We start from the raw sequence: 114,133 nt of genomic DNA on the forward strand, positions 1-114,133 counted from the left end.
CCAGCTGGGAAAAAAATGTAGACTTTTGTTACTTGTTTTGAATATCCGAGGAATTTTTTAAAAATTAAAGCAGGAAATTTATCTGAATTTTGAAATTTATATAATTATTTGTATCAATTATATAACTTTCTACGTACAAATGTGAAAATTCAAAAATAATGAAATTAGTTTATCGAGTATTTAATTTATAGTTTGCTTCAGCACTTGAATCTTATATTTGAATTCCAGTTTCAAACTGGACATGCGTTTATTCTGTCTATACCTAAAACCCGGACATGGTGGTATACCTTATTGATAGTAGAAATTGATATGTATTTAAAAGTCTGTAAATAGAAATAGAAATGCCTAGGATTGTTTTTAATATATGTGCCTTCTTTCTAGCTGATCTTTGTACAGAATAATATAAGTAGTCAGCATCTCGTTACTTTATAATTCCTCCAAATATTTACAGTAAACAGTTGTAGTTCGATAGCAGAGATGTGTTTTCGAGTGAACTTACATTTTGGTGTACTACAAAATCATTCTAAGTATGCACCAAGACATGTATTATTAAATGATAAGCTATATTTTACGATTCTTCTCAAAGCATATAAGGTACCTACGTGGCCGCTAACTTCGAATCACTTGCCCATCACCGCTGTGGGTTAGAAACCTCACTTTGGATATAGAATTCTTTCATGCCATGAGGCCATCCAGCTGGCTAGCGGAAATTCCATGTGCCTGATATAATGCACGAGTTTGGCGACTTGGGTCTTCCTCCATATGGCAACTACCTGTAAAATGACACATCACAATTACATGTAAAGTGACACATGAAAATTTCATGTAAAGGGACACGTGGCAATTAAGTAAAAAATGACACATGGAAATTACATGTAAACTGATATGGCAATTACATGTAAAGTGACACATGACAGTTACATTTAAGGTGATACATGGCAATAAAATGTAAAGTGGCGCATGACAGTTACGCGTAAAGAGACAGCTGACAATTACTATACAGTGACACATCATGACTATTACGAGTAAAGCGACACATGACAATTACGTGTAAAATGACATTTGACAATAACATGTAAAGTGGCACATGACAATTACATGTAAAGTGACACGTGACAATTACATGGGAAGTAACACAATACAATTACATGCGAAATAACACAGTACAATTGCATGTGAAGTAACACAGTACAATTCCATGTGAATTTGAAAAGGAGATAATAATCGTCATATATTTCAGTAGGTCACATTAGCAATGGGTATGTATGAAATATTTACAGACAGATGTTTTTGCGCAGTGGAGACATGTATACACAGACGATATAATAGATTTGTTTTATTGTTGCTTTTTTTTTTTTTTTTTTTTTCATTTTGGTAAAAGGTTTAAATCAGCATCAGCAGTAACATCAAATTTATCATTTCTGCACCCTTACCCTACCGCACGCCACCCGGTCTTAATTAATAGATTGTGCGAACGATTTAAAGCATAGACTTGATTGGTAATAAACCAACCTATATTTTTGTTAATTAAAACACAGGGTAGTGAAGTGCAGACAGGAATGTTCTCATGTTAGGATTTATTGACTTGTAGTGCTACTTAAAGGCTCAAGCACCTGAGACCCATTGAGAAAGTCGCAAGAATCTTTGGTTCGTTTGTGAAACATATAAAAGGTCGTCTCACAGAAAACTGTGTGAAAAGATTACTGAGAACAAAGTTTATTTGGTAAATAGCCTTGAAACAAAGTAAACAATTTAAAAAAACATGCCAGAGAAAAATTTTATGTTAATTTGGAGGACAGCCTTGTCGATTTGAATACAAACAATCAAAAACAATATTGGAAGCTTCTGCGTAGTTTTCTTAAAACTAAAAATTTTTCAGAAGTTATCCCCCCTTTGAAAACTTGTAATTCTGACGGCACAGAAACGTACCACTTCTCTGACTCTGAAAAAGCTAATTGTCTAAATGAATACTTTGCATCAATATCACACCTTGATGACGTTGATGAAGTGCCATCGCATATGCCCGACTATACATCTGCTAGTTTATCTACTATAGAAATACAAGAATCAGAAATTCAGGACATAATTAAAATCTTAGATATTAATAAAGCGGTCGGTGAAGACCTAATTAGTCATAAAGTATTGAAAAATATTTGCAAACCAATTTCCAAACCTCTTTGTACATTATTCAATAGGTCTTTGTCAGAATGTGTTTTTCCTGAAATTTGGAAATCAGCAATTGTAATGCCACTTTTTAAGAAGGGAGATAATAAATTGACTTCTAATTATCGTCCTATTTCACTTTTAAGTTGTCTAGGAAAACTTATGGAAAGAATTCTACACAAACACATGTATAACCATTTGGTAGCTAATCAACTTATTTACTCTAAACAATCCGGCTTTTTGAAAGGACATTCTACGGTTTATCAATTATTAGATATGTACCATCAAATTGTTCAATCTCTAGATACCAAAACTTATACTTGTATTGTATTTTGTGACATCTCTAAGGCCTTTGATAGAGTTTGGCACAAAGGTCTCCTTTATAAACTACAACTAAATGGTATCAAAGGAAATTTGTTAAAATGGACCAAGAGTTATCTTGAAAACAGAAACCAGAAAGTTTTTGTTGGCTCTTCTTTATCTGAACCTCTCAGCGTCAATGCCGGGGTGCCCCAAGGCTCAGTCCTTGGGCCCCTTTTCTTTCTAGTATATGTTAATGACATCATTGAGAATTTGTTATGTATTGCACGTCTTTTTGCGGATGACACTTCTTTAGCATGTACTACATCTTCTTTGACTGATCTTGAAGGAATTGTTAACCATGATCTTGCCATGATAAATGCATGGTCTAAAAAATGGCTTGTAGATTTTAATCCGAATAAAACAGAAGCAATGTTTTTTACTTTACAACAAAATATCAACAAACCATTTTTGACATTTGATAACGTACCTGTAAGATTTGTTGAACGACATAAACACTTAGGTTTAACACTAAGTTCAAATGGAAAATGGCATGACCACATTGACCAAATAACTACATCAGCTTCAAAATTGTTAGGTATGATGAGAAAATTAAAGTATACTCTTAATAGACAGACTCTTTATCAAATATATATATCTTTCTTAAGACCTGTTTTAGAATATGCTTCTGTAGTGTGGGACGGCTGTACTCAGTACGAAAAAGAAACACTAGAAAAAATTCAACATGAAGCAGCCCGTATTGTAACTGGACTTACCCGGTCTGTCTCAATTCAAAATTTATATCAGGAAATTAACTGGCTCTCACTATCTGACAGACGATTATATCAAAAACTTTTAATCACATTTAGAATTCGCAATGGTGATGCGCCCGAGTATTTGAATAATATTTTTCCAAACATTGTCAACAATTCTACACATTACAACTTAAGAAACGCTGAAAATTTTATAATCCTCAGTCGAAGAACTCAGATATTTTCTAATTCCTTTGTGCCTTCTGCTATTGATATTTGGAACAATTTGAGTCCTGAAATAAGAGCCACTAACACCTTATCAAGTTTTAAAAGATTGTTAAAAAATACCGTTTTTCCAACTACAGAAACTCCAAAATGGTATCTTGTAGGAGAAAGAAAATTTTCTATAATTCATGCAAGGCTTAGAAACGCGTGCAGTAATTTGAATTTTCATTTATTTTGCAACCATCTGTCTCAGGACTCAATCTGTTCTTGTGGAGAAGATATTGAAGACGTTAAACATTTTCTTTTCACTTGTACGATATATACAAATCAAAGGATTAAACTTTTCCACGATCTAAGGCAATTTCATCCTTTAAATACCCAACTTCTTTTAGTTGGTAATTCCGAATTGTCATATGAAGACAACTGCAAAATATTCTGCTCAGTCCAACATTACATAAAATCAACCAAACGCTTTTGAGACTCACCATATTTAGCAGGCAATATTATTCAATTTATTCATATATAATTATATAAGTTTATTATTGACAAGACCCCAGTTGTTTCTTTTTTATGTTCTTTTTTCCCAAATGTAGTACATGTTAATGCAATTGAATTGTATCTTCTTTTTTTGTACTCTTATATCTTTTTGTACACTGACTAGTCACAAATATGTTTGTCTATATAAGTCACATGTACTCGTTTCTCCTTTTTAAAGTTTTTTTTCCCTAATGTAGTACATGTTAATGCAAATTAATTGCATCATTTTTACTCTTACATCTATCTATACACTGCCACTAATCATAAATGTGATTGCTTTTATAAGTACACATGTACTTGTACCTCATACTTATTTCAACTCTTTTTTTTTCTTTCCATTTTTTTGTAGCTATTATATTGTAAATTTATTATTTACCACACATGTACCTGATTAGTTGTCATTGTTGTAAATTAAATATGTAAATATTTGCATCAGGGAAGACCCGTTACTAATGTTGCGAGAACTTGTGGGTCGACCCTTTTGCCTATTATATGTACAATTGACGTAGTTATCTGTTTATATATGTATATATTGGCAATAAAATATGTTTAAACTAAACTAATAGCCTTGTTTATAATGTCTAGAAAAAAAGAAAATTCAATTAGACTACCGTATAAAATTTCCATGATCTGAACCTAGCCTTACTGACAAAGTTCAACTGTAACAATGTCATAAGTAAGTAAAAAAAAAGCAGTATACAGCTAAACAAACTGAATTCACCAAGTGCGGTCAACGACTTCTTTAAAACAAGACTGACCTCGAGGTTCACTGACACGTACTTAAGGTTATTGGAGCTCCTGAAAAGCTCTCGCATCTGAGATCTACTCACAAGATCACTAGAATCAATTGTTCAGCTGTGAGACATTTAGAAAATCATCTCAAATAAGATTACTTACACAGTTGGACACTAGACTTGTTTATAATGCCTGAATGAAAGGAAAGTCAATACCAGACGTATTCTGTTTGTAAATTGTCCCAAATACAAACAGTTAAAAAGTGAGAAAAAATCTTTATACTAATCTTCCGAAGATTGAAATTATTTTATAAGCAAGTAATAGCAGATTCGTTAGATATTATGACCTTATATGTGATTTATATAATGAAAGCTACATGCGAAGCGAAACTCAAAAGCGTAATGTCAGAAAAAAAATGCTTGTTGAGGTGCAAATATTAAATAGATATAATACATTCTCTCAGCTGAAGTGTCAATTGCTGAATTAGGTTAGAGCCTGGTTGTCTTTGTGATTTAGGTATTTATTAGTATTACCTTCAACATTCGCATTTCAGTCAATTCAATTTTTAAATATAGATGCGCCGTGTGATTGATGGTAAATGATTTGAAAAAAAATCTGTAAGAAGATCCAATGGGATTTAAAACGTTGTGCAGCTTCACAAATGATTCATAAGTCGCCACCATGATCTATGTGATTTTTTAAAAATTAATTAGTTTTTTTTCTAATTTTTGATGATGTTTATTTGAGATATTGATCAAAATTTCAATTCCGCAAGTATTGTAAATGCATGTTGAAGTGGAAATTTGAAACTTCTAGGCGTTATTATCCATTTTGAAGTTTCGTCAATTTCTAAACGGTCGCTTTAATGTTGCTTTTCAGCAATAATTTTGATGCAGATTAAATTAAATAACTTGTGGATATATAGCTTTATCCACAAAAATAAATGAAAAAAAAAGCATCAAATATACAGGCAAAATTTTTTTCTAAATATATAATATAAATTTACGGAAAACAGGGCGGAAATGTTGTTCCTTCTTAGAAAGACATTGATAGTGCATTTATTTTGATGGTTGTTACCGTTCGAACTCCTGTAAAAGTGGGATGTCACGAAAAAGCCAGGAATGATACATAATGAATTCGTTTGTTTACATCGGTATGCTGGCTGCATTTTACAAACTCAGTTCTAATCTTGTAAACAAGTGCAAAAATACCATATATTTCTGACGTAATGGAGACCATACAATTGAATTAGAACAGGTAATTTTCATAGGGACAAGAGAAAGGTAAGCTTGAAGGCCACGAGATAGATAAAACAGAAATATTAATGACACATTTATGTTATGTTTCCGATTGCGTGCTGAACTTGTGTTATATTGATTTACAAAAATGGTAATGTCTACAAGCTAAGTCAAGTCAAGTCAAGTCAAAAATCATTATTCCACTCATTTAATGAGTACATGAACTAATGGAGTAACTATTTAACAGTAGATTTGAGGCTAATAAGTAAATTAATGATATGATTCATATAAAACTAAGATGAGAAAGTTCTCATACATTTACACTTCTGTTTCTATATAAAGTACGACATTGTGATAATATATAAAAAGTGCTTACATTGCGTATAGGATAAAAAAATGAAAGATGAATCACTGGCATTATTCTGTCCACAAAGGAATATAATTAGTTATTTTTGTTTTATAATTCTGACCACATATTAGATATCTAACAACTGATGAAGTCCTTCGCAATGTTTACCTCCAAAACATTCATTTTCTGTTATATCAGTTTATCTCTATTTCTGAGGGCGTTCCCCCTTTTTACTACTACCCTTTCATTACAAAACACTTGCATACTCTAGCCAATATAAAAGATCCGTTTAGTTGCGTTTCCTGAACAAATGTACACCTCGGGTCATAGTGGACTTCACATCCGGGTTCTGTCTCTGGACTCGAACTTGTTTGGTTATACTGGAGGGCCGACATGTCGTTACTGATACCACAAATACACCGACGATAAAGACGGAAAAGATGACGTTGATATATCATAAATCTCCGTCGGATATACCGACATTCCTTATGAAGATGTAGTTCTCTATTCGGAAATTTGCTAGCCTCCATTTTAAAAGTAAACTATAAAAAACTATATACAGTGTCTTTATGTCCAAGATTTTTTAATCCGAGTTTTTTTATATACATGTATATGGTGGCGGAAATAGGAATCATGTTCAGATTAAAACAAAGAAGGTCGCGGCACTTTATATACTTGCGTTTCTTTAATATTATTCTTTTGTTACATGGTGATATTAGGTTACACAAGAAATGTTTATCGGCTTAAACTGCTGACATTTTGAAATTTTATACAATACAATTTTATTGTTTATTAGAGTGTCACATGTATAACTATACAAACAGTATATACATATTTCGGCACATATAGTTAAAACTAAAAGAACCACATCATTTGTTATACACCCAGCCAGATATAATAATTATGACTTATGCGAACAATATATACACAGTTCGGCACATATAGTTAAAACTAAAAGAACCACATCATTTGTTATACGGCTTATAAATGCGAACAATATATACACAGTTCGGCACATATAGTTAAAACTAAAAGGACCACATCATTTGTTATACACCCAGCCAAATATGGCTTATGAGACACTGGTACAGATTTGTACTGTCATGAGTCCATATTTGAAAGTTTTGAGATCACCGTTTATTTGTATTATACAATAGTTGTTCTTCTATGTATTCTTCTTTATAACTATTATAAAAAATAAGATCACCTATTTGTGATGTACAATGTTTGTTCTCATTAATATTCTTAATGGTATAAGGTCGCATATTTGTGATGTACAGTAATTGTTCTTTATGATATAAATTGTAGAAAGATAGGTTCAAAGATATTACAAGACGCATGAACTCTACACATTTCGTGGTATTGAGAGTAACAATATGATTATAGCTTTGATAATTTTTCTTCATTTTTTTGCGTCAACGGGAAATGCACTCACGGTCTCGTAAAAGTGCTAGTTCTGACTATTAACAATACAATGGCTGACGCACGATGGAGCGACATTGTTCATCTTTGAAACAATCTTCACGTGCGCATAGAATGCCTTTGTTCTTTTGTTTTGTTTTGTTTTTTGTTGTTGTCTTTTGTTGTTGTTTTTTTATTTACTGTATGCTAGAATTTTTTCGTCAGCTGTTTTCAATGATATCCATCGTCAAGTACTAATAATATTAAAACTAAATATGAGCCGCGCCATGAGAAAATCAACATAGTGGCTTTGCGACCAGCATAGATCCAGACCAGCCTGCGCATCCGCGCAGTCTGGTCAGGATCCATGCTGTTGGCTTTCAAAGACTATTGTAATTAGAGAAGCCATTAGCGAACAGCATGGATCCTGACCAGACTGCGCGGATGCGCAGGCTGGTCTGGATCCATGCTGGTCGCAAAGCCACTATGTTGGTTTTCTCATGGCGCGGCTCACATAATGATAAGAGTATTGGCTAACATCGCTCATTACCAATAATTAACATGAGCTAGAAAGCTCAAGGTGTTCTGGATACCTCGCTGTACGGTGTCCGTCTCCCTGCTGTCCGTCCGACAACCTTGGCTTGTGTGCGAGATAAAAAGTTTTACTTTCAATTGGATTAGAATAGACTTGATAGTTATGTATATATTCATGAGGCGCATATCTTGGTTAACTATGTTCCGACAACGACGACGGTGATACCGATGACGTCGGCAACAAACGGCGGCGAAAAGGAAAACTACTGCTGCATACAAACCTGACTTCACATTGACTATGATGATCATCTAGACGGTTACATCAACACGGGCAGTGGTAATGACGGCTACACCGGGGACAATTTCTGAACCGGTAATATTGACTAAATCAATTGACGCCGATCGATAGTCAACCCGACGGCTACAAAAACGTCTATACATCTTGAACATAGGATAGCGATAGCGACGGCAAAACCTTCTTCTAAATATGAAATTTAGACGTAGTTAAAGTCGACGTCTTTACCGGGCGGCTACAATGTACGTGAGCACGATACAGTGTAGCTGGAAGTGCCCGTCTCAGAACTGGGTAAGAATCCCGCAGCTGTAACCACAACAGCTAAATGTCGAATTTCCTGTATATTATCTTATGAACTTCTTATTTAAGATAACATTAATTTTTGGGAGAGTACAACCAGTAATGCAAGCTCTTAACATAAACTATTATTAACAGTGTTAAGCACAATCAAATGATTACATAAAAAAGCTGTAAGGGGTTAAGAATGGTTTATTGCATTTATGTTTTATAAACTAAACACTTACGGCCTTGAACATTTGTTTTCAACTGATTATAACTGGAGCACTGGTAATGAGTTCCATAACACATCGGTCATGCGACAGCATATCTAAACCAGTTCTTACAAAATTTTTTATTCATTTGGGGTATATGCAAAATAGTTATCATTTGAAGTCTATTTTCTGTATTAAGTCAGGACAAAGAAGTATAAAATACATCTATGGCGAATAAAGAGAAAAAATTAAAGAGTGATTTTCAAAATTTCAGTAATGAATCAAGTTGTCACCAAGACTCAGTCAAACAATAATAATATCAATGGTCTCTGGAATGAATTCTCTGAAAATACTCAACCAATTCCATGTTCTTAGTTTTCTATATTTTCCTTGTTCAGAACAAAAATACCAGTAGTGAGATCCATGATATGATTTACTAAGACTAATGCTAATAATATTTAATTGAAAACTAGACCTTTGAAGAAGGTTTTTGCCAACTTCAATTGCTTGGAAATCAGGTATTTATTTGCTATTGCTTTCCCATTGTCAGTTGGTAACCATTTTGTACAGATTAAGAGAGATTCAGAGGCTGGCCTAGTCTTCGAACGACTGGTAGCGATATTTGAAATGTTATATTCGTTAGAAATTTATAGATTGTTTACATCCGGTGCATTGGGGTCATGTCAGCTGACAGTGACAGAAAACAAAAGACCAATTTTCTGGGCTAACGGTTTGTACAGCTATATTTTATTTTAATTCTAGTCATTGAAATTAATGAAAGAACTAACTTATTTTACAAAAACCCTTTTCTATTGATAAATTTTGAAACAAAAAACTCCTTTGTGATGTAATGCTATATCCCAGACTCACCAGTTTCGACGCACATAACAAGCAACATGGCCGCGCTTTTTCATTCAGTAACATACGTGACTCTATTAGATGTTGCATGTGCACAAACCTTTTATGCATTGAATCATACCAATAACATCTTATTCTAAACAACTGACTGCCAGAAATCAAAAGGTAAACAACAACTAGTGTGGTCGGCAATACTTTTTTCTAACACACCTATTTCGACGCATCTTACATGATACTTGTTACGAAGCTTTTGATTGGCTTAAATATTTGTGCAATCACTGTAAGTAATGTGCTACACCATAACTGTCATGGACGCTGCAATAAAACTTGACACAAAAGCAGATGCAAGTAGATCATCAATATTAAGGCCAAATGATATAAATAAATCTGAAAACATTTAAACATTCATGAACATAAGGGGCTTAGAACATAAATAATCACTCTGCTTTTTTAATACACACTGTCTCCTGTTTTTTCTTTCATTTTTCTGGACTGCGGTGTTTACAGAGGAATTGGGTACATTTTGTTTTATACAAAACTAGATGAACCCAGTGTTCGCAGCCTACTTGACAAGAGGAAAAAAAAGGAAGTGAGTAGAAATGATCGCATTGATATATAATCCGTACACCTTCCAAAACAGTGCATAAAATAGTGCGACTACATATGTCACATGGCAGTGATGTGACCTTGATAGCACCAAAGTCGGCTGCAGACGTACAACAACATTTCCAGTGACTTTTTAGCTCACCTGAGCAATGCTCAGGTGAGTTTTTCTGATCGCTCGATGTCCGGCGTCCGTCGTCCGTCGTCTGTCGTCTGTCGTCTGTCGTCTGTCGTCCGTCGTCTGTCAACATTTAGCTTGTGTATGCGATAGAGGCTGTATTTTTCAATTAATCTTCATGAATAATGGTCACAATGATAACCTTGATGAAATCTTAGGCCGAGTTCGAAAATGGGTCATTCGGGTCAAAAACTAGGTCACTAGGTCAAATCAAAGAAAAACCTTGTGTATGCGATAGAGGCTGTATTTTTCATTTAATCTTCATGAATATTGGTCAGAATGATAACTTTGATGAATCTAGGCCGAGTTCGAAAATGGGTCATCTCGGGTCAAAAACTAGGTCACTAGGTTCAAATCAAAGAGAAAACCTTGTGTATGCGATAGAGGTGGTATTTTTCAATTAATCTTCATGAATATTGGTCAGAATGATAACCTTGATGAAATCTAAGCCGAGTTCGAAAATGGGTCATCTCGGGTCAAAAACTAGGTCACTAGGTCAAATCAAAGAAAAACCTTGTGTATGCGATAGAGGCTGTATTTTTCAATTCTTCTTCATGAATATTGGTCAGAATGATAACCTTGATGAAATCTAGGCCGAGTTCGAAAATGGGTCATCTCGGGTCAAAAACTAGGTCACTAGGTCAAATCAAAGAAAAACCTTGTGTATGCGATAGAGGCTGTATTTTTCATTTAATCTTCATGAATATTGGTCAGAATGATAACTTTGATGAAATCTAGGCGAGTTCGAAAATGGGTCATCTCGGGTCAAAAACTAGGTCACTAGGTCAAATCAAAGAAAAAACCTTGTGTATGCGATAGAGGTGGTATTTTTCAATTAATCTTCATGAATATTGGTCAGAATGATAACCTTGATGAAATCTAAGCCGAGTTCGAAAATGGGTCATCTGGGGTCAAAAACTAGGTCACTAGGTCAAATCAAAGAAAAACCTTGTGTATGCGATAGAGGCTGATTTTTCAATTCTTCTTCATGAATATTGGTCAGAATGATAACCTTGATGAAATCTAAGCCGAGTTCGAAAATGGGTCATCTGGGGTCAAAAACTAGGTCACTAGGTCAAATCAAAGAAAAACCTTGTGTATGCGATAGAGGCTGTATTTTTCAATTCTTCTTCATGAATATTGGTCAGAATGATAGCCTTGATGAAATCTAGGCCGAGTTCGAAAATGGGTCATCTCGGGTCAAAAACTAGGTCACTAGGTCAAATCAAAGAAAAACCTTGTGTATGCGATAGAGGCTGTATTTTTCAATTCTTCTTCATGAATACTGGTCAGAATGATAACCTTGATGAAACCTAGGCCAAGTTCGAAAATGGGTCATCTCGGGTCAAAAACTAGGTCACTAGGTCAAATCAAAGAAAAACCTTGTGTATGCGATAGAGGCTGTATTTTTCAATTGATCTTCATGAATTTTGGTCAGAATGATTGCCTTGATGAAATCTAGGCCGAGTTCGAAAATGGGTCATCTCGGGTCAAAAACTAGGTCACTAGGTCAATCAAAGAAAAACCTTGTGTATGAGATAGAGGCGGTATTTTTCAGTTGATCTTCATGAATTTGGTCAGAATGATTACTTTGATGAAATCTAGGCCAAGTTCGAAAATGGGTCATCTGGGGTCAAAAACTAGGTCACTAGGTCATATCACGTAAAAACCTTGTGTATGCGATAGAGGCTGTATTTTTCAATTGATCTTCATGAATTTTGGTCAGAATGATTGCCTTGATGAAATTTAGACCAAGTTTGAAAATGGGTCATCTGAGGTCAAAAACTAGGTCACTAGGTCAAATCCAAGAAAAACCTTGTGTATGCAATAGAGGCTGTATTTTTTAACTGATCTTCATGAAATTTAGCCAGAATGATTACCTTGATAAAATCTAGGCTGATTTCGAAAATGGGTCATCTGGGGTCCAAAACTAGGTCACTAGGTCAAATCGAAGAAAAACATTGTGTATGCAATAGAGGATGTATTTTTCAATTGATCTTCATGAAATTTGGTCAGAGTGATTGCCTTGATGAAAACTAGGTCGATTTTGAATATGGGTTATCTGAGGTCAAAAACTAGGTCACTAGGTCAAATTAAAGAAAAATCTTGTGTATGCGATAGAGACTGTTTTTTTCAGTTGATATTTATGAAATTTGGTCAGGTTGATTGCCTTAATGTAATCTAGGTTGAATTTGAATATGGGTCATCTGAGGTCAAAAACTAGGTCACTTGGTCAAATCAAAGAAAAAACTTCTGTATGTGATAGAGGCTGTATTTTTCAGTTGATCTTCATTAATTTTGGTCACAATGATTGCCTTGATAAAATCTAGGTCGAGTTTGAACATGGGTCATCTAGAGTCAAAAACTAGGTCATATCTAAGAAAATACTTGTTTTATTGCAAGAGACCAATTTTTTGGTCCAGTCTTAATGAAAATTGGTCAGAATATTTGTTTCCATGAAATCACTAGGTCAAACATGTTTTACACTGTTATGGAGTGTTTCTTAGGTGAGCGACCTAGGGCCATCTTGGCCCTCTTGTTTAATCTAAGCTTCCACAGGGACGTTTTTAAAATGGATGAAAATTTACATTAGTAGAAACATTAAAAATCATGTATAGGGTAAATGTAAGTTAATAAATATCTTCATATCCTAAACTTTCCAACTTTTTTATCGGTAAAATTAACCATGATGTTTTCTGTCATTACACCGAGTTACTACGTCATCGGAAACCCCAAGTTAATCGAGAACGAGGTAAAAAAAAAAATGGCGTCGAAATAGGTGTGCGTAAAATTATGTGGTGCGACGATATGGATAGCTGCACTTTCGGATAGGTAGGAAGTAGTCCAACTTATTGTACGCGGTATGATAATTTTTGCTCAGGTCAATATCTCTCCTCCACAGACGTAGAGGTAGACGTAGGGGTAATGTCAATCTGTGAAATCAGTCTGCCTTGCAGTGGAAAAGTTGAGACTAGGTAGGAAGTAGTCTCTTACTCTTAGTAGACAAGCTTACTGTCGCTGAATGGCTGCTTTTTAATTTCTGACATTTGCAGCCACAGTTTGACCTGTAACAATATAAAACATACTGTGAATGGCTGCTTTTTAATTTCTGACATTTGCAGCCACAGTTTGACCTGTCACAATATAAAACATACTGTATGCGTCGGATTAGTTTGACTAAGGTAGGTAGTAGTCAAATAATACAGCATGATAACTTTTGACTATCACTGTCCCATCACGTGCAAACTTATTCTGCATATTTCTGTTAGAACATCCCCAATGCAATCCGTTTGAAACATTTTCTGGTGCATGTACAATGTATTTGTAATGATTACATCTCTGATAATGACTTTATGTTGACAATGACATTGACAGTTTCGTGTCATCTGCAGTCCACAATGTTGTGGTAGATATCTCCTTGCACGTGTTCACATCATATTTACAAAGATTTAAGACTGTCTCTTATTTAAAATTAGTTATATTCAAACCATTTGAAGTTTCTACATGAATATTAATGTTTAATTTATTGGAGCAAGTAAGTTTGACCAGTATTTCATGACTTCTTTGAATTTTTTAATGGTTTCCTTTTCCTAACAGTAGGATGACAACTATGAAATATCAGATCATAAAATAAGTCATCCCGATAAGCCAAATGAGTAAAGCTATACGTTCGGATATGTAACAGTGATGCCCAAGCTCTACAGGAAGACCTTTTAAGCCTTGAAACCTGTGAGTCTGACTGGTCCATGGAATTCAATCCAGACAAGTGTGAAGTCCTCAGAATCAGTCACAAAAGAAACCCTGTAATCTTCCTCTATACACTGCATGGCATTGAATTAAAAATCGGCTGATTCTGCCCAATGTCTACCTTTCAGACCTAATTGCTTGACCATTTTTTCTTTAAAGTTGCTGTTTTGCTGAGTGACACATTAAACTGTTAGTTTTGAGTGTAGCATGAATAAGGATACAGGGTCCAACTACAACCACGCCCTTAGCGAATTATTCCTGGACACCATGTATGACACCAGCTCAGAACAAACAGTCAGTTTCCCAATGCGAGGACACAACACACTGGACGTTTTTCTAACGAACAGACCCTCTCTTGTAAGCAAGACCAAACCCATGCCAGGCCTTAGTGACCACGACATAGTATTCACCGAGGCAAAAGTCCTTGCTCCAAAGAGGAAGATACTTCTCTGGACACGGGCCAACCTATCGGAAATGAAATCAAATACCAAATCATTCTCGGATTCATTCACAACTTCAAACAACATTGATACTGACATTAACCAACTCTGGAACGAATTTTCAACCTTTTGTACCAACATAATTGATAGCGATGTTCCATCGAAGATGTCATCTGCTCGTTTCCACCAGCCCTGGATCACCCAGAAGATCAAGTGTCTCTTGCGTAAGAAGAAGAGAGCCCACCGGAGAGCCAAGAAGAGCGGAAACACAGAGGACATACAACGCTATAAACAACTCCAGAAGGAAGTCCAGTATGAGAGCAGACAAGCCCATAGCAGCTACGTCAATGACATGGTTTCACTTGAGTCTGGTAAAGCCAACCCCAAAAAACTCTACACATATATTAACAGCCAAAAATATGATAGCAGTGGGGTCCCCCTACTGAAAAGAGATGGGATTGCATACAGTGATGCCCAAACCAAATCCACCATCTTGAATGATCAATTTTGTGACGTATTCACCAAAGAAGACCTGTCCAACATGCCGTCTATGGCTGGCAGCCCGAGTCCTCAAATGAAATCGTTCACCATACATGGGGGAGGAGTACTTAAGTTACTAGAGAATCTCAACCCACACAAGGCCCAGGGTCCAGATGCCATCCCATCCCGTTTCATCAAGGAATGTGCAGCCGAGATCACTCCAGCACTTACTCTAATCTTCCAAGCCTCCCTACACCAGGGAGAGGTACCAGATGACTGGAAAAAGGCCCTTGTCACGCCAATCTTCAAGAAAGGAGACAAAAGCAACCCAGTGAACTACTGGCCGATCTCCCTTACATCCGTTTGTTGCAAAGTAATGGAACATATTATCCACAGTCAGGTCATGCAACATCTTGATGCCCACAACATACTATCTGATGCCCAGCATGGATTTCGGAAAAGACGATCCTGCGATAGCCAACTGATAGTTACCCTTCAAGACCTAGCATCAGGAATCGATGAAGGGGAACAGATAGACGCCATCTTGCTGGACTTCAGCAAGGCCTTTGACAAGGTCCCGCATCAGCGCCTATCCCTTAAACTGCGCCACTATGGTATCCACGGCAACACCCTGAAATGGATACAGAGCTTTCTGTCCAACAGAACCCAGAAGGTCATCGTAGAAGGACAACAGTCAAGTTCAGCCAATGTCTCCTCTGGTGTCCCCCAAGGAACTGTACTGGGGCCCCTGTTGTTCCTCGTGTACATTAACGACCTACCGCAGAAAGTCTCATCCACATCACGCCTGTTTGCCGACGACAGCCTCCTCTATCGGAAGATCCGCACTGTCCAGGACACCCAGTTACTACAAGAAGACCTTGATCGGCTACAGCAGTGGGAATCTGATTGGCAGATGTCATTTAACCCTGCCAAATGCGAAGTCATACGCATCTCCAGGAAAAGAAATCTCATCAAAGCCTCCTATTCCATCCATGGCCATAACCTGAACTTCTCCAAAACTGGCAAATACCTTGGAGTGACCATAGCAGACAACCTGACCTGGAATGCCCACATAGAAGACAAGACGAGAAAGGCCAACAACACCCTAGGCTTTCTCCGCAGAAACCTGATCAGGTGCCCAAGAAACATCAAGGCCCAGTGCTACACCAGCCTAGTCAAGCCCATACTGGAATATGCCTTGCCAGCCTGGGACCCGCATACCAGCAAGAACATCACCCAGCTGGAAGGGGTACAGCGTAGAGCAGCTCGCTTTGTTATGGGCGACTACAGAACCACCAGTAGCACCAGTGCAATGATCCAGAAACTCGGCTGGGACACGCTGCAGCAGCGGCGGACCGATGCAAAGCTGGTTATGATGTACCGGATTACCAACGACCTAGTTGCCATTCCCCGGAATACATATCTACACCCAGCATCACTGTCCACCCGTGGCCATAGCCAGAAGTACATGCTACCCTTCTGCAGAACTGACGTGTACCGCCACTCGTTCTTCCCTGCTGGCATCCGGTTGTGGAACCAGCTCCCAGAGTCCATCGCGACCGCCCAGACCTTGGAGTCCTTCAAGGCTGGGGTAGCCAGACTCCACTAGACACCCAAACTACGGATTTTTTTATCAGATTTTAACCATTTTACTTGCACGCCGCGCCTCACAACGGCATTGTACAGTCACATATGTGATGTTGCTCCAGAGAGGGCCCAGCATATTATTGGAAGAAGAAGAAGAAGAAGAAGATAGATATGGCACATAATGTGTACTTCTACACAAGGCCCTTGGCATGAACAAAAATCTGTGGGATAGAACAGATCTAAAATTCGCATAAGAAGAACATAGACTAATTAAGATATCCCATATCAATACAACACTTCAGACTTTAATAAGTAATACCAGTAATTACTGTATCTAGGCATGATTTGAATTTAGATAAGTTGTTCTTGTGAATACCTTGCGATCATCACTTCTGCTTGAATGAAATGTAATAACTTGAATACTTTCTCCAAGCATGTTCTTAGAACATCATGTCCCTTTATAACAATTTGGATACTGATATAGGCAATCACCAGCTGGTGATTATATACAGATATTGGGAAAGATGCTATTAATATTATATTATTATATTTTTTTTTTCTGTGTTGAAATGTATTTCAACGAGTGAACATTATGCAATATTTTCACAAGTGGCACAGCCACAAGTGAAGATGTAAATTATGTTGTTCACTAGTGAACTATATTTTGATCTTACACTGAAACAGTTATTATACCCCCACAAACGAAGTTTGGAGGGTATATAGGTGTGAGATTGTCGGTCGGTCTGTTGGTTTTCGTGGTGTCCAGACAATAACTCATGAAAGGCTTGACAGATTTAAATCAGTTTTGGTACACAGGTGTAACATCATAAAATACAGGTCAAGTTCGACTTTGCCTACAAACCACCATTTTTAGCTTGACTACGAAGTATGGAGAGCTATCCTACTTGCACCGGCGTCCGCGTCTTTCCGCGTCCACACCTTGGTTAAAGTTTTTTTTACACTTTCTCTGTATCTTTGTTATTATTTGATGGATTTGCTTCAAACTTAAAATAGCTATTCCTCATCATCACCCACATCATATGGCACAAGGGTCATATCTCTGGCACCAATATTTCATGAATTATCCCGCCTTTTTACTTAGAATTTCGGGTTAAAGTTTGTGCACTTTCACTTTATCTCAGTTATTACAGAATGGATTTGATTCAAACTTAAAATAGTTATTCCACATCATCATCCACATCAAATGACACAAGGTCCATAACTCTGGCACCAATTTTTCATGAATTATGTCCCCTTTTTACTTAGAATTTTATGTTAATTTTGATGCATTTTCACAATATATCTCTGTTATTTCAGAAGGGATTTGATATAAATTTTGATATAGATTTTCAGTTTAATTTTTACGCTTTTTATACATGTATCTCTGTTGTTACTAAATGGATTTAATCAAACTTAAAATGGTTGTTCCACATCATCACTCACATCATATAACACAAGTTTGATAATGCTGTCACCTGTCTATTCTGAGTTATGCCCTCTTTGAGTCTTTTTACTAATAGAATTTCTGGTTCAATTTGCTGTATCTCCAGTATTACTAAATAGATTTGATTCAAACTTAAAATAGTTGTTCCAAAATAGCCGCATGATATGACACATGGTGCAATACTTTTGCAGAAGTTTTCCATGAATTATGTTCCTTTTATACTGATTTAATGTTTTGAGACTTAAGCTGTTGTCCAATATCTTCATCCACATTTGAGTCATTAAACATTCCATTCCGTACCGGTATGGGTAGTTATGGCCCCTTTCCCACTTAAAATTTGCAAAACTCATGGTTTCCAGACAATAACTCATGTAAGGCTTGACAGATTTAAATAATTTTTGGTACACAGGTGTAACATCATAAAATACAGGTCAAGTTCAACTTTGGCTACAAACCACCAATTTTTTGACGTTGTTATGGCACCTTTCCAACTTAAAATTTGCCATACTTCTGTGACAAGGCCGTATTATGGGGGTATTATTCGTCACTCCTGTGACAAGTCTGGTTTTTATGTATTTTCAAAGGTTTTAAACAAATATCCATTTTACCCATGCAACATCACATGCATTGCATCATAACATCGTTCTGTCATAACGTCACAATATCTATGTAGAAAAACTGTCAAAGAATTCTATGACATTTCCAGATTTCCTTTAAAAAATATATTACGATGGAACATACAAAATGTATCTTAATGATCCTGTAAGTATTTACATTTATCTATATCTTTACTTAAATACTTTTGCAAGGAATTTGGGATAATTTCTAATCATATTCTTTCACATTAAAGTGTAGTTCCATACAAGTGAAAAATAAAAATGATATTTTCACTGTTTGAAACAGTGAAAATATTAATTCTATTTCACTAATAAATTTCAATATTTCACTGAAAAGCATGAAATAAAGGATAATTTCTCAGAAATCATGGCCGGCTTTTTATATCTGTTTGAAATGTTAAACTCAGGTGAGCTATCTTTGGCCATCATGTCCAATTTGCTATTACATTACTGTTAGAGCTGTGAAACTTGGGTAAGCATTCAAGGACTATCATGACCCTCTTGTTATACCAATTTGAGTTGCGGAATCTCAAATGAGTGATCTAGGGCCATCATGACCCTCATGTTATACCTTTTTATGTGAGCAGGTAGGGTCGATTCATTTCCCTCTTATTATACCAGTTTGAGCTGTGACACCCTGGGGGTCACACTCCAGTGAGTGATCTACAGCTCTCATGATGATGATCCTCTTGTTTACTGATCAATGTAAGAAATATATCACATGCTTTTATTATCTAACCTGATTACATGTCCAGATTAATTATCTCATCCAAACTGGTTTAATAAACAGGACATTTTGTTGTACAGCATGTGGTATTCTTTCAGCATCAATATTAAAAGGCAGTAAGTCAGCAAAAGTGACAAGGCAAAATTCCAGATCTTTTGACTAAATAGTTTTGTAAATCTTACCCATTTGTGTTTGAATAATCCATGCAGAATTGATACAAGGAAGTAACCTTACAAGATTTTGAAAATACAGTCTGAGTCATGAGGTTATGAGCTGGGATGCTGTCATGTGTATGATAAAGCTAGATATATATATGTATAATATCTGTGTGTCAGTGGAAAACTGGTGTATATTGTCTCTATATAGTACAGATAACAGGAAGATTTTAGACATTAGTTAGCACACAAGGAAACTGTTTTTCGAAGCACCTCGTTCATGTGTGTTTAGTAAGAACATTTATTAGAAATAACAGTTGTAATGTTTTCCACGTTTTTATTTTGATAAACGCTAATGAATCACAACGTTTTGGTACCAGGTAAACAATTTATAATTTGTTTAATACTATATGATACTTAAGTGTCTGTGTGTCTTTTTTCATGCTTTAAAAAATTTCTGTTTCAGTTTAAGATATTAGAAATTTTTAGCCCACCATCATCAGATGGTGGGCTATTCAAATCACTCTGCGTCCGTGGTCCGTCGTCCTTCCGTCCGTCCGTCCGTCCATCCGTCATTCCGTCCGCCCTTCCGTTAACAATTTCTCGTTATCGCATCTCCTCAGAAACTACCAGGGGGATTTTGACCAAACTTTGTCAGAATGATGTATTGGTACCCTAGTTGTGTCCCTGAAAATCAGACTGGTTCAACAATTTTTTAGTAAGTTATGGCCCTTTGCTTATTTCTATAATTTACATAGATTTATATAGGGAAAAACTTTGAAAATCTTCTTGCCCAAAACCACAGAGCCTAGGACTTTGATATTTGGTATGAAGCATCATCTAGTGGTCCTCTACGAAAATGATTCAAATTATTTCCCTGGGGTCTAATATGGCCCCGCCCCGGGTGTCACATGGTTTATATAGACTTATATAGGGAAAAACTTTGAAAAACCTCTTGTCCAAAACCACAGGGCCTAGGGCTTTGATATTTTGTATGTGACATCATCTAGTGTTTTTCTACTAAGATTGTTCAAACTATCCCCCTAGGGTCAAATATGGCCCCGCCCCGGGGGTCACATGGTTTACATAGACTTATATAGGGAGAAACTTTGAAAATCTTCTTGTCCAAACCACAAAGCCTAGGGCTTTGATATTTGTAATGTAGCATCGTCTAGTGGTTCTCTACCAAGTTTATTGAAATTATCCCTCTAGGGTCAAATATGGCCCCGCCCTGGGGGTCACATGGTTCATATAGACTTATATAGGGAAAAGCTTTTAAAGACTTCTTGTCAATAACCTACAACATTCAAATTTGGACCACATGTATGGTTTTGAGTGGCAAGATTAACCTTGATATGAGTTGACCTTGGTTTTGACCTAATGACCTACTTTCACATTTCTGTAGCTACAACCTTCAAATTTGGACCACATGCATAGTTTTGTGCACTGAAATAAACTTTGACCTTGACATTGACCTAGTGACCTACTTTCACATTTTTGAAGGTACAGGCTTCAAATTTGGACCACATGCATAATTTCGTGTTCCGAAATGAAATTTGACCTTGATTTTGACCCAGTGACCTACTTTCACGTTTCTCAAGCTACAGCCTTCAAATTTGGACCACATGCATGGTTTTATGTACCGAAACAAACTTTGACCTTTACATTGACCTAGTGACCTACTTTCACATTTTTAAAGGTACAGGCTTCAAATTTGGACCACATGCATAGTTTTGTATTCCGAAATAAAATTTGACCTTGATTTTGACCTAGTGACCTACTTTCACATTTCTCAAGCTACAGCCTTCAAATTTTGACCACATGCATGGTTTTGTGTACCGAAACAAACTTTGACCTTTACATTGACCTAGTAACCTACTTTCACATTTTTGAAGGTACAGGCTTCAAATTTGGACCACATGCATGGATTTGTGTTCTGAAGTGAAATTTGACCTTGATTTTGACCTAGTGACCTGCTTTCACATTTCTCAAGCTACACCCTTCAAATTTGGACCACTTGCATAGTTTTGTGTACCGAAATAAACTTTGACCTTAAGATTGACCTAGTGACCTACTTTCAAATTTCTCAAGCTACACCCTTCAAATTTGGACCACTTGCATAGTTTTGTGTACCGAAATAAAATTTGACCTTAAGATTGACCTAGTGACCTACTTTCAAATTTCTCAAACTACAGTCTTCAAACTTGATGCACATGCATAGTTTTTGTGTACAAAGAACTTTGTCCTTGAAACTGATCTAGTGACCTACTTTCACATTTCTCAAGCTACAGCTTTCGAATTTAGACCACATGCACAGTGTTATGTACGGAAATGAAATTTGACCTTGAGCTAGTCAATAAGTCTTGAAATTTGGAACACACAAAAATGGCACATTGGTGGGTGCCAAGATCACTCTGTGATCTCTTGTTGTATCTTATTTTGGATGTTTTTTGTTTGTTCTTTTTTTCTCATATTGTACATTTTTGTTGCATGTTTTAGGAGATTTTTATTTCTAATTTCAGGGAACAAACGGGAAGTGCAGAGATACTCTTCATTTTTGAAACAGAAAAATACTACTAAGAGAGTAAACAATTCATGAGAATATTACTCAGCTAAACCAGCAGAATGGGAACAAAGGGACAACATTTCATTTTGCTGTTATGGAAGAACTTTCTGATACAGAAACGCAAAGTATGGACGAACGTGTTACAGATTGGTGTGCCCATATTCTTCACACTAATGCTTATCTTTATACGACTGAGAGTGAAGAGTGAAATGAAAGAGAAAATGCAGTGGCCAGACTGTACTTCCTGGAATATAATAGACAATAGCTTACCGCATCGTCTTGCGTTTACTCCTGAAAATAACGTAACTAGACGAATACTGGAAAAAGCTTCAAAAACTCTAAGTCTGGTTGGTATGTAGTTTAGTCCAACTAATTTGACGGGATAATTTTTTGATATGGGCAGTATCCCCACTGGTTTCAAACACTCGAAAGACCAAAGTAGTTGAAGCAACTTCAGATGAAATTTTCATCGCTGCCGACCTTTACTGATGATTTATCCCGATTATTTTTTTTCAAAGTTTGCCATTAATTCCAATATAAAGCATTGACATGTCAATATTTGGATATTAGTTCCTCATTGATGTTTAGATACTTAAGATTATGCCATTAATTATTTACAAATTTAAGATATTTTTGGTAATTAGTATGTAATATACACAATTAACGTTTACCAAGTACAGTATGCCAGTACGTGCAAGCGATAAAACCAATAACTTTACACGACCGTGTACTGTGATTTATCCTCCATTATTTTGGTTCTTCAAAGTTTTGACATTCAGATTGCCCTGTCTCAGATATAAAGCAATCTGAATGTCGAATTATTTTGACTAGTATGTAGTTACTCATTTATGTTTTAGATACCTTATATGAGTTATGGCCTCTTTTGATTTACAAATCTTGGTTAAGTTTTTCATAACAGTCCATATTTTGTGTAAAGTGTTTGACATTACTTACGGTAGATACCCATGTATAATGCGCAGTGTTTGTCCCCTGGGACCACCCCTGAATCGTGGGTGCGCATTATACACAGGTAAATCATATTCCTACATAAGATATTTTTACTTTCACAGGAATAAAAGGTTTTAGAACAGAGGTTGAGATGGTAAATTTTCTGATGTTTTCTAACTCATCCACAAACAACACAGGGAAGTACCTGGCTGGCGTTGTGTTTTCAGACAATATCAGAGACGGTTCATTCCCACCAAAAATATCGTACAAGTTACGCTTCAGTTCCTCGCCACGTAATAATAACAATGATGAAAATAAACTGTTCCGATCAGACTCTCGGTGGGAAACACAGTTTACTTTTCCGATATTTCAAAGAGTGGGACCAAGAGAACCTAAAAAGGAATGTGGTGGTGCACCAGGTAACTACAGCTGTAAATATTAGTTTGAGTTTTTTTAGAAAATAAGAAGGGCTATGATACTCACCCTTGCATAGGTCTTGAGGTTTTATGGTATGCTTCCCAATTTTACTATATCTTCTTCACTATCCTAATAATAATTGTCAAACCCTGCATAAGAGGTGATCTTGGTAAGTCACCCAGGCAGTTTGGAGTCAAGTACTCAGAACATTAAGATTGATGGGGTCAGATATTGTAACAGTGTTAGTCCACATTAAACCTCACACAAGGGTGTTTTTAGGAACCACAAATATCAAGATCAATGGGGATAAAATGTAGCTTCACTGTCTAACCCTCATAAATGTTTTTGTCATTGTGACATATTTAACTTTCTTATGTAATATCTTATTGTTTTAAGATACCTTCATTTTTGCCAATCCGTTTTATACATCTTCCTCCCTCCCAAAACTGCAACCCCCATTAAAATTGGGGGTAAAGTTTTCTGTAACTCTTACTTATATTACTTCAATTAGTTTCCTACTTACCCCTCATTCAAACAGACTATTTATTACTATCCATCTACCGTCCCCTCAATGAAAAAAAAAAACATGCTCCTTCCTCTTCCAATTTCTTGTGTTTGACCTCTGGTGTTTTTTAGTACCATGTATCCTAACATTAAACTGCTGTTGTCATTTCAAGGTGTGTTTTAACAGAAGAGTTAACTAGGCTGTTAACATGTTTTTATATTTTATATAATATGTTCAGTCTGTGACAAAAGGCACACATATTTTAGCCCTATAAGACATATATTAATCAGCTTTGAGAGGAAATGAATGCTTGCAGCGGTATTCTTTTTAACTTAGCTTTTTAAATGCATTTTGCTGGAACAAACTGAATGCATATTTGTTTCTTTCCTGATATATCATATGGAGAATCTTTGGGATAATGTACCGATTCCTCAACAATCTACACAAAACTGCCATGAAAAGATATACATAACAAGTTCCTCTAATCCCAGTTACACTTTCTGAAACTTTGTCCTTACATTATCCACCTGAAAGTATTTAGAAAGTCAATAATTTCTGCTGCATTCACTGTTTTTTTGCCATTTTTCTTCTCTGTATTGGCTAGCATTGTTTAATAGTTGAGCATACTGTCCTTCAACAGCTTTTGTTGATTTTTTAACTGATTAAAGGTCCATTACTAAGGGAAAGTGAGTTGGCAATTTTTTTCATAGCCAGTGCATAGACTTCTGCAAGACACTAAATAATGAAGATTGGCAGGTCAAAATTTACAGAAGGTCTTTGGAACTCAAAGAAATGTATGTGTATTAAGTTGAAATTTCAATGAATCGACAGAGTGACCCCCCAGGTCTTTTTAACTTTCTTCATACTTCATAGAAAAATAATTGTACATATACTGCGATTTATTTCGAATTTCTACATACCAACTTTCATTTTCCAATAAAATGAAATAGTTTCTGTGCTTTTTAAAAGAAATTAAAATGTTCACTTTCCTTAGTATTGGACCTTTAAGTGACTGAGAGTGAATATTCATGTTTACTTATGGCCTGACAGTTTTTAGATTAGTGACCTGATTACTCTAATGTGGATGTTTCAAATGCACCAGTAGCCCAAGATTGCTAATAATTTGGTCAAGGTCTGGAAAAAATAAATAAAAAAAATATCCCGAGCTTTGCAATTCTTGTTTTTAAAGGGAGCTGTCTGATGGCAAGCTTAAATTGTCACTTTATGTTATTTATCTAACAATTATATTATTTCAGATTCTGTTTTCTTCATAAAAAATTGATTTTAACAAAGTTCCTAATAAACACTCTAACACGATCTGCAGCAGTTGCTATATAAACATATAGCGAAATCGCCTATACATGATTCTACGATTAAATATGGTTGGCTGTTACATTTCACCCCCCTATGATTGTAACATCAGAGATTCAACTTCAGTTCCATTACATACTAATTATTTCAGAGCCAAATGGTTTAAAACAGCATTTCAAAAACATAAATATAATAAAAAAGTCATACTGACTTATGTGTAGGTCCGTAAAACACGTTCTGATCTCTACGAGCGAATTCGATTAGCTTAATTATGATTCAGCGGTGACGTCATAAAGGTATGATATAAAGTATGAAATCATAATGATGTGACGTCATATAAAAGTTAAGCTTGTCACTCGTAACACAGGGTCAACTCGCCTATTTTGATGATTCTGTTCATAATTAGTTTGCGAGCTGTTAGATTACTAATTTATAAATACTTCTCAAAATTCTGATAAAAAAGAAACAAATATCTATACGTTCCATTAGCTATGCAACACTTTCTAACCATAGGGGGTGAATTGTAACAGCATATGACCTGAATGACGTATTACGCTGAAAATGTAGTACTGTAAAATGCGAATTATTTGCGTTGTTAGAATCGAAATAATAAATATGTTCCAATAATTTTATCAATTAATAAAACATGGGCAGTCGTTTGGATGCAAATAATTAAATCACTCGTGCTATGCATTCGTGATTTAATTATTACGCATCCAAACTCCTGCCCATATTTTATTAACTGATAAAATATAGGAACAGATTTATTATTTCTTAAGTAAAACTTGTGTCAATTTTTATGCTTTTACATGTATATAATCTTACGTATTATCCATGTGAAATTTTAGGATATTCCCGTGAAGGATTCTTAGCAGTTCAGCATGCCATTAACTTTGCTGTGTTGAGAGAAGTGGGTGGAGTAAACCAAAGCGATATTTTAGATAATATTGATGTGAACCTGAGACGTCATCCGTACCCAGCGTTCAACGACGACAACTTTATACTGGTGATACAACAACAGTTCCCATTAATTCTGATGCTGAGTTTTCTCATCGTTTCTCTCAGTATTGTTAAAGATGTCGTCCATGAGAAGGAAAGAAAACTTAAGGTAAGACATACCAAGCTTTATCATTTTTGCTCCTGGTGGCATCAAAGATATCTTCTATAGATGAAAAAGAGAAATATCTGGACAAGGAGATGTCAAGTGATCTGTTAAATCTGTATCATATTCAAAGTCACAGGGGTGGCAAATTCAGTTGTGGGTATTGCTTAGGTTGTCCCAAAGCAAGTACGAAAAAGCAGTTGACAAAAATGGACAAGCAAGACAAAATTTTGCCACCCATGAATTTAAAGATATTGTTTTTGGACAAACACAGTTCAACTGCCACCAAATTCTTGATGAATAGTACTGGGAGAAGCATATCAGTTAAGTGGGTGAACATTTTGACAAGATAAAACTCGGGCCTGTAGAATAAAATGAGGGTCACTTTAACCGTGGTTAGATGCTAGAAAATTCATTTTGGTCTATACCTTAAAGAATTTCTTGTTATTGGATTATAGTCGCTCTGCAGTAAAGCAAAAATTTTTATAAGAATAAGTATTATATTTGTCAGTTAGCATTAATTACATGTATTTTTACTAAGATTTCTGTTTCAGGAGTCTTTGAAAATGATGGGTGTAAATAACTGGTTACACTGGTCGGCATGGTTTGTGAAGTACTTCCTGTTTCTGCTGATTACCGTGGCGATCATGACACTGTTACTCTGCATCAAAACAAACAGGGGACCAGTAATTGGCAAGACTGACCCATCCATCATCTTTATATTAATAACGGTGTATGCTGTATCTACCATCTCTTTTTGTTTTGCCGTCAGTGTCTTCTTTAAGAAGGGTTAGTCTTGTTTTAACAAGTTAATTGTTATTTTCAGAGAAAAGAAAATACTCTGCATCCTTTTGTTAGTGTACACATAGTTTAATTTAGGTTGATTGTGAAGCAAGTTCTATAGCTTATATTAATCACTCTCGACACCTCTTTTCTGATGGAATCCATCACCACGAAGATATGAGAGAAGAGGCCAGTTTTCCCTTTTAATGCTGAGCGCCAAGCAAGGGCGCCACTGGTACCATTTTTAACGTCTTTGGTTTGACGAGTCCAGGGATCGAACCCATGACCTACCAAACTAGAAGCAGACGCTGTACCACTAGGCTGTCGAGGTCTTTTGTTACAGATTGATAATTAGGTTACAAATATTATATACACTGGTAGTACTATTAGGTTATTTAACATTGTTCTGTACAATACGGAGATATATTTGGACGAGTACCCAGCTGAGAAAACCATATTTGACGAGCCGCTAGGCAAGTTCAATATGGTTTTCTCAGCTGGGTACGAGTCCAAATATATCTCGTATTGTACAGTACAATGTTAAATAACCTTTTTATTCTATATCTATTTTATCTTACTATAATAATAGTTTAAATTAAAATTGTTTCACTGAATATTGTATTCGTGCCTTTTCTAGTTTTTCCCAGCTTGGTATGAGTGCAAATATATATTATACTGAACAATGTTAGACCTTAAATAACCTTTTTATTCTATATTTATTTCACTTCATACGTAATATACGTAATTCATTGAATGTTGTTTTTTCTGCGTATCATCATTAAAAAAGTATATGGTGCAACCTCCCTACAACAGCCATTTGACGATTAAATGGGTGGTAATAATACTTGGCTGAGATCTTATGCCCACAAACATTGTCAGCGAGTTTGGTGAAGATCGGATGAAAACTGTTCGACTTAAAAGAGCGGACAAGGCTAAATTCCCCGTTTTTCGAATAATTCAAGGACTATAATCAAAGAGTGCCTGGTACAATTTGGCTGGTTATCGAAACTGGCCAAGATGTAATGCCTACAAACATTGTCAACAAGTTTGGTGAAGATCCGACGAAAACTGAATTATAGAGCAGACATGTTTTGGATGCTGACCGCCTGTCCATTCATAATCTTCTCCATTTTGTTTCTTAACTGTTAAATAAAAACTGCTGAGGTAGCTATTCAGACAGTCAGGGCTGATACCAATTTCTAGGTTTTGTCCGGAACGGCTTCTTTAAGCGACTTTTCAAATATTCCAACATCTGATGATCCTTTTTACTGTATTTTTAAGTTTTTGATTATTAACGAACGTTTTAATATCTAAATCAGATAGCATTGTTATCCCTTGAATCGTTTTTGTGTGTTGTAAACAAAAAAAACTCAAATTAAATCCAGATTTCAAGACGCATAATCAAACTCTGTACATACTAGAGCGCCTACTTCATCCGATTTACATTCGGAACATTTTCACGCGTTTCGGGCTTTATCGTATGTTTAACATGGGACTGTTGAACCATCCAAATACAGAAAATACAGGGTTTTTTGTATGCGCATGCGTCCAAATACAGAAAATACAGGATTTTTGTACGCACGTGCATCAAAATACCGTAATACATTGTACGGTCACGTGTTGCAAATGAACGTTCGTGATTGGATAGATAAAATAGGTATAGAATAATATTCTGTAATGTTTTGGCTTGACTTATTGAAAGTTTTCAAATAATCACCCTTTCCTTGGCATCAGCGTCAAGACAGAGTTTTTCCATGTAAGCATGTTTCTCTAAATCTACAAGGCCAAATGCTTTCAAGCATAATGCATTTCTGTCATGATGAGATAACCTCACAGAACAAGTAACATACTAGCAACTCTAGCTTTTATTTTGTAAAAATCAGGTGCCTTTTTAACATAGAATTTTGCATGTTAGCAGGTTTCTTGAAAAAATACACAACTTCACATGTGTCTTTGGCATCTTAAGTTAACTTATCAGGGCTGGTTAGATATCTCTAACCTTCATTTTATCAAAATTATGTCTTATTTTTTTCTCTTAAAGTTTTTCATATAAGCTTAGAGTTGTTACATAACTAGAATACTGTTAAAAAAATTGGAATCAAACCAAATGTCACAAACAAAAGCCTGTATCTTAGTAAGAGTGCAATAAAAATCAAACTTTGAAATAAAAAAAGTTATTACATTGACAAACATTGCTTTTGATTATTTTTCAGCTAACTCAGGAGCTGCTGCAGGGGGTATTTTCCACTTTTTGACTTACATTCCATACTTCTTCATACAACCAAGGTACGAAACCATGACATTGCCACAGAAAATACTCACAAGTCTCATACCTAACACAGCCATGGCTTACGGAGGTCAGATCATTGGGATGTATGAGGGTACAGGTCAGTACGGATTCTTTATTACTGTGATATCTAACACAACACTGACATACAGAGGTCTTTTTATTGAGATGTACAAGGACACAGGTTCATACTGATTCTTTATTACTGTAAAATCATTAAAATCTGTGGAGAACTAATATTTATGGTTGAGTCAATCTGTGGAATTAATTGCCAATGAACAAGGTAAATTTCAACTCATTAGGTTCGAAAGTTGAAATCCATTAATCTTTAGCCTGCTGGCGGCAAGTAATTCTGTCTTTGCGACCAGTGCAGACCAAGATAGCCTACAAGTCTGTTGAGGCTAATCTTGGTCTGCACTGTTCATGATTCAGTCTGTACAGTTTCAGTGAACACCCCTGCAAATAATAAACGATATTGCCTAAATGGAATGATGGCCCAGTCCATTTTAGAAATTTAGCAGCCTAAAGGTTAATGTAATTCAAACCCCACGAAATAGCAATTTTGGCTAAAACCACAATATTTCACATGCCTTGCCCTACAAAATGAATTGGTTTTAACAGTATAAGTATTTCTGTCTGAATCTAATATTGTAAAACAGCTGTTTCACGAATTTCTTCATACTTAAGCCACCATTAATCTATATGCATACATTATTCAATATTTGTAATGTGAATTCAATACAATAGAAACAATACAATACAAACCTAAAAGCTGTAGAAGATGCATTCATGATCATAATTTGGCTTTTACTTATTTATAAATAGGTAAGAGCAGTATTAAAAGAAAGAACCAAGACAGTGTAATTATCAATATTAACTTAGTTGAATTCATATAAGACTATACATGTACATGTATATTTGATACAGTTGTTTACAAATACAAGTACATGTAATTATACTGATCAGTTAGTGTTCTTGTACTTGATACAGCCATCATTTACTGGTTTATTCTAATGCAAAGATAATATAAGTAAAGAATACCAGAATGATGATAATACATCAAGAATAAGCCCACATCAGCCCTGGAAATATATGTTGAAATAAAGACCAGTCTTACATCACACATTATGGATTGGCAGTTAACCCTTACCCAGCTAAATATCTGTGATGAACTTGTCCATCTTTCAATTTGGACAGTACCATTAACTGTTAAAAGGGGTGCTTACCAATATGATACTGATTGAATAGCAAATATTGCAGGTCATGATCAGACTGCACAGATATGCATGCTGATCATGATCCACACTAGTCACAAAGGCAAATCAATGTGTCCAGCATGGTAAGAGTTAGTATATGGAGTCATGTTATTGATTCAGTTATTACATGTATCAAATAATACCTGTGCAAGTGAAGACCACTTATTCAGAACAGCTAAAATACATATACATGTATAAGCATTTAATTTGATGAAGCATCAAATTTACACATCACTTATATGGTTAAGGAAAACATTTACAAATCGCCTATATGTTGAATCATAAAATTTACACGTCACCTATATGGTGAAGGATAGAGTGGACATAGTGGTCTAGTGGTAACACAGTCTGACTAAGAAACCATAGGTTGTGAGTTCAAGCCCCTACTCCTCCAAATAAAAATTACTTACACTGTGATAAGAGTCTGGTATATGGTAGCTATACACCTGGCACCTGGAGGAGTAACCCATTTAGGTAAGCAGTGGTGAATATAAATGAGCTTACATACGAAAAAACAACAATGGTGAAAGATAGATAAACCACATTGGGACTTCTTGCAAATCATTTACAAGAAGTCCCAATGTGGTGTAAACACACAAAAAATAGTATGTAATTAAGAAATAATAAATCTGTTCCTCTACTTTATCAGTTGATAAAACATGGGCAGAAATTTGGATGCGTAATAATTAAAGCACAAGGGGTTTAATTATTTGCATCCAAATGGCTGCTCATAATTATTTCATTAACTGATAATATTATTGAAACATATTTATCATTTCCATTCTAACAACGCAAACAATTCATATTTACAGTACTACAGTTTCAGCAAAAATGCCTCATTCAGATTGAATGCAGTTACAATTTACTCTCATGAATAGGAAGTGTTACATTGCCAATTGAACATATATAGATATTTGTTCCTTTTAAGCTCGCCTTGAGTTATTGTGAATGCTCAATGTCACGCGCTCTGCTTTTGTCTATCAACTTTCAGCTTGTGTATGCAATAGAGGCTGTATTTTTCACTTGATCTTCATGAAATTAAGTCAGAAAGATTGCCTTGTGTATGCACTAGTGTTTCATTTTGCACCAGATCCTTATGAAATTACATCAAAATGTATGTCTATATGAAATTTAGGTCAAGTTCGAATATGTGTCATCTGGGGTCAAAAACTAGGTAACGCGGTCAAATTGATGAAAAACCTTGTGTATGCAATACGGACTGCATATTACATGGGATCTTCGTGCAATTTGATAAAAATGTTTGTCTTGCTTTAATCTATGTCAAGAACGAATACGGCTCACTAAATCAACAAAAAAACTTTCTATACGCATTTTACATCTAGGTCATGTTTGAATATGAGTAATATGGGGTCAAAAACTAGATCACTAGGTCAAATCAAAGCATTTTACACTCTATATTCATAGAATTTATTCTGAATGGTTTCCTTGATGATGTCAATGTCATGTTTGAATATATTTAATCTGAGGTAAAAAACTAGGTCGCTAGGTGAAAACAAAGAAATACCTTGTGTACATACCAGTAATAGGGACTGCATGAAATTTGATCAGAATGTTTGTCTTTATGATTTCTAGGTTGACTTAAAATAAAGGTTATCTGGGGTCAAGAACTAGGTCACCAAATGAAATCAAAGAAAAGCTTTGTAAATACAATAGGGGCTACATTTTAAGCAGGATATTCATGAAATTTGATGAAAATGTTTGCTGAGATGAAATTTAGGTCAAGTTCAAATATGGGTTATGTTGAGTCAAAAATTAGGTCACCTGGTCAAATCAAAGAATAACCTTGTATATGCAATTGGGGCTACAATTTTGAGTGGATCTCCTTCAAATTTTATCAAAATATTTGCACTGATGACATCTAGGTCATGTTCATATATGGGTCATCTTCGGTCAAAAACTAGATCAGACCTTGTATAAGTGTTAGGGACTGCTTTTTAGACTGGATATAAGTAGGTAAACCGGTGAAATCAAAGAAGTATCTCGTAAAAACCCTAAGTATACAATAGGGGCTGCTTTCCGTGTCTATAATGTCAAAGTCACTTAGGCCGAAACATTGAAAGATGTTCCCGTAGCATTTGTTTAGAAGCCGTTAGCCTATGCCTTTCAGACTTGCAGTCCAAATGGAGTAGACAATTCCTGTTACTTTCAGATAAGTAGGTTTAAGGTAAAGGATACAACAGCCAAAATGCCCCCTTTCTGTTTCCTTCTTGAAAAATTACCAAAAAAAAAAAATTAACAGGAAGATTATTCTGGCTGTTCTAGCTGTTCTCAGGTAACAACAGTGATACCACATTAAAATAACGAGAGTTTAGCATATCACAGTGAAATCAACACTTATTTATTAGCTTACCACAATAAAAACAAAAGAATAGTATACCACAATGAACTGAACAAGTATTTAGTAAACCATATAGCAAAGGCACTGGTTTAGAGTGATAAAACATAATGATGTACTGATGATGCTTAATGTTCTAGTTTTACTAATTATTGATACACTCATCTTTTGTATTTTCACAGGTACTGGTGTACAGTGGTATAATATCAAATATGGTGTTTCTGTGGATGACAACTTTACCCTGTTAAATGTTCTCATTATGCTAATCATTGATTCATTCATCTATGGTGTCCTCACATGGTATGTGGAAGCTTTGTTTCCGGGAGAGTTTGGTGTACCACAGAAATGGTACTTCTTTCTTACTGTAAGTCAGTTTATCAGTTATCTTAAGTAGTCACTTTACTTCAGCAGCCATGTTTGCCATTTAATTTGTCTTGCTGCTAAACTTGGACTGTAAATAAATGAAGACATTATGTAATCCAGATTTTCAAATGTCTTATAAATGAAATTAGATAGCAGTGGTACAGTTTGAGATTGACTGAATGTAAGATGCAATTTGCAGCTTACCCTGTTGGAAAATAAAAAAAAATGATGGTTGAATAGAAACCTGAGAAATTTAGACAGTTTTCCATTTAGCCCTCCAATATGCAATCGAAAACTGAAAATTTTGTGATATATTAATGATCTGTTAAAAAAATTACACACTATGAAATGGTTAACAGCTGGTACAGAAGAATGATATAGAAGATATAATAATAGAAGTAGTAAACATCTCATTAGTGTGTGATGGAACACAGTGAAACAGATGCTAATTATTGTAATGTACATGATCAATTGTATCTTTCAGAGTTCATACTGGTGTGGAACAGTTCCGGATGAGCATGTACCTGAGGACAAAAATATATCCATGGGTCAGGTGCCAGAATTCTTTGAGGCAGACCCTATAGGTATCAGGGCAGGTATACAGATAAGGAATTTAAGGAAGGTAGGTTACCATAAACAATGGTTGATAAATAACATTATAAACTTGATAATAAAACTGCAGAGAAAATGTGTATTAGTATAAGTAACCTATTTCAGTGATGTAACATTACTCTTAGGTACTGGTTCAAGGCCTAATGTAACTTTATATTTTTTGACCCTTTGTCAACTGGTGCACATGGTGGGACCATAAAATTTATCCTGCCCTAAAATACAGGGGAACACTTTGTTGAACTTACTGTTACAGTTATATGCAATATATGTCTACTCGGGGTATGAAGATGTTTAATGATCATGAAATGTAATTCAGTTTGGGTCAGTGAAATGCAAGCTTGTTATGGTCTGCTCAAAAGAAATCCTTCAGGATTTAAGAGTGGAAAATGTTAAGAGGGAAACCTGCAAAATGATTTAATAGGTACAATAAAATCATTTAATTTCCTGTGCTTGAAGTTTCCTGGTTTGGGTTTAAATGGCTATTTCCTTGAGATATAAGATCATGGATTTCTAGTTTTGAAGACGGTCTGTTTTTAGCTTGACTATACGAAGTATGGAGAGCTATCCTACTTGACCCGGCGTCAGCGTCCTTCTGCATCCACACTTTGGTTTTTATGCACTTTCTCTTTATCTTTGTTATTACTTGATGGATTTACTTCAAGCTTAAAATAGTTGTTCCTCATCATCACCCACATCATATTGCACAAGGGTCATAACTCTAGCACCAATATTTTAGGAATTATCCCCCCTTTTTATTGAGAATTTCAGGTTAAAGTTTTGGTGCACTTTCACTTTATCTCAGTTATTGCTAAATGGAATTGATTCAAACTTAAAATAGTTGTTCAACATCATCACTTACATCATATGGCACAAGGGTCATAATTCTGGCACCAGTATTTCATGAATTATGCCCCTTTTTACCTAGAATTTCAGGTTAAAGTTTTGGTGCACTTTCACTTTATCTCAGTTATTATTAATTAGATTTGATTCAAACTTAAAGTAGTTGTTCAACATCATCACTTACATCATAAAACACAAGGGTCATAATTCTGGCACCAGTATTTCATGAATTATCCCCCCTTTTTACCTAGAATTTCAGGTTAAAGTTTTGGTGCACTTCACTTTATCTCAGTTATTATTAATTAGATTTGATTCAAACTTAAAATAGTTGTTCAACATCATCACTTACATCATATGACACAAGGGTCATAACTCTTGCACCATTATTTCATGAATTATCCCACCATTTTACTTATAATTTCAGGTTAAAGTTTTGATGCACTTTCAATCTAACTCAGTTATTACTGAATGGATTTGATTCAAACTTAAAATAGTTGTTGCACCTTATCACCCACATAATCTGACACAAGGTCCATAACTCTGGCACCAATTTTTCATGAATTATGCCCCTTTTACTTAGAATTAAAAGTTAATTTTGATACATTGTCACAATATCTCAGGTTATTGCTAAATGGATTTGATTCAACATGACACAAGGTGCATCACTCTTGCACCAATATTTCATGAATTATGCCCCCTTTTTGCTAAGAATTATACTTAATATTTAATGTTTTGATACACTTGATCCTTATCTCTCTTATTACTTAATACTTTTGACACAGACTCAAGCTATTATCCAATATTTCATCCATGTTGGAGTCATTGAACACTCCAGTGACAGCAAATGTTCCCAGTTTCGCTATCCAGCATCAAGATAGTCAAGCGTGCTGTCTCCTGTGACAGCTCTTGTTTATTTTTGGATTTAATACAGTTGAGTCCACTTAATACGAACTCGCTTGATACAAATTTTCGGATAAAATGAACAAAATCCAGATTCCCCGGCTGAGTCCTTTTATTTCCTTTGTAAAATTATTATGGTAGTAGCGAACTTGCTTCATACGAATAATTGGCAGATACCAACTCATTTTGGAGGTCCAAGTTAGCTTAAAATGTTATCATTTTCCATCTTATGATACCAGTTAATTATAGAAGTCGGTGGCCGTTTCGCCCTTGTTATGCTTGACTATTTAATAGTTTGAAACTGTACAGTGCTGATATTTAATCAAAGTTCATAAAATATGTTGAAAATAATGATATTGTCAGCCTTGTGCTGCGTGGTAATTGGACAATGGAGTATTCTCACTTATTCAAAAACAAATACTTGGTCCTTTGTGTCTCATGTCAATATAAAACAATTTAATTAATTGACTTGTCAAGGTTTAAAGAGGCGTAAATAATTTTAAACACATTATTGAAGTTCTATTGTCGATACAGGTAGGCTATGTCTTCCAAAATATACAAACTTTCATCCCTCTAAGAATGATTATGTACTACAAGTTTCATAATAGAAATAATGTTGGAGGTGGATACAATTTGGCACACTGGACTTCGACCGCACATTAAAATTTAAATTCATACAGGGTTCATACGCGTCAGGGAAAAGTCAGGGAAAAAATTTTTTTTTCAAGGTCAGGGAATTGTCAGGGAATTTTACAAAATGTCAGGGAAATTTTGAAATTTGGAAAATGTCAGGAAAATGTCAGGGAATTTCCTGATCTGGTTAGGCAACAATTTGTAAAGGTTAAGGCAGTTTCTTCAAATATTTCCTTTTTCATGAAAGCTATTACACTTACAACAATTAAAGCATAATTTTGAATTATATGCATATATCTATATTCTACATATTTTTCAAATTCCATGTAGAAGAAACTGAAAGGGATTTGCACCCCTTACCTCCTGAGCAAATCTGGTGATGGCTATATCTAATGATTCGATCCCCTTCTCTCCTGTATAGTGTCCATTACACATAGCCATTACTATCGTCCGTAAGTATTGACCTGGCACTCATGAATATTCGGTATGTTTCCATAAATTTAATTTTCGGTGTACGAATCCAAACAATGATATTGCTATTGAAAAGCGAATTATATACCATCACGTATCATGTGCAGATATAGCTATGCGGACAAAGCGTTTTGCCACTAATCTCAGGGTTGAGTGTTCAAGTCCTCTGACTGACCAAATTATTTTTTTATGATTTTATGTGTAAAAGACGGAAACTTGTCACACTTGTCATGTTTTATCAACGAAATACTCTACTATCGATTACCATTCTTCTACATACATAAAACCGTTCTACAAAATGTCGTTTAAAATCTTCAGGACCGGACAAGCACGGACAATTCAAAGAACTGTTGTTAGCGATACAAAATGCAATGTGTCATAAAAAAATATATAATCATAGATACAAATACAAACACAAGGAATTATATTTTAAAAAATGGTTAGAAAAGAATTCGAACCCATGGTAACGTGTTTTCAAGTCGGAGAGCTTACCACTACACCACTGTGCCATTGGTTCTCTAAATTGATTATTTTGATAAATCTAGATATTTTCAGGACACGAATATCACGTGAAATAACGAAAACGCCCGAAAATATTGGCGAAGATTAATGAGTGCCAGGTCAATACTTACGGACAATATATATACATACAAGGCTCCAATAACACAAACATATGGTCTTTATTTTACACAGTTTCAATATTTGAAGAAGGATGTTTTTGTGATACTGGTGCCTTGTGCATGTGGCTAGTGCTTGGTGCATGCAGTTCAGCTTTTTAACCTTTCAGGTGTGACTACTAACCACTAACAATGAGCAGGCAGACTAGATTTAATGACAATTCCATTTTAATGTAATTTAGTAAAGCTATGTTCAGAAAAACAGTTCGATTTGGCTAATATGTTCAGGTTTCCAAAAGTAATTGCTTTATTGTCTATCGGTCATAACATAAAAACATTTGTTTGTTTGAAACAGTGTATTTGATTACTTTTAATGCATGATAATTCATGTCATTTTGCTTGCCAATGTGTTTTGTATAATCACCAGCTCCATATCCAGTTGATTTGGAATAAACAAACAAAATATTAAACAATGTAAATGTTTGTCAAAAAAGGAGGTAAGGGTTGGCTGTAGGGGTGGTGGAGGCCAACATTCTATTTTTCATTTAAAATTGAATCACTAAATGTGCACATTTTAAGATAACAAAAGTCATACTAGGTGACTTGGTTTGTATCGTACCGAACCAAAAAGTCAGGGAAAAATGCTTTCATGTCACGGAAATGTCAGGGAATTTTGTCTGAAAGAATGTGTATGAACCATGTCATACAGTTTTACATGTTTAAGTATGACTTTTGTTGAGTAATTTAAATGTTATCTGAATGAAATAACTTAATCAGTATTAACTACTTCAGTATATTGGAATCCAATGTTGGGCGGTTAAAACCATCCCCTGTTTTAACCAGCGGTTTTAACCGGTTAAAACTGCCCCGGTCAGTACTCCCTGAAGTGGTCAATACTGGTTGATTGGTCAATACTGGTCAATTAGTCAATACTGTCTGTTAAGATATTTTGCAAAGTTTATGAACAATTAAATAATGACTGAAAGAACATCTGGGGCTTGATTATCGTAAATGCAGGCATTAGTATTTAGTTAAAGCAACCAAAACAATACTCCCAAATTGGTCAGAAGTGGTTGATTGGTCAATACTGATTGATACTGGTTATTAAACATTTTCAGTTAGATTAGATTACAAAGATATATAGTTTTGCTGAACTTCATTAATTTGTAGAAAGTATTTCATAAACTGTAGCAGTGTTTTATTCACAAGTGATAAATCTAATGATTTTTTATATTGGTATAAATAATTTGATGAAAAACTGCTGCAAAACACCTGGACCCTTTCATGGAAGTGGTTTAATTGTGTTTTGATAGCAATTGTCACATTGCCTAACTGACACCTTGTCTTACAATATACAATAAGTATGTTGCTGGCCTGTTTATCTAGTCACTAATTATCTGTCCTGATCAATAATCCCACTGTATTATTGAGATGCTTGAACATGGTAAAATAAGTCATACAATCAAAGTATTCAACTGACCAGTATTGACCACTATATGTATTAATCAGGGATATTGCAGAGGACCAAAATTTGAATTGACCAGTACTCTCCATTTCAATGAGTGTAATTTAAATTAATAAAATCTTTGATTAATTTAAAATAAAGGCTACTGTAAGAAGATAAAAGCATTGAATAAACTAGTATTGACTGCTGACCAGTCTAAGTATATTGTCCAAAACTGAGCCTGACCAGGACACATTGCCACAGACCAAAACTGAATCGACCAGTATTGACCACTTTACTTTTTAATGAACAAAATTTTATATTATTCAAATTGCTTTATTATTTTTATATTACTACCACAGCCTGTGCCAATCTGTGAATGTGCATTATGTAAAAGTGTTGAATAAAGCAGTATTGACCACCCAAGAGTGACCATAGTATTGAATCGACCAGTATTGACCGGTTTTAACCAGTATTGACCACCGGCCCGGTCAATACTCATATTGACCGGCTTTTTGCCAACATTGTTGGAATCTATTTACCAATGATACCATTTGCTTGGACATATTTTCTGGTGAGTCATACATTCATTAATAATACAAAATAATACGGATGAGTTTGTATAAAGCGAGTTTGACTGTACTATGAATTTGTGCAACCAGTAAATCAACAAGAACTTGTTCCACATAAATTTTAATGATTTCACAGTAATTGGAACGATTGCTTCCTATATAGGAGTTTAAATCGGGAAACAGTAAGAAGGTTGCTGTGTGTGGGATGACTGTAGATATGTACGAAGGTCAGATAACAGCATTGCTGGGTCATAATGGAGCAGGCAAAACTACAACCATGTCAATGCTAACAGGTAATTCTGAAATTATCCAATGAATAACATTTCCAAGTTCAGGCATACAATTAAAAGCATACTGATTTTCTGTCTTAGCATTTCCAAGTTCAGATACACCATAAAAATAGTACTGATTTTCTGTCTTAACATTTCCAAGTTCAGTTCAGATGTTAGTAAAAAGTATACTGATTTTCTGTCCTAGCATTTCCAAGTTAAGACGTACAGTTAAAAATCTGTCCTAGCATTTCCAAGTTAAGACGTACGATTAAAAGCATACTGATTTTCTGTCTAAGCGTTTCCAAGTTAAGACGTACGATTAAAAGCATACTGATTTTCTGTCCTAGCATTTCCAAGTTAAGACGTACGATTAAAAGCATACTGATTTTCTGTCCTAGCATTTCCAAGTTAAGACGTACGATTAAAAGCATACTTATTTCCTGTCTAGCATTTCCAAGTTAAGACGTACGATTAAAAGCATACTGATTTTCTGTCTAAGCGTTTCCAAGTTAAGACGTACAATTAAAAGCATACTGATTTTCTGTCCTAGCATTTCCAAGTTAAGACGTACGATTAAAAGCATACTTATTTCCTGTCTAGCATTTCCAAGTTAAGACGTACGATTAAAAGCATACTGATTTGCTGTCCTAGCATTTCCAAGTTAAGACGTACGATTAAAAGCATACTGATTTGCTGTCCTAGCATTTCCAAGTTAAGACGTACGATTAAAAGCATACTGATTTTCTGTCCTAGCATTTCCAAGTTAAGACGTACGATTAAAAGCATACTGATTTTCTGTCTAAGCATTTCCAAGTTAAGACGTACAATTAAAAGCATACTGATTTTCTGTCTTAACATTTTTAGCTCGACTATTCAAAGAATAGTTTAGCTATTCTACTCACCCTGGCGTCGGCATTGCCGGCGTTGTCATCGTCACACCTTGGTCAAGTTTTTGCATGCAAGTACATACAGCTATCATTTAAAGGCGTATAGCTTTGAAACTTATTATTTCTTTTTCTAGGTTAATTACCAACCTCACTGGGTCAAGTTCCATAACTCTGACATGTATTTTGAGCAAATTATGCCCACTTTTGGACTTAGAAAATTCTGGTTAAAGTTTTACATGCAAGTTACTATCTCCAAAACTAATGCAGATATTGAATTGAAACTTCACATGTGTCTTCGGGGTTATAAATATAATTGATAGCACCAAGTCCCATAACTCTGACCTTCATTTTGGCCAAATTATGCCCCCTTTTGGACTTAAAAAATTCTCCTTAAAGTTTTGCGTGCAAGTACATACAGCTATTACTAAAAGGCATATAGATTTGAAACTTATTTTTTCTTTTTCTAGATAAATTACTAACCTCACTGGGTCAAGTTCCATAACTCTGACATATATTTTAGGCAAATTATGCCCCCTTTTGGACCTAGAAAATCCTGGTTAAAGTTTTACATGCAAGTTACTATCTCCAAAATTAATGCATATATTGAATTGAAACTTAATATCTGTCTTCGGGGTTATAAAACTAGTTGATAGCATCAAGTCCCATAACTCTGACCTGCATTTTAGCCAAATTATGCCCCCTTTTGGACTTTGAAAATCTTGGTTAAAGTTTTGCGTGCAAGTACATACAGCTATTACCAAAAGGCATATAGATTTGAAACTTAATTTTTCTTTTTCTAGATAAATTACCAACCTCACTGGGTCAAGTCCCATAACCCTGACCCTGACATGTATTTTTGGCAAATTATGCCCCCTTTTGGACTTAAAAAATTCTGGTTAAAGTTTTACATGCAAGTTACTATCTCCAAAACTAATGCAGATATTGAATTGAAACTTCACATGTGCCTTCGGGCTTTTAAAACTAGTTGATAGCATCAAGTCCCATAACTCTGGTATGCATTTTGGTCAAATTATGTCCCCTTTTGAACTTAAAACTCATTTGATATTTAATATTTTGGGTAATATTTTCCTGCTTCTGGGACAATATTTGAATAGTCGAGCTTGGCTGTCTTACGGACAGCTCTTGTTAAGTTAAGACGTTCAATAAAAAGCATACTGATTTTCTGTCTTAGCGTTTCCAAATTAAGAATTACAATTAAAAGCATACTGATTTTCTGTCTTAGCATTTTTAGCTCACATGTCACAAAGTGACAAGGTGAGCTTTTGTGATTGCGTGGTGTCCGTCGTCCGTGCGTCAGTCCATGCGTCCGTAAACTTTTGCTTGTGACCACTCTAGAGGTCACATTTTTCATGGGATCTTTATGAAAGTTGGTCAGAATGTTCATCTTGATGATATCTAGGTCAGGTTTGAAACTGGGTCGCATGCGGTCAAAAACTAGGTCAGTAGGTCTAAAAATAGAAAAACCTTGTGACCTATCTAGAGGCCATACTTTTCAATGGATCTTCATGAAAATTGGCCAGAATGTTCACCTTGATGATATCTAGGTCTAGTTCGAAACTGGGTCACATGCCTTCAAAAACATGGTCAGTAGGTCAAATAATAAAAAAACCTTGTGACCTCTCTAGAGGCCATATTTTTCATGGGATCTGTATGAAAATTGGTCTGAATGTTCATCTTGATGATATCTAGGTCAAGTTCGAAACAGATTCAACTGCGGTCAAAAACTAGGTCAGTAGGTCTAAAAATAGAAAAACTTTTTGACCTCTCTAGAGGCCATATTTTTCATGAGATCTTCATGAAAATTGGTGAGAATATTCACTTTGATGATATCTAGATCATTTTCAAAACTGGGTCACGTGCCTTCAAAAACTAGGTCATTAGGTCAGATAATAGAAAAACCTTGTGACCTCTCTAGAGGCCATATTTTTAATTGGATCTTCATGAAAATTGGTCAGAATTTTTATCTTGATGATATCTAGGTCAAGTTCAAAACTGGTCACATGAGCTCAAAAACTAGGTCACTATGTCAAATAATAGAAAAAACGACGTCATACTCTGTTCAAAACTGGGTCATGTAGGGACAGGTGAGCGATTCAGGACCATCATGGTCCTCTTGTTAAGTTAAGATGTACAATAAAAAGCATACTAATTTTCTGTCTTAGCATTTTTAAGTTAAGACGTACAATTTTCCAAGTTAAGGCGTACAATTAAAAGCATACTAATTTTCTTTCTTAGCATTTTTATACTCCTGAAGGGATGTATTATGTTATACCCCCGTGTCTGTCCTTCGGTCCATCCATCCATTAGCAATTTCGTGTCCGCTCTGTAACTCTTGAACCAGTTGAAGGATTTCAAAGAAACTTGACACAAATGTTCACCACACAGAGACAACATGCAGAGTGCTTGTTTCGGATGACTACCTTCAAGGTCAAGGTCACACTTAGGGGCCAAAGGTCATATGAGTGTGTTTCGTTCCGTTCTGTAACTCTTGAACTGCTTGAAGGATTTCAAAGAAACTTGGCACAAATGTTCACCACACTGAGACAACATGTAGAGCACTTGTTTCGGATGACTACCTTCAAGGTCAGGGTCACACTTAGGGGTCAAAGGTCATATGAGTGTGTTTCGTTCCGTTCTGTAACTCTTGAACTGCTTGAAGGATTTCAAAGAAACTTGGCACAAATGTTCACCACACTGAGACAACATGCAGAGCGCTTGTTTCGGATGACTAGCTTCAAGATCAAGGTCACACTTAGGAGTGAAAGGTCATATATGACTTTGCTGTGTCCGCTTTGTAACTCTTGAATTGCTGGAAGGATTTCAAAGAAACTGGCACAGATGTTCACAACACTGAGGCCACATGCAGAGCGCATGTTTTGGATGACTCACTTCAAGGTCAAGGTCACACTTAGGGGTCAAAGGTCATATATGACTTTGCTTTGTGTATATTGCTCTGCATTGCAGCGCTCTTGTTTTTATTTGGCAGATCCCTTTTTTGTCCTCTTACAATAATTTTTTTTGTATTACTTCCCTTTTTTGTTACTATAAATAGCTTATTTTTAGCTACTTATTTTGAAACTTTTTTAGTATTGGCCGTAGGGAAAAACCGAGACCACTTTTCTGTGGTACAACATGGATGGTACATCCAATTCTTAGATGTATTTTTACATAACTTTACTTGGTAAGAATTTTTTTGTGTACTTAGAATTTTTGTGGAATTTCTTCTTTTTGTTGTTCCTGTCCTTTGGGCTTCAACAGTCAAGTTCTTTAAATTTTGCTCCCATCCTCTGATGTAACCCTTCGGTCGTATATTGCCCCACTTGGCGGCACTCTTGTTAAGTTAAGACATACAATTAAAAGCATACTGATTTTCTGTCTTAGCATTTCCAAGTTCAGATGTACAGTATTCTCTAATTCTGACTATTGCTTTGCACTGTGGTTAAATTTTGTACAGGTGGACAGAATAGCTAGGATTCAGATTGTAAGTTGTTATTTTATCTTTTGCAAGCTTGCATGTTACAGGAAGATGGGTATCAGAGTGCTATAGAGTGCTTGATAGTTTCTTACTTTGAACAGTAAACTGTTACATCTCAAACTCTTTGCTTGCAGGTTTCATTCCCCCATCTAGCGGTACAGCGAGGGTGAATGGTTATGACATACGTAAAGACATCAGCAGTGTACGGAACAGTCTAGGTCTGTGTCCCCAACATGATGTGTTGTTTGATACATTGACAGTTGAGGAACATCTTATCTTTTTTGGAAAAGTATGATCTTTGTCAGATGCAATTTATTAGTCCCCTACTGGTTGAAAACCAGTTTCGGGGACTATAGGAATGCACTTTTCCGTCATTCCGTCCGTCCGTCCGTCCGCAATTTTGTGTCCGGTCCATAACTCTGTCATCCATGAAGGGATTTTAATATTACTTGGCACAAATGTTCCCCATGATGAGACGACGTGTCATGCGCAAAACCCAGACCCCCTAGCTCAAAGGTCAAGGTCACAATTGGAGGTCAAAGGTCAACAGGGCTTTTTTCCTGTCCGGTCCACAACTCTCCCATCCTTGAAGGGATTTTAGTATTACTTGGCACAAATGTTCCCCATGATGAGATGATGTGTCATGCGCAAATCCCGGACCCCTAGCTCAAAGGTCAAGGTCACAATTGGAGGTCAAAGGTCAACAGGGTTTTTTCCTATCCGGTCCATAACTCTCGCATCCATGAAGAGATTTTAATATTACTTGGCACAAATGTTCCCCATGAGGAGACGACGTGTCGTGCGCAAAACCTGGACCCCTAGCTTAAAGGTCAAGGTCACAATTGGAGGTCAAAGGTCAACAAGGCTTTTTTCCTGTCCGGTCCATAACTCTCCCATCTATGAAGGGATTTTAATATTACTTGGCACAAATGTATCTTATAATAAGACGATGTGTCATGCACAACTTTCAAACCCCTAGCTCAAAGGTCAAGGTCACACTTAGCAGTCAAATGTTAACATAGCATGAACAGGGTCTGTTTTGTGTCCGGTCCATAACTCTGACATTCATTAAGGAATTTTAATATCACTTAGCACAAGTGTTCCCCATGATGAGACGACGTGTCATGCGCAAATCCCAGACACCTAGCTCAAAGGTCAAGGTCACAATTAGGGGTCAAAGGTCAATAAGGTTTTTTCCCTGTCCGATCCAGAACTCTGTCATCCATCAAGGGATTACAATATTACTTGGCATAAATGTTTCCCATGATGAGACGACGTGTCATGCGCAACACCCAGTACCCTAGCTTAAAGGTCAAGGTCACACTTTGAGATCAAAGGTCAAGAGGATTTTTTTCCTGCCTGGTCTATAACTTTGTCATGCAAAGCAGGATTTAGATATCAGTTGGCACAAATATTCCCCTGGATGAGACAACATGTCATGCGCAAGAACCAGGTCCCTAGGTCTAAGGTCAAGGTCATATTTAGAGGTCAAAGGTCAAATTCAAGAATGACTTTGTACGGAACATTTCTTCTTCATGCATGGAGGGATTTTGATGTAACTTGGACCAAATGTTCACCACCATGAGGCACCCTTGTTTTTAGAATTACGTCCCTTTGTTATTACTATAAATAGATTTTATTGTAACTTTTTTATTACTGGCAGTAGAGAAAAATCGAGACCACTTTTCTGTGGTACAGCATACATGTTACATCCAATTTTTAGGTGTATTTTGACCTATCTCTACCTGGTAAAGAGTTTCTTGTGGACTTATATTATATAGATTTTTTTTTTTTTTTTTTTTTTTTTTTTAAAGATTAATTTCCCTTTGTTGTTACTATAAATAACTTACATGATAACATTTTTATAATCAGCCAAAAAAATTCAATATGAAAACAACTATAGGTTTTTATATATATAAATTTTAATCCAAGTGTTTTGTTATAACATATTGTATATATAGTACAATATTGTTTATACATCATTGACAGATATCAGTTCATTATGTTATACTGCAGTGGAGAAAATTAGGTGCCTTCCAGTAGGGGACTTTGTATTGCATGGCAATACTTCATTCACTTGTTTCATTCTAAAGCTCACCTTTTTTTCTGTGTCACTTTCTGAGGGTTTAGTATATAGTTATATACAGATTTCTGGAGTACAGAGCCATACACATTTCAATATATTATAAAGCATTCATCAGCTCCATTCACTTCTTTCTGCAACAGTTCAGATTGATAAACAAGCACCTACAACAACTTCAGTAAATTATTTCACTGATCAGATTATTGCTTGGTAATTGGTTATTGACATATTTCTTCTGTAATTAGTTGAAAGGTTGTAGTTCATCAACAATAAAGACGGAGGTAGACAATATGTTGAGATCTGTCAAATTGGAGAGCAAGAGACATGAACAAGCTAAAACATTGTCGGGAGGAATGAAACGTAAACTCTCTGTCGGAATTGCTCTTATTGGAGGCTCCAAGGTAATGATCATTTTGCAATTTAAATATTGTTGTAATTCAAGTACAAGCTTCATTATAAAAGGTTTTTACATTGTATTCTCTTCAGACTTATACATAGTCAAACTCCAGCTGGAAAACATAGGACTTCTGCATGTAGATTTTAGTATCTACTTAAGTGCAAAAGATATGCAAAAAGTATCACTGCACAAAATTAGTGTAAATTTGTGTTTAAGAAGTTACGTCAATCCAAAGAAAATAAATTCATTGGTAAAAATTGTAAGACTGGTTTCTTTGGCAAATAAAGAAGATACTGTTAGAATGGAACCAATGGGTAATATTGAAGATATATTTTTAATTCTGAAGGTTGTTATACTTGATGAACCATCTTCGGGTATGGACCCCGATGCCAGACGTCACATTTGGTCTGTTCTTCAACAGAACCGTGCAGGCCGAACCATGGTTCTTACAACACATTTCATGGATGAGGCTGACCTTCTGGGAGATAGAATAGCAATCATGGCTGATGGTGCTGTAAAGTGTTGTGGAACGTCTCTCTTCTTGAAGAATAAATACGGTAATTGTCACACCTAAGTGATCTTTTGATTTGAGGCAAAACAAAGATGGTTTGTTCTTAGCTTATCAGAGATTCGAGATTTTTAATTCAAAGCAACTTATTCACACTTTTTATCCCCCGATGAAAGTCAAAGGGCTATAGTTTTGGCATTGTCTGTCCATCCGTCCGGAGCCTTATCTAGGAAGTGGTTTGGAATATTTAAGTAAATTGTCATATGCATGTTCACCACTATGAGGTTGTGCGGCCCGTCAAATTTCAGTCAGATTGCCCAAGTAACACTAGAGTTATGGCCCTTAGAAGTTTCTATAGTTAACTATATAGGGTAATATAAATATGGCAATTTCTGCATCATAACTTTTGGTATATTTGACCTAAAACTATTAAACTTAGACTGAATTTAGATCACCATAATGTGGTTGTGCACACACAATTTCGTTTGGATTTCTTTTGTAACTTCAGAGTTATTGCCCTTTAATTGTATAAAAATCCACATATTTGTATATAACAAACTTACCATTTGGTAGAATTTCATTAAATTTCTTTCATTCTTTTCAATGAATATTCAGTATAAACATGCGAAGCTTTTGTGATCGCCCTGTGTCCGTCGTCGTCCGTCCGTCCATCCGTTCGTCCGTCTGTCGTCAACAATTTGACTGTGTTAACACTCTAGAGGTCACAATTTTGACCTAATTTTAATGAAACTTGGTCAGAATGTTACCCTCAATAAAACCTTGGACGAGTTCGATATTGGGTCATCTGGGGTCAAAAACTAGGTCACCAGGTCAAATCAAAGGAAAGACTTGTTAACACTCTAGAGGTCACAATTTTGGCCCAATCTTAATGAACTGGTCAAATGTACCCTCAATAAAATCTTGACGAGTTCGTATTGGTCATCTGGATCAAAACTAGGTCACGGTCAGATCAAAGGAAAAGCTTGTTAACACTCTGGAGGTCAAATTTTGGCCAATCTTAATGAACTTGGTCAGAATGTTACTCTCAATAAAATCTTGGACGAGTTCGATATTGGGTCATCTGGGGTCAAAAACTAGGTCACCAGGTCAAATCAAAGGAAAAGCTTGTCAAGACTGTAGAGGCCACATTTAAGACTATATCTTCATGAAACTTGGTCAGAATGTTAATCTTGATGATCTCAAGGTCCAGTTTGAATCTGGGTTATGTAGGATCAAAAACTAGGTCACTCGGTCAAATCAAAGGAAAAGCTAGTTAACACTCTAGATGCCGCATTTATGACCATATCTTAATGAAACTTGGTCACATTGTTAATCTTGATGATCTGTAGGTCAAGTTCAAATCTGGGTCAGGTGGGTCAAAAACTAGGTCACCAGGTTAAATCAAGGGAAAAGCTTGTTAACACTCCAGAGGTCACAATTTTGGCCCAATCTTAATGAAACTTGGTCAGAATGTTACCCTCAATAAAATCTTGGATGAATTTGATATTGGGTCATCTAGGGTCAAAAACTAGGTCACCAGGTCAAATCAAAGGAAAAGCTTGTTAACACTGTAGTGGCCACATTTATGACCATATCTTAATGAAACTTGGTCAGAATGTTAATCTTGATGATCTATAGGTCAAGTTTTAATCTGGGTCAGGTGGGGTCAAAAACTAGGTCACTAGGTCAAATTAAAGGAAAAGCTAGTCAACACTTTAGAGGTCACATTTTTGACTGTATCTTCATGAAACTTAATCAGAATGTTAATCTTGATGATCTTTAGGTCAAGTTTGAATCTGGGTCATGTGGGGTCAGAAACTAGGTCACCGGATCAAATCAAAGTGAAAGCTTATTAACACTTTAGAGGCTACATTTGTGACCATATCTTAATGAAACTTGGTCAGAATGTTGATCTTGATGATCTTTAGGTCAATAGGTCAGGTGATCAATACAGGGCCTTCATGGCCCTCTTGTTTTTAATTTTCCATCAATATTTATAAACAACATTATCGTGAAGTTTTGTTTCCTCACTCGTTCACCCCCCTTGCCCCCCCCCCCCCCCCCCCCAAAAAATATATACATTATATACCGTTGTCCTACGAATATAAGATGCACATTTTTTACCGAGATTCTGGTCTGGAAGGACCGGTGTGTCCTATATATGCGGATAGAAAAAGACGAAACATTTCCCCCGACTCAAAAATTAAGAAAATTGATCTTTGTTTACAACATCTACCTTTCTATTGAAGAGAATTCAAGGGGAGTACATACCAATGACTTGGGCATAGCTAATATCGGGACCCAGCGTCTTAAATTACTTTTGTATAAAATGTAAAATTAAGAGCTGACGAAAAATCTTAAGATAAATAAATGCTGTTTTTCATTGAAATACATTTTACAATGCATTTCTGTAACTGATTAAGTTCTTAACAAAACCTGTGTAAAACTTTCCCGGCGTGTTTTCACACATTTTGCAATAAAAGACTTGAAACTCCATATCAAGTAGCCCGGAAATCAGTTATCTAGTCTTCAAACATAATTTTGATAGTTGTCTATAATCCTCTTGTTCATCAAGAAATTCATGCCCGAGGCATTAATTATCTTACCACCTACTGTCACAATCTGCAAATAATTAACCGTTTAATCATACCCGGAGGAAATTGTAAACATGTGCATGCGAGATTTTAGACTGGTCCAATAACATCATAGCCGCTGATCTGTAATGTTTAAAACAATTTGCAAACCAGTCTTAAAATCACGTGCCAAAGTGTACTTTCGTTTTCGTTGGCGTAAATATTCTTGGAGTGATCACACGATACGGCAGTTTAAGGCTTACGCAGAGTTTATGCTTTTCAATTTAAACACTTGCACAACATGCAAAAACATTGATAATGATTCAGCAAAAAACGGCAAACCAGTCTTAAAATTACGTAATTTTACCGCCACTTGCTAATGTGTACTTTCGTTTTTGCTGGCGTTAATATTCATAGAGTGATCAGAGGATACGGCAGTTTAGTGCTTACACAGAGTTTATGCTTTTCAATTTAAATACTTGCACAACATTAAAAAAACATTGTTAATGATTTAACAAAAACTGGCGAGTTCGTGTCTGAAACTATAGAGAATTTCGACAAACATAAATTTGGATAAGTGATTTTATGAGATAAATTGCAATTCATACTACCCGATGGATTTTGCAAGTTTATAAAACTTGTTTGACAATCCTTTTGTGATATTGCAATTAATTAAAACGAGAAGAATTCTCAGTTTAAATACATGTAGTTTTAAGCTGAATATGGACAATCCAGAGCAAGAGATTCTCTTTACATGGGTATAACATTTTTCCAGAATTCTGTTGATATTTTTTCACTGCGTCCTGTACATGAGTGCGAGCTATTATCAGCGGATTACAGTATCCATTCCTTTTTTAGCTCACCTGAGCACAAAGTGCTCAAGGTGAGCTTTTGTGATCGCCCTTTGTCTGTCGTGATACATCGTCTGTCGTGCGTCGTCTGTCCGTCATCGTCAGCAATTTGACTTTTAACACTCTAGAGGTCACAATTTTGGCCTAATCTTAATGAAACTTGGTCAGAATGTTACCCTCAATAGAATCTTGGACGAGTTTGATATTGGGTCATCTGGGGTCAAAAATTAGGTCACCAGGTAAAACCAAAGGAAAAGCTTGTTAACACGGTAGAGGTCACAATTTTGACCACATCTTAATGAAACTTGGTCAGAATGTTACCCTCAATAAAATCTTGGACGAGTTTGATATTGGGTCAACTGGGGTAAAAAAACTAGGTCACCGGGTCAAATCAAAGGAAAAGCTTGTTAACACTGTAGAGGCTACATTTAAGACTATATCTTAATGAAACTTGGTCAGAATGTTAATCTTGATGATTTTAAGGGTCAGTTTGAATCTGGGTCATGTATAGACAAAAACTAGGTCACAAGGCCAAATCAAAGGAAAAGCTAGTTAACACTCTAGAGGCCACATTTATGACCATATCTTAATGAAACTTTGTCAGAAAGTTAATCTTGATGATATATAGGTCAAGTTTAAATCCGGGTTTGGTTTGGTCAAAAACTAGGTCACTAGGTCAGTTCGAAGGAAAAGCTTGTTAACACTCTAGAGGCCACATTTATGACTGTGTCTTCATGAAACTTAGTCAGAATGTTAATCTTGATGATCTTTAGGTCAGTAGGTCATTTGAGCGATACATGGCCTTCATGGCCCTCTTGTTTTAAAACATGTTGAAACCTTCAACATGTGAAGTTGTAACCACACCTAACTTGCCCCCAGCCTTGTTCAATATATCTTACTTGATTGTGTTGTCTTAAGGACATCTGACTTCTTTTAAGTTCAAATGTACATGTTAAACAGCAACACTTGGTGCCAAACCACTCAAAGACAATATTTCGTTCCAGTTAAACTTCAAGCTCACATTTCAAATAACTCCATTTAATTTTAAAAGCTAAGCTTATTACAGTAAGCATATTCCATTCAAAATAACTTTAGTCAGGATCAACATATCATATATTTATTATATACACTTTAAACATTTGTTTTCTGTTAAATTGATTTTGACTAATGAAATTCTTAGTAACATCCTTACATTTTTGCCGGATATATTTTTTTTTTGCCATTCCTCACCACAAACCCTTTTGGAGGGGAATACCAATTCATCGAATTTGCTTGTTAGGTGATTTGTTTTCTCTCACAAAATTTGATAATGTGTGGGTGTTTTGAAAGCAACCAAAGGTACATACTTATTGGCATATGAGTTTTGCAAGTTTTCTTGATAGATTATAAGAATTTTATTTTGCGGAAGGGAGTTTGAGAAATTTTTTAAGTATTGTTCTAAAATCTAAATTATCAGTTGCCAACTATATATTGTATAAACAAAATTTCAAGAACATTACCAATTAATATTTTGATATGAAAATACTTCTGAAAGGTTATGTCATACAAAATCTATCTGAAATGATCTGATTCTCTTGATAAAGTGTAAGTCTATTCCTACAGGTGCTGGTTATCATCTAACAATGGTCAAGGAACAAGACTGTGATATACATGGTATAACATCACTCATTGAAGAGCACATCCATCATGCCAAGCTTGAGAGTAATGTGGGGGCGGAGCTATCGTACATCCTACCACACGAGATGTCACTGAATTTCGAGAGTCTTTTCTCTGAACTGGACAGTAGAAAGTCAGATCTTGGTATTTCTAGTTACAACGTGTCCACCACTACAATGGAAGAAGTATTTCTAAGGTAGAAGATAAAATACATTTTTTGTTGCAGTTTATGTACGGTAATGTTCATCAAGCCTGTTATGTTTTACCACCAAGAAAAAAGATTTTCTTTGAATTTAAAACTGAAGCTTACAGAGGGAATTAATTGTCTTTGCTTGCTAGAGATCCAATTATTTAATACTTAATTTTGTCTTAGCATTGAAAAAACACCTTAGAGATATTTGGATTTTTTGAGTCGGCTAAAGGCTGAAAGCCTTTTGACGAGTCCTTGCTATCCAACGGTTCTCTAAATGGACCGAATAACATGTGAAGGGATGTAGTTCCATTAGATTTCTCAAATTTCAAACAGTTCACTGCATGAATGAAGTTAAGTTGTGTCAATTCCCTTTGCTATGACCAATATACGATGTAATCTGTCATATTTATGACTTGTAATTGTGCAATTCTCGAATGTAACTCATTAAGCATAAATGTGCATTTTAAGAATTGCGCAGGCTTACAAAGCTTGGGTAACATCCAGCGAAAGACAAAAAATAGTTCCAGCAGGGCTCCAGATAAGATGCGTATTAGCATAAATTACGTATAGAAATAATGCAAATACGCATGTCTAATAATTTCTAAGCGTATAAAAATGTATATAAAATTACAGAAACGCACACAATGCTTTTTTAAAAACAAAATCTGAATCGTCTGGATGCGTTAGGTAACATAGCCGATCAGCCTTAATTCTCCCACATTGAATGTAAACACGCATCGTATGATTTCTATAAACTTTGCATGGGTTGAATTACGGATAAATTATCGGAAGAAGAAGCTCATACTGGTTTGTTTAGTTACTACTGATATTAAAAATGATTTTAATTCTTATTTTTCGAGAAATAAACAAATCGGCGAAACATTAAATTGTATTTTCTTGTAGTTTTTGAAATCGAAAGTAGATCGTCTATGTTTGGCGAAACGAAACAACTTTTTTATGAAAAGATTTAAATAAGAGGTAATTTAACCGTAAACTTCAATGTCAGATACTGCCAATTGCTGCTAAATGTCTTCGTATCATCACAATTTGTAAAATATATTGTTCAAACTGGAGAAAAGTGTAATCGTATCCGGATATAATATTTTGGGTAAATATCGAGCTGTGTTATGAAATTTTAAGAAAAAAACTAAAAACAAACTGAAACTGGTAGACTATACTGTCGGTACATCAATCATTAGCCGACTCAGGCCATTCAGGCCTTTGATTTATATTTATGATTACGGACAATTGAGATGCTAGCTTTGAGAACTTTGAACTTTTGAGTTTTTGGTATTTGGGATTTTATTATATTTAGGATTTAGAATTGTTTGTAAGCTAACTTTTTGAACTTTAATTTTATATTATATCTTCTGAGTTAGACTTTGAAGAAATCCAGAATGCTGTTTAATGCTGGGAGTTAAAAAAATTATATTGCAAGGTTTCTATCCATCCCTAGAGAAGCTTGGAATAGAAACAATGAGAATTTCCACAGATACCTGTTCTCAAGTTAATACTGTATATCACCATTACGAAAATGTTCATTGTACATATATTGCTTAATTGCAGAGTTGGAGAAACAAGTGTTGGAATAAAGAAAGCTACATTAGCCAAACAGAAGGCAAAGAGAGATCGTAACTATTCGGACAGCAGAGATAGTTCTGTTAACAATGATGTAGATCATTCTAGTAAGTTATCACATCTGTTGATCTCAGCCTAGACAAAATTTACTCACTTTAACAGAAACAGAGTGTTTCATATAAAATACTGTGTAATCATTTCATTTCATTGGGATGATTTTTAGCTCACCTGAGCACAAAGTGCTCAATGTGAGCTTTTGTGATCGCCCTGTGTCCGTCGTCAGTCATCCATCGTCATCAACAGTTTGACTTTTAACACTCTAGAGGTCACAATTTTGGCCTAATCTTAATGAAACTTGGTCAGAATGTTACCCGCAATAAAATCTTGGATGAGTTTGATATTGGGTCATCTGGGGTCAAAAACTAGGTCACCAGGTCAAATCAAAGAAAAAGCTTGTTAACACTCTAGAGGTCACAATTTTGGCCCAATCTTAATAAAACTTGGTCAGAAAGTTACCCCCAATAAAATCTTGGATGAGTTTGATATCGGGTCATTTGGGATCAAAAACTAGGTCACCAGGTCAGATCAAAGGAAAAGCTTGTTAACACTAGAGAAGTCACAATTTTGGCCCAGTACTAATGAAACTTGTAGAGATAGACCCTAAAATTTTCAGTGATAGTAATGCATTAAATAAAATCTAGAAATTGATTTCCAAGTCCTTGAAATAACCAAAAATGATTTCACAAATGTGAAGTTTATGATAGTTTTGTTAATATCAATAACAGAAGTTTTAATTTTTAATTTAAAGTTGTGATCCACAAAGAATGACAACTCTTGCCTTGGGCTAGTACTTATAAGCAGAGATATATACATTTGTATTAGTTTACTTCCCTTGCAATTACACAATTGAATGGAAAATGAAAACTGTTTTAAACACAATATCATACTTTTTTACACAACAAAAACATTAAGGATTTATTCATTTGTGTTTGATTTACCCCTCAAAACATGGTTCCTATGATTCTGTCATCTTGCACATGGTAAAAAATTAACTTTTAACAAGCCAATAATAAAATGAAGTATACCAGTAAGTAACTAATAGAGCAGATAATACAGTTTTGCTTGTATCAAAATGTCAAAATAGAAGCACTTTTGTAATACAGAACACCTGGTAGGATTAGTAAAGGTGCAATTATATTGATCTCTATTTCCTATGCCTAAAACTTGGTCAGAATGTTACCCTTAATGAAATCTTTGACGAGTTAGATATTGGGTCATCTGGGGCTAAAAACTAGGTCACCAGGTTAATTCAAAGAAAAAGCTTGTTAACACTCTAGAGGTCACAATTTTGGCCCAATTTTAATGAAACTTGGTCAGAATGTTACTCTCAATAAAATCTTAGACGAGTTCGATATTGGGTGTTCCGGCGTCAAAAACTAGGTCATCAGGTTAAATCATAGGAAAAGCTTGCTAACACTGTAGAGGACACATTTATTACTGTATCTTCATGAAACTTGATCAGAATGTTAATATTGATGATCTCAAGGTCCAGTTTGAATCTGGGTCATGTAGGATCAAAAAGTCAAATCAAAGGAAAAGCTAGTTAACACTGTAGAGGCCACATTTATGACCATATCTTAATGAAACTTTGTCAGAATGTTAATCTTAATGATCTATGGTCAAGTTTGAATCTGGGTCAGGTAGGGTCAAAAATAGGTCACTAGGTAAAATCAAAGAAAAAGCGTGTTAACACTAGAGGTCACAATTTTGGCCCAATCTTAATGAAACTTGGTCAGAATGTTACCCTCAATAAAATCTTGGATGAGTTTGATATTGGGTCATCTAGGGTCAAAAACTAGGTCACCAGGTCAAATCAAAGAAAAAGCTTGTTAACACTAGAAGTCACAATTTTGGCCCAGTATTAATGAAACTTGGTCAGAATGTTACCCTTAATGAAATCTTGGACGAGTTAGATATTGGGTCATCTGGGGCCAAAAACTAGGTCACCAGGTCAAATCAAAGAAAAAGCTTGTTAACACTTTAGAGGTCACAATTTTGGCCCAATTTTAATGAAATTTGGTCAGAATGTTACTCTCAATAAAATCTTAGACGAGTTCGATATTGGGTGATCCGGGGTCAAAAACTAGGTCATCAGGTTAAATCATAGGAAAAGCTTGCTAACACTGTAGAGGCCACATTTATTACTGTATCTTCATGAAACTTGATCAGAATGTTAATCTTAATGATCTCACGGTCCAGTTTGAATTTGGGTCACAATTTTGGCCAAATTTTAATGAAACTTGGTCAGAATGTTACTCTCAGTAAAATCTTAGACAAGCTTGATATTGGGTCATGCGGGGTCAAAAACTAGGTCACCAGGTCAAATCGTAGGAAAAGCTTGTTAACACTGTAGAGGCCACATTTATGACTGTATCTTCATGAAACTTGGTCAGAATGTTAATCTTGATGATCTCAAGGTCCAGTTTGAATCTTTGTCATGTAGGATCAAAAACTAGGTCACCAGGTCAAATCAAAGGAAAAGCTAGTTAACACTGTAGAGGCCACATTTATGACCATAATCTTAATGAAACTTGTTCAGAATGGTTATCTTGATGATCTATAGGTCAAGTTTGAATCTGGGTCAGGTAGGGTCAAAACTAGGTCACTAGGTCAAATCAAAGGAAAAGCTTATTAACACTCTGGAGGCCACATTTATGACTGTATCTTCATGAAACTTAGTCAGAATGTTAATCTTGATGATCTTTAGGTCAAGTTCGAATCTGGGTCATGTGCGGTCAAAAACTAGGTCACCAGGTCAAATCAAAGGAAAAGCTAGTTAACACTTTAGAGGCCACATTTATGACCATAATCTTAATGAAACTTGGTCAGAATGTTAATCTTGATGATCTTTAGGTCAATAGGTCAGGTGAGCGATCCAGGGCCTTCATGGCCCTCTTGTTTATAGGTTTGGCCAGAAACAACAATTTCCTGGAAATATGAATTTGTAGGTATTAAATTTGAAATTAATGAATGAAGAATTTTACTTGTTTGTTGGAATTTCATTAAATAGATTGACTCAACCATGAAATCCATAAAAATTAGTCCCTCATGAAATTCACTAGAGTTTATGATCTCACAGTACCCTGCTGTTCTATGGCATCACCATTACAATCTGTGTGGTATGTTTCCAGTTAAATAATGCAGATACCAGATTGTTAGCATGTACCATTATAATTGAGTTGAAGTACTATAAGAAAATTCCAACCTCTGCTTGAGATGAGTCTACAATTTGCTATAAGCTGGATTTGGATTTCGGATTATGTTATCCACATCTCATGGACCATTTCTGCATCTTACAAGTGTCCTTTGCATCTAGAAGTTTTTTCTAAGTTTTTATTCAGCGAACAAAATTAGCTTCTGCTGGTTTGTTAGGAGATGAGCCATTGATAAGAAATTAAATTGAAAGCTCAATACATGTAGTTTGATTTTGTTGACAAAGACCATACCAGTGAAAGTGATCTTTCCATTATTTACAATACTTACAAAAAATTGATAGATTGATTTTCTCATTATGCTATCACTGATATTGGAATATAACATTATTGTGTTTTATCTATACTTGCAATTTCATTTTAGGATAGATCAAGTTATTGATGTTTAGATGCCCCTTCTCTGAAAACTACCCACTCCCTCATTGGCAGTAAAAGTGATTGACCACTTTATTATTTGAAGTAAAGGTGACTGGCCACTCACCAAAATGCAATTACTAAATCCATTTGGAAAGAAATAACAAGTATTGTACTCTGTGTAATATGTTCCATACAGTGTAATACACTGTCTTTGATTTTTCAGTCAGATGTACTCCGTATATTACATTGTCAGTGAAGTGCACTCCCTGCAATGTTTTCAGTAGAACATAGTCCCTGTAATAGGTTCAGTAAAATGCACTGCCTGCAGTTTGTTCAGATAGATATACTTTGATTAATATGTTTGGTTAAATGCACTCCCTACAATGTGCTAAGTAAAATGTATTTCCTGTAGGCTGTAGTAAACTGCACTGCCTGTAATGTATATGTCAGTGTTCTCTGATGTACTCAGTTCAGTAAAATGGACTTCCTACAATGTGTAAAGTCAGTTGTACTCCCTGTAATGTTTGAGACAGTCAAGAAGTATGTTATTTGTTCAGTGAATTTTATTTCCTATTATGTGTTCCCTTCCTGAATTATCTTATTGATAAAATGTTTCAGGTATTTTATCATGTTTACAGATGAGGAGACACCGCTGTTCAAAGGTGGAGCAGATAGACATGCAAACTACTCCGGAGAAAGCAAATACGAGAGGACTGCCAGCTTTACTCATGACATTGACAAAAATACTCATATGGTCCTATATGTTCAACAGTTCTATGCTATGTTCATTAAACGTGTTCTTCATACATATAGAAACCAGGTTGTTACTATATCTCAATTAGCAGTTCCATTATTCTTCACAATAATGGCCTTGATAGCGATCAGAACTTTCCCGGGACCTCAGGACTCGCCACGGCTAAATCTGACCATAGATTCACTGGGAGATAATGTTGTTGTTTATTCTGAACAGTCTAATTCATCACTAGAGAATATGTTTGTACGATCCTATGGTAAACAGTTTATACATGACGGCAGTACGGAAACAGTTTTCGTAAATAATCGGACCGAAAACAGGAATGACACAGACATTATAAAATACTTACTGAAAGTTGGACATGATGATATCGGAGCATACAATTTGAAGTATCTTGTCGGGGCAGATGTTAAACCTCTGTCCTCAGGGAAGCAAACTGGACTCGACTTAACAGCTTATTTCAATAATCAGGCTTTCCATACCCCAGCTATTTCTGTAGCAATGGTAGCTAATGCCCTCTTGCAGTTACTGACCAACAGTACGTCACATTACCTCCAGGTGGCCAACCATCCACTGCCAAGATCCATACAGGATCAAATTAATGATGAATTTAACAAGGAAACTACAGGATTTACAGTTGCGTTCAACATTGTCTTCGGAATGGCATTTCTGGCAAGCAGCTTCACACTGTTTCTAATCAAAGAAAGAGCAACGAAAGCCAAACATTTACAGTTCAGTAGTGGAGTGAACATGTTCAGTTTCTGGCCAGCGACATTTTGTTGGGATTTAATCAATTATCTCATACCAGCTATATGTCTCTTGTTGACTTTACGTGCATTCAGTGTAGATGCATTTGTTGCCGACTACAATCTGGCCCACATCGCCCTGTTGTTGGTGCTATATGGGATTGCTACACTGCCATTCATGTATCTATGGTCCTTCCTGTTTACTGTTCCCTCAACAGGATATGTTTGGATCACCATGTTCAACATCTTATCAGGTAATGGTTACAAAATTTTGTCTTCTGTGTGCTTTCATTTGATATGTGTGTTATTATGAGGAAATATTGTTACCAGGGAGTGACTTTAACCCTTACCCTGACAAATGAACTATAATGAACTTGTCCATCTTCCAATTTGGACAGTCCCATCAACTGTAAAAAGGGGTGACTACCAAAAAAGATACTGACTGAATGGCAAACAGTGCAGATCATGATCAGACTGCACGGATCATGATCTGCACTGGTCGCAAAGGCATAATCAATCCTGTCCAGCATGATAAGGGTTAGAGAGATTGATAACTTCCTATTCAAACTGACCTAGAAGTTAAAAAAAGAAAAATTACAAATGAATTTTTTCAATACTTATTCATCAAGAATGCACTAAGTGTGCAATATCTGTGAAGAGGCTGATCTATATATAGCTGTATTTAAAAAGTAGTCATAACACAATGTTGGATAAAAGATGTGATCAGAAATCTTTTATCATTAAAAAACCACAGTTGGTAACTAGGCTCCCTATCTGTTTGGTTCTTAACCTTTACCCTGCTAAATTTCTAAATGGATTGGTCTATCGTTTGTTTTGAGCAGCACCATTTATAATTCAATGGAGTGTTCACTGAAAATTTACGGACTGAACAGCGAACAGTGCAGACCAAGCAAGATGAGCCTGCTTTGATGTGCAGGCTGATCTTGGTCTGCACTGGTCGCAAAGGCAAAATCACTTGCCATCAGCTGGCTCAGTGTTAATATTGAAGATTTTACTTCATACTCTGTGTCCTGTACAAAGAGATCAAAACAAAATTCAATTTAAAATATGGAGAGACTGTTTTGAAAGACTGTGCAGAATATGAAATCTAAATATATTGTGCATCCGCCCGCTTAACTCAATAGGGAGAGCGCAGATCTACGGATATCGGGGTCGTAAGTTCTATCCCGGGTGGGGCATATGTTCTCCATGACGATTTAATAAAAGACATTGTGTCTGACATCATTCGTCCTCCTCCTCTAATTCATGTGGGGAAGTTGAGAGTTACTTGCAGAGAACAGATTTGTACTGGTACAGAATCCAGGAACACCGGTTAGGTTAACTGCCCGCCATTACATAACTGAAATACTGTTGAAAAACGGTGTTAAACAAACAAACTAAATATATTGTTTGCAGTATGTAAGCAGAATTTACCCAGAATTCAAGAATCAGATAGGAATATGTCAGTGTTTGTTTCTTCTGATTTAATTTTCACTTTTTTACAAAGCAAATTGAAATGTGTACAATTTCCAGGTGTTGCTACAATCCTGGCTGTTGGAATTTTACGTATACCACAATTAAACCTGGAGGATTTATCGAAGGTACTGGAATGGGTGTTTTTGGTGATATTGCCGAATTACTGCCTGGGTCAGGGCCTCGAGGATTATTACAGTAACTACAAGTTCAAGGCAATCTATGAGGAATTCTGTGTAAAAGATCAGTTTGAGAATTATTGTCACTTTTTACCAAACCCTTGCTGTAGAGGTAAGTTTTACGTTCAGAGAATTTTAAAATGATCATATGGTTCCTTTTCTGTGTAAAATGTCAGAAATTGTTGTCCATGGCCCAAGGTTATAAAACTTGAGTTTAGTGACCAGTTTCAATCTTGAGCAAACATCTGACTAGCTGTATATGAGCTTGGATTTTAAATTGACAAATGAAAGAGTAGTATTCCGAGACTGGTCTGCAAACTTGGAATCTGAGCCGTATTATGTTATGAGGTAGTTATGAAAAATGTTTATTCAAAAAATGATTTGAAATATTTACAAATTGGAACCCAGCCAGATGTACAGTTGTACAACAATAATTTTCTCTCTTTTTTTTTTTTTACTTCAATATTTGACAATAATTTTACCTTTCCACTTTAGTTGCAACACAGTATTCTTTCCTCTTCACTTCAAATATAACCCAGTAATCTAATACAGTAACCATTAATCTCCTCTTTCTGCTTCAGATGTTGTGTTCTACATTAGGAGTAAAACAATAATCTCCCCTTGCTGCTGCAACACAGTAATCTCCCCTTTGCAGATGCAGTTAAATAATGTCCCCTCCCTACTATAGATACAACATAATAATCTCCCCCTCCTACTTAAGATGCTGCAAAAAAATCTCCCCTCCCCTTCCTACTTCAGATACAACACAATAATCTCCCCTTCCTACTTCAGATACAACACAATAATCTCCCCTTCCTACTTCAGATACAACACAATAATCTCCCCTTCCTACTTCAGATACAACACAATAATCTCCCCTTCCTACTTTAGATGCAACACAATAATCTCCCTTCCTACCTTAGATGCAACACAATAATCTCCCCTTCCTACTTCAGATACAACACAATAATCTCCCTTCCTACTTTAGATGCAACACAATAATCTCCCCTTCCTACTTCAGATACAACACAATAATCTCCCCTTCCTACTTCAGACACAACACAATAATCTCCCCTTCCTACTTTAGATACAACACAATAATCTCCCCTTCCTGCTTTAGATGCAACACAAAAGTCTCCCTTCCTACTTTAGATGCAACACAATAATCTCCCCTTCCTACTTCAGAAACAACACAATAATCTCTCCTTCCTACTTTAGATACAACACAATAATCTCCCCTTACTACTTTAGATGCAACACAAAAGTCTCCCTTCCTACTTTAGATGCAACACAATAATCTCCCCTTCCTACTTCAGATACAACACAATAATCTCCCCTTCCTACTTTAGATGCAACACAAAAGTCTCACTTCCTACTTTAGATGCAACACAATAATCTCCCCTTCCTACTTCAGATACAACACAATAATCTCCCCTTCCTACTTCAGATACAACACAATAATCTCCCCTTCCTACTTTAGATGCAAGTCTCCCTTCCTACTTTAGATGCAACACAATAATCTCGCTTCCTACTTTAGATGCAACACAATAATCTCCCCTTCCTTCTTCAGATACAACACAATAATCTTCCCTTCCTACTTCAGATACAACACAATAATCTCCCCTTCCTACTTCAGAAACAACACAATAATCTCCCCTTCCAGGGCCTCCTCTGAGTTTTTCGTACTTGTCGCCAACCTTTTCGCCAATTTGAAAAAGTTGGAGCCACTTTAGAGCCATTTTTGAGCCAAAGTTCTGAGCCACTTTTATTTCTTTTAGTTGGCTGTCATAGTGTGCATAGAGAAATAAAATATTGTAAATAATTTCATTAGGAATAATAACAACTTTTGAAGGTGTATTAGTTTATTGTAGAAGTAAATTCAATTTGTAGTTTGATAAAAAATGACACAAATCATTCTCTAATTCAAGAATCATATCTATCCATGCCAGAATTACCAATATTTCAGGACTCATTTATTTTCGGAAAGGAAAATTCGGATTTTTTTCTATTCTAAAAGGTCGAGTTGAACACTCTTCTAATGATTTTTAAGAAGCCACGGTAGCAAGTGATATCTTCCAGTTTCTGAACATTTCAATTTCAAAGAAATTAACCAGGTCCAGGATGCAAATTGAGGCCGATGTGTTTTAATTTTCGGATCCATCGTTAAAATCTTTTATGAAAACTGAGGAATCAAAAATTATCTTGCAAAAAAGTAACAAATTAAATGTATCTTTCGTACTTGTTTAAAATTCGTCAGTCATACAACTGCATGCCACAAACATGACAATCTTTTTTTTGTAAAAAATCGCAACACATAAAGTACACCGTAATCGGCGTTAATTTTGGTGAATTCTCGGCAGAGGTCAAACATACAAGCTGGCAGATGTTTTGATTCCTGATTAATCTTCAATTCACACATTATTACGCAATTATCTTCTCAAAGTGTCAACCAACTTCAATAGTCGAATTGTCAAATACACCGCCTAGACTGGTTATCGATTTTATTCACTACCAGCGTCTAGGTAAACACGTGTATCGGAACCAATTCTTGGGCCGCTTATATCACTACGGAAAAAACAAATGCCGAGGAAAAAAACTATGCGCCACTTATTTTCGCCAGTTCGCAAAATTTAGCGCCAAATTCTTAAAATTATCGCAAATGGCGACATTGGCGATCGGCAGCGGAGGCCCTGCCTTCCTACTTTAGATGCAACACAAAAGTCTCCCTTCCTACTTTAGATGCAACACAATAATCTCCCCTTCCTACTTCAGATACAACACAATAATCTCCCCTTTCTACTTCAGATAAAACACAATAATCTCCCCTTCCTACTTTAGATGCAACACAATAATCTCCCCTTCCTACTTCAGATACAACACAAAAGTCTCCCTTCCTACTTTAGATGAAGCCTGATTCCCGACTAGTTTTGAGACTACTATTCTACAATCAGCCCGGTATGATGTGTGAAACATAGAGAGTAAACATATAGGCACCAGTCTACTTCAGATGCAGCACAATAGTCTCCCCTTCCTGTTTCAGATGTAACTTTCTGGACATTTCTGAGATGCTCTTGAGTGTCTCCCACCAAACTAAGAGGCCTGTACTGGTTCTTCCCAGGAAAGATGGCTTCGCGTGTATCGGTGCTATACACAGGGCACGTTAAAGAACCAGACTGTCTATTCACAAAGAGCTAGGCTAAGTTAGCCGGACACGTCTGTATCTGAAAAGTTCTCTCTGTCTGTTCTGGGGGCTTTATCTCACTCTGTCCCTCTGGTCAGATTGCTCTGAGTCTGTACTAGTAGAGGATGAATTTTGCGCACTGTGTGGCTGCGTTTGCTATATGTAAAGCGCCTTTGGACGTGTTTATCATGAAAAGGGCGCTATATAAATTTGGTATAATAATAACTTAATAATGTCCCTTTCCTACATCAGATGTAACTCAATAATCTCCCCTTTCTACTTAAGATGTAACAGGTGATTGTGGTAAAGATGAGTGCCTTGACTACAACGCTAACCCCCTCGGCTGGGAGGCGAACGGTATTGGCCGGATGCTGGTATTTCTGTGTATACAGGCAGTTGTTTACTTCTTTATCCTCTTCTTGATCGAGTCAGAAGTGGCACATTCTGTGCTTCAACGTGTAATGAAGAAGTCTCAGAGGCATGAGGCCTATAAGATCATGTTGACAGATGAGTCGGTTGTTCAGGAAGATGAAGATGTAGCAAGAGAACGAGCCAGGTTGGCGAACACAGACTGGCAGACACTGTTCTCCAGTGAAACACTTGTCATCTCTGAGCTTACAAAATACTATGGCTCAAACTTGGCAGTAAATAGAATTAGTGTAGGAATTCCTCAGGGTGAGTGCTTCGGTCTGCTAGGTGTGAATGGTGCAGGGAAGACTACAACATTTAAGATGCTGACGGGAGATGAGACTGTATCATCAGGCAGTGCGTACCTAAGTGGACACAGCATTATATCACAGATTGCTGAGGTGAGAAAATCACATATAAAAAGGTTAAACTACTTTCAATTGGGTCTCAATAAAAAATATAAAAATGACATCCATCTTACAGTTGTTTTACTGCATCAATTCTGTTCATTTCTCATATGAATGAAGTAGGTATCCTTCATAAAACACTTCTTTTAAGGGCATTGTGGAATAAATGTGTGTAAATCCACTGGCACCCGACCAGAAAGAAAATGCCTCTCTACATGTTATACCTTACTCCTAGGTATTCTATAAGAACCATGGTCATGAAGGGGAAAATATACTAAAAAATAATAATGCAGCAAGTATTGTATGGTATATGGTATACAGTTTTTAGCTCGACTTTTCAAAGTAGAGTTTTTCACAATGCAGCAAGTATTGTATGGTATATGGTATACAGTTTTTCACAATGCAGCAAGTATTGTATGGTATATGGTATACAGTTTTTCACAATGCAGCAAGTAGCAAGTATTGTATGGTATATGGTATACAGTTTTTCACAATGCAGCAAGTATTGTATGGTATACAGTTTTTTAGCTCGACTATTCATAGAATAGTGAGCTATTGCACTCGCCCATGCGTCGGCGTCGGTGTCTGTGTCCGCGTCCACATCCCGATTTTGGTTAAGGTTTTGTATGTAAGCTGGTATCTCAGTAACCACTTGTGGGAATGGATTGAAACTTCACACACTTATTCACTGTGACAAACTGACTTACATTGCACAGGTTCCATAACTCTATTTTGCTTTTTTACAAAATTATGCCCCTTTTTCGACTTAGAAAATTTTGGTTAAGGTTTTGTATGTAAGCTGGTATCTCAGTACTTACTAATGGGAATGGATTGAAACTTCACATACTTGTTCACTATCATGATCTGACATGCACTAAGCAAGTCCCATAACTCTACTCTCTTTTTTTTCAAAATTATGCCCCTTTTTCGACTTAGCAGTTTTTGGTTAAATTTTTGTATGTAATCTGATATTTCAGTATCCACTAATTGGAATGGATTGAAACTTCACACACTTGTTCACTGTCATGATCTAACATGCACTGTGAAGGTCCCATAACTCTACTTGGCATTTTTACAAAATTATGCCCCTTTGACTTAGCAGTTTTTTGTTAAGTTTTTGTATGTAAGCTGGTATCTCAGTATCCACAAATTGGAAAGGATTGAAACTTCACACACTTGTTCACTGTCATGATATGACATACAGTACAGAGGTTCAATACCTCTACTTTGCATTTTACAAAGTTATGCCCCTTTTTCAACTTTTGTATTCATTCAATTGACAAGGCTGTTGAATAGTCGAGCGTTGCTGTCCTCCGACAGCTCTTGTTTTACAATGCAGCAAGTATTGTATGGTATACAGTTTTTCACAATGCAACAAGTATTGTATGGTATATGGTATACAGTTTTTCACATGTTTCTTTTTCTGCTGTGAAAGAAATATGTAGACACCTGAAAAGTATTGCTAAGGTCAAATTGTATTCTGCCATAATTATTTTATTTTTGCAACATTGACCATTCTGAAATTTTTTTTTTTTTTGTTCCACAAAATGTATACATAAGTTAGGATATTGCCTGCAGTTTTAACAAATTAAGTGTTTATTCTGCAACTAATTTGACATAAGTTGGCTTATTGCCTGCAGTTTTGACATAATGATTTTATCCTGTAGGTACGACAAAAGCTTGGTTACTGCCCACAGTTTGATGCATTGATAGATCAGATGTCAGGACGGGAAACCCTGTACATGTATGCACGTCTCCGAGGGATACATAAACACCAGATAGAATATGTTGTCAATGATCTACTTGATGCTTTACTACTTACAGAACATGCTGATAAACTTGTACAGGCTTATAGGTGAGGGACTTTCTCAAAATGAACTTGTGCTCTGTGTTGTTAATTATGTATTACTTTTATATTAAACACATTCTTAAAATGTCTTTCTGATTTTAACACAGGCTAAAAATGAGATATCAGTGTCAAATATAGCTGAAACTTTTAATTACAAACTTGTCAGTACTTAATAGGTCAGTAGGTTGATTCATTAAAACATTTTGTTAACTAGAATCCACATTTTATACCTGATCTGTGTGTTAATACATACTTGTTTTTTTAGTGGTGGAAACAAGCGGAAACTGAGTACAGCTATAGCTTTGATTGGTAACCCACCAGTTATCTTCCTTGATGAACCAACAACTGGTATGGATCCTGTGGCTAGAAGATTCCTGTGGGACACATTGTGTAGTATACGACAGTCTGGAAGGACATTAATACTCACCTCTCATAGGTACTTTTCTACATTAACAATATTCCACAGTTTTGAATGACATTAATATTCATCTTTCCTAGTTACTTTCTTACTTAACCTCTCATAGGTACTTTTCTACATTAACAATATTCAACAGTTTTGAATGACATTAATATTCATCTTTCCTAGTTACTTTCTTACTTAACCTCTCACAGGTACTTACCTATGTTCACGTAGTAAATGATAATCTTGAAGGACATTAATAGACACTTCTCATAAGTTCTTTTCTAGATTCATATAGAATAGGATAATCTGGAAGAACATTGATACCTCTCAGTCTGGAGGGACATTAATACTCGCGTCTCGTATGTACTTCCTATGTTCATGTAGTACGCAACTGTAGAAGTGCAGTAATATTCACCTCATATAGGTATTTTCCTAGGTTCATGTAGTATGCTGCATTCTGGCGTTTCCTGTGATTCTACCCATACTGGCACCCTCCGTCTGACACCCTCCATGCCAGATGACTCTCTTGCTGTTAATGACAAATTCATGCACTGATTATAGATTTTTGAGTAAAGTGCAATAAAAACCCAAAACTTTGAAAGTTGCTGTCCATTTCTTAAAGCATATTTCTCGATTCAAAATAAATTATTTCATGGAAAAAACGTAACGTTACGCTACAAATGATAAAACTAAACTGGAACTTTGTTGTTGTGCCTAACTCAAACGTCATGAGGTTACTTCTTTTTATGCTCATTAGTTTCCAGATCTTTGTTTAAAAAACGCTTCAATGAAAAAGGAGTGCTACAAAGAAAGTCATTCATTTTCTTTATTTATTCTGTAATTTCTAAAATATGGTATATAAAAAAATAATCATTCATCTACTGCCGGTTGTAGATGATGGTTGGAATATCTGGCTCTTGGGTATAAGAGAGCTGTAATGGCATCACGCATGTCTGTTCATCCGTCAGTCAGTATTTGTATCTACTTTGTATCTTCTAAACCGCTCAAATGATTTTTATTAGAATAGCATCAGTTGTTTACCTCATCAAGACAACATGCAGAGCATGCAATACAGTTCACTCAGTCTAAGGTCAAGGTCACACTTAGAGGTCAAAGGTCAAATAGCTTACTGTAACTTTGTGTCCACTCCATAGCTTTTTAAACCGCTTTGAAGATTTTCATTAAACTATCATGATATATTTACCTCATAAAGACAACATGCTGAGCATACAACCCAAGTCACTAGGTCAAAGGTCAAGGTAACTCTTGGAGGTCAAAAATAAGATAGCCAAAATTTATCTTTTTAATCACTGGAAGGATTTTCATAAAATTTGCATCAGTATGAACCTTATCAAGATGACATGCAGAGTGCACAACTCAGGTCACTATGCCTAAGGTCAAGGTCACCCTTGAGGGTCAAAGGTCATGATCACAACAGTTTACTGTCCCAGTAACCAAATTGCATTTTGGGCTATTAATTACCTTTAGTGATAGGTCTAGTTGATACAAAAATCTTTCTATACAAGAACAGCAAAAGTATCTTAATAGAATGAAGACTGTGCTATTAAGGAAAGAATTTTTATGATACATTTTTTTCAGCATGGAAGAGTGTGAAGCCTTATGCACTCGACTAGCTGTGATGGTTAATGGACAGTTTAAGTGTCTCGGCAGCCCACAGCATCTGAAGAATCGGTTCGGTGAAGGTTACTTCCTGATCGCCAGGGTTGGAACAACAAGTACCGAGGACATACCCAACCCAGAACCATTAATGAAATTCATAGAGCAAAAATTTCCTGGCTGTGTTCTGATAGACATTCATCAGGGTTACATTAATTATCATTTAACTGACACAACATTAAAGTTAGCAGAAATATTCGGCACGATGGAAAAAGCAAAAGCTAACTTTAAGATAGAAGATTACTCAGTGAGCCAAACAACGCTAGAACAGGTGTTCCTAAACTTTGCACGTGCTCAGGTGCCTCCAAATAACCCAGGTAATGGTTGTTGCGGCGGTTTTTGTCTAGCATGTGGCTTGTTCAGCAGTTGTTGTAGGACGAGGACAAGGTTGCTACCGTCAGATTTTGATGAAAGTATTAGTGTACATTCCAATACAGAAGGTAACCCAGGGCCAACATCTGTTGTCTCTGTATGATCAAATTGTGATCTAAGTCTGTGATTTATTTGTTATCACCAGTTTTCTTTATTCTTTTTGTTTTTTAAATATGAGAGTATAGGTGTCGAAAGATTTTTGAAAAAAAAGTTAGCAGTTCTTTTAAGGGACCATACTAGTATACAACAGATTTTAACATATTTTATTTTGTATTGTAAATTTGTATAAGAAGTGTTTAGCTAGTTTTTCTTTAATATTTTTATTAAATCTGTTAATGCATTCAATCCTGTATTTAGCAGCCAGATGATAGAGTGACACAGTCTGGCTGCTTGAGTCAGGTGATAGAGTGACACAGTCTGGCTGCTTGAGTCAGGTGATAGAGTGACACAGTCTGGCTGCTTGAGTCAGGTGGCTGATTAACCTTAAGCCTGCTAAATTTAAAAAATGGACTGGTCCATCATTCAGTTTAGGTGATACAATTTCTTATTCGAAGGGATCTTCACTGAAAATTTACTGACTGAAAAGAACAGTGCAGACCATGATCAGCCTGCATGGATGTGCAGGCTGATCTTGGTTTGCACTGGTCGCAAAGGCAGAATCACTTGCCACCTGCAGGCTAAAGGTTAAGACAGTTTGCAATTAGAACAAAAAGTTAAATGAGCTGACCGGCTGCTCAAGGCAAGTGGTTGCTAAATACAGGCGGCCACTAACACAAGTTCGGCTGGACTCATTTTTTTACTGTATCTTAGTACATTTGTAATATTGATTTTTGCCTTTTACAGTACCTGTATCTAGAGTTCTATTCTGTATGTCTTACAGCATTTTTGAAAGCCATTTTATCATATAAATTTTGTTTATAACATTTTATTGTGCAATATTGATAATTTAAAGCATTCTTAAAATATACATGGACATTCTACTACACTATTATCTATTATACACTGTTTTATACTGTATTTCTGTTTGTACTTTTTACTACTTCTTTAACATGTTAGGTTTGTTTCATTAATTATGCTGCCAAAGTTTTGCATTAATTGAAATATTTTGAGCAAATAAATAAGAAAAAACTGTAAATTTGAGAAAGGTATATTAATAATATAATTTTATGTGCATTCTTGCATAGCGGATTGGAGATTCTAGTGTTTTACACTGTGCTTCGAAACATTTGACACTCTAGGGTATAGAATGATTCCAAGTAGACCATTCATTAGTGTTTTTACCTAAAACTGGATAAAAAGTCTAACTCCTTGATTGTTCTGAGAAAAAGTTATTTTATGAAAAATACATAATGTGATGCTGCAGGTAAACATACAGTGTTACAAACCTTTGAAACAACCTTGATGTAAATGTCCCTAATTTTGTTTAATACCCTATTGTAAGAAAATACTGTAGTTCTGTAAAGGTATTCATTTGTTGTGTTTTAAGGTTATGGACCTGTAATGACAATCGACAACATACTTGACATTACGTAATATTCGATACTACTTCTCCTTTTTACGGCAGCTAATGTAGCTTGTGTGAGCAACTAGACGGAGAATGCTGAACTCCTACATGGAGAATACGTAATCGAACGGAAATAATCGATGTTCATTACGGGTCCATCACCTTAATATTTGTAGAATATATTGGATGTATCACTGGTTTTATGTGCGGATGGGAATGTAAACATCTCGAATGAGAAGTAATTTATAGCAAAAGAGTGCTTTAACACTATTTATGCACGATGGGCGGTTTATTCGGGTGCAATAATTTCACGAGTGCGCAGCCTGAGTGAAATTATTTGTACAACGTATTACCGCCCGAGTGTATAAACAGATGAATTACTGCCCAAGTGTATAAACAGTGTTAAAACACGGTTTTGCTATAAATTATTTCGATTCTTATATGCCCTTTATCTAAAAGAGTAGATAAAATATAGAAGCGCTCTTTCTTAGTCGCAACAAAAACTTAGACGTCACCACATGTTAATGCGACGTCATTCTAGCAAAAGAATGTTTTAACAGAGACAAGCATATTAAGATTATCTTTAATGTAAAACATGTCTTATTTAAGAAATAATTTATAGCAAAATGGTGCGTTAACACTATTTATACACGATGGGTGGTTATACGCCATGCGTAATGATTTCACGATGGGGCAGCCCGAGTGAATTATTTTGAATGACGTATAACCACCCCAGTGTATAAATAGTGTTAAAACAACATTTTGCTATAAGTTATTTCAAATCTAATATGAATTTATTGTAAAATTTAGATCAAATATGACAGAACTATTTCTTAGCGCATGCATGGCGCCAATTGTTAGGTCGTCACACTCCTTTGTTTTTGCACGCCAGGACTGGAAATGGTAATACAACTTGCAGAAGAGTTCAGTTTGGGTGCAGAAGATGTCGAATTATTCTGCAAAGCGAATTACCAACTTAATATATGTGTAAATTAATCAAGACAGTTGATCAATGTGACATTTCATTTTAAACATGCTATTAAGTAAAACATTTGATCAAATTTGAAAGCACTATTTCTAGATGTATACATGACGCTAAATATCACATTGATGTGACGTCAACATTATATCGTTGTGATAATTAAAGCTTTGTTAGTCATATTAGAATTTAGTATTATGTTGTTTTCAAAAAATGATGTCAGTTTGGTATTTTTCATCCAGCTGATAACACCCAAAACTTTCCAATAATTCTTCATGCTCCTACATTTTGTCAACTCTTATGAAGTAAAATGTCTATGGAGGTCTTACCTATTCATGTCTGTAGCAATGTTCTATCTTTTTTTTAATGTGTTTTACATTTTTATCCCCCGCCGATGAAATCGGGAGGGGGGTATTGAAATGGCGTTGTCCGTCCGTCAGTCCGTCCGTCCGTCCGTCCGTCCGCAGCCATTTCTCAGTAACTACTTGGTAGAATTTCATGAAACTTGAAATAAACATGAACCAACATACTGCGATGATGCCCGTCAAGTTTTTTTTTTGATTGGTCAATTTCCCTCAGAGTTATTGCCCTTGATTTAATAAAAAATGTCCGTCTGCAGCCATTTCTCAGTAACTAACAAGTAGAATTTCATCAAATTTGAAATAGACATGAACCAAGATACTGTGCTGATGCCCGTCAAGTTTTTTTTTTGATAGGTCAATTTCCCTCGGAGTTATTGCCCTTGATTTAATGAAAAATGTCCGTCTGCAGCCATTTCTCAGTAACTAGCAGGTAGAATTTCATCAAACTTGAAATAGACATGAACCAAGATACTGCGATGATGCCCTTCAAGTTTTTTTTCGATTGGTCAATTTTCCATATGGTTATTGCCCTTTAATTGTTTAAAAATCCACAGATCTGTACATAACAAAGCAACCAATTGGAAGAATTTCATTAAACTTCTTTCATTTTTTTCCATGAACGTTTATTATAAACATGTGATGTTATGTACCTACACCTGGTCACCATCTTACCTTGATCACCCCTCGCCCCCCCCCCCCCCCCCCCCCCCCCCCCCCCAATTTTTTTTTTTTTTTTTTTTTTTTCATTTTTCGTTTTCTATCAATATTTATAATCAACATGTAAACTGTTGTATCCTCACCCCACCCCCCACCCAAACAAACCATTCATTTTCTTTTAATTTGATTTTGACTAATGAAATTATTTGCTTCTTGGTAACATTCTTAACTTTTTGCTGGATATATTTTTTTGCCGTTCCTCAACTCTGACCCTTTCGGCGGGGGATTCCAATTCATCGAATTTGCTTGTTCACTCTTTATCTTTACTAGGTTTCAAACATTAAATGGTTGTTCCTCATATCACCTACACCGTATATGACAAGGTCCATTATGGTACATCAGTTCCAATATTTCATGACTTATGCTCCGTTTTTACTTTGCAATTCAGGTTAAAGTTTTTATGCACTTTTTCTCTCTCAGCAGATTTGCTTCAGATATTTGCATGTTAGGGTTTTGTTTCTTGGATAATATAAATTCATTTGAGACTCTGACTGAAATGTATTATTAAATGTTAGACTAGTTACTTGTTACTTCCATTTGTCTTTTGAAGTCGTGCATAGATCTCCTGATGTAGTATATATAAAATTTAGTACTTGGTATGCGAAATATTTATCAAAATGTTTGTTACTTATTTGAACATTATTCATTGATTTCCTCTGTCAGTTGAAAAGACACAGTACATAAATTGTCAAAATCAGATATATATTTAAGCAGCAAAAGCACTTATTTCTATCATTTAAGTATGTCTTTTTACTATTATCTTGGTGTAGACTTTATTTTTATATGCTTGTTATTTTTCAAGATGTTTGTAGAGCTATTTTGAACAAGATTAAAAGATTAAACGTTATAGAATCCAGTTTTGTTTCTTTTAGCTCACCTGAGCAATGCTCAGGTGAGTTTTTGTGATCCCTCGATGTCTGTCGTCTGTCAACATTTAGCTTGTGTATGCAATAGAGGCTGTATTTTTCAACTGATCTTCATGAAATTTGGTCAGAATGATAACCTTGATGAAATCTAGGCCGAGTTTGAAAATGGGTCATCTGGGGTTAAAAACTAGGTCACTAGGTCAGATCAAAGAAAAACCTTGTGTATGCGATAGAGACTGTATTTTTATGCCCCCGAAAGGAGGCAAATAAGTTTTCAACTGTCCGTCCGTTCGTTAGTCACAACGTTATCTTTTTGCATGAAGGCACTTTACTCGCAAACCACTGCACCCAGGACCTTCAAACTTCACATGCTGATAGTACTTATTGAATACACCACCCCTACTGACTTTTGGGTCACCAGGTCAAAGGTCAAGGTCACAGGGGCCAACGTTAACTTTTTGCATGAAGGCACTTTACTCGCGAACCACTTTACCCAGGACCTTCAAACTTCACATGCTGATAGTACTTAATGAGTACACCACCCCTACTGACCTTAGGGTCACCAGCTCAAAGGTCACGGTCACAGGGGCCAACATTAACTTTTTGCATGAAGGCAATTTACTCGCGAACCACTTCACCCAGGACCTTCAAACTTCACATGCTGATAGTACTTATTGAGTACATCACTCCTACTGACTTTAGGGTCACCAGGTCAAAGGTCAAGGTCACCAGGTCAAAGGTCAAGGTGCTGCTGGGGGGCATTTTTCACCATTAGTGACAGCTCTTGTTCAATTAGTTTTTATGAATTTTGGTCAGAATGATTACCTTGAAATTTAGGCCGAGTTTGAAAATGGGTCATCTTGGGTCAAAAACTAGGTCAATAGGTCAAATCAAAGAAAAACCTTGTGTAAGTGATAGAGGGTGTATTTTTTAGCTCACCAGTGACCTGAGCCAAAGGCTCATGGTGAGCTTTTGTGTCCGCTTGATGTCCGTCGTCCATCGTGCGCGTTCGTCCGTCCGTCAGCATTTTCTAAAAAAATCTTCTTGAAAACTACTAAGCAGAATTACACCAAACTTCACAGGAATGATCCTTGGGTGGCCCCCTTTCAAAATTTTTCAAAGAATTTAATTCCATGCAGAACTCTGGTTGCCATGACAACCGAAAGGAAAAACTTTAAAAATCTTCTTGTCCAAAACTGCAAGGTATAGAGCCTTGATATTTGGCATGTGACATCATCTTATGGTCCTCTATCTAGATTGTTCAAATTGTGCCCAAGGGGTGAAAAGAGGCCCCGGCCAGGGGGTCACAAGTTTTACATAGACTTATTTAGTAAAAAACTTTAAAAATCTTCCTGTCTAAAACCACAAGACCTAGGCCTTTGATATTTTGTATGTAGCGTTGCCTTGTGGTCCTCTACCAAAGTCGTTCAAATTATGCCTCTGGGGTGAAAAGAGGCCCTGCCCCAGGGGGTCTCAAGTTTTACATAGACTTGTATAGGAAAAAAACTTTAAAAATCTTCTTGCATGAAAATGCAAGACCGAGGCTTTTAGTATTAAATATGTTGCCTTTCCTAGTGTTTCTCTATCAAATTATGTCCCTAGGATGAAAAGAGGCCCTGCCCTGTGGGTACCAAGTTTTGCATAGACTAATATAGGAAAAAAAAAATGATCTTCTTGTCTGGAAGTTCAAGGCCTAGGCCTTTAATATTTGGTATGTAGCATCATCTGGTAGATCTCTAACAAGTTTGTTCAAATTATGCCCCTGTGGTGGAGAGGCCCTGCCCTGGAGGTCACTTGTTATAATTATGAGTTACATAGGAAAAAATACTTCAAAAATTATCAGATCATATTTCCTAGACTGTTTAATTATAATTACCTGATGACCCCAAGCGATTAGCGATCACTTGACTGTGACCTTGACCTACTGACCTACTTTCTTTTTTTTAAGATACAGCCTTGAAATTTCGATGACATGTACAGTTTTAAACACCGATCTTAAAACTGACTTCCAGTTACCATGAATGTGACCTACTGATCTACATTCTTAATATTTTAGCATCAGTTTGCCATTTGAAACATGGGACTCATATTACTCAGGTGAGCGATCTAGGGTCATCATGACCCTCTTGTCAATTAATCTCAATGAATTTCAGTTAGAATGAATGCTTTGATGAAATTTAGGTCAAGTTCGAATATGGGTCATCTGGGGTCAAGAACTAGATCCCTAGGTTAAATCAAAGGAAAACCTTGTGTATGTGATAGAGGCTGTATTTTTCAGTTGATTTTCATGAAATTTAATTAGAATGATTACCTTGATAAAATCTAGGCCGAGTTTGAAAACAGGTCATCTGAGGTCAAAAAGCAGGCCACAAGGTCAAATCAAAGAAAAACCTTGTATGTGTGCTAGAGGCTGTATTTTTCAATTGATCTTCATGAAATTAAGTCAGAATGATTGCATTGATGAAATCTAGGTCAAGTTTGAATATGGGTCATCTAGGGTCAACAAGTAGGTGACTAGGTCAGATCAAAGAAAAACTTTGTATATGCGATAGAGGCTATATTTTTCAATTGATCTTCCTAAAATAGATTGCCTTGATGAAATCTAGGTCGTGTTCGAATATGGGTCATATGGGGTCAAAAAGTAGGTCACTAGGTCAAATCAAAGGAAAACCTTGTTATGCAATAGAGGCTGGTTTTTTTTTTCAACTGGTCTTGCTGAAATTAAGTCGGAATGATTGCCTTGATGAAATCTAGGTAGAATTGGAATATGGGTCAGTTAGGGTCAAAAAGTAGGTCACTAGGTAAAATCAAAGAAAAACCTCGTGTATGCAGTAGCGGTTGTATTTTTCAACTGATCTTCATGAAATTTTGTCAGAATGGTAACCTTGATGAAGTTTAGGTCAGGTTCGAATATGGGTAATATGGGTTCAAATACTAGGTCACTAGGTCAAATCAAGGAAAGAACTTGTGTATGCAATAGGGGCTGAATTTTACACTGGATTTTCATAAAATTTGGTAAGATTGGATGCCTTGATGAAATCTAGGTCAAGTTCGAATATGGGTAGTCTGGGATCAAAAACTAGGTCACTAGGTCAAATCAAAGAAAAACCTTGTGTATGTAGAGGCGGTATTTTTCTTGTCTGTTTAACCTGCTAAATTTCTAAAATAAACTGGTCTATTGTTCAGTTTGTGCAGTACCACTTCCTATTCAAAGGGGTGTTCACTGAAATAGTGGACTGTGCAGACTAACATCAGCCCGATCTTGGTCTGCACTGTCCACAAAGGCAGAATCACTTGCCACCAGCTGGCTAAAGGTTAAGGTATACTTGGCTGCAGTCATTGTGTATTTCTGCCTATATAAGTAATGCACTAGGGTAGGGTAAACAGATGCATGGGTGAAAGGTTGGATTCAGTGTTGTTATATTTTCTGATCATAGAGTTTATTCAATTTTACCATGACAGAATTCAGCTGAAGCCTGTGTGAGGGGTGTTGCACATTTCATTACCTCTCAGATTCGATCAAACCAAGTCTAAAATTATTTCGCTTGGCTGCAAATGTTTTTTTTACTACACGCACTGCCAGAACAAATTTGGTAGGAGTATTGAGAAAAGCCAGTAAAATCTACTTCATGCATTTTATTTACAGCTTTATATAATATCTATATAGTGAACATTTGTTGATGCTAATGGTTGAAGTTACTTCAAAATGCTGATTTTTCTTAATTATAATGGTCTTAACAAAATTCGAAAATCTAACAAAATTAACACGTAATAAATATCTTTAGATATACAACTAATTTTACATAGATAGCATTAGAACTGGTATTCATAACAAAGAGGATTTCAATTGATGACAGTGTTTCAGTGGATTACAGAAATGTAACGTTGATTCATATATTTACAATGAGAAATACCACAAAAAAGATAGGAAATAAAAATTGTTTTATACGTAATATCAAAATATATTTCCCTTCTGAAAGAGTTGCAACTTGTGTTTTTACTCGGTGAATTCGATATGTTAAGCTTAAGAGTCACCAACACAAGGTCATATGGCCAGATTTCCTGCTTATGATGGTGGAAGAAGACCCAGGTACCCCTCTGTGCATTGTTTCAAGCACAGGTGGGCATGGTGGAAGAGCCCCTGACCTTCCAACCTTCCATATGCCAGCTTGATGGTTTCCTGACATTAAGAATTCTACAGGTTTTGAACCCACATCAGTGAGAGGAAAGTGATTTGAAGTCAGCAACCTCAACCAATCGGCCATGAAGGCCCCCCCACTCCCTTAATTTTACTTGGTGAAAGATACTTTGACTGTAAACAAATATTTTCTTTATAATGGCATCTAAACATAAGTAACTAATCAAGATAATAACACTACCACTACTTACATTAATACTATTTTCTAAAAACTTAATAAAAACACAATTCCATGGCACATTAAAATATTGTTACCCAACAATAATTTCCCTCAACAACCACAAGGCATGGCAAGTTTGGGATATGACGACAGTTTTATTTGTACATTAAATAAATAGGAATTACTAACATTTTAGTTCTAAAATGGGTTATACTGAAAACCCAATAACTATAATGTATTTATTTATAACTCCTAAAGTACTGGTCAACTGGAGAATATGTCTTGTTCTCGACATGACCCCAATATTTTCTATGTGGCATAAAATCTGTTACATAAACATGTACAGTGAAACACAGCTGTCTCAAGCATCAGTAGCCCCAGCAATTCCTGTCAGCCCCAACTTTCTTTACATTTTCTACATCTAGATAGCGTGAAACCCTGGATAACTCAACTCAAGCATTTTACTCATCTACTAACTGCCTTGCACCATCTGTGTTTAACTGTACAAGCACAACAGTTTACAAATACTGTGAAACATAACATTATTATTTTCTACAGCCAACAGGAAAACAAAACAAATTTCTAATTCATTTTTCCCAGTAAGTATTTTTGTTATGTAAACTTTAAATTCAAAGGTAGCAACAATTGACAAAATAGTACAGAACAAGAGCTATTGCAGGACAGCAACACTCAACTACTCAAAAGTCCTAACACTCAAAGAGTTAAAAAAACGAAAATGTCTACATAAACAAGTACCAAAAGAAAAACAATTTCTATCTGTAAAAGTTTCTTCTTTTATAATGCTTAATGAGATAACAGATCACAACAAAATAAAAATCAAAAGTCAATAAATGTGCATAACTTTGTTAAATTAACAAGAGCTGTCACAGGAGACAACATGCTCGACTATTTTGAAGCTGGATAATGAAATAGGGCATACCTGAGGAAGCTGGAGCTACTATCACTGAAGTGTTTAGTGACTACAATGTGGGTGATGATACTGAACAAAGTTTAAGTCCGAGTCAAATTTATTTTAGGAAATAATGGAAATAGAGTGAAAGTATTTAACCAAGTATAAAAGGGATATAATTCATGGAATATTTCTGCAAAGGTAATCTACCATGTGTCATATCATGTGGTAATAATGTGGAACAACCATTTCAAGTTTGAATAAAATCCATTTAGTAATAAGTGAGATTAAGCAAAAGATAAAAAGCGCATCAAAAAAGGTGTGGACATGGGATGGCACCAAACATGATAAAAAGTATCTCCAACTGTACATAATCAAAACTACATTAACAATATTAAATAATTTGTTTCAAATTAAATGTGGCATTAAAATACAATTTAAACCTGAAATTCTAAGTAAAAAGGGGACACAATTTATAACATATTTGGGACAGAGTGTTTGACCTTGGGTCACATGATGATGTGGAAGAACTGTTTCAGCTTTGTATCAAATTCATTAAGTTAAAACAAAGATATAGTAGATGTACATCAAAATTAACCTAAAATTCTAAATAATAAAGGGGCATAATCCATGAAATTAGTGCAACAGTTATGGCTCTTGTGTAATACGATGTGGGTAATGATGTGAAACAACTACTGTAAACCTTTTTTTTTCGTGCAAATTAATGTTCACATTTTGCTGATCTCGAACTGATTTGCAGATATTAATTTTCACGTTTTCGTAAAAAGTTAAGAAACAGTTTTCATGAATTTATATATTTAGCATCTTCTTACCTAAAGTTAAAAAGTGTGCCATTATATCCCCGATGATGCATTTCAGACCAATAATTTCCACTTGCAATGGTTCGTGAGTGTGATAATGTGGAACAACAACTTTATCAGGTTTGAATCAAATCCATTTAGTAATTACAGAAACATTTTGAAAGTGCACAAAAACTTCAACCTCAAATTCTAAGCAAAGAGGGCAGATAATCATGAAATATTGGTATGGCCCTGTGTCATATGATGTGAATGCTGATGATGAATAACTGTATTAAGTTTTAAGCAAATCTATCAAATACTTACAAAGATACAAAGATAAAAAGCGCATCAGAAAAGGTGTGGACATGGGATGACACCAAACATGATAAAAAGTATCTCCAACTGTACATAATCAAAACTACATTAACAATATTAAATAATTTGTTTCAAATTAAATGTGGCATTAAAATTTTATCCAATAACAATATTGTAACAGATTTATGCAAATGATAAAATTGGAAAAACAACATTATAACTTCTGTACAGTGACATTTTTGTTCATAACACCTCCACACAGTGAAAACCTCCTTTCAATGACAGATTATTCCTATCTATCAATACCAGTTTCTTAGCAGAATAATCTCAGCAAGCACAGACATCCCAACTCTCCCGATCCGATCGGGTTTCTCCCGATTCTGGTTGTAAAACCCGATCACCCCGATCAGAAGTCTCAATCTCCCGATTAAAACAAAACAAAACAAAACAACATAAACACACAAAAAATATGAAATAATCCACTTCTTTGCGCCTATCTGATACTGTATCACTACTGACGAGTCTGTAAACAACAGCTTTCAGATATTTTCGCACCTTATTCTACCCGTGCTGATATTGTTTATTACACGATTTAACAAAGCCAGGTGTTGATTAATGTGTCACAGTTGAAATAAAATCCAGACATTAGATATCTAATTAAATTCAATCAAATTTAGATTAGAAATTATACTGGCTTTAGCTTTTTCTGTAACTTTTTGAAATCGAAAGTAGATGGTCGCCGAGTCAACCTGCTAGGTTTTAAAAAACATTTCTCTTAAACTCATTTTGATAAGAGGAAATGTCATGGTAAATTTTAATATCACTTACTATCAAATGCTGTTAAACTGTCTTTGCATCATAACAATTTGTCAAACACATCCTTTTAACTGGAGTTTTAGGCAAATCTACGAAAGTGTAACAATACCCGGACATTCAATTTTGGATAACAGGATAAAGTATTTGAGCCAGGGGTTTTAAATACTGGTTGACAGGGATGAGAATCAAACAGTAAATTTTCTATTGCTTGAACTTTTATTCTTTTAGCTATATACATTTTGTTTTTACAGTTCTAACAGCTGTACTGTTTGTCATGTAAAATTCACCTGGGTAAGTCTTCTTTCCAACAAAAGAAATAAAAGTGCAGGTTTAATTCTCAGTGGTGTTTTGAATTTAGACATAGTGCTTAAAGTGCCATAACTATTTAATTTTGCACAGAAGGCTTCAAGCTTCGTTATCATGAACATTATTACCGCGGTATAAAATCTCCCACTTGAACACCTCAATCTCCCACTTTGGGAAGCAAAAACTCCCACTTGGCATTCAGAAAAAGTTGGGATGTCTGCAAGCAACAACCTTGAAACAACAGACTATAGTCTTCTTAGTAGTGTTTTTATACAGGTGTAAATGTACTAATTGTTCCATTATGCAGAGGTGTGAATGTACTAATAGTGCTGTTACACAAATGTTAGAAAGTACCAATGGCACTGTTATGCAGAGGTTGGGATGTACTAAATGGTGCTATTATGAAAGATGTTAGAATGTACTAATGTTGCCATTATGCAGATGTTAGAATGTAATAATTGCATTGTTATACAGAGGTTAGAAAGTACTAATAGCACAGTTATGCAGAGGTTGGGATGTACTAAATGGTACAGTTATGCAGATGTTAGAAGGTACTAATCATGTTGTTACGCAGAAGTCAGAATGTAATAACAATGTTGCTATGCAGAGATTAGAATGTACTAATGGTGCTGGTATGCAGAGGTTGGAATGTACTAATCATGTTGTTATGCAGATGTCAGAATGTAATTATGATGTTGCTATGCAGAAGTCAGAATGTAATAATGATGTTGCTATGCAGATGTTGGAATGTACTAATGATGTTGCTATGCAGAAGTCAGAATGTAATAATAATGTTGCTATGCAGATGTTGGAATGTACTAATGATGTTGCTATGCAGAGGTTAGAATGTACTAATCATGTTGTTATGCAGATGTCAGAATGTAATAATGATGTTGCTATGCAGAGGTTAGAATGTACTAATCATGTTGTTATGCAGATGTCAGAATGTAATAATGATGTTGCTATGCAGAGGTTAGAATGTACTAATCATGTTGTTATGCAGATGTCAGAATGTAATAATGATGTTGCTATAAAGAGGTTGGAATGTACTAATCATGTTGTTATGCACATGTCAGAATGTAATAATGATGTTGCTGTGCAGAGGTTGGAATGTGCTTATCATGTTGTTATGCAGATGTCAGAATGTAATAATGATGTTACTATGCAAAGGTTAGAATGTAATAATCATGTTGTTATGCAGATGTCAGAATGTAATAATGATGTTGCTATGCAAAGGTTAGAATGTAATAATCATGTTGTTATGCAGATGTCAGAATGTAATAATGATGTTGCTATGCAGAGGTTAGAATGTGCTAATCATGTTGTTATGCAGATGTCAGAATGTAATAATGATGTTGCTATGCAGAGGTTAGAATGTGCTAATCATGTTGTTATGCAGATATCAGAATGTAATAATGATGTTGCTATGCAGAAGTTCGAAAGTCCTAATGATGTTGCTATGCAAAGGTTGAAATGTACTAATGATGTTGCTATGCAAAGGTTGGAATGTACTAATAATGTTGCTATTCAGAGGTTGGAACCTACCAATGATGCTGCTATGCAGAGGTAAAGGACATTATGCAGAGATCAGAATGTACTAATGATGTCATTATGTAGAGGTTGGAATGTACTAACAAAATACCAACAGTATTTCTATATAGCACTTGAACATGCACTAACTGCACATAAACATATCTGAAAACAAAAACATTATAATATCTCTGTAATAATACGAAAATATAGTAATACCACTATCTCTATACAGACATCAACAACAAAATGAGCCGCACCGTGAGAAAACCAACATAGTGCACTTGCAACCAGCATGAATCCAGACCAGCCTGCTCATCCATGCTATTCGCTAATGGTTTCTCTAACCGCAATAAGCTTTGAAAGCAAACAGCATGGATCCTGACCAGATTGCGCACTATGTCGGTTTTCTCATGGCCCGGCTCAAATACTCCAAAAATAGTTCTATCAAGTATTTACATATCTAACAACTACTAGGGTAGTAACTAAAAATATCAACTGTACTAAAAGCTGCCTTTTTATATTTCATTTTTACAGTATTTACAAGTTACTGCAAGAGCAATTAAACTTTATCTTACCCGAGTCATAAAAGAAAATGTACCTTAAATATATACACATGAAAATCAATTTAATGTGAGACAGGAAACTCCATTCTCTGCTAAAGTTTCCTGCAAAATATGAAAATGCTTGTATAACCCTTATAAAAACAAGAGCTGTCTGATGACAGCGCGCTCAACTATTCGAAGAATTTACTGAAGAATGGGGTCAAAATATTTCCACAGATTTTCAAGCAAAAGAAATAAACAGATTAGACAAACAATGTTCCTGTATTTCTTTGATTTCGATAAGTCTTGCACTAAATGGCAATGTATGAACCAATTTCAAAGTCCAAAAAGGGCCATAATTCAGTCAAAATAGTTATGTACTCTTGCCTACAGATGGAAATCATAATGATAAACAAGTGTTCAAAGTTTAAAAGCCATATGTCAAATAGTTTTGACAAAACATGGACTTGTATGAAAACAACCAATTTCAAAGTCCAAAAAGGGCCATAATTCAGCCAAAATAGATGACAGAGTTATGTACTCTTTCCTACAGATAGAGACTATTATACTAAACAAGTGATAAAAGTTTCAAAGCCATATGTCAAACACTTTACAAAAAATATGAACTGGTACGGAAAACTTAACCAAGATTTCTAAGTCAAAAGGGGCCATAATTCAGCCAAAATCCTTGATGGAGTTATGTACTCTTGCCTATAACTGGATATGGTGATGGTAAACAGGTGTTGAAAGTTTCAAAGCTTTATCTCAAAAGACTTTGTCAAAATATGAACTGGTACGAAATATTATCCCAGATTTCTAAGTCAAAAAGGGCCATAATTCAGCCAAAATCCTTGATGGAGTTACGTGCTCTTGCCTATAACTGGATATGGTGATGGTAAACAAGTGTTGAAAGTTTCAAAGCTTTATCTCAAAAGACTTTGTCAAAATATGAACTGGTACGAAAAACTTAACCAAGATGAAAGGGGCCATAATTCAGCCAAAATCCTTGATGGAGTTATGTACTCTTGCCTATAACTGGTCATGGTGATGGTAAACAAGTGTTGAAAGTTTCAAAGCTTTATGTTACAAGACTTTGTCAAAATATGAACTGGTACGAAAAATTTAACCATGATTTCTAAGTCAAAAGGGGCCATAATTCAGCCAAAATCCTTGATGGAGTTATTTACTCTTGCCTATAACTGGCCATTGTGATGATAAACAAGTGTTGAAAGTTTCAAAGCTTTATCTCCTAAGACTTTGTCAAAATATGAACTGGTACGAAATATTATCCCAGATTTCTAAGTCAAAAAGGGCCATAATTCAGCCAAAATCCTTGATGGAGTTATGTGCTCTTGCCTATAATTGGATATGGTGATGGTAAACAAGTGTTGAAAGTTTCAAAGCTTTATCTCAAAAGACTGTCAAAATATGAACTGGTACGAAAAACTTAACCAAGATTTCTAAGTCGAAAGGGGCCATAATTCAGCCAAAATCCTTGATGGAGTTATGTACTCTTGCCTATAACTGGCCATGGTGATGGTAAACAAGTGTTGAAAGTTTCAAAGTTTTATCTCAAAAGACTTTGTCAAAATATGAACTGGTACGAAAAATTTAACCATGATTTCTAAGTCAAAATGGGCCATAATTCAGCCAAAATCCTTGATGGATTTATGTACTCTTGCTTATAACTGGCCATGGTGATGGTAAACAAGTGTTGAAAGTTTCAAAGTTTTATCTCAAAAGACTTTGTCAAAATGTGGACTGGTACGAAAAACTTAACCAAGATGTGACGCCGACGCCGTGGTGAGTAGGATAGCCAGACAGGCCAGTCAGATAAGGTAAGAAAGGTTAGACAAAAGGACAGTCAGATGTAAGGATGGTCAGACATAAGGGCAGTAAGACATAAGGACAGTCAGATGTAAGGATGGTCAGATATAAGGGCAGTTAGACATAAGGACAGTCAGATGTAAGGAAGATCAGACATAAGGGCAGTTAGACATAAGGGCAGTAAGACGTAAGGATGGTCAGACATTAGGAAAGTCAGACATAAGGATGATCAGAAATAAGGACAGTCAGATGTAAGGATGGTCCGACATAAGGGCAGTTAGACATAACGACAGTAAGACGTAAGGATGGTCAGACATAAGGACAGTAAGACATAAGGAAGATCAGACATAAGGACAGTTAGACATAAGGTCAGTTTCAGTCTCCAGCATTAAACTCCTTTGACACATTATCCTAGCATTAATAAAGAACTTGTAAAAGAAGTAAAAACATGTATTAAATTAATATCAATGCCTAGCAGAATGTTGATTATGTTCAATGTGGTGTAACTTATGCTTTTCAAACCATAAATTTGTACTATAGATGAGTATCATTGAAAAAAAAGTATCTATACCCATGACCTATTTAACAAAATACAATTTCTCATTCAAATATCTATGAACAGATCTCTTTAGTTAAAACAGGTTTTTGCAAAACTACTTAAATGAGAATTATCTGATGTTGAGGATCACTGAAGCATGGCATAAAGGATGTGAAATCAAAATGAATAAATTATAAAATTTCAAACTGGATATCTGTGACAACTAATTACAGCAAAACTTATGAATATTACAGGAAGTCAAATGTCTTAATGCAATGATTTTCAGAAATCCATAAAAATTCAATTTCTAAAGTTAAATATTTCATCTATAATAATTTATTTTTTGCTAACAATACTAACACATTGGTGGAGAAAAATTCGTTAACTTGTCCAACCCCTCGGAGTTGTCTTACTATACACGCTCAGAATACAACCATGACTAATACAAATGTACTGAACATTACGAGACCCCTAGAAATCAATGCTGTCCTTGTCCTATAACCCATGACTTATACCAAACATTATTCACCCCTACCATCAAATATTATCCCCCTGTAATGGCTTGAAATGCAAACAACCTTGACTGATACAGAACACAATCACACCCTTCGTAACAATCGACAGCAAGCCATAGGACACAATAATTTAAAGACAGCACATAAAAAGTAATGTCTTAAACCTTACAGGAAGTGGGAGCAACTGAGCTTGAAATTTTCAATCAAATTTATCCCTATTTTATTAAAGGCAAAAGATTAAACTGATTAAGCAAGTGCAATAAACATTTTCACATCATTTATCCTTGGATAACATCAAATTTTCTGAATTCTAATATCCAATAAATCTTTATCAGATAAATGTCAGGTTTATTTGGATATAATCTCATTTCTTGCAACATCAGCTGTGTTTAAATAGCAAAAATATATATGCAATACGAAAAAATCTCCATATATTCATGGTTTAGATCAATTTAAGTTTCCCAGTTTTCGTAAACATTTGTTATAAACATGAGCTTACTAGGTATTAAAAGAATCATTTCTGAGTAAATAATTTTATTCCAGCACAGAACAGCGACTTCCAGCAGAGAACAGGGGTTTCCACTATAGGACAGGGGCCAGACCAGGAACCTGGAGTTTCCAGTACAGAACTAAATTTTTCAGTACAGAACTGGTGCTTCCAGTACAGAACGTAAGATTTCAGTACAGAAAAAGGGATTCACTGCAAAAACTGTACTTTCACCACAGAACAAGATCTTCCAATACTGAATAAATGTTTCAAGAGCAGGACAAAAACTTCCACTTCAGAATAATGGCTTCCAGTACAAAACATGCTTCCACTATAAAACAGGGGCTACCAGTAAAGAACATGACCTTTCATTACCGAAAAGGGCTTTCAGTAAAGAATATGGGTTTCCAGTACCCGGATTTTCCTTCTCTGAACAGATGTTTTCAGTACAAAAATCTTAAAGGAGACAAGCCAGAAAGTGTTCAAAAATCATGCTACCATGTTACCTCAACAGAACACAAGCCCTGCACTGAAATCTTTCAGGCAGTATAGAATTCTTTAACATGAGAAAGCCACCAAGCTGGCTCTTCTGTCCTAAAAATGTGCCCACACACGTCTGAACTAATGTTAGAAAGTGAACCCAGGGTCTTCCTCCGCCATAGGTAGGGAAGATGCCATATGACTTGAATTGTTTCACTGTGACTTTAAACTTGATAAAACAACTATCTCATTCAGTAATTACAAACTTACTGTTGTACCCTTATCTTCATAAAATCATTTGAATTTACAACAGCTGTTCAACACATATGACAGATAGTAACCTATAAAACAAAAGATTTACTCTCGGAAAGCCAATATTCAATAATCATACACATTTTCTTATTTCTTGTCAAAAGCTTCTTACCAACAAGTTTTAGAAAATAAAAGTTTTGATTCAAATGTCGGCAGCAATTAGAAACCTTCCTACTTTTCTTTTATGTTTAGGGTCATAGGCCACAATATTATCTAATTTCAAGAATATTTCTGTCATACAAATAGACAGCATCCTTTTCTATCTCCATTAGGTGTTTATTTCACTGGATTTAAAACCATTCTCTTACTTCAGTTATGAAACAACAGTCAGTTAATCTAGCCAGGGCTAAAAGGAATTGGGGCTTGCAAGTTGCAAAAACACGATTATTAAGCACCCCCTTTGCAAAACAAATCCTGACAGTAAATTAATCTAACAATCTGGTTTCAGACTTAAAGCCTGGTACAAACTGATGAAAAGATAACACAATCTGAACAGATTTCAAAGTCCCAGGGCATAAGACTTTTCTTCTTAAGTGATTTACTTAATTTACTTGATAAAAGATAAACTGACAACTTATAGAAAACATTTCTCTTTCTGTTACTTTAAAAGGAGACATTCTTTAATCTTAAAAAGCTAAAGCAGGATTACTTCAAGTCTCTTTTCATCAATTTTATTTTTGATTTTTAGAAATGTTGTTAAATTTAGTTAACTTATATGAACTTTAAGCTGTAGGGATTCCAACTGAAAGAAGTACTTGTACTTTATTTGGGTGTATGCAGGTTTTCAAGATCAGAACACAATGTCTGACTCTGACGTGCAAACATGAGCTGTGCAATATCCATCTATATCTTAATTTGAATGTAAATAATTTTATTTGTTTACTTATACTGCATATATACAATTGAATAAGTTACAAAATTGTATTACTTTTTAAGTTAACTCTCTGCATATTATTTTTTTAGTGTTTTTTACTTAGTATACTTATACATGAGCCGCGCCATGAGAAAACCAACATAGTGCGTTTGCGACCAACATGGATCCAGACCAGCCTGCGCATCCACGCAGTCTAGTCAGGATCCATGCTGTTCGCTAAAAGTAACTCTAATTGCAATAGGCTTTGGAAGCGAACAGCATGGATCCTGACAGGACTGCATGGATGTGCAGGCTGGTCTGGATCCATGCTGGTCGCAAATGCACTATGATGGTTTTCTTATGGCATGGCTCATATCTTGATCCAGTGCCTGAATATATTCGTACCAAATGGACATTTCTTTTTTTATGCTTGACCCTCTTGGGTTTCTGCACACACATAATAATACTAGACCATTTGAAATATGTACGTTAAAATTATTTATATGGTGAGAAACTATATTCTTCAGGGATTTGTTTTTTTAAGGCTGATTTTGGGGCCGAATATGGCCCCATCCCAATTGCAAAAATGTGCTTATTTTCCCAATTCTTAAGTTTAAATTTCCCAAAATTTTACTGACCGTTGAGTTTCTCACTGAAGAAATACCAGAAAATTTAGCAGACACTTTCAAAAGACAAAGAATATAAAACAAAAGACTTGTACATATGACATCAAACAATAACAATGCTGAAATCGAGGGTGTATGATGGTAAAACTTATTTTTGTATTTCCCAATTTTCAGGTTTTATGCACCATTTTTCCCAACTGAATGGGCCCCGGGCCCCAGTTTCTAAATGGTAAAAAAAATCCCTGTTCTTACTGACAAGCTGCACTACAATATAATGATATTCATTCATACTGTATTACAGTATTATTATCTTCAAGATCAACATCTTTTAACAAAACTCCTCCTGACTCAAGTCCTTTCCTTTCAAAAAAAGAATCCTTTGTATGACAAAAGTGCCTTAAAGGGCCGACTTGGCTATAAATTAGCTTCCAGAGTCTTGTGGTTTTCCCTGACATTAATGTCCATTATATCATAATGTTTATCTCATTTCAATGATCAGCCATTACCAGGTACACACTAAGGCTATAATGCTGGACATGGTTGCTCACTGACCATCTGGGTTCCTCTCAGAGAATATGTTCATGCTCCAGTGTGGAATTGCACTTGTGATACAGAAATAATATTCAATCAAATGTCATGTGCAATAATATATATACCAGTAATTCGATAATTTATAGTTCAATCACTGTGAATCATTTGTAGTACAATCACTGGGTCTGGGAACTAAAACCCCCATTACTTAGTACTTGAGTTTCTGTTTTTCTGAAATATATCTTCCATCGTTTTCATCATTGGGGGTTAGTTTTTTTATGAAACACATACTAAGATCTATTGTATTTCAAAGTAACTTGAGCATGCAAAACAAAATGTGATATTAGTAATTTATTTACATAAATATGAGACAAATATGGATTTACAGTCAACTCGTCCCCTAGTCAACTCGTCTCCCAGTCAACTCGTCCCCGATTTGGTCATTTCGTCCCCCTCGGCGATTTCAAATTTGTCATTTCGTCCCCCTTTTTAGGTGACACCGTACATTACTATCTATGTGCATGACTGAGATGAATGTGATGATAGTAATTTATTTAAATAAATATAAGACAACTAAGGACAGCGTTGGTCTACGGATCACGGGGTAGACAGTTCGATCCCCGGGCAGGGCGTATGTTCTCCGTGACGATTTGTTAAAAGGCATTGTGTCTGAAATCATTAGTCCTCCACCACTGATAATTCATGTGGAGAAGTTGGCAGTTACTCGCAGAGAACAGGTTTTACCGGTACAGAATCCAAGAACACTTGTTAGGTTAAATGCCCGCTGTTACATGATTGAAATACTGTTGAAAAATGGCATTAAACCCAAAACAAACAAACAAACAAAATAACACAATTATGAATGTGATAATTGTCGGGGCTTTTCCCCCTATAAATCTAACCCTCGGTAAAAGGAGGTAATCCCAAAGCAAAAAAAAAAAAAAAAAAAGAAAAAAGAAAAAAACACGAAAAAAACTGTGTCTTTATTCCAGATTCCCAAATGAGTGTTACCTTTTTTTTCTTATTTATTTATTTTGCTGTTTTAAAATAGTTTTGATAAAGTGTATGTATATTTTGGTTACCAAAGGAACAGTTATACTGTTTAACAGTTTCTGAAATGCTTTATTATGCAATCTATTAATACCTTACACACAAAAATATTTTGACATCTATAGATTTTGAAATTTGAAAATATTCCCACAAGAGCATTATCCCAATTCCACTGGTTTTGATGGCATTCCCAAAATGATGAAGAAAAGGCCTGATAGTAATTTATTTACATTACTATAAATGTCTGCGCATATATATAAACAGATGGAGAAAGAGTAATATACAATAAATTTACATGTATATACAATAAATATATTTACAATAAATTACATATTAAATATTTGCGAAGATATGGATTTACTTCATGGAAAGAATATATCAATATGCATGTATAATGAATAATAATATACTTCAAAAATTTAATAAGCCTAATCAGATAGGACCAGTGACTGGATAACGACATGGAAATAGTAATAAACCTTCTCTATTGTAGTTTATTTTGTGCTAGAAGAAGTTGCATTACTTCATGTTTTTTTAGTGTGACACAAATACCATAATATCATAATAACAGTGCTGAATAGTTTAAATTTGTATATTTTTATCTTGTTTTTTTTTTTTTGTGAACATTTTTTAGAGATTCAGAGTTCAACTTTTATTTTCTCTCAGAGATATTTATACAGCATACATGCTTGGTGTGAAATTTCAACATGTAACAACACACACCTGATTCCGAAAACTGACCAAATTAATTGCTCTCTTGCAATTCATGCTGGGCTTAATGGCCATTAAATTTCCATCTTATAGCTGTAAGCAGATAACTGATAAAAGTTGCCTGGAGAACCAAGTCGGCCCTTTAACAATTAACATAAGCAGGTGATAAAGGTCAGGTATCCAGGTAACCCCCATCTGTCAATTCATTATCTTAATCTAAAATATCCCAATCTGCACTAAATTGTCAGTGAAACTCAGCTTTTTAATGTTGGCTATCAGTCATGCACCACAGCATTTCAGCTATTTTAACATTACTGAAGGATGAAGCAATTATGTATGTACAATCTCTATCAAAAAAAAAAAAAAAATTGAATACCACTGCATGTAAAATCTGGGTCCCCATTGATTCATTCTAAATGGTTCAAACTTATTCTAAATCATTTCCTTGTTTCAGCATCTGAATTGTATCTGTAATATTTCTGACCTTTATTTCTAAACAAATAAATAATCCCTTCACCAAACTGGAAACAGGTGCTTGAAAAGTTGCTCAATTCCTTATGCTTTAAAAAATATCAAGAAAAATTTGCAAGGTTAATCCAATCAACATATGAGCTGTGCCATGAGAAAACCAACATAGTGGGTTTGCGACCAGCATGGATCCAGACCAGCCTGCGCATCCGCGCAGTCTGGTCAGGATCAATGCTGTTGCTTCAAGTCTATTGCATTTAGAAAGTAGCGAACCAGGATCCGACAGATGCGCGATGCCCCTGGTCTGGATCCATGCTGGTCGCAAACCCACTATGTTGGTTTTCTCATGGCACGGCTCATATAATTTACATGATGTTAAGAAATCATATCACTAATTTAATACATTTTTAAATTTCTGATTAATGTAAACTGTAATTTCAAAAGGATTTAATTTGTATCGTGTACTACATACATGTTACCTTTGAATATAAAAAGGTGGTCAATCACATTCAATTAACAATATACAATTCTAAATGTATTTCCAATCAATTTCTACTTTGTATGGAGTGCTTAGAGAATATATGAATAAGTGCAAACTCAGATCACCTTAATCACAATGACTGAGGAAAAAATAAAAATAAATCTGTATGAACGATGAAATTATTTACAAAATGAAGCAAGAAGTAATTCTATATAATAATATAAACATAAATATATATGGGCTAGTCTACGATGAAAACATGATATATTTACTGCACAATAAATAGTTTGAAATAACTTGAAAAATGCAGAAACTAGACAATAATTTATTGTTAATTCAGTTATCTAGGAGTTAGACAATTTCTAACTTACACATTTACAAATAAATGTTATGATTTATGTTGATATGCAATGCATCATGAAAATAAAGCAGGCATGTGATGAAACCAAAAATACATGGTTATTTTTTAATAAAATCATTTCAAACTGCCCTAAAATATCCAGATGTATGATTCAAAATTGTTAAATATATAATTTGTCACATAAATGAGATGAAATACACATGCCACGCATGACCGCATCACAAATTTCAATGTTCTTAGTAATCATGTCTCTAAATGTTTTTATTGACTTACTTTTATTAAGGTTTCGAAGGAGACCTTGAGAAACAAAAATCAAACAACACTAAATCATAGAAGAACAGAGTTGTTTGACATGAAAATTGAACAGCAGGTAAAACATGTGTATTACTTTACGAAACAAGTGTCAGTGTACTTATATAAACATTAAATTCCGGAAAAGGACTGCCTAAATGAGCTCCACTTCCGGACAGTTAACAGCCTTTAAAAACTCACCATTTTCAAAGAACAGTTACACATGTTTGTTTTGATGCATTTGCAATAGCGTGCGAGTGGTGAAAATTTGCATAACAAGGTGGAACGCAGTTTTCAGCAGTTGTTTATCTTTATTTCTTTACAAATGGTATTCATTTTCAAAGGGAGACAACTTTTTCCGATTATTTTTAGTACAAATAGCATTTATTTTCAAAGGGAGATAACTTTTTCCGATTATTTTAAGTAATCGTCGAGAAAAAGTTGTCTCTCTTTGAAAATGAATGCCATTTGTAAAGAAATAAAGATAAACAATTGCTGAAAACTATGTTGCACCTTGTTATGTGAAATTTCACTACTCGCACGCTGTTGCAAATGCATCAAAACGAACATGTGTAACAGTTCTTTGAAAATGGTAAGTTTTTAAAGGCGTTTGACTGTCCAGAAGTGGGGCCCCTATAGGCAGTCATTTTCTGGAATTCAAAGTTTATATCAGTATACTGACACTTGTTTTGTGAAGTAATATACATGTTTTACATGCTGCTTAATTTTCATGTCAAACAACTCTTTCTTTCTATGATTTGGTGTTGTTTGATTTTTGTTTCTCAAGGCCTCCTTCGAAACCTTAAAAGCATTGGATATATCAGTCTAGAAATAAAGAAGATAATTTCTTCAAATTTCCTAATTTGAACACCAACGGTAAAAGAATTTTCTTCAATATTTTGTTATCTTACTTTTGATTTTTGTCACTAAAAAAGGTTTTGTCATGGAATGGCCCAATACAATGTGTGTGTATATATGTACATGTATCATATATACAGGAATAAAACACATGTACATTGTGAAATTTCAATATTTGTACAAAAGCAACTTGGAGACACTTTACTCCCTTTAAACAGGGGTTCCACTAGACCTGAAAACCCAAGAGTCCCAGGACCCTTAGGTCCGAATTTTGAAGGGTCCTTTTCCAAAATACAGGAGTCCTGTCCCAACACGTCAATACAATTGAATATATTTTCTTATATAGTAATACTACATAATATATAGCTAATAAAACAATAAAACCAAGGTCATGTTATAACATAATAAGAGTGTCTGTTTCAGGTCATATAACCTCATATTGTAAATTAATATTTATCAAAATTCATGTTATGAAATTTGATGAGGTTTTTTCTTCAATATTTTAATTTTTTTTTACAGAAAAGTGCTAAAACACTCTGTAAAAATGTATCCAAACGTACTAGCCGGATACTGGTACACTTTCGGAATGTCTGAATGTTGTTTTTGCCCACTAACGTAAACCAGAGATACTCAGATAGTTCCTCAAATAATGATGCTACTTTTCATTAAAAATTGCATTGAAAGTCAGTTTTTTTAGTGAATTTTGGAAAAATTGCATAGTCATAGTAATTAGAATCGTGAACCGACTTTCTAAACATATTTTTGCTTTCCAAATTCATCAAAATTTGTGGATTTTCTTGTTGAAATTAAGGTACGATCACTAAACAATGGTCTAATTTAAACTTTGCATGGCGAAATCTTGCAGGGCACTTTTCACATGCTCAGTAATCAGCTGGTACAGATAATTTAATAATTGGCGCCTTTTTTGACAGTACGCAATCAATACGCTTTATCAGATAATCTTAACACTTCATTGATTCTCATTCTATGTGCTCTCGCCGTGACGTAACTTGCTGATAAAGAAAAATCGGCCAGGCATGTCTACAGGATAAAAGGCGGGATTTAGCAGAAGATCAAAGGCAGGAGGGCATGACCGTGAGTGTTTATACTGAATACACGTGTTTATCGTGGACACAGTTTTACTGTAGGAAATAAATGATAAGCGGAAGGATTATCAAAGGAAAATGCCTCCAGGTCCCGAGTGACGCACAGGCAAGTATCATGCCGGGTCCTTTGAGCGTCTTTCGAAAATCTCCCGGGTCCGGACCCGGGGTCCCAGGTCAAATGGAACCCCTGTTTAAATATATGCTTTCATTTGTGCTATACAAACAAACAGGGATATTTACAAAAATGCATTTAATCTATAAAGAAATCAAACCAAAGATCACTTTCAAAAACAATGCAGGCCTCGACCTTAACTTTTTTCAGCAGCTGCCAGCAGGTCCACCAACTGCTAAAATCTAGTAGACCTGCTCAGACTTTAGTGGACCTCCAATTCTATCACATAAATTTTGATGTTGTAGACGTCATAACTTCATATGACTCTAAGCAACAGGACTTATTTCTAAAATAATTAAAAATGGAAGACTGTAGCAATCTGTTATCCCGAAAAATAATTATTTTGAAAAGTGTCCCAAAATATGGACACAATAATCATCATCCTCCCGACCCGTGTTGAAAGTGAAAAAAGAAAACATCAACAATTAATTATCGGTAATTATTCTGATGATAAACTAAGTAATTGGCCTTGTTTTCATCTTCAATTAACACCCTCTCAAAGAGCTAAAAGAAGTGTGTCGGTTTTTCGTGGCATCTGAAGCGGAGATCAAAGCTGTATAGTGTCCCCGAGATTGCCATGACATTACGTCATGTTTTCGCGCCATGTGACACATCACTGTCTGATCGTACTTTCTCGATTCCTTTAATTGTTGAGAAGAAATCAGTAAAAAAGTTTTTTCTTTAATTTTTTAAAAGCAAATGTGCAATATCCCGAATAAACTGACATGTAAATGTGTCAAACCGTGAACGATGATAGTGGATGTCCTACCTCTGTGACCTATTTGCCCTCAAGAAATTTACATTATTGTTTGAGAAGAATATCTAACAAAGTGTTGTGTCAAAAAACACATGTACAAAGAATCATTTAAAACTTATTAAAAACCGCAACGACATCATACTGCTTTATTTTAAAACCACATTTCTATTTACGTTCATTAGGTCACGTAACCTATTCTGCCGCGCTAACAGAAATCTGTTTGCCAAAAATCGTTTTACTCCATGTATTTAAATTGCTGCCGCTTTTTCATTATTTAAGATTTTTTAATTGTGTTTTTTTTGTACTTTCTGGTCAAAAGTCTGAATTTTATTACCATAGTATGTACCGTTTATTTACTTTAAGAAAGAAATAAATAATCAAGATCGCGCTGTTTGAAATTTTACAGAACATTATATGAAAATTTGATCGTTTTTAAAGAATTTTGCCTACATTCCTGTCGATATCTTATTAAAATTGTTATAGAATTCAAACTGTATTAGTTCTCAAGCGGTGTTAAAAATTTAAAGCGATTATATTAAAAAATGAATGCACTACGCGCGTTTTTTGTGTCAAAAGTAACCGCGATGTAAATTAGACATTACGATAGGGCGCACGTGCTTGTGGAATGGAAAATTACCAGCATGACGTTTTGATATTTTTACGATTCGCGGGTAAATTCCAGTCAATCCAGGTAATTTTGCCTGATGTTATTTCTCAATTTGGTAAATACCACGTAAAAACCACTCGCCCGATCGGTGGAGTAGTCCATTCGTGCTCTCCTGACTTTAACTCGCCAATGCTTATAACGGTAGAATGCCGTACATAAGGCAAAATCAACTTTCGTTTTGTGAATTCGCCGATATGGGTACGATTTCCCCCCCCTATTTGTTTACTTTTAAGGGTTTTATTTCATTTGCAGACCGTGACTGAAAATTGGTTGACCGTCGGTCTACCCAACTTTTGATAGTTAGTGGACCTGCCGATATTTTGGTTGCGTCGGTCCAACGGTCCACCGCTAAGGTCGAGGCCTGCAATGGTAACTCTTACAAGTTTTGGGACGAATAAGATAATACCACCATGATGAACAAGTCATTTAGCCCTTTGCAATTCTGTGGTCTCTTGTTTCGTTAAGACTGTAATCGGAATCTTCTTTCACAGCTATGTCAAAGCTTATTTTTTGGTATATTTGCCAGAAAGTATATAATGGCTTCAAATTCTCTCCCTTGTAAAGACCCCGCATTCTTTCCAACTGAAGATCCCAATTTTGTTTTCAAGCCTGTGAAAAACATGTGATTTTCTGAAAAAGTAAATGTCTTGGTCTTCGTAATCTGTTCACTTCTCTTTCCTGTCATACGCATCTTCAAAATGCATTTTGCACGCACATCACAAGACCAGTCACTATCAACACTTCCATCCCTCATACATTTAAGATACAGATTCAGATACGACACATCATTTTCTGTGTTACTGGCAGTATAAATAACAGTTTGTGCGGAGAACCTCAGACCATACAGGCAAACAATTTCACTGGTGGCCGTCTGCTTACTTAGTTCTTCGGCTTTATCAATCTTCAGTGAAAGTTCAAGTTTTCCAGCTTCTGCCTGTTCAAAACCACCAAATTCTTGTAGCACGTCTGTCATTTCAAATGCCATGCATGTTTTTTCCAGATCAGATCGGGCTTTCTTTAATATTCTATGTTTCTTGAGAACTATTTCACCCTGAACAAAGTGAAGTGTATCCTGAAGTCCTAATTTGTCTCCAGATGCTTGCACCGCAAACGGATCTTTTTCAGACAGAATTTTGATGCAAAAATCTTTCAATGCATTAAGCTTGTACTGCTTAGCTTTTGTTAAAATACGCATCAAGGTATTTATACATGGCTCTCGCACTTCTATACTTTTCATCAAGTATTCTTCACACTGTTGAAGAAGGTTGCCTACATTGTATTCATATGCTAATGACAATATCTTGAACACATTTTGTTTTGTAATATCTGGATGTGTGACGTTTGGAAATATACACTTCAAAAAATCTAGAAAGCTTTCATAATCCTTTCCCGGCAACTCTACCATTGTTCCTTTTTGTTTGTAATTTTTCTCAGTAAACATCGAACGAAACACTGGAGAAAACATAGCTAGAACAGCTTTCGAGCAATAAATGCGTTTTCCTTGAACAACGAATGTTACGTCAGACATCCAAGTTTTGCCTGTGAAATTAAAAACTTCAACTTCTCGGCTTGTTCCTTGCCGAGGACAGCTATCCACAGTATTACAGTCAGCTGTCTGGCGCTCTGACGTCATTCCACTACTTGGCTCTTTCGTAACTTCCTTATCTATAAATCCTTTACTACTTGGCACTTTTGAAATATCCTTAACTATCACTCCTTTACTAACTGCCTTTTTTGTTACTTCCCTCCCCACCACACCCTTACTACTTGACACTTTTGTAACTTCCTTGACTGTCAATCCTTTAGTAACTGGCTCTTTTGTAAATGACTTATCTTTGTGTGCACTCCTCATAATGCGCTCACATTGTTTTGACGTTTTTTTCTCATGGTCTATTTTTGTACTAATTTTAGCTCGTTTTCTCATAATGCGCTCACATTGTTTGGACGTTTTTTTCTCATGGTCTATTTTTGTACTAATTTTAGCTCGTTTACTCTTAAGGCGCTCACATTGTTTCGACGTTTTTTTCTCATGGTCTATTTTTGCGCTAATTTTAGCTCGTTTACTCCTCGAGCCGTGTTCGTGTTTATTTTCCTTGCTAGACTCGTCTGCTGCAATTTTCTCCGGTTGTAGCCTCCTTTTAGGACGCATTGTTCACATTTGTACTTTTTTTAATTCCCTATATTTGCACAACTTTTTTATTTATTAGTTCTGCGTACCACAATTTTTTCCGCCATATCTATATCTTACAAATGGCGTAAATTTGTCTAAGGGAGGTAATGCAATCTGCATGTAATTAATCTATTACTGTTTAGCTCCCCTTTCAGGTACTAATTTGCGGTCAGACGCAATATTTTGGATCTGGTACAAACTCTTTGTAAATTTAGCTGCGGTCGGCATTAAATCTGCCGCATTAAGTGTACAAACGCATTAAATAAACGACGCGTTCTCTATTATGCTGGACAATTGGCTTAAAAAAATAATGAAAATTTTATTGATTGGAAATTGTCTAAAAAGTCTTTTCTGAGGTTTACTGAAGCCTTGACTAATTTATTAACTAGATCTAACTTTGATTTTTTTTATCAGTTATTTTTGGAGAAATGTCATTTTTTTATAAGTTCAGATGATGAATTTTTCAGCCATTTTTCAGAATAAAGGGGACTTGAATTGTGCGCTTGACTCAGAAAAAGTATTTGATAAAAGGGCTTAAAGTGGCATTATGCGCATCTTTTGGGTGAGTGTTTTATAAAAGCAATTTTCGGTTGCTGTGCATTTAGATGCGTTAAATTAGCGATAATGCCGCATTAGTATTTGAGGTCAAAGAAGTTTTTTTTATAGCTCTTTGTTGAGGTTGATGCTTTAAAAATAAAGAAATCGGACAGATAAAATAATAGATATTTTTTCAATCTTAGAACTGCGCAATGATCTCCCTTACCTGAAAATGGAAATTTCTGAAGTAGAAGGGAAGCAACTCCTGCTTGCAGTTTGACGTTTTTAAAAAGACTGCCCCTGTCAAAATAAGAAAAGTCATATTTGGAAACTTATTATTTTGTACTGGTAACAGGAAGAGATTGGTATGTTTGGTTAAAAGCTATAATTTCCTCCATCCTTTTTACATGCACATCTATTTAAAGTGGAATTATATGCATTTTTCAAGTAAATATCAAGCTTAAATAGATGTAAATAAAATAAAAATAAATAAATAAACGGGTATATGCAAAGGCTGTTTGTTTATATACATTGCAAATAATGCTTAGGTATGTTTTTTTTATATATAAGTTGTAATTTTACAAAGTAGCCTGCCTCCCGAAGGGTAGATACGACGAAGCGACACCGATCGATCCTGGATCTTCAGTACTTATACGGCTGTATGCCATACCACACTGGACTGTGCGACCTGGCTATCATGGTCTATTGTTTTGCATTAACCCATTCTGGATCTTATTCATGGCATATTTTATCCCCAGTGTATTGTCTCATATTCCTTCTGTTGAAAAAAATGGCACCAAATTGAAAGTAAAAAAACTCATGTACCTGAAAATAAATATGCTATGATAGAAATGACATATTAAGTATCACAATTAAACTTAGCTAAGACTGAAAATATTTTGCGAACATGATACCTGGTTACTCTGGCTACTCTGGCTGACCAGAGTAGCCAGAACATGTTAAAATCATAGAAACTCTAGCTACTCTGGCTGAACTCTGGCTACTCTGTTAGAAACAGCCGGAGTAACCAGAGCAAATGATATCCTGGTGACTCGGGCTACTGTGGCTACTATGGCTGACCGGAGTAGCCAGAACATGTCAAAAATCTAGAAACTCTGCCTACCCTGGTTGAATTCTGGCTACTCTGGCCAGCCAGAGTAACCAGAGTTCTGGATACTGGATGGACTCTGTTTACTCTTGCTGAACTCTGGCTACTCTGGCCAGCCAGAGTAACTAACCAGAGTTCTGACTACTCTTGCTGAACTCTGGTTACTCTACCAGAATTCTGGCTACTCTGGCTGAACTCTGGCCAGCCAGAGTAACCAGAGCTATGACTTCTTTGGCTAAACTCTGGCTACTCTGGCCAGTCAGAGTAACCAGAGTTATGACTTCTCTGGCTGAGCTCTGGCTACTCTTGCTAGCCAGAGTAACCAGAGTTCTGACTTCTCTGGCTACTCTGGCTAAACTCTGGCTACTCTGGCTAAACTCTGGCTGAACTCTGGCTGCTCTGGCTAATTTCACGCACAGTATCGTTATGATGTTTAATTTTGTCAGTTAAAGCGTACATGTTATTAAATTCAATACTGTTTATATAATGTCTCATGTATACGGGACTATTGATGGTAATTTACGGGACAGTTTAAATTTGTTTTCGGAAGGAGTTTGCCTTAGAGATTTTGCCATAGAGTTCGATTTTGTCTCTTTGTTAATACTCATTGTAATTAGATTTAATCCTTTAGGACTTTTTTGTTGTTTGTTTTGTTTTTATTAGAAACGAAAGATACTATTTTTTTTGAAAGTTAAAGTCTTTAGAATTTATTTTGTGAGTTTTTGTAATATAATTAAGTGATGTAATGTAATCTAAATGAATGGGATTATTTTATTCTTAAAAAATAGCATGTGGCCAAATAACTGCATGTGTCTATTAAAATGGAATTATATGCATTTTTCAAGTAAAAATCAAGCTTAAGTGGCATTATGCGCATCTAATACTGCATATAGTGTGTTTTGGGTGAGTGTTCTATAAAAGCAATTTTCGGTTGCTGTGCATTTAGATAAAAGTGTCATTTTCTGATTCGTGTTACTCTTAACTTTGTTCGAAAATCATGCCATCTTACTGTTTCTTTGTTGTTGTTGTTGTTGTTGTTGTTATTTTATTTGATATTTTTAGGCTTGTTTTAAAGATTTTCAATCTACCAGAAATATATAGACCTGTTCGCTTTAATCTTTGTGAATTTCAGCCTTCATATACCACACACACAACACGCAACAGGTCTAACTTTTTATTTACATTATAATTATATACAACAGTTAGTGCAACCTAATCATGTATAATATGATTTTTATGAAAAAGGGTCATACATTTTAAAAATGGCTCTAGTTTACATGTTTGTCTGTATTTTCTCTGGCTGTTCTGGCCAGCCAGAGTAACCAGAACCCGTGCGCATTTCAGTTATTCCTGGTTACTCCGGCCAGACAGAGTAGCCAGACCATGTAAAAATTATGAAACAGGCTGTCCTGGTCAGCCACAGTAACCAGAGTTCTGATTACTCTGGCTACTCTGGCAACAGGTTTTACTGTATTTTCTTTGGCTTTTTTCTGATTAGCAGGGTAGCTAGTACCATTGGCCATCTCGGAAATTCTGGCTGTTCTGGCTAGTCAGAGCAGCCAGAGCAAATAAAATCATGGTCACTCTGACTACTCTGGCTGACCAGAGTAGCTAGAACATATTAAAATCCTAGAACGTCTGACTACTCTGGCTGCTGTCTTAAAAATAAGACAATTTTTGAAGTCCGTTTTATGAATCACTTGATACATATAAAACACTAAAAAATCAAACCTGAGAGAACCAAAAGGGTCATTTCGCAATAGGTATTACAGTATTTTCTCTGGCTATTCGGGCTAGCCTGGGTACCTAGAACCAATGGACATCTCGGAAATTCTGGCTGTTCTGGCTAGCCAAAGTAGCCAGAGCAACTGACATCCTGGTTACTCGGCTACTCTGGCCAGCCAGAGTAACCAGGTTTCTGGCTACTCTGGCTGAACTCTGGCTACTCTGGCTAAACTCTGGCGGAACTCTGGCCAGCCATAGTGACCAGAGTTGTGGATACCCTGGCTACTCTAAATAGCCACTTGAAAATAGTTATTAACTTGAAATTCAGTTTTAAACATGCTATTTGGATAGAAATGACATATGAGTCGTGCCATGAGAAAACCAACATAGTGGGTTTGAGACCAGAATAGATCCAGACCAGCCTGAGCGTCAGAATCCATGCTGTTCGCTAACGCGCGGATGCGCAGCCTGTTCTGGATCCATGCTGGTCGCAAAGCCACTATGTTTGTTTTCTCATGGCACGGCTCAATTATTAAATTTCATAATCAAATTCAGCTAAGACTGAAAAACTTTTGTGAACATGGGACCTGGTTACTCTGGCTACTCTGACTGACCAGAGTTGCAAAACATGTTAAAATCCTACAAACCCTGGCTACTCTGGCCAGTCAAAGTAACCAGAGCAAATGAAATCCTGGTGACTCGGGCTACTCCGGATACTCTGGCTGACCAGAGTAGTCAGAACATGTTGAAATCCTAGAAACTCTTGCTACTATACCTGAACTTTGGCTGAACTCTGGCTACTCTGGTTGAACTGTTGCTACTCTGGCCAGCCGGCCAGAGTAACAAGAGTTCTGGCTACTCTGGCTACTCTAAATAGCCACTTGAAAATATTAATTAACTTGAAATTCAGTTAAAGCATGCTATTTAGATAGAAATAACATTAAGTTTCATAATCAAATTCAGCTAAGACGGAAAATGTTTTGTGAACCAGGTTACTCTGGCTACTCTTAAAATCCTAGTAACTCTGGCTACTCTGGCCAGCCAGACTAACAAAAGCAAATAAAATCCAGGCGACTCGGGCTATTCTGGATACTATGGCTCACCAGAGTTGCCAGAACAATTTAACATCCTAGAAACTCTGGCTTTTCTTGCTGAACTCTGTCTACTCTGGCTGAACTCTGGCTACTCTGGCCAACCAGATTTACCAGGGTTATGACTTCTCTGGCTGAACTCTGGCTACTCTGGCCAGCCAGAGTAACCAGAGTTATGACTTCTCTGGCTGAACACTGGCTATTCTGGCTGAACTCTGGCTACTCTGGCTAGCCAGCCAGAGTAACCAGAGTTCTTACTTCTCTGGCTACTCTGGCTAAACTCTGGCTGAACTCTGGCTACTCTGGCTAAACTCTGGCTGAACGCTGGCTACTCTGGCTGCTCTGGCTAAGTTCACGCACATATAACGATAACATAACACTTGTTCAAGATAAAACTACCCATTAGTCTGAATAATTATCATTTTCGTGGATGACATTGAATTATCTGAGCTCCTAATAAAAGATAATATTTAATGACTGTATTGGAAATGCGCATTCTAAACATATTTAACTAATTTAAAAGCGGACAAAACTTGTGTAAGTATGCACATTCTAAACACATGAAACCGTAATATTTTTATTACATTGGTCATTGCATTCAAAATTTATGTAGTCCCGTATGTTACAAAAATGAGTAGACTATAAATTTTGGGATCTGCAACTACCAGGATATGAAACATTCTTACAAAATTACTTAATTGGTTTAAGACGATACATAGAGGGACTTTTACATATGGATTAATAACACCATGTTTAATTGTTTATATACATGACTACTTTCAACTAGCTACAATGCATTATTATATCAAATTTCAATGAAAAACTCTAGTACAACAACATTGTACAATTGCAAAATTAGATGGAATCTCAACACACTTGTATTCTTTAGCAATTCTTAAACAATACAAAAACATATTGAAACATATCTAAATCAATGTTATAAGCTTTGAGTATTTGTTCCGTACGTTACACCATATAGATACACATAACAAAAGTTGTTCAAGTTAGTCTTCAATGAGATTAAGAACTTCGTCCGGAAATGTAAACATCCGTCCTGCTTTACTCGTTGCCTTTGGACCTTCTATCATCCGCTCAACATCATGTGCTGGAATCCACACTTTATCTTCTACAAGTGGCCACTTATATTTTCCTTCGGTCTTCTCATATTTTACCATAAACGTGATATGGACTGTTTCAGCCTCGTCACATACTTCAATAACTTTTCCAATGTAACGTTTCCTATCATACTTTGCCACGACAAACATACCTATGGCAAAGTCACGCGTGTTTGTTTCCATTGTTCCAATTTGTGTTTCTCTTTTCTTAATTTCGTCTTCTGCATCTTGGTTTTCTGTATTTACAGAATTATCTGTTTGACCGATGTTATCGCCCTGGTGATCCAGTACTTCTTCATTTGGATTTCTATCTTCCTCTTTTCGTGTGATTTTAGTTTCTATTTTACGCTTTTCCCATACGCATGGAGAGTCGATTTTGAATGTACCATTAAAGCAGTCCGTGCATGCACAGATTGTATGTCTGGTCACTACTGTCCCATCCAATATACCAACAATTGCATAGATTTGCATAGAACCCTTTAAGGGTTTAATTTCATTGTTTCTCTTGTCAACTTCTATCGTGGCTTTGTTGTACTATTCTTCAGGTATGAGTTCATATCTGATGCCTTGTTTAGTTTGTGTCGCCCACTTATAGAAGTCTGTCGCATCCTATATCGAGCTTTTCCCCTGTTTTATCGCATTGTGAGCACTTCTCTTGGTGGTTCCCACGATGCCATCACAAGGTCCTTTAACTTTCAAAGTAATGGCATGATGCATGAACCCAATAAATCATAGGAAATCTGCTCACAAGGTCAAACGTGGTTTTATTTCTATATTTGGACGAGGGTGAGTCAGTCCAAAAATGGACTTCTTTTAGGGTTGGAACTATTTCTTTTACAACTTTCAAAAGTCTATTGATTATACACGTAACCACTGTTGTGGTTTAAGACGTCTGATATGTGTACATAGCTAACATGCGTTAGTTCATTAGAGTTATTCCGAAAGTAAATGACAGCCGGGTGAAGGGTAACCATACAACTGTTCCAATAAGCAGACTGAATCTCTTCGCGTGTATTACACGTGTAATTGTCCGAGAAATCCATCTGGATTAGAGCATGGTCATTCGGGAGATTATTTTTCATTTTGCTTACTGCACTATATTGCTGCTGCACTTTGTTTACATGGCCCTTAAATTCATTGAATGTGCCCTTCATCATTTCGATAAATTCAACTCTTGGTTTTTGCACCTCGACAACGCGTTGTCGCTCTTTTCCGTTCTGCAGCTTAACTCGCTTCCATTGTTGGAACTTTATCTCTTCTCCATCATCAGGTATTTTCTCAAGCGTTTCATTCAGAGACTCGGGATTGCCTTTATACATTTTTACAAATTTGTCTGGATTGGTGCAGTTGGTAACATTCAAAACTTTCAGTGATCGCAAAATAAAGCAGAGGTTTTGGTGCTTTGAACAAAGACACACACTCAGTGAAGCAAAATGCTCTAAACTAATGTTCTTTGGTCTGGCTTTAAAAATATTGCCTTAGACACCCTTATCGGCGACTCTGCAACGAACTTCATGTGCAGATTGTACATATAATCGTTGAGTACTCCCTTCTGGACCTTCTCCTTTTCACCCTTCACTGCATCTGATTTTCCTGGTAATTGTCATCACGTTCTAAAAATGTTATCACTTCATCACTTACTCGCTTTCCAAGTTCTTCTAGTCCCTTTTTCTCTGGCAAAGCACATTCTTGTTCAAAATATGTTTCTTCTGTTGAGGTTTGTGACTCTTTCCATTTGGCTTTTCAGTCTATACTTCTTCATTACTTTTTCAGGAGGAACGCTGTGAACAATTCTTTCTCTGTTAGAGTTTCTTTCCTAAGCATTCTTAGCAATCTTTATTTCTTCAGACATGCATTCGCCAAGAAGAAGTCTTTTTCTTATTCCGGCACCTGATTTGGTTTTAATCCTGACTGCTTCAATATGTGATCAGTTTTTCTTCTAGGAGTATTTGGTACCTTGTTTCTTTCTTCATAGCGTTGTATTCGTGTCTGGGCTGTCTTTAGTTTCTTCTTGAGCTCTTCATTTTGATTTTCCAGGGTTTCTATTCTTCTATATGACTTTGCTAATGTTCTAGAAACTCTCTTTCGGCCACGATTTGTTTGTCTGTCGGTTTTATGGAATGGGAGTTCAGGGCTCACACTGGCCTCCAAAAAATAATAGCCAACTTTTTAACCTATGAAAAATTAATAGCCAAAATTGATGCGGATCTTTGCGGGCAATTTTAATAAAGTAAAAATGATGAATTTTAACATATATATATTTTCTTAATTGCTTTAACAAGCAGAAAAGCAGTAGACCCCTACAGTGGGCGTGGAGATCAGGGATTCAGGTGAAATACCTCCAAATATTGGTGGTGGGGTCCCACTATAAATGTTTAAAGTGCTATATTCTGATGGATTTTGAAGGCATTTACAGGACACGTATTTAGTTTGTGTAAAGCAGCTGAAATGGTTGCATATTGACTGACATTATGGACTGGGTAATGGCTAAATTAGCCTCATGCACACTCAGTATGGACACAGTTGCACACAATGGAAAGTTTACCATGTCTTGGAGTATCACTCATGTTTATACTTTTTCATTATATATATCAAAAGTGTTTCCATGATTTTTTTTACCATAACTGCACTTAAATTGCTCGAAAAGTACAAAACAATTAGGTCGCGAAAATACGTGATATTTGGCATCTATGCACACTACTGAATTATAGCTTTTTGTCAACAAGTTTTTGATGCTTTATTCAATAAATATACTAATTTTTAAGTGGTTTAGAAGTTTTTACTTACGCTAATTACAGTGTGCAAGCAAATTTGTTTGTTGATTATTTTAGTTTGCCCTTATCGGCCATTGTTTCTAAAAATAGAAACAGGACTGGGTTTCCCGATAATTTATTTAATTAATATGCAAAACAAACATTTATTGGAATTGTTTTGGTAAAAAAAATAGACTATTAAAAATATCTGATTTGTAATATTTCAACTAGTTCGCGTTCTTTATAAATTCTGAATATTCGAAGAAATTTTTTTTTTGCTTCCAACAATTTCATATCAGTTTAAAAACACATATCCTGATTAAAGATACTTTGAAATCGTCAAAAGTTAGGTCAGTTTATAATATGTTTTTAAAGATAATTAATATAATAAATTAGCGGTATCTATAGATGGCAATTTAATTTTTCATCGGAAAATTGCCCGTACAAATTGGTTTGTCGTCTGCCTAATATAGAGTTGAAGAAAATTTGCTTTGGCGTTTTAAAATGTTCCAAAAAAGTAGCCTGTTAGTTCAATCTGATTGATAGCTAGATAGGTAAGATTAACATTCGCTTATAATCGCTTTAATTGTCGTCTGCATCCTACCGCCTTAGGCAATATGTTATCGGCATTATAAGTTGACACGTGTCTGGAATACACGAGGTAATAAACAGTCCGCTGTATCGATTTTCTACCGTGGGTTACTGTCTCACTTGACATAATTATTTATGCAGCTATTAAATAAAATAATCGCCAGTTACTGCCGCCAAAATGAAAAAATATTCGCCATTTAAATTAAATAATCGCAAATGGCGATAATGGCGACTGACAGCGTGAGCCCTGGGAGTTGGACAGTTAACAGCGAATCTGTTGTACCGGTACTTGATACAGTGTATTTGTTGAGCGCAAATAACCAATCTGCGCTATTTACCAAACGCGCAGCGCATATAACAAATTTTTGTACGTTGGTTATATATGCGCAACGATTTACCAATCGTTGCGCAGGATAAATTTAACCTGCCCGATTTACCAAATGCGCAGCGCAAATTACAAATGTAACTTTATATATCAGAAATTTGCATTTCGTGTTTGATAAATCATGCAGTTGGTCAATTTATTAATAAATATAGATGTCAAATGCTGAATATCTCGGTACTTAAATTAGGTGTCATAAATTTGTTTCTACATCAGTAAATTCACGGCAGTCGGTCACCAGGTTTCAATACCTCCAATCTTATACAAGATGCAATAAAACCCAAACATGCGTGAAGGTGTGATTTCCTCCAGCTTGCACACGTCGTCCCCTGGTATGTTTTAGGCTATTTTTATAATTTTCTAAATGGATCTATAATGTTACACCTGTAACTTGTGTGGCAGGTCGGTCCTGCGCTAATAGCAAAGTTTGAAATTACACTGTATTTCAGACATATTTCATTCATAAAACATACTATTTATGTAACTTTAAAATGAATACTGTAGAAAAATGAATAGAAAAAGAGTGATTTCTGTCATAACGAGAACGAAAAATTACATTTTTTATCCGCGCAAGATGTGTGTCTGCGCTAATAATAAATCTGGAAATTACTCTGATAACTTGAATGTTTCTCATAAACTATGTTAACTTAAACTCTTGCGCAGATAACAAATGTAATATTTCGTTCTCGTTTTGACGGAAATCACACTTCTTTCTATTTTTTTTCTACTCCGAAAACATTTTTATGAAGTTACATAAATAGTATCTTTTAGAATTGAAATATGTTGCAAATATCAACGTCAGTTCAGAAATTGCTATTAGCACAGGAACAACATCCCGCGCAGGCTACGGATGAAACATTATATTCAGATTTTCAAAAGCTACATTTTTAGATTGTAATCGAAAAACGAAGTAAAAGTTAAAATGGTTTATAAAAGATATTCAATTTATTAGAGTAATTTTCAGACTTCTATTAGCGCAGGACACTCATCTTGCACACCTACAAAATGTAAAATTTCGTTCACATTTTGAGGAATTTTATTAGTTATTCATTCTATTTATCTCACTATAAAACATTAAACAATTATATAAGTATAAAAGATCTGTAAGTTCGTCTTTTAATTCTGCTTATTTTTGTTTTATTTTTAATCTTGGTCATGTCAAGAGATATGCTCACATCGGTAAAAAGAATTGCGCTTGTTCAATATGATGAAAAGAAAAGCGATATGGTGAAATGTGGTAAGTGTTTGGCAATTCAGTCTGTTATGTAAGTCTCCTTTATGTTTTATATTCGGTATAAAATGACTGCGTGTGATCGAATGAAGTAAAATACTTTAGTTATAAAAAGAATAGAGAGGACGATGTGGCTATCCGAAGGAAATCACACCTTCACGCATGTTTGAGTTTTATTGCATATTGTTTCACATTGCAGGTATTGAAACCAGGTGACCGACTCCCATGAATTTAATGATGTTGAAATAAATTTATGACACATTTTTAGAACCAAGATTTGCAATATCAGTCTGTAATTGTTAAACAATGTAAAAGCTAGCATGGTTTATGGCAGATATGCATATTATCAGAGTAATTTCCAGATTTTCTGTTAGCGCGGGATCGACATCCCGCACAGGCTACGGCGTTTAAAAGTTAAAAAAAGTATAAAAATAAATAAAAAAAATACTTGTGTTATTAAATATACTTGGGATATTTTGTATCATTTTAACGTTTTTTAACACCTATGACAAATGACTCTTAATACCGTCGTCAACAGAAATTTATAGGCCATAAACTACCAGGGACGTGAGAAATTACCGCATAAATACGCTCATTTACTTTAAAAAATGTTTTTCTTTTTCTTTACAAATTCACACCTTTACGCGTGCCTGATCACCGTCAGTTTTACAATTTTATGTAGGCCTACAAGTCTAACACTCTAATGATATTCAATTTTATCGGGAGATATCATCCATATGTTAAAAGCGCAGACTCATTTACCAAACGCGCAAGACAGTTGCCCTGCGCATATAAGAAATATATATAAGGTTGCCCGATTTACAAATCGTTGCGCAGATAACAAATTGGTTATTTGCGCTGCGCGATTTACCAAATGCGCAGATTGGCTATATGCGCGTAACATATTCACTAGATGTCGGTTGTTCATCGTCACTGTTTTTAAAGGTTACATTTTCTCTGCTGGCCGGTGAATTGCTGCTTTGTGCCTCATTTGATGCTGTTCTCTTACTTCTAAATCTTGATTGTCTTTTCCGGTTGAGATCTTTTTTCTTTTGTTGTGTTTCCTCATCTAATTCTGACATAGGAACAAAATATCCCCGTACACGTTCGCTCTCAGCTTTCAGCAATTTTGCCCCAAGTTGTTCTTTTTTCCTCTGACGATACTCGCGCATGCGCTGTGCCTTAGATTTGGCCATGCCTATGCACTTCAATCTATAAAGTATCAGAAAAATAATTACACAACTAGAGCTGCTTTTGAGAAAAGTGCGTATCTCCCACAACTGCCTTATCATCTGAATAGTAGCAACATGCACCAAGACCCCTAACTGCCTTTTCAGATTTTCAGAGCTTTCATTATCATAATGTAGCGTACTTCAGCCAGGGGGGTCAGGATGCCTTGATGAAATACACTACAATATACAGGACTACTGGAGTTTCAATACACCAGCAGTAGTATTACTTCAATATAGAAGACGACAACGATATCAGTTTTAATACTCTGTATTAAATGCAATAATGCATTATAACTGATATATATATAACGTACAAATACTTAATAGCAATTCTAAATCCTAAAAATAATCATATTCATGAAGTGCGCCGGCTCTCAAATGGGGACAGTTGCCTAAGTAAATATATTAAACCGTATTCCTAAAGACCAAGATAAAATCCTAAGTTTAGGATTTTATTTCCTAAAGTTCGTACTAAAAAAACTATTTCGTATACAAGTATACCTATACTTGTATTTATATAATAGTAATTCAATGAACCTAAGATTGGATAACCGATATTTAGGAAAGATTCTTAAATACTTACTAAAATTTGGATTTAGGAATTGTACGTTAGTTGTTTTGACCAATAATGATTTGAATAATGGCGCCTTCGCAACTGTTCTTCCAAAGTGAGGCAGATCGCTCTATTTATAAGCTTTGACCCGTTTAGGAATTTAGGAGAGATGTCTCATCCAATCAGATTGCACATAGGAATTTTCTAAGCCAATCAGAGCTGGGTAGGAAATCTCATCCTAAAATACGCTAAGCGGAATCTTCAAGTAAAATTACGAATAATACGACATACAATAAAATGTGAGCAATAATACACAAAGACAATATATCTTTTATGGTATTAAATCAAATGATGAGTAACATTTGGGTAGATAAAAAATGTAATTGATGCAATAAAATGGAGAATTCCGGTGATTGAAAGTTCCAAATTTACACCGCGAATGGCCTAACAAATAGTATGCACTTTTTTCACAAAAATGAACAATAATGTAAAGTTTCAGCGACAGTTAATGATTAAAATATGTTTCTAACATCCTGTCAATGAACATTACACAAAATGATACAAATATGCTGCATTAGAATATGAAAATGGATGTATTTCTACACACTGCAATAAACAACATGGCAGCCTCCGTAAATTTCAGGAAAAGTTTTAGGAAGTTAACATTCACACAAAATACAGATAAATGGATGGAATAAAGTTAATAAATGGTGACAATTTACTTAAAGTGCAATGTACTCCTTGGAAATATGAAATAACAAAAAGATACATGCATAAACATGGGAGAAAACGTGCAAGATAATAACTGACATTGCAGGATAAAAAAAGGTAACTGTCATTCTTAAGAAATACAAACATCATTATGATTTAACTTTAAATGAAATAAATCATAGCTTTTAGCATTGATATAGAATACATAAAACATGTGGTACATAAATCCTACAATAAACAAGGTTCAAGGGCCATAATTCTGAAGTGCTTGAATCGATAATCCTAGTTATCAAACTTGGCCGAGGACTTATTGGCAAACACACTTTGTTCAAGTTTTGTAAAGATCGGATGAGAATTGTTCGACTTAGAGCGTGGGCAATATTTGTGACAAACACACAGACTGACACACAGACTGACGCACAGACAGACAGGAGTAAATAAATATGTCTCCAACACCATTGTGTGGTTGGAGACATAACTAATCTTCAGAGTAACAGCGTTAAGAAAAGAATAACGTACGGGACAATCAACAGGTAATTTACGGGACAAGAGTGAGAAAGTTAACTATGCTAAGCCTTTGTCATCAACCTTATAAAAAACACAATAATCATAGAGTTGGTCCTTTAATTCGGTATTCAACATGTAGTTCAAAATAATTCCGTTTAATAGTGATCAGATGAAGATTTAAAACATTGACTCAGTTTGCATTTTAAAGCAAGAAATTGTAGCGCTGTAAAGCAATGTGTATTTTCCATAAATCTTTCCATAAACCATGCTAGCTGATTATTAAATTTTTAAGTACAAAGTTTACATGAAAGTTATAATATTTTCTGCATTTTATTTCGTCAGGTATTTCGAAAACTATAACACAGTAACTAACGGGACATTTTAGTCACGTACGGGACTTCCATGAATGACTAAAGCAATGATTTATATTCAGTGACCTCTCAGTCATACTTCTTTTATACAAATATACAAAACTACCGCTGTCAACTTACTTTAAATTCGATCAAAAAATTCAAACAATGACAATAGACAGCTTACCTCCTGTAGACCAGTATTTGTGAAAAACAAAATATCGCCCAATCTTGAAGAAAATGGCGGGTTAAAACTTGTGATTACGTCATCACATCACGTGTGTACCTAATAAACCCAAAGACAACAATTTTAGAACAGAAAATAAGAGAAAAGACCGTATTCACTATTAAACCAAACCTGTGTTTAACCTAACCATAAGAAGAAGAAGAAGAACCTCTCTCTAAAGATATTAAGACTGGAGCCGGATTTGATAGGTTGGTGGGGATGATCCTCGGGAAGACCAGAGGATTAAGTATTTTAAGTTTCTAGCAACTGTAAAACATTTCTAAGGAGCTGAATGACCTTCTGTATTGAAGCGATTTAACATTTGGGTAACCCCTAGTACTGGTGTAGGCCTAAATTTAGTCAGACATGACGGACCTGGCAGCTGCCTTTTGAACATTTTGAACTTCAATTACTTGTGAGATTATTTTTTGCCATGGATGCCGGACGCTTGAACACTCACTACGGTACTCCAATTGCGGACGAACATATGTGTTGTAGGCAGCAATTTTTACCTTTTTATTGCCAGTTTTGACATTTCGTCGAAGCGGAGAGTAGAAGTTGCTTTGGAAGTAATATTGTCAATGTGGTTTGACCAATTTAAATCTTTGTAGATGGTTATGCCTAAGCATTTAGCTGCCTCACATTTTTTTAGTTCTATGTTATGAAATTTATAGGGATAAACTACAGGATTTTTCTTTCTATTTGAGATTTTAAGGATTTCACATTTGTCAGGATTGAACTCCATAGACCATGTCTTCACCCAGGCTTTTAAGTCAGTGAACTCTTTTTGGAGAGAGATACTATCTGAAATGGTGTTGATGGTAAAATATAAAATGGCATCGTCTGCAAACATTCTTGTATTACATTTGACCGAGTCTGGTAAGTCATTGATATATGCCAACAATAGACAAGGTCCAAGGAAAGACCCCCGGGGAACTCCAGACAGTACAGGAAGTTCACTGAAAATAAACAGCGACTTTCTGGGAACGGTTTGACAGAAAGGATTTGATCCATTGGTGATCTGTGGGTTGACTCCAAGGCGTTGTAGCTTATAAATTAACCTACTATGATCGACCTCATCAAACGCCTTGGAGAAGTCCATAACAACAACATCTGTTTGTTGACCCTGTTCAGTTATATTGTAAAGTTCCTGGGTGAAATTAATTAGCTGACTCACAACTGTGACCTGACTTTTAGCCATGCTGGAACTGGCTAAGTAACTTATGCTTATCAAAATAAGTCATAAGATTGGAAACGACAATATGTTAAAGGAGTTTAGAAGCAATGCAAGTTAAGAAAATTGGACAGTAATTACTGGGTTTTGACTCGAGACCTTTTTTT

At 35.6% G+C, this 114,133-nt stretch overlaps 2 protein-coding genes across 4 annotated transcripts; both read left to right on the forward strand.

The window, feature by feature from the left end:
- The first annotated feature begins 9,676 nt into the window (after positions 1-9,676).
- LOC123562118 (phospholipid-transporting ATPase ABCA3-like) lies at positions 9,677-72,276 on the forward strand. 3 transcript variants are annotated; one of them, XR_008369522.1, is made up of 21 exons: positions 20,070-20,236; positions 22,379-22,773; positions 23,493-23,789; positions 26,452-26,711; positions 27,260-27,494; positions 29,702-29,875; positions 33,570-33,751; positions 34,235-34,372; positions 40,003-40,132; positions 44,629-44,783; positions 46,823-46,978; positions 47,321-47,531; positions 52,509-52,758; positions 54,322-54,440; positions 58,601-59,716; positions 60,996-61,226; positions 64,581-65,104; positions 66,778-66,965; positions 67,225-67,395; positions 68,962-69,810; positions 69,881-72,276. XR_008369522.1 is itself a non-coding variant. In XM_053535322.1 (20 exons), exons 2-20 carry the CDS (start codon positions 22,482-22,484, stop codon positions 69,512-69,514), a joined length of 5,382 nt encoding a protein of 1,793 aa, XP_053391297.1. In that variant the 5' UTR covers positions 9,677-9,750; positions 22,379-22,481; the 3' UTR covers positions 69,515-72,276. The 3 variants fall into 3 exon arrangements, 2 of the variants coding, with proteins under 2 accessions (XP_053391297.1, XP_053391292.1); XM_053535322.1 differs by lacking the exon at positions 20,070-20,236 and adding an exon at positions 9,677-9,750 and having other exon boundaries at positions 68,962-72,276; XM_053535317.1 differs by having other exon boundaries at positions 68,962-72,276.
- A 9,603-nt stretch (positions 72,277-81,879) lies between these two features.
- LOC123562119 (uncharacterized) lies at positions 81,880-87,913 on the forward strand. Its single transcript, XM_053525261.1, has 3 exons — positions 81,880-82,910; positions 86,843-86,969; positions 87,851-87,913. Exons 1-3 carry the CDS (start codon positions 81,880-81,882, stop codon positions 87,911-87,913), a joined length of 1,221 nt encoding a protein of 406 aa, XP_053381236.1.
- The last annotated feature ends 26,220 nt before the right edge of the window (positions 87,914-114,133 follow it).

Source organism: Mercenaria mercenaria, chromosome 2 (assembly GCF_021730395.1).
Source record: "Mercenaria mercenaria strain notata chromosome 2, MADL_Memer_1, whole genome shotgun sequence".
NCBI classification, from domain to species: domain Eukaryota; kingdom Metazoa; phylum Mollusca; class Bivalvia; order Venerida; family Veneridae; genus Mercenaria; species Mercenaria mercenaria.

Bases quoted from the DNA above. Each gene is read 5' to 3' on its own strand.
- LOC123562118 (XM_053535322.1), top strand. From the start codon at position 22,482: ATGGGAACAAAGGGACAACATTTCATTTTGCTGTTATGGAAGAACTTT. The intron at 29,876-33,569 runs GTCAGTACGGAT...GTATTTTCACAG, and splicing joins TGGGATGTATGAGGGTACAG to GTACTGGTGTACAGTGGTAT. The intron at 40,133-44,628 runs GTAATTCTGAAA...CTTTGCTTGCAG, and splicing joins AACCATGTCAATGCTAACAG to GTTTCATTCCCCCATCTAGC.
- LOC123562119 (XM_053525261.1), top strand. From the start codon at position 81,880: ATGCAGATGTTAGAAGGTACTAATCATGTTGTTACGCAGAAGTCAGAA. The intron at 82,911-86,842 runs GTAAAGGACATT...ATTTTATTCCAG, and splicing joins AATGATGCTGCTATGCAGAG to CACAGAACAGCGACTTCCAG. The intron at 86,970-87,850 runs GTAAGATTTCAG...TATCTCCATTAG, and splicing joins TGGTGCTTCCAGTACAGAAC to GTGTTTATTTCACTGGATTT.